This window comes from Syngnathus floridae, chromosome 3 (genome assembly GCF_059516105.1).
Source record: "Syngnathus floridae isolate MCC-2025c chromosome 3, RoL_Sflo_1.0, whole genome shotgun sequence".
Classification (NCBI taxonomy): Eukaryota; Metazoa; Chordata; class Actinopteri; order Syngnathiformes; family Syngnathidae; genus Syngnathus; species Syngnathus floridae.
The window spans coordinates 19,986,451-20,091,922 of NC_142415.1; the positions used below are offsets into that span (position 1 = coordinate 19,986,451).

Genomic DNA, 105,472 nt, shown 5'->3' on the forward strand with positions numbered 1-105,472 from the left:
CTCCGTTTTATTTTGTTAAGTGGTTGCACAAAAGAAAACGGGAGGGATCAGATAGCTACATTTTTGAAGTTGTCGGATAGTCAACTTCAAAAACGTGTGCAATCCACAATCCAACTACTGCAAAAAGTGTAGCCATCTGGATCCCAATCATGTTATTTTGTGCAACTGCTTGATGAAAAAAATAGTCAATCCAACATCATTATTTGCTTAGCCCAACCTGTGCACAATGGCACAAAGCTCCAAGCCAAGGTCATTCAATTCCCACCAGAGCATTCCTTTCTCTGCGTACATGAGTCAGGCCTGGGCAAAAGAGCATGTCCATGTCAGGTCACAATGTCCACTCCTCCCCCCCTTCATTTTTTTTGCACCCACAAGTCATAAGTGGCTCGCCATTTTAAGCCGCATTAGCATGATAGCACAGCACTCAGTTCAAATTGTTATATTTGTGTTTGAGGTGAGCGGTAGTTTCTCACCTACAAGAAAAAAAACAGTAAAATGACAATGAATGGCCTTTATTGGAATGCCGCACACAAAAACAAATGACTTGAACCCATAAGTTGGTGCAATATGAATTTTTCATCATTCAAATACTTCTTAAGTTAAGGATACGCGTGTATAGAAGCTATCAAATGGTGGCAAAGCACTTCAAAATGGAAGGGATCATAAAATAGCAACACCATGCTTCATGCATGTACACAATCACCATCCCATGAAGCAACGACATTCTGTAGGAAGTTCAAAGGTCAAAGCAGCTTCATATCATTTGCATGGACACCAGCCTAAAGAACAAGCGAAATGACCGCGACATCACACAGAGCCAAACAAATATACACAATAGCACTACACACAAACCGTCATTAGATTCACGTTTGGGCATTTGTACACAATACGAGATGTTTGGGAACACAGTAAAGTGGTCAAAGCAGAAACAAAGGTTAGCTTTCACTTTTGACCGCATAAGATGCAGTCCGACACCGCAAACGACAAACACGTTCACTGAATTCAACCGAACAAGACGGAAATTCCACCAGATAGTACCAAAGTAATACTTTTATTGCTTTGGACTGAGAAAAAAATTTGCATCTGGAAATATCAGCTTGATTTTCCGTCAACATAAAAATCACATCAAATTTCCCCAGATTTGCAAATCTGATAACGATGACTGATCAATAGATTGCCCAATAAGCCGACTTGTGTTCAAATGTAAGAACATTTAGCGAAGATGAAGATTCATCCACGACAACCTCTGAAGCTGAAGTTCAACTCATTGAATCCGTATTTCCCTCACAACTTTGCACAGTAGCAAAGTTTCCATTCATGCTTTGTTCTCACAGATGTTTTTCCGAGCGGTGACTCAGTTGTTAAGTAAGGAACATTTTGGCCTTGATGTTTGAAAAGAGAAAATGATAAATCCACGGGTAACCACCGTAACCACAGCTCTCACGCTGAGAGCAGGTGGAGCCTTGCTGCTTCTCAAGATGCACATTTCTTTTGGACTTTTAGAAGTCCAAAACAAGCCAGAGGTGAAATACTGCATAACATGCAAAGCCATTATGGAGCATACCAGACATCTCCAGGAACATATGATACCTTTGTTAGCTGCATCATGCTTTTTTGAAATTCACACAATCGAAAAAATGTTCATTTCCACACGGTATGCGAGACATGCCTTGTTGTCCACTTAGGAAAAAAAAAAAACATCTTGCGGCCTTCTAGATATAACTGTAGAGTTGTGTTCCTGAGATACGGGCACAAAAGAAGCCAAGGCCAGCGGAGAGAATCAACTTGCAGGCATCTCCACATCTTGATCATGAAATCTACAGTATGTCAAAAACTTAATTGTCAAAACGTTACAAGCTGGAATAGAACATGGAGCCTAAGACAACATCGAAAGCAGACTTGACAACGGCAGAAACAAACTTGCTTGTTGCCACCACACGACTTTAACGATCTTCCACAATAAGTATTTCACAACAAGCTCCTGTCGTGTTCCTCACTCAGGCTTTCTCCTCCTGTGGGGGACAGTGCTGATCACGCTGAAAGAGTAACGTCACGCCCTTCCGAAAACGATGGTCCCTCACGCTGTAGATGATCACGTTACAGCAACTGTTTGCCGTTAGGATCCAGAAGGCAACAAAGGAGAAGTTGCACCAGGTGTATCCCACCACGTTCCCCAGCACAAACACGGCAATGGGGGAGAAGGATGCGGTGAAAGCAAACGTTAAGATGCTTATTGTCTTAGCGGCCTTAATATCTGAAAAGGAAGGTCTGTGGGGAGGGCATGAGCCTCCCCCTCCTCCTCCTCCCTCAGTCAAACTCCCCTCGGAGAGCAGTTTGCGTCTCCTGGAGTACTGCTTGATGCTTGTGAAGGACATAATGTTAATAGCCAACGTTCCACCGAGAAGAGTAAAGTCAAAGACTGGGAAGAGCAGCAGGATGTTGGCGTCATGCGGCAAGCGGTTGCCAAGCAACACTGGAGAGTAGTTGCACATACGGCTACACTCGTTGTACTCTAAAGTGAAGTTGCTGCTGAATAAGAGCGGCGCCAGCGCCAGGAGAAAACTGGCAGCCCAGGAGAGTAGAATGAGGAGAAGAGTTCTCCTCCGGGTCACCAGGGCGTCCTTGTGCAGCGGCCACAGGATGGCCACACTTCGCTCCACTGTCATGAGGAATATGGTGCTGATGGAGACGAAGGTGCAGCCGGCAAAAACGGGTCCAATCAGCATGCAGGGCTGCCAGGGGCTCCTTTGAGAAGCCCGACCGCCCTGGTACCAAACGGGAGGCGTGTAGGTTACCATCAGTGAGACTTCAGTGTAAACGGAGAAAGGGACCACCAGGACGCCCACCATCATGTCAGCTATAGCCAGAGACACTGTCAAGAAATACACATTCATTAGGAAGATGTACAAATGAAAATATGAAGTCACTGGTTTTCCTACTTAATGTGGACTAGGTTCTTTTGTTGGACCTGATTGCAGACTTTGAGAATATGGACCACAATATTCCATTGGCTAGTGATTTAGTAGATTCTATTTGGCAGAGAGAACTTTTCGTGGTAGCCATGGTTTCTCAGATGCCAACTGTGCCCATATGGTGTTCCACTCGGTTCAACTTCGGGGCCACTGCTTTTTTCACTGTATACCCCGAGTTGGCTCTACTGGAGTATTCGGGTTCTTAATGTTAGTCAAAAGAACTTATTTTGAAATTCGACGTTGAAAGTTACCTTTCAAGTAGCCTTGTGGTGTCCTGGACTGTCTGGTCTGCACAAATACAGTCAGAGTGATAACATTTCCGATCACGATGGCAAAAGTCAGGCTGAGCATGAAAGCAACTGCAAAGGCACGATTGAGAAAGCCACAGCAGCAGACTGTACAGAGAGGAGCCGCCGGTTGCTCCGATATCACTTTGGCCTGGGAAGCTGGAGTCAGGTTCAAAAGAGACTCTGTCGTCGCCTGCAGAAGGGCACAATTCCCAACCGCATCCGTTTGGTTCAACAAAGCAGTCATGGTCCAAGATGGTCTGGTCCTCCTCACTTGTGCGATTTGTATCGGATCGTCAGGAGACCATGTCCGGACTTACCTGTTGGGGAAAAGAATTTAATTTTTAGTTAACTGTCATAACCTTGCCCTGACACACATTAATAGTAGTAATGAAGAACGACTATTCTGCCCATTCTAGAGTACCGTATTTTGCGGACTATAAGTCGCACCAGACATAAAATGCATAATATAGAGGGCGTGACTGATTTATGACCTTTATGAAAATTTCAGGCGTCTGTATATTGACTGGCTTGGTAAGAATCCTTAAAAGATGTTTTGGATTGTGGTAGCAGTTTGCTGCATTTGTCAGAGTGGTGCTTGTGACGGAGAACAAAATCACACCTTTTTTTAGTCTGATGCACAATAATGGAAACACAATTTGGTTTGTATATATATTTACGATAATAGAAGCATACTCAGTCGACTATTTTCGATAAGAGTCCAGGCGGACAAAAGACATGCATTATTTGCGTGTGCTGTTATGCACTGTGCTTTTTGCGCGAGTGCTAATGTAGCAATATGTTGCTATTTCGACAGAGGTCACGAAAGGTTGCAAACTCTTGTCGCAAAAACAAAATTGAACACGCTGTATTGCTGTTTTGTTCAATTCTAAATGTTTGACTTGTAAATAACGCATTGCACCAGATTATACATAAACAGTTGGTTTTACAGTAAAGTTGAAATGATTAAAAAAGCCTTCATCTCAGAATAGTCAGGGGGAAAACAACTCATTAAGGATTCGGTTACTATCAGTGAAGATGACAGGCTAAAGTCCACCCTCTGGCGAGGCCTCCAGCTCAATGAGACCACCAGCTGACACACACACACACACTGTTCACACATTTCAGCGTGGCCTATAAGTAGTGTGTGTCTGTGTGTGTACGTGTGACTTGACATCAGACCTCGGAAGGTTTCGTCCTCACCCTGTCGCAAGTGATTTTTTTTTTTTTTTTGCTCGGCGGTTGTTTAGTTGGTATTTAATCGCCAAATAATATCAAATAAAAGTAATTGGTTAATAAACAGGGGAAAATGTTTCAATACATTTGAATGCAAATAAAATTGCGTCCGATTATTCGCTTGACCAATAGAATCATCGATACAATAGTCAATTGTAAAAATATGCGATAGTGACAGCCTTGCAGATTGACTCGTTTCGCCGAATTTCTAAACAACTTGTTGAGGCTTTCAGAAAACGAGAGCCAAAGAACGAAGACAAGTGGTTGCCAGTGAACCACGGATGAAGACAAACAAGCATGCATTCTCATCTTCCTTCACATGTCTGCTGAGTGGGAACTGAACACGAGCTGCTTAAAAAAATAATAATAATAAAAAAAAGTTATTTGTAAGCAAAGACTCTCTGTAACATCTGCGAACAACCCAGCTCCTACAAAGATATGAACCTCTCAATCCAGATGGACTTCAACATATTTCCTTGACTCCTTCCTCTTCGACTACTTTCCGATGAATACTATACCCGAGATCCAAAAATAGAAAAACCCCAAAAGGTCAGTCACCATGCAAATTGTGAATTTGAAAGAGAGCCGACAGCTAACATAGCAGCTCACGTACTTTTAAAGTTCATCCCAAAGTTCTTCCAAGTGACTTGGATTCAAAGGTGCCTCTAAAAAAATGCAGAAGAGCAAACACCTAAAAGGTCAAAACGTATTCTGTAGTTTTTACTCTCATTCCTAGAATTCATTCAGCCACTTGTGAACTTCCGACGTCAGTTTCCTCTCTCTAATAATGACATGATTATTTCTCAACATATCTTGCAACATGAGCATCATTTTATTTGTAAGATCTCAAATGTCTTAGCATGTTGTTTTCCCACTAATTGAGGATTATATTAAGCAGAAAAAAATACAAGAGGGATTTTCCTTACCTGCACTTGACTGAGATCAACCAGGACAGATTGAAAAATGAGCTTCCAATGAGCTTGACTCAACGAAATCAACGCCATGGGCTTGTGTGCAGCAGGAAGCGGCGGCATTCCGTAATCAGTCACTCTCTCCTCGCTCACCACTCCGCAGACGCCCTCGCCTCCATCGCCTGCCTCGCCTCGCCTCTCAGCTGCGGCATCCACGCGTGCTTTGCAACGCGGCAAGTTCACAGCAGCCTCATCTTCACCCTCCTCTTCCTCCTCCTCCCAACCTAACATAGCAGCAAAAGCCAGACAAGTCGTCGACTTTAAAATGACTTTGAAGTCGGCGTTCAATGCACGCAGCTTGACGAGGAGGCTGAAATCGCTCATGTCATTTGAAAATACGTTGAGAGCATTCCATGTTGACATTTGAATGGGAACCTTTGCAGATTCACATCATCAAACTATACTTACAAGAACAAAATGAATGTTCTGTATTCACGTCGTAGTTCATTTCAAGACACTTAATTACACGCTATAGAATCAGTGCAGAATTTGGCCTGGAGTCACGCAATGCCGGTATTAATCTAACCAGATCCGTCTGACAGACACGTGAATGGAAATGGGGCTGGCTTCCTCTCAAGACGTTGCTGCCTGTGCTGGACCCAAATTCCCGCCGTGGCTGTTCAATTGGCGCTGTCGGATAATCGCCTTGTTTACGTGCACGGACGGGGTCACGACAAACGGCGGGCGTTAGACGACTTGACATCGGTTGGCCCATATCAAAGCCAAAACAATGCTTTGGGCACGGCAGCAACCAAACTTGTTAGGAATCCCCCAGTGTAGGGCCCCTCCCCTTGCTAAAAAAGCGGTTAAACTGCTAGTTTGTGAACGATTGTCCAGCCTGCCATGAAAAATGGACAAAATATTGCGGCAATTCATTTCAAAAAAGATATTGTGGAAGGCGTAAGTATTTGTATCATCCACAGACTTCTATTGCCCAAAATGGATGTGCTCTTTGTCTGCTTAGAGGTTAAGCAGCATATTTTTGGTCTGTGTTGGTTATCTATTGCGAGAAGACACACTTTCCCAAAAAGGGAAAGAGAAAAAAAACGCAAGGCTACGCAGCTGGCTTTTAGAGAAGTCCTCTTTTAGCAGCCAGCTCTGCAGCAGGGTGCAGCAGGTTCGCCTCTAAAATATGAATATCCCTGTCAAAGCCATTACTATGGAGCAGTCTGGCCGTCCACTTTGGTGGCTCCATCGCTCCTCCGAGCTGACACTTGGGTTCTGCCGGTGAAAGCAGAACCATGTAGCCCGATGTAAAGAAGGCCAATTTACATTCCGAATATGCTTCTCGTTCACAAAAGATTGGACCACTCGCGGTGATACAAAGGAGGAAACGCTTCCACGTCGTCACTTGCAAAATAAACGAGTCATTGCCTGAAACGTAAAAACAATGTGTACCATTTGTCCTCCGTACTTCGAAAAAAATATAAGCAGCCACAGCGCACAAGCTGTTGGTCTGTTCGGATGAAGCAATTTAGCCACTGTGATTATTTTAATTTCAGAGCACAAGTGAAAAAGTGGATGATCGAAAAAAATCATCACAGCCACAGCGCACAAGCTGTTGGTCTGTTCGCATGAAGCAATTTAGCCACTGTGATTATTTTAATTTCGGACCACAAGTGAAAAAGTGGATGAGGTAAGAAATAACATTGTTCAAGAAAACACACTTTAGTGTCAGACTCTGGAGTTCAGCCAAGCAAAAAATAAGCAACTTGATGAAGACCAAGAGCCAAGCTAAAAAAGCACTGATGCAAAAAATGAAAATCTGACTTATACAAAAACATTAATATGGACCAGTGAAATGTCAAAAAAATATATATAACGATCACGCAGTACGATACTGGGTTTACATCCAATCCGTTCGTTATCACTGTTAGATATAAAGTAGCAAAAAAAAAAAAAAAACATTTGCAAAGCGGAGGGGTTGCAACGCCCACTCCATGGGTTCTCAACCTTTCAACTGCAAAGATTACAGTCTTCTTATCTTCAATGCCTCAGAGAGTATCAGAAAAGTGGGGAATCGTGCAAAGAGCTGGGGCTGAACTCATTTTCAGCGCAGCAGAAAAGTAAACTTGACTTTTTGTGTTGCATCATTACAGAAGCTCTTCAATGGATATTAGAGGTCAAGTGCCAACTCTGATTGAAACAAGGACTCGTCAACCAACACTAACATCAGAGTCACTTTTATATGTAATGTGAGAAATGGTGTGCAGAATAATCTAGTAACCCTGGTTGTTTTTATTATCTATATATTTATAAATGTTTACTGTAAAACACATCAACAATTTAGGGATATGATTAACAAAAGATGGCATAAACATTTGGAACACAGAGTTATCTACAAATCATTGCATGTCACAAAACTAAGTCATGGTCATTCGGGTGAGGCAATAAAAGGTCACGTGCACTCGTGTGTGTAAGGGTGATCGGGGCCTATCTCGAAAAAAGTTTCAATTGAATCGGATTGCGCGTTCATCTTCGAACGAGTGTCGTCAGTCTTCAAAAGTCGACTGGGAAAACATCCAACGTTCATCTGGTTGGAGGCGGCTGAATTCAATGAGGAACATTCTTTAGAAAATTCTTTATGGTGACAATAAGCAACTTCTATTGTTTTACGAGCGGAGAGCTGGCAGGGTCGAGCTGCTACGCCGACTTTATGATGAAAAAAAGCTGTGATGAGAAACACGAGGAGGAGCTTTGCACTCATCTTACGCTTAAAGGTTAGAACACAGACGCTGACTAATAATATCTTACAGAGGAACCCAGAGCCTCATCCGAGCATTATTGAGCTTACTTTATCGAGTTAGCAAGGATCTAAAGTGTTGTTAAACATGTCGTTAGCCGTCTCTTTGCTTTTATGCGCCACGTGTTGGTCCGTCTCTTCGGGCGAGGACTCGTACACGGCCAGAGCTCTCAAGCTGATGTCTGAGACGCCGCTCATCGACGGGTGAATGAACGCACTTCTTCTCGGAGAGATCATCAGACATGTAAAGATAAGTTGTTGTTTTCCCTCGCCCTCTTCCAGCCACAATGATCTGCCTTGGCAACTGCGCATACAATTCAACAACCAGCTGAACAAAGTGGACCTAAACACTCTGGCAACGACACACACCAACATCCCAAAAATAAAGACGGGTCACCTGGGAGCGCAGGTACAGCACATGCATCTATTTTCCACTTCAGCTCTGCACTACTCGATCAGATCAACTACAAAAGCTGAACCCGACTGCCAAAGCTTCATCCGAAAACGACAATGTTTTTCCCACTGAAAGGTGCTCCGCCCTACTTTCGTGTGGTGTTCCACAGGGTTCAATTGTCGGCCCACTGCCATTTTTATTGTAGGCTATTTGCTGCCCTCGGGTTCCATCTTGATTGTTTCCTTTACCTGCCATGTGGATGAAAGCCAGATATGTGCTCTCTCCTTTGGCAAGAGCACTTTGTAACACTAATCCATATCTTCTTTCAAAGCTCCATGGGTATACTCCTACGACTTTCTCTTTCAGTTCTGGTCGGCCTATGTGCCCTGCGAGTCTCAGTCCAAAGATGCCGTTCGACAAACACTGGAGCAGATCGATGTCGTTCACAGGATGTGTCACAAATACCCAAACACGTTTCGGTTTGCCACCAGCAGCCAAGGTCAGGTGACAACTTGACAATGAGGTCATTCTGGTCACAGTTAATACGCAACGCCATCTTTTGGTGCTTTGTGCAGACATCATGGCGGCGTTCAAAGCCAATAAAACGGCCAGTCTGATTGGCGTGGAGGGGGGTCACTCCATTGACAGCAGTCTGGGCACTCTGCGCACGTTCTACAACTTGGGGGTCCGCTACCTTACCCTCACACATTCCTGCAACGTACCCTGGTAGGACACACGTGTAAAAATTTCGACGTCATCGGCCCTGAAAAATATCCGCCGGGAATTGTCAGTCAATTGAATTCCCAAAACATCATATTTGATTTCACTGTATTTATTCAGCTAGGGTGAGTTTGTGGATTCATTCATTCAAAAAAAAAACTAATCAATATTATTGTCAGGGCTGATAACTGGCTTGTGGACACTGGATCAGAACCATCTGAACACAACGGCCTGTCTCCTTTTGGCAAGGTCAGTTTTTACACCAGTTCTACGAATGACGTTTGAAAAACATATAATTCCGAAACTGCGCTCGGCTGTGGATGATATTGTGAAGACGAGCGCTTACAACATTTGATGGGCGGACTGTGTTGGACATGAAAAATGAAATCATCTTACTTCCCCTCCAGCAAGTGCTTGCAGAAATGAACCGCTTGGGCATGCTGATCGACTTGTCTCACGTGCCCGTTCCAGTGATGCAGCAGGCGCTGGACCTGTCCAAGGCGCCCGTCATCTTCAGCCACTCTTCGGCCTACACCGTTTGTCCACACAAGAGAAACGTTCCTGATGAAATTCTCAAGAGAGTGGTGATTGCGTAAAACACAATCCCACGCACTCAAACAGCCATTACGAGCTCACACGTTTTTTTTTAAACCAGAGGACAAAACGTGACCTACTTTGTGTCTGTCCAGAACGAAAGTGGAGGAATTGTGATGATCAACTTCTTCAACGACTACGTGAGCTGCTCCCCCACCGCCACTCTGGCCAACGTCGCCGGTAGCCTACTTGCAATCACAAGCTTTGTGAATATGGGAAAGCCAAGGTTTGAATCATCCAAGTGTTTTCACTTTAGATCATTTTGACCACATCAAGAAAGTGGGAGGAGCTGGCATTATCGGTTTCGGCGGGGACTACGATGGCGTCGGAAGGTAATTCCAAAAGACTTCACCTCAAATGTCAAAGCGAGGTGGTCATCTAGAAGGTGTCGTCATGTTTCCAAACAGACTCCCTGAGGGTCTGGAGGACGTGTCCAAGGTCCCAAGTCTGGTGGCTGAGCTGTTAAGAAGAGGCTGGTCTGACGAGGAAGTCAAGGCCGCTCTGGGAAACAATTTGCTTCGTGTATTCAAACGAGCAGAAGAGGTGAGTTGCAGAAAAAAATAAAATCAATCACACACCACTCGGAATGGACACTTCTTCGTTGAACAAATGGGGCTGTTTGAATACGGAGAAGCTGACAAATCCACAGCCGAAATTCAAAGCGCTAACGCCTACGCCGCCGTGCTGCTCCACGCAAAACATAAAAATGCGTCAGCATGCACTTCATTAATGGATGATGGCATCATAAAAGTCTTAGCAAGTGAGCGGGAGCGCTACTTGGCCTGCCTGTAAAATGCTTGTGTAAGACGCCAAGAGCAATATCCGGACGGGGGCATTTTTATAACACACTCATAAAAAAATAAGAGCCGTATATTTGCCAATCGCCCCAAAACTCATTTGATTGGTGTTGGATCAGCTCATTCCCTCAACATACAAGATAAAAGGGAATACCATTGAAGCAACTTGTGAGCCAAAGGTCAACATGGCCGACCCCTAAATGGGCCCCTGGATTTGAATCTCATCTCAGTCTTTTCCCCCCTTTGCTTGACTTCATGCTCAGGTCATTGAACTGAATCTGGCCCAAAGTCAGCTTGCGAGCCACAAAATGTGTGTACAAGCAGTTAGTGCATATTGTGTGTGTGTTACCTCCGTGTTTCTCTCTATCAGGTCCGTGACAGCCTGAGCAAGCTGATGCCAGATGATCTTCCCATCCCGTTGGATGAGGTGAAGAACCCATGTAGGACCAACGACGGTTACCCCAACGGTGGGACTTTCCCTTCACTCAGCATGGCCGTTCTTCTTTCAACGCTGACCTTTCGGATCCTCATCTAAGTGCTTCATGGGCTCTCTTGCATTCACCAACATGCAGAGCAGTTTTTAAAAGCGCCTTAATGAAATTAAATGTCACATGTTCTCTTTTGGTTCATCTGGATTGCTCGTTAGTCATTTCTAAAAGTGAGCCAACTTTCACAGAAAACAAACCACAGTGAAAACACGAGGTCATATTGACTCATAAAAGGTGAGACGAAGGCGCCACCTAGTGGAGAAAACTGCACATTTCACAATTATTCTTTGAAAAAGGTCAACGTCTTAAAAGAAAAGGAAAAAAAACGGTTTCTCTTGCTATTCTCCCGAGGCTAGTCAGAAGTACCGACAAACAAAATGACGTATTCAGGAAATCTGGCGCCCGAATTATTCAGGCTGGTCCAATTGTGGGGCTTTAAGTATTAAAGCCAACAGATTGTCTTTCAAAAGGTGCTCCCAAGTCTAAATACAAACACGGGTTTAATTCCAACACCAGTGACACCCTTTACACAAGTGATAATTGAGGAAATAATCCCAACACAAAATGTCACAGCGTGCATGACTTGGCGCCCTCTAGTGTGTTCTGCAAAATTCCCAGACGAGCGAGCGCTTGAACCGGGCCGAGCGTCGGATGTCTCGCTTGAAGGAATTTTGGTCTGCGACGGAGACACTGCTGAGTCACACTGTCAGGCTTATTGAAAAGTCCACGAGTTGCTCATTAACGGACAAAGAGCTGCAGCTCACATGACGGACGCCGCTTAAGTGTCCAAGCGCGCACAAATCAACCATTGCTGCCACGCCAACGGCAGCCGTAGCAATTACAACGGGTCCAATTGATTTCTTTCTTTTTTTAGAAAATGAAGCCGTTATTCCGAATGAAATGATGAGCTCCCACATAACCAACCAGCAGCCACGGTTGGTTCCATTGTCCCCCATGACCATTCAGTGTTCCGAAGCTTCCCTCAGCGGTTCAGCCTCCTGCCCCGGCGCTTCACTCCCATCAGACAGCAGGCGCTGCTGAGTCGGCATGGCTATTCTGTACGGCAAACGGTCTTTGCTCAGCATCTTCCTGGTGGCACAGACCAGGCGCGAGTAGTTGTCAGGATTGTACTCCGACGACAGGGGCCGGGAGTTCAGCAAGGGCAGGTCCACCCTGTCCGCCTGAGCCGACGGGAAGAGCGGCGGCCGGCGCCGGCTCTCGCCGTCCTTCAGCGAGTCGGGCAGGGGCTTGCGCTTGCTCTCGGGCAGGAGCATGATGCAGAGCACGGAGAGGACGGCGAAAGAGGCGAAGATCACGTGGTGGAGGAAGTAGCCGCTGTTGTTCTGGAGCTCCATCAGGGAAGAGGCGGCCATGCCCACGCAGCCGGCAGCCAGCACCAGCCCCAGGCACCCGCCTCTGAAAGACAAAAGGAGATTGGTTGTTTAGCAAAGCTCCTCACTTGTTTTCATCAGATTTCATGACGTGAGGCTTCAGCTCCGTGAGCTCTCCACTCACCGCACGACAGTCGGCATCACCTCGCAGGCAAAGAAGATGCTGAGCATGGCGAGAGCTTGCGAAAACAGCAGACCCACAATAGAAAGCACCAGCACCAGGCCTCCTTGCAAGTCTGACAACACAAGAAAACGCTTAACTGCAAACACTCAAGATTAGACCGCAGGTGAAGAAATCATCATGATCCAATCAAAGCGGGCGTACACTGGGCCAGCGCCAGCAGAAGCAGCGAGGCCAGGCCGGTGACGATGGCGGAGAGCAGAAGCATGCTGCGTCGGCCAAAATGATTGACCGTGGAGCAGATGAAGATACAGGCCAGGGTTCCTGTGGTGATTCGGACAAAGTAGCTGAAGTAGAAGTTGCTGGAAGACATGTGCAGGTTTCTGGTGAAGCAGTACTGGATGCCTGTTCCGATCAAGCTGCGGAGAAAGGGAAGCGTCAGAAGCGACATCGGCCAAAAACAACCCGCCCGACTTACAGAGTGAAGCTGAGGATGAGGCAGTTCTTCCAAATAACCCGAGTCTGCCGCAGCTCCAAAACGGAATAGTATCTGGGCTGGCAATCTTCGTTGAATACCGAATCGATCTCTACGAGCGGGAAAAAAAATGAAGTTGCGGCCAAAAAAGGGTCAGGCGGCTCAGCTCACCTGACAGCAACAATTCACCGGGGAAGAGCTCGTCCGGTAAACACACGCCGTTCCGAGCGGAGAATTCCCGGATGCTCCGCTTGGCTTGGCCCATCTGAGCTGTGGCCAGCAGCCAACGGGGAGGCTCCGGAAACAATGACGCGCAGCTGAACAACACAGTTTGCTTTTCACCAGGAGAGCCAAGACATCTAGATAGCGCCATTTATTAATCGAATCAAATAAGGCATTTATTTTGCTCTTGATTATCTCCATTCCCTCCTCTTCCCGCACATGACTCACCACCAGTAGGAAACGAGCAGGAGCAGAGGTAAGGTGGTAACGGCCTGCAGAATGGGCCAATCGCGACACAGCGCAGCCATGCCTGGCAACAGCACCTCGGCAAAGATGCCGAAGAAACCGCCGACCATGGCAACCATCAGACGATGGGGAGCGTCGCACAGCTCCAACCCTGGACAAACAGCAAGAATAAACAAACACAAAAGTCAATCCAATGTTTTCATGACATTGACGAGATCGAAAGAAACAAAAGCACTGACGGCGTTTGTGTGGCAATTCAATCAAAATAAGAATCATTCACACTTGATTTTCTTGTTTCCACCTATTGGCGCTCAGCTTTTATGGTTTGTGACCTTTAACCCCCCTGTCTTTGCCTTTCCTGGCTTCCCGCTTGGCCTCGGGAATCCTTGAATAACAACTCAATCCAAATTGCTCAATAATGAAGATAAAGCTTTTGCCATCAATGTTGACTTACTTGTGACTGTGCAGCTCGGTAGCATGTCACCTTTAACCTCTTTTTCCCAGCCACTGGATTTATTCCACTTTCCTCCCCCCCAGGCTGGGGAAGAGGACAAAGGGAGTGAGAAGCTCCCTTCCTGCTTACTTTCTGGCTGGCCCAGCTATTGTTTTGACATCTCGGTGAATTGCGAATGGAAATCCGCAGGACATTGCCCAGCCAGCAATTTGCCACTGTCTAAATCCGACAACATCAAAAGTCTGGCGCCGACCTGGCTTGTAGGAATGGGGGACTGTAACTGCAACTTGGAAAAGGACCAAGCCAAAAATCTGCTTGTATCTGCCAAGTCCCAACGGACTCATTGGATCAGGACCTTTCGTACACTCACTGCGTCCACACCTACTACGCTCCCCTTCCGGAGACATCTCGACATACTGACGGAATTCCACGGAAAAAAAAAAAAAACCTGATAGGAAATCGTACAAAACTCCCCTGGAACTCCTCTGAGAAATTCCAGCTCTCGTACAGGACACACATGGAATGTGTAAATTGTGGAATGCCATGCTTTTCATATAAAGTTTGATAGTATAGAGTTTGTTTATAAAGGCCAAAGGGAAAGTAGCTACACAAGTCGTTGTTACATGTCAGTGTGTGTTCTGAATAAATAAATAAACAAATAAACAAATAAATAAATAAATAAATAAATGGGGAAAAAACAAAAAGCAAATTGAAAATAAATAAATAAATGGGAAAAAAACAAACAAATTGAAAATAAAAAATAAATAAACAAATTCACATTCTGTATTAAAATCAAATTGCCACATCCGATTCAAAAACACTTAACTCTACCCAAATGGTACATTAATTGCTTCTAATGAATATTCTCTGGATTCAAAAATAGTTTTCTAATCTTTCAGTGAGCAACAAATGAATCGTTGCCAAAAGAATGCAAACTGCCAAGAGTTCATTCAAGATTGTAGTGGACGGCATTGTGGCCGTCCTCCGTGCTCCATCCAGCTTAACGCGAAGCATGTGAGCACACGCAACTTACTTGCTATGTACGAGGATAAGAAGACCCCGGCGAGCATGACGCCCTGAGTGAGACGAAGCAGCAGAAACACCACGGCGCTGTTGGACAAACACACGGCCATGCCAAACACACTGGACAAACTGACGGACAGCAGAAAACCTCGTCGACGACCGAGCCTGAGAAAAGCACAAAATTGCAGCCCTAAGTGACTTGAAAAAAAAAAAAAAAAATCACTGGCATGATTTGATTCTTTACCAGTCGCACAATGAGCCGATAAAGATGTAGCCCACAATCCATCCTGTCATGAAGCAGATGTGTTGAAGGGGAATTTTCCAGTAGTCACCGCACACCAAGTTCCACTGCAACACAAAAATTGAATTTTTATTATTACAAAGAACATTTGGGGGTTGACTGCATTCGGCCAACAACATGAAGCTCCATCACAAGCTGTAAAAAAAAAAAAAAAAAATGAGAATCACTGATCTCGGTGTGCCAACTGACGGGAATGTAGATCATGACAAACTAATTGAATCAAGATGACTGCTGACGGCATAACCACGTTAGAAGAGTGGTGATGAAAATAGAGGCCGCCAAGATGTTCTTTTCCACAGTGAGCCTCCAATCTGATCTTTTGCTGATGTTGTAATTTGTAGACACACAACGAACTGGCCTGCTAAGCACAGGCACAACTTGTTTATTTGTCAGCCAACGAGTCGACGTGGAAAACACTTCTTGCGTATCTTATCGAGCTAACCCATGTAACTGGAGCGATTTGTTCAAGCCCAGCATGAAAAGAAGTTTTCTGTGTGCTCTTTACATAGCAGCAGGAACATTTTTAAATAGTTAGCATACTAACTATCATAACATATTCCCTGATTGAGAGTATGCTACGCTTTGTATTGTCGAACTAAAAGACTGCGGCCAAGGTCACCATGACAGTTAAGTCTCTTCTCCACACTGTAGGCAAAGAGGAAATTTTCAATTTTAACTGGTGCGTTGCTATCCACTGTTGCCGATTTGCCGCATTATCACCACATAAGTAGTAAGGGTTAGGGTTAGGGTTAAAAGGGGAACAAGTCAACACTGTCAAAAAAACCCATCATCAAACGACATAACTCATCTTTGGCACTGAACGCTTCGATTCTGACAAACAGCTTCATTTTATTAGCAATTAAAAATAATTTCCCGGATCCTGCCATGCTTCTTCGTTCTCCATCGGGTCTGAGATGTCTTTATCAATATTTGTAAACTGGGCTGGATTTATATTTGCGTGTCAGGCAAGCTTATGCTAAGCACTAAGCACACCTACACCTTCTCTTTCCTTGCAACCATCTTCTCCTCCAGATGTTTTTGTACCAAAGTTTGGGTTTGTCTGTGGAATTGTTTGTCAATTTAAAGTGTTGCAAATTCGGTCATCTTTTGTTGGAATGAATGAGTCCAATTGTGCTTGACAGCTCCAAAGTTCTTCCACATAAGTCATCCAAGCATGGGTGGGGTGGGGGGAGATCTTCCCTTCCCACACTGCTTTGTCCGGCCTGACCAGAATGTTGTGAAAAGGTCTACCAGCATGTTTGCTCATGTCAATCAGCAAAACGTTGGAGCAAATATTGACACAATTCACAATCTTATCCGCTAACTGACAAACTGAGCGATCTATTTGAGTAATATCCACTTTTTCTTTGTTTTCACAATTCAGTAGGACCATCTCAGCAGCTTGGTCGCTTTCTGTAGACAACATCAAAGTTTGGACAGTGACTGGCGTCATTACCTCGGTGACGAAGTTGCTCTGCAGCCCCGACATGCGAGCATACTCCCAGCCCTGGGTGCAGCTCACCTTCTCCCGGGGAACCCTTTGGGACCAGTCCGACGAGTTCGGCGGGTACTTGTAGAGCTCGCAGTGGCTCAGTCCGGTGCCGTTGACCCAAGGGACGGTCAGGTTTAGGTAAAGCGACTTTGACAGGTTAGCGAGGAGGAAGCCGGAGGGAAGGAGCCGCGGGTCCGGTTTGCAGTGGTACGCGTCCGGGATGGCCGTGTAGAAGACGTCGCTGAACAGGTTGCACATGACAGCGAAACTGGGGAACCAGCTGAACGCCACCACCATTCGGTTGTAGCGTCCGTATCCGCCGCTGTAAGGGAACACCTTGGCATCGTAATCCATTTCCAGGGCTTTGCAGGTCCACTGATCGCAGGGGTAGGTCCGGACCGGAGCACAGCTGGACCAGCTGCGACCACCAACCTTGGAGTAGAATCTTAAATCAAGCACGGCGGTGGCGGGTTGGAGGATAAGGGGGTCTGACGTCACAAACACTGGTCTGCCTTTGACGCCCCTCCTGTGCTGAGACGTCATTCTATTTATTTTTATTCGTGAGACATCATTCTATTTGTGTTTGAATCGATCACGATGACTTTTCTTCACATTAGAGACACCAGCGAAAGTTTTTTTTTTATCACCCTGCATAAGGAAGATGAGTGTTGCTGACGTTCATTGGCGCTCCTATTCCGGATGTTCAATAGGTTGCAGCCCCCCCCCCGTCCTCCCAGTGACAAGGCTAATTAATGTGCACAAGCTCCCAAAAAAATACACTCCAAGATTTCAGAATAGTTAGGATGAGACCAAAACACCAAATTAGCCAGTGACTTGGCAGGGGCATTTCTTTGAGGCTATTAGATGACCAAAAAAGCTAAAGTTGGACCATCTATTTTAAACATGCAGCTGGTAAACATGACACACGGACTAGTCTTTAGATTTGGGAAAATCTTGCTCAAGACAAAACAAAAGGGGGCATAGTTTTAATATTTCAAAATTTTATTAACGAACATAATCTCTGAGGAACAACAGCAGTTCTCGCGCTCTCTGTACATGCAACTGTAGAAAATAACAATTTTGAATTTTTACTTTTAGTCTTATCCCCCCCCGCCCATCTCCATTTCTGGTTCTCACATCATTTTTTGTTTTCTATTTTTTTTCTCTCCAGGAAATGAAAAACAGCTAGAAGGTGAAAGTACTGGATTTCTATGACAGCACTGACGATAGCATCGACAAGCCCTCGGATTTGACCCCCCACCCCTCCCCCTTAGCTGCTCCAACAATATGTACACGAACTACATTGTACAAATAAAAAAATGTTACATTGTTACATCAGATTTACCTGCGGTGAGCGTCGTCTGCTCGTTTCTGTTAGAAGCCCACATTCTACACAACTTTTCAGACTAGTACAAAGAAGAGGGTGCAAAACGTCCTGGGAGGTTTTATTTACACAACTATTTACAGTACGTCTCTTTCACGCATTACAAGGAGGAAAATTTACACAGCGGAGACCAACTTTAACCAAAACATACAACAGGTGCCAGAAAAAAATAGATAATAAATAGGTTATTTCTCACCATTTTAAGAGTAGTTCTCCATGCTTTGTATTAGTCGTGTCCATTCTAAAAAAAAAAAAAAAAAAAAGGAACAAAGAAACAGCTACAGTCTGGGTTTGAATTAAAAAAAAAAAAAAAACTAGGGAAATAAAGGCTTGAAATTGTGATTCTATCGAATGGAAAAATAGCAATTATGTATTTCTAAACCCAGTAAGAAAATGAAAAAAAATGTAAATTATGTGTGAATGTGAGGATTATAGAGGTAATATGTTGCTGACTGAGGTGGTGTCAGGCTCGCTCGCATCTGCATCACCGCGCTCGCCAAGCTGCGGGCGGGGATGGATGGATGGCTCGGTAGCTATGGCTGATCATTCAATCAACCTCTTTTCGTCTATTGCTCTGCGTAACGACATGAGAGGGCTCTGCGAAAACGTCTCTGATGAATTGCACGGTCAACCGTCACCATTTCAAGCCTTTGCCGTTCAAATCAGTGATTGATTGCACCAGTAAAAAACAAAGCCTGACGGACAAAAGCAAAACACGGAGGACGTCTTGTAAACAATAGTGAGGGCGGACAAACGTAGTAACGGCTTTACATTCTGCTTGATAAGCACTGTGATTGACATGCCACTGGTGTTAGAAACAAAAACATCTACACAACGGGATAGAGAGAGAGTCAAAAGGACACACAATCATTCTGTGACCAAAAAACACTAACTTTGGAAGAAACCAACAACAAAGAAGTGGGGGGGGGGTTCAAATATGACATGTGCCAACCTGGAGGGGTGTTAACTATACTCTTAGCCACTTGTCTGCACAGTGTAATAGCATCCGATGACACATCATAAACACAGCAATGACTCCATTGACTGACAGAAGGCCTTTGAATGAGAGAGCTAGCAGAATACAATTGGAACACATTTGGAACAATATGAGACCCAAAAAAACCCAATCCACAACATTGATTTTTTTTTTTTTTGTATGATTCCATTTGGGAGCTTTTTGGAAATGGCGCCCAGAGGAGCAATGACAACACCTCCTGCGACTCGAGACGGTTCCATCAGAACCGATGTTCAATTCTTGATTTGGACTCAGAAAGTATTTGATTTGAAGGCCGCATCCTGTACTAAGTCAAGAGTACTTCGTGTTCTAGCTCACTGGCGCCATCTTGTGGGTCAGCATTGCAATGCGTAAGGCTAAGCAGTATTATGTTGAAAGGTTAGCATGGAATGGAAACCTTGCAACGCTCCAGACGGTTGCACCCTCTCTCATTTTACACGTGAACTGAATATGATGGTTTTGGACGAGCCAATTTTGCAAACTGAAAACGACATGAAACATCACCGCGGGGTTGCGCTTGTGTTCATGAACGACGACATCACGTATGCTTTCCATCCAAACAATAAATATCTCTGTGACTTTGCCCAACAAGGAGTACATTAGTTTTCACCGGAAAAGGCATTTTCTTGGTTGGAGATTACTCCGATATAATTGTGTAGTAAAGCAGTGAGTAATATTCCTCTATTTGTTAAATAAGTCCCGGTCTATTCGGCTACATGTGTGGGTTGAAAGGTGTGGCTTGCTTGCTTGGCCTTTGCGGCCCGGGGTTAAATCCAAAAGCGTCGTTTGCGAGTGACGGACGGACGGACGGCGGTGGCGATGTGGTGGTACAACTTTGCCTTTCCAATACTGACAGAATTGAGTACATATTTGGCCCACGGATATGAGGGAGGGGAAAGTGCTGCCCAAAAGTGAACTGTACATAAAAAGATACTTTTTATTTCTTTTCTTTTTCCTTACACTTACTTGAGTGATATTACAGTACATAGGTTATTTACAACTGTGCAGTAATGTGTGGCAAAATAAATTATCTAGAAGGCAGCAAGAATACATTGGTTGACGAATATAAAAACTGTACATCATTTACGGAATACAACTTGTTTTTTTTTCACTTTTCTTTTCTTTGTTTTCTTTTCCATTAAACTAATATTGGCTCTGTAGTGTTTCAAGTCACTTCCTCAGAAACAATGAAATGCCCAAGTAAAGAAATAGACAAAAACAATATTTCTCCCCGCCCGCCCGCCCGCCAAACAACAATTTCTCCATAGTCTCTTTGAATGTCAACATTCGTTCTGTTTGTTTCGTTTGCAGTCCGAGGCGCTCGGATGCGTTTTGCCGAGCGAGCCGGCGGGCCGGCCGAGAAGGCTCTCCGACCTGACCTCGGGGACCCGCCGCGCTCCTCCTCCTCCTGGCCTGGCTGGGAGGCTGCGCCCGCCCGCCCAACAGTTTCTTCCTCTCTTGCAGACACTTGTATCCATCTGCCGTCTGGGATTTGACAGAGTGGCAGCACCTGTGTCGCTGGAGATTCCCGCTCTGTCACGTGTCGTCGTCGTCTGCCGGTGGATTCTCACACAAATCCACCGGTTGCACCAGGGTTTTGTTGACATCCTGACCTGCGCCCCGTGGCTCCGTCGGAGAGGACGCTTTGCAGCTCCTTCCTTGCGCGGTACTGCTCTTTGATGCTCCTCCCCAGTGGTCGTCGGTTTCATGAAGCAAAGCCCCAAAAAATGAATGCAGAAAATAGATCTCTGTCCCCGCCCTCCCCTCCGGAAGGGAGTCGCGGGCCGGTGCCGTAAAGCAAAAAAAAAACGGTTTCTGCTTTTCATGCTCCGATTCAAAAAGGAGTAAAAATCTCTGAGAATCAAAAGTGCAACTTGAGTATTTTCTTTGCCCCCGGTAAAAAGAAGTTTCCTTCTTCGAGGAAGGGAACCGAGAGCATGTTGTTGTCGTCGTTTCTTGTTTTTTATCTGCACTCTTCCGCTGTACGTTTGCTGTTTTCCTGTCTGAAGGCCCTTCTCAAATTTGCTAGCCCTTTCCATTTGTTCTGTTCAACAAATTCTCTCTGAGAAGAAGGGATCGGGATGAAGGTAACTCTTGCCGGCTGCGCCGAGAGGCGTCACGCCGGCAGGAGGACAAAGTCGTCGTTGACATCAACCATTGGAACGTAGAAGGACGGCACTTCGTTGACGCACAGGGACTTATGTCCGGCGGGATCCAATTCCTGGACCTTCAACTGCCATTCCATCCTTTGCACGGCGTTGAGGGCCGCCGCCTCGTGCTGTTGCCGCATCAACAGGCACGTCTGACACACACAGACAAACAAAGGGCGTGTTGACGACACCATCGAATGGACCCGCCCCCAAATAAATACGATGAATTAAGAATAAATCAAATCAATCGATAAAAATGGAAGGCAGCACCGTACAAGTAGCACGAGGAGATTCTTACCTTCATCCGGTCGTATTTATCGTCCACGTCCTGAATCCAGGAGATGAACTGGCGCGCGTTGAAGCGATCTCTCACCGATTTGTTCTCGTCGCCCTGAGCAAGCACAAGAGTCAACGAAAAGGCGAAGGAAGGAGGCTCCTCTTGGGTACGGCCACGATGGCTACCTGGCTCTCCGACGGCATGTTGTACACTTCCGAGTCCAAAAGCATGGTGCAGGCGCTGAACGGCACGGCCTGATTGGCGATGGTCCTCGCCGCTCTGCAGTGGACTCGCAACACTTCCTGCTCGCAAGAGACGATCAGCTTCTCCTGTTAACGGGAAAGCCAGCGAGCTCATTTCCGGCCTTCCGAGCAGGGCGCAAAGTGGGCCGGCCCGAGGATGTTTTGCGTACCCGTTCGATGCTGTGCTGCAAGCGCAGCTTTCCTCTCACGGCCTCCTGCTGTCTGAAGAGCTCTTTCAAAGCCTCAGACAACGACGGCGGCGGCGCAATCTGTTAACAACAACAAAAAAAAAACAACCAACATTTAACGCCCGTTTGTGCAGATCCAGAAACCCACGGAAAGGTTCTGAAGCTCACTCAACTTACCACCGGGATATGAAGCTTGCTGAGGGGCTTGCCGTCCAGCAGATAGGAGCCGGTGTAGGTCACGTACTCGGCGTAGCACTGAGGGGCCTGTGGAGTGATGTAGCACAAAATTTTCCTCTTTTCCTCAATCTTCTTCCTGATCTGCAGATACTCAAAGTACGGGTTGGACCGGTCACTGTGGTAAGGCTCGATGTCATCCAACTTGATGGCGTTGACGACGACGGCCAGCGTCTGCTGGATCATCTCGCGGGTCTGCTGCATGGCCGTGTTCACCAGCTGCACTTGCACCTGCTGCGTGGTGGAACGGGGGAACTTCCTCTTGCGCGGGTGCTGGGTCTGAGAATCGTCTTCCTCTCCTGGGAGCGGGCGGCCTTTACTCGTTTTGCTCAGAACCACCGTGGGCGAGGAGCTCAAAGAAGCGGGTACGGACAGCGTCAGAGTGGAGTTGGATGGACTGGACGAGATGCTGAGCAACGGTTCTTTGTCTTTTTTCAGCGACGAAAAGGCCAACACCGAATTGGGAGTCGGCGTTCTGGCAGGGAGAGCGTTGATGGTCACCACCGGACTGATGGTCACAGACAGGGAAGGGGTGGAACACGTTGCGCTCACAGGAGGAGGAGCCAGAGCAGACAGATGGTTCTTGGCCCGGTTGCGCGTTATCCTCTGAGGGATTTCATCCACCTTTTTGGGGACATCTGCGCTCTGGGCTACCGGGACCGGCTTGGCGGCCGTCTCTTGAGCCTCCGGCCGCTCCAGGGAAGCGGGAGGACTAATGGCGGCCACCGGGAGGTGAAGAACCCCGTCGGGAGATAAAGATTCCCTCAGGGGCTCCGATACGTCCTCCCGCCTCACCTCCGGCTTGTCGACCGCCGCCGCCGCCACCGTGGTGTCTTGCGGCAAGCGCAAAGTCTCGACGGCGGGCACGGGGTGAATCTGGATGTGATGGAGCTGGCTGGTCTCGGACGAATACGACGAGTCGGGATCCGACTCGTCGGAGCCTCCGTACGGCATTTTGCTTTCCAACATGACGCTGGGTTGCGTAAAAGCCAGAGGGATGGTGACCGGGACGCTCTGAGGCTCCGGGTCCAACTCTTGCCCAAAGGCGTTGTGAGACGACGGGACCGCTAAGTCTTGCACGGCGGGTTCCCCCGGCCTTTGGTCTTGAGCGGAGCACGTGTTCTCCAGAAGACCCGAATGGTCTACCTGCATTAAGTCCGGGTCGTCGACGTCCATCATCGTATGACGAATGTGACATTGTCCGGTCTTGTTCAGGTCGGCAAAATCCGAGTCTCGGTGCTCGACGACGTCCGGCTTTTCCGGCAGCGGGAGGTCAGGCAAGGAGAACGGTCCGAGGTCATCTAGCTCATCCGCATCGGTGGAGAAAGGATCCGCCCAAGGCACGACCGGCTCGGGCGCAACGGCCGAAGTCAGGTGCTCGTCGGTGGCGGCGGTGACGGGGCAGAAGGTATGCGAGCTCTGCCTGATGCCGGGCTCCTCGCACGCCGCTTCCGCGTCCATCTGCTGAGGAACCTCAATATTGGATTTGCTGCACTCCTGGAAGAAAGACTCCAGTCTGGTGGAGGATGAGGAGGAATTCAAATAATTGGGCTCGTCGTTCAGAGCGCTGTCGGCTCTGTCCAAAGACGGAATGTCGGCCACGGCCTCCTTCTGCTCATCAAAATCCTCGGGGTCTTCTTCCTTGTGCCACCGATTCCAGGTGGCGTACGGAGGCGTGACGGACGGGTGTCCGGACAAGTGCTGCAGATCGCTGTCCGAGTGAGAATAGGGGCTGGTGATCTTGGAGACGGCCGCTTCGATCTCCCCGTACGTCCGATGGGGAGATTTAAGGTCCACGTCGTGGTTCCAACTCATGCTGTGCTCGTAACAGTTCTCCCCGTGGCCGGCTTCGGGAAGCGGCGGAGTGAAACGGTGGACCTCTGGATCCGGTTCTTCCGGCGACTCGACGTGCCAGCTCTTTCTCAAAGGCTCCTCAACTTGAGCGGGGAAGGAAGACACCTCCCGCGTCGGCTGGCTCTCGTGCACGGCGCAATGATCCTCGTCCGTGGGTTCTTCTAAGTCCAGGTCTTCCACTTCGTCGTCGTCTTCCTCTTCCTCGTCCCTTTCCTCGATGACGGACGGGAGGTCCGAGAGGACCAAGTTGGGCTCGCTGTGGTGAGGTTCCGCGATGTCGTCGATGTCGAGCGGAGGCAGCGCGGCGGGCGCCGGCGTGGGCGGCGCGGCGATGTCGAAGCAGGGCTCCTGCGGATCGGGCCGGTGCACCGGCGTGGACGGCTTGGGCAAGTAGCCGCCGTAAACGCTATCGGAGAGATGCTCCGTCTCCGTGCAAGGTAGCGTCGGCATGGCCAGGTCGGCCATGGGGTGGCTCGGCTCCATCAACTCTATGGGAGAGAAATACGGCGAGGGCAAGCTCTGGAGTCGATCGGCGGCGCTGGCCGATTTCTCCTCCAGAATTTGCGAAGCGCCGGCGGCGTCGAATTCGGCCGACGGGTCGTTATGCTGCCGGAGGAACTTGTCGGCCTCCATTTTGAATTCTTCTTCCAGAGGTCTGCGGACGTCCGAGGAGGCCGAACGACCGATGAGCGGCAGCTGGAGATTCTTGGCCGGGGTGGGGCACGTGCCTTCCTGGAAACCTTGCGAGTACCTGCTGGGTAAGACAACAACAAGAGCATAAGAGGGTGGAGGCTACAAATAGAGCGGAACATTGAAAGGAGGAGATACCTCTCAAAGAAGGACGGCGAACACGCATTCATGGACATGGTCATGGCGGAGGAGTTCTGGCAGTCCAGCCCGTCCAGCATGATGTCGGGGTAATCTTCGGCGCTGCAAGACGGCGTGCGGGGAGTCTGCATGACTTCCTCGTAACTGGGGCAAGAGATGACGGAGGTGGGCGTGGGCACGCCCGTGGGCCTGTTGTGTTCCGAGCGGGGCGAGGCGGGCAGGTTCTCTTTGATTTGATGTCCGGGCAGCCAGTCCTTGGCGTTGTGGCTGTCCGTCGCCGGTTGGAACTTGCGAGCGGGGGACACCATCTGCGTCGCCGGCAGGCCGGCGTCCTTGGGCGGAGCGGCGTCCTTGGGCAGGACGGCGTCCTTGGGCAGCCCGACGTCCTTCAGCTTCTTCTCTTTGAGGTTGGAGTCCGGGCTGGCCAGGCTGCCGGCCAGGTTGCCGGCCAGGCTGCCGGCCAGGCTACCGGCCAGGCTGCCGGCCAGGCTGCCGGCCAGGCTGGATTTCTTGGAGGAGAGCTCAGCGCGGTTTTTGCGGGCTTCTTCGGTGGACTTGGTTTTGAGTTTGGGGTCTCCCGACTTGGGCCTGAGCTTCTCCATTTGTTTCATCCTCTCTTTATGCCTCTTGTGACGCTCTTCGATTTCTTGGTCTTTCAGACTCAACATCTGACCAAAACTGGTCATTTGGTAGTCGCCGTCCACCAGGAGTTTTTCCCGCGGGCGTCCGTCTTTACGTCCCGTGTCTTTGGACGGATTGAGCTTTTCGTTTTCATCTTTCGTTTTGGACTTTGCGTGATCTAAGCGGTTGTCTTTGTCCGAGGCGTCGCGGTTGCGCTCCTTTTTGAAGTCGAATTTGGGGCTGTCTTCTTTCGATCTCTCTTTCAGAAGGCTAAGCTGAGGGCCGTCCTTCAATCCTTCTTTGGAGTGCTTGGACGAGCCAAGGGCGTCAAGGTGCTTGTTGAACTCCTCCTTGATTTTCTCCTTGTGCTTCTCCTTTTTCTTCTTGTCCTTTGTCCTGTCGCCGATGACGGCGCCGGCTTTGTCCTTCTTGGACATCTCTTTTTCGAACTCCAACGTCTTGTCGAAGTCGTCTTCGCCGTCGCCTTTGCCGCCGTACGGGAAGGTGTACGGGTCGGCCTCCAGGGGCGTGGGCTCTTTGTCAAAGGGCAAGCTCTCGCGGCGAGCGTACACGTCTCGGATTTCTTCGCTCTTGTCGCGTTTGTCCTTCTTGACCTTCTCTTTGTCTTTGTTGTGGCTTTTCTTGGAAGACGAGGAGGAGGAATGGCGATGTCGTTCTTTCTCTCGGAACTTGTCCTGGGGCGTGCTTATGACGGCCGGAGAGTCCCTCCGGTCGTCGTCGGCGAGGCCGATGGAGTCGTAGTAGCCGGCGAGGACGACGGCGTCGTGGCCTCGGTCGGTGAAACTGTCGGAGGAAATGTCGCTGTTCTTGTCGTTGGAGTCGTCCTTGTAGTCGTTCATGGCTTCTTCTTCCAACTTCTCCAGGAGGGACTTTTCGTTCTCGCCGCCGCCCTTGGAGGCTTTTCGCTCCTTGGGATTATTCTCCGTCTTGTATTTGTTTTTAGTTTTCTCCTCCAGGAGCTTCTGCTTGGCTTTCTTCTCCTGGTTGGAGTCGAGCGACGTCCGCTCTTTTCGTTCCTTGTGTTTGACATCGACGGATTCTTTCTTGTCTTTGTTGTGTTTCTCCAGGGAGCCCTTGCGCTCTCTGCCCGAGTCAAAGGTGGCAGCGGCGGCCTTTTCCTTCTTCTTCTCCTTGTGCTCTTTGGCCTTGTCGGCGCCGTGTTTGCTCTCCGATGACGTTTTTCTGACTTTGTCTGAGGGGAAGTGATCCAGATCCTGGTCCTGATCGGGCAGCGAGTCCTTTCTGACGGCGTCGGAAGCGTGCGAAAGAGCGCCGTTGTAAGCGTCGTCCTCGTCGTCGCTTTCGTCGGTGAAGATGTCGGCGATTTTGTACCAGGTTTTCTCTCGGATCTTCTCGGGCTTCCGTTCCTCTCGCTTGACCTCGGAGAAGTCCTTCTCTCGCTCGTTGTGTTTGTCTTGGCAGGCCTTTTCTTTCTTGTCCTTGCTCTGCTCGGAGGACATTTTTCGCTCTTTGTCCTTTGCGTGCGACTCTTTGTGTTTGTCCTTGGCGCCGTCCTTCTTGTCTTTGCCGCTGCTGCGCTCGGCTTCCTTGTCCTTGGGCGTTTTTTCCGCCGCCATTTTGTCACTCCTGTCCTTCTCCTGATCGGCGGCGGCGGCCCTGTCTTTGATTTTCTCTTTGTGCTTGTCGGCTTTTGTTTTCTCTCGCTTTTCCGTGGCCTCAAACTTCTTCTCTTTCTCCTTCCCCGAATGGTTGCGTTCGCGGGCGTCGCACGATTTCCCCACGGGCTCGGTTTCTTTGAAGAAGGCGTCGTTGGCGTAATCGTCCCGGAGCGACTCTTGCTTGACTTTGCCGTCTTTTCTCTCCTTGACCGAGTCGTACGAGCGATCTCGACTGTTGTCCAGGGAGTCTTTTTTGTCCTTGCCCGTTTCCGTGGATTCTTTCCTCTTCTTCTCCTTTTCCACAGAGTGAGCCGAGTTGATTTTTTGTTTGTCCGACCAGTCCTTCTTCTTTTCCAAACAGTCCTTGTCTTTCTTTTTGGACGTGACGTCCTTGTCCGGTCTTTTGTCGGCGTGGTCGGATTTCTTGTCTTTGACTTTGTCCTTCCTCCTGGTCTCCTCCTTGACCGTTTCCACGATCAGCTTGACGGCGTTGTTGGCTTTGTACTCTTTGTACTCCTTGACGGGGGCGTCCCAGCTGTCGTCTCCGTAGAGGGACGAGTCGGAGGACATCTCGGAGCCCCAGCGGTCGTGATGCTCGTCCGAGGCGCTCAGCTTCGCGTCGTCCAGGTTGAGGAAACGGTTGTTGACGTCGTAGCTTTCGTACTCGGGCTCCTCCTTGGCGACTTTGTCCTTTTTGCACTTGTCCTCCTTGCCGCCGCCCTTGTCCACCTTGAGATGCTTCTCCTCTTTCTGCTCACTCTTGCGATCGGCTCGCGACTTCTCCTTGGACTTTTTCTTCTTCTCCTCTTTGTGGTTCTTTTGTTTGTCCTCCTTAGGTTTCTCCTTGGCGCTTCGCTCCTTGTCCGATTTGACGGGCCGGTCTCGCTCGTCCTTGTTTGTTTTGGCCGAGTCCTTGGATTTCTTATTTTTCTCCTTTTCCGTGGTCCTGTGCGAGTCTTTTCCCGACGCCCAATCTTTGTCTTCCGACTTGCTTTTGGAGAGCCTTTCTTCCTTTTTGGAATGGTCCTTTTCGTGTTTGGACAACTTGATCTTGCTTTCGGACTGCGATTCCGACTCGACGGTGATGGACTTTTGCCTGGAGTCGTCGAAATCGAACGAATAGCTTTTGACGAACTTTTCGTTCATGTCCTGATTGAGCACCAGACTGGGAGCTTTGTCCTTCTCTTTGCTTTTGTGCTTGTGCTTGACCTTGTGCTTCTTCAGCACCTTGCCGTCCGTGTCCGTTTTGGAGACGGTACTGTCGGCATTTTTGTACACGTCGGCGTTTTTCTTTTCCACTGTGCTGTTGTGCAAGTTGTTATTCTTCTTTTTGTTGTCTTGTCCTTTCCTCTTGACTTGCTTGACGGATTCCACGCTGGACTCGGTGGAAGAGTAGTCGGACTCGCTGGACAGACGGGTCCTGACGGAATCGGACAGAGAACTTTCGTCGGACCACGTGGGAGACGACACCGTCTTCCAGCCGTCGGTCCTCCACTGCTTGGGGTGTTGTTCCGCTAACGACGGCGCTTGTTTCTGCGAATTCAAGTTTGCGTGCGAGGATGCGTTGAAGCCGCCGCCGCCGCCGCCAGAGTCTTTTGCCATCATGGAGGACTCCTTGATGCTGTTTGAGCCTTTGTCGTCTTCGCTCTCCATATCGCCGCAGTCGGAATCGGACGTGCAGAATTTGTCGTTGACTTTGCTAAACCTGACTTCTTTGCCGACGTTGTTTTTACTCTCCTTCTTCCTCTTCTTTTTGACTTTATTTTTATCTTTGAGCTGTTTGGAAGTCAGACTCCCCGTCTCTCTCGTCTTGGCGTTCGTCTGAAGGGCTTGTTGGCGCGGCGTCGGCGCCGGCGTAAAACACAGCGTCCTGTCGTCCTCGTCCGAACTGTTGCTGTCCGAGATGATGCGCCTGACGGCTTTCTTTGGTGTGAGCGAGTTGCTTTTGGAATAGGTTTTCACCTCCATCTTGGGGATGGAGATGAAACTGTTGGCCTTGGTGACGGGGTCCTTCCGGAAGTCTTTTTTCAAGAGATGCTTATCGTCCACCGGGGGGACTCGCTCCTCCTCGTCATCTTCGTCAAATTCGTACTCGTCTTTGACGGGCGTGACGGCCGATTTGGGAGGCTCTAAAGTTTTCCCTTTTAACTTCAAGCCCTTCTCAAACTCAGAGTCTGTGTTATTGCCATCGACCGAGCTCGATGGGGCGCACGAGGGAACGTCTTCCTCTTCGGAAGATTCTGCGCGGAGCGAAAGGAAACAGAAATAAAGGCAAGGTTGAAAGCAAAATAAAAGCGCTTTTGGCCAATGTTCACGTTAAACTACACACCTGACGAACTGTCCTCACTCGAGGTATACGTGCCTTTCCCCAGCAGCAAATTCAGCATCGTTGGAGAGTTGGCAACATTCAAAGGCGTTTCACCTCTTCGGTTACTTTGTCGTGGGTCTCCGCCATACCGTAAAAGTAGCTTGACCACCTGAAATAAAGCACGCAATTAAGTGGCCATTTTCAAAGGCCATTTTTCGGGCCCAATACATCCAGCAATGGCGTCCAAAAAGATAACAAGTGATTTAAAAAAACAACCTGTCACCTTAAAATGTCCATTATTGGACGCATCGTGGAGAGGAGTGTCGTCATCCAGACCCTTGGTGTTGACCTCGGCTCCGGCTGCCAGCAGCTGCTTGGCCACGTCGTAATATCCCCGGTTGCATGCCTCGTGCAATGCAGTCCAACCTAAGTGCAAGCGGATGACGTTATTTGTGCTGACACAAGCCCAAATTCCTTTTTTTGACAAGTTGCATTAGCGCGACTGCATCTCGCGCCAACTCGAAAGTGTCTCACCTGCAAAGTCCTTTACATTCACATCAGCTCCCTCGCTGATGAGCTCCTTAATGCGGCGTACCTCACCACGAATGGCCGCCCTGTGCAGCCGAGTCTCTCCTCTCTCATTTCTTTTATTGACTTTATCTTTGGTTTTGGATGCAGAGTTTGGCGTTCCCTTCTGACCTAGACTGGACTGTGACTGGTGCTTTGGTGTTGTGTCTGTTGACAACAAAAGCACAAAGTGTTACAATCCATACCATGAACAGATTATGTGACTTGATTTCGGGTTTTTAGCGGGGGGGACTTTTTTTTTTTTTTTCTTCTAATGGGTGCAATACTGTTGTTTATCTTTTGGCCAGAGGGGGGCGACCTCACACTAAGAATCGGCAAAAGCCTGACTTGGAGCTGATTTCACAACATTTGGAAGCTAGGGCCAGTGTTGTCATCATCACACTGACAAGAGTGAGTTTATATCGGAAACAGTCACGTGCATTCCTATTTATTTACGTTTTCAGACTGGATTTGAAGGAAGAGCATTGACCAACACTAACACGTGACTGACGATAGAAATCAGACGCTGAGTGATGATGTTGTTCGTCCAACTCAATGTCTGGTGTGAATATTATTACATCCATAAGACAAGCAGAAACTCTCACGTTAAGACTTCAAGCGTGTGTAATGTACACAACGGTGGTGGCGGTCATTGCTATTCTGTAACGCTCACTTCCCTGCGCCTCCTCCTCTTCCCCGCCCGCCCCGGTGTGCAACACAAGACGTGGTCTCCATGATAAGCACGCACCTGGACTGTTTACGGACTCCTCGGCAGTCATTTGCATGAGCAGGGCCACCTGCTGCCGCTCGGAGAGGGGGTACCCTGCCCGGATGCCTGGCATCCCCATTCCAAACGGCAAGCCTGCCTTCCGGGTGTTTGTGGGCTCCTTTTTAATGCGCTTCCGCTCTGGACCTGGTTTCTCTGTGGTGAGGGGGGGGAAAAAAAAGTACATTTAATTTTGCTGGCTAACAAGGAGTCACAGGGATGAAGCGGTTTACTGATAAACTTCAACAAAATTTCAGATGGCAAATATGGTGGACTCGTGCATGATTAGACAAAATATCATTTGGACTGTTTTTATTATCATTTCAAACAGAGCATTGGCGTACAGACGACTCAATTGCCTGTGAGTTGCTTCTCTGCTACATTTCGTTTGGCAATATCGTGACAATATTGATAACCGTGATCAGTTTGGTCACCACACGTGTGATTTTGAATTTGCAGAACATTTTTTCCTCTCGTAAAAAAGATGAATAAGGAGAACCTACAACAGACCCTAAAAACATGACTAGAAAAAAAAATCCCAATTATATTGTTATTATAATCAACAGTTGCAGAAAATGGTCTCCATCCCGTTTTCCTTTTCAAAAAGGGGGCCTCAACGGGCCATCAGGCCGCGTGTTTATGTTTCCGAGCCAATCAGCACAAGTCAGGAAGAGGGCGTGACTTGGCACTCGCAGAGTTATTACGAAATAGAGTTGGTGTACTCTCAATTGGACACAGGCTCGCCAAGGTCACCGCATGCCTGCCTGCCTGCCTGCCCGCTTGCCTGCTTGCCAGCCTGAATGGAGACTCGACTCTGCTCTGCTCTTCTCTGGGACAAAAGCAGCTGCTCTACAAAGACACACCCAGCAATTATTTTCAGCAGCAACATAGCATCTGATGACCCTTGGCTAGGACTCCAGCAACTCATGATAAATGTAACATCTGATCTTTGAGCATACGAAACATTACAATTTAGAGAAATGTGATCCAACCGCAAAGTCAGAAACATTTTCCGCATCTGCAGAAACACTGGCGGACTTGTCTGAGCTTGATTTTTTTCCCTGTGACTTTTCTCGTTACAACTCGGCAATGGTGACGTGGCCGTCAACACGCAAATGATTTTGATCACACCTCAGAAAGGTTTTTTGTTGTTGTAAGGAAATGAGACATGCTGGAGTCACAAGTTAAAATGTGCTGAACTTTCAGGAACATCTGCGAACGCTTTAAGCTGCGTTCCCACCCCCCACCCCCCTTTGATGAACCCTCCTATGGGCAGTCGCCATTTCGACACATTCCTTCTGCCGGGATTTGAACGGAGGGAACCACAGACAGCAGTCAAAACATGTTTTGGGAGCAGCAGAAGGGAGAAAGTGCTACGCTGGCGCTTTCCGAGTATGTTTACAACAGACTGCTAGCCCGAAAGTCGACCAAATTACTTGAATGCGGAAAAACAGAGGGAATCGTCTACGGAGGCATCGGGATGAAGGAGAACGGCAGCTCCCGGTCTGTAAATGGGACGCCTTACCAAATTTTCATTTGATGACAATTGCATCATTAGGTCATTTCAAGAGTCTGTCATTTTCCGACGTTTGTATTCCTAAAGATTGAAGACTGCATCTGATGAATTGTTCAACCCCAGTGAGAGTGAAAACACAGGTAAGCTTTCAAAACGGGAGGGAGACAAAAAATATAAGGCTAGCATCAACACTAGCTCATGGAGCTCACACTTTCTGCCACGAAGAACTGCCTTAACCAGCTTGACCACATATGTTTGACCGCGCACACGCCACATCACAGACAATGACTTGCTTGGGGAGCGCAAATTATCAAAACAGGAAGTCCAGGCAGAAGAAACAGGAAATGGCTAACAGGATGTTTTTTCAACGCTTTGCAATGAGTAAGAGACTCCCGGGGCGGCGCGCAAGTCGACGTCGAGCCGTGTAGTGAGCGCCACTGCAAGTTTGATCGGAGAAAGTGCCCGGGAATAGAAACAAAGGACAAATGTTTGGATGTCAGAGCGGAACGACGGGCGGGCGACAGAGCATCATAAATCACTGCCTCAGCTCGCACCTTCCTTCAGTCAGTACTTGCGAGCGCCTCACATACCGTGACCGAGTCTTGTAGCCACATCAAAGCTAGATGGACTACACCACAAGCGGGATGCTAACACAGCCACCGATAGATAGACGAGCTCAAAGAAGGCGGTCACGACAGAAATGGCCAAATGTTGCCTGCCTATTTCAAGACGCTTCATCATGCAGCAAGATTAAAATATTGATACCGAGATACGCATGGATACTAATAAAAATCAAGACGTATCGATATTTTGATTCTGATATCGAAACTCTTCCTTGACTCTAGGGGGAGCTGTGGTGCCGGTGACGCAAACGAGAAGGAATGAGGAAAGATAATGATTTCTTTTTTTCTTCAAAAGATTCAAGATATATGCACATATATGTAGATGGATGTGCTCGAGAGTAAGGCCAGACTGTATGTTATTGTATCGTGTAAACATGTATAAAGTTGACTATGGAGGTACGTAGCATATCGCCAGGTTCACAAAAACAACAACTGAAATGAAAATGTTTCTGCTCCAGTTCTTGCTTAGCTAGAAAAGCGGTCAAAATCTTCCATGTCCCCTTTTCTCAATATGTGGCCGTTTCCACAATGATCTCATTTAATCACGTGTCATTATGGTAATCGCAAGTGAAGCACGCTCAACAATTAATATATTGGCACTCTCCAGCCGCAGTAGACGAGGAACAAGAAAACAGCCTTTTTGAACAGACCTGACCGCATCTCCGGCGCACAATTCATCTCCCATCAAATCACAAAGGAGACGAGCAATGAGATGTGGCGTGGTAATGGCCGTGACATATCAGAGTTGCCATTCATGTTAGAGGGGGAAGACGGTGGGTGACATGGCAGGGCAACCGTTTGAAAAGGTCAGGCAAAGAGAATAGAAAACACACACGCTGGAAGATAAAAATGACTCAAATGCATCAAGTGGAAGCAAAAGCAAAAATTCTCCGAATCGGACTCAAGTAGCATTGTGTGCAGATGCTCGCAAATGATTAAGAATGAGCAGGAGAGCAGTTTTGAAAATACCTGAGCGGCGACAAAGACCTGAACATGCCAACGTGCACTCCACTTTGCAGCCTAACAATGGCATACAAACACACAACAAAAGGCTTGAAAAATCTCACAAGTTACAACTCCAAAGCAAATCTTGACCGAAAAGACGCGCACGCAGGCATGCAATTTTCCATTTTTGACTGGAATGAAATGCTTTGCAAACGTGTAATTACACAACATAAAGCAAAGTAGCTACTCAGCCAAAGCAGATGATGAAGGCAGTTAGAAAAGCCTCTGAGCTGGAACATTATTAACAAACTAAATCCCCCCCCCAAATGCCAAAGTCAAACAAGCACTGCAAGCGCCACTTCTACTTCCTTTGCTAATTAAAGAAAACAAAGCTGGGCCCGGTCAGGCTGGCTAGCGTGTTACACAAATTCAAATTGCCACAATCTGAAATCACGCTCCAGACTGCCAGGTAAATACCGCTTGGGTCCTTCCAAGCGTGCACGTCGGACGACTTCCAAAGTAAAAGCTAAGAAGTCGGAAATCAATGGAAGAATGAGTGACTCAAACTAAAACTTTCCGTCATCAAATGAGCAAACGGACCGACCGTAGTGTGGAGAACCGCATTGTCAGCAAATAAAAGCGGCGAAGGTCTATGACACGGTCCCTTACCTGAGTCCGAGTCTTTCTGGTCTCCATTTGCTCCGGTTGTGAACGGCAGTTTTCTTTTCGAGGCCTTCTCTTTCATCTCTTTAACCCCATCGCTGCGATCCAATTTGGGAGTCTTATTTGACAACACTTTTTCCTGTCAACGACACCCATCGGCCCCAAGCGTTAATGAACACAGGAAACGGGAAAAACTTTGCATTGGCAAACATAGAACATTTAAATACCATTTGAATAAACTGTAGAAAGAGTATTTTGAATGACAATGAATGAAGGTTGTAGCAACCCATTTTTGGGCTTATTTCTTTATTCAGAGGGCAGAAATGTGGGCGCAGTCATTATTATTATTAATATTATTATTATGGCAGACGCTTATAACAACAATCTAGATTGTATTGTCATTTCTTTATTGAGAGGGCAGAAATGTGGGCGGTCATTATTATTATTATTATTATTAATCGATCCATATTATTATTGTTATGGCAGGCACTTATCGCAACAATTTAGATTGTATTTTTTTTGTAGTACAGATTGTGGTAAAAATTCCCAATACACTCGTAGTTGGTAACAGGCCCGTCCCGCTTTTGACTGACGAAATACGACTGAGAAGTCCGAGAAGCAAATGCTTCCTGAAAGGTGACTTTGCGCCACGTGGTTCTTTTGGATGGGGTGATTGTGTTCTCCTCCTCAAGCACATTATGCATGTTTTCAATTATGCAGTGGTTCTTTCAACTCCTCCCCCTTGCCCTGCCCCGGTCACAAGACGATGATGTCATGGTACAGTAGAGCGGCGAGCGACACTGTTCAGCAAACTCATCTCTCAGCCTCCGGTACACTCGGCAATACGACTAAAGTTGTATTAGAAGCAAAAAAAAACAAAAAAAAACACCGCACGCAGACGCAAAGAAGTCGAAAATGTAAGACGCATTTTCGAGATATTTTGATGTCTATTTTTAAAGCTGCGACTGGATGTGTGCCTTCACATGACACCTTGCGCTCTTCGGCAATGGCTGCTTCTTTTCCTTTTCGTTTCACTCTGCTTTCCACCCGCCCGCGAGTGTGTGTGTGCGTTTCAGCCCTGCCCCCTCCTCCCCCCCCATGCCAGAGTCTGATGCAATCCTTTGCAGAGGGTTGTAAATCTATGCCTGCATAAGCTGCACCTCTCCGCCGTGCCTTGCTTCTTATTGCTGCCACCCCTGCCGCTTCTTGTATTAAAACGGCGGACATGGGCATCTTAGGAAAATACCACGAGCGCACGTGTCAAATTGGGAAAATGTTTGTATACACTAGAAGGGTGAAGCTGAAATTCTTACCGTTTGGACAATTTTAATGTATTCGATGATTCATCAATTATCAACAATTGCACCTCGACACATGACAATAAATATGTGAATTACATTTGACTGTTTGACGCAACTCGGTTCTTTTGTCAATAGAGAAAAATCAAGTAAAAAGAAAAAATAGTCACATTTTGGGGGTTGAGTTTTGAACATCATTATCTTTTTGGATTGCAGTGAGTGTTTAACCAAAATTTTTCTTCCCCCTGAATTTAAACGACCAAAGCATGGGAACTAGGAAGCAAAAGGGAGCTAACAAAGTTTCAGACTCTGTAAATAGATGACACAGAAATGCAACTTTGTGCGTGTTTTTAGTTTGTGCCTGCGGTTTTTGTGGCGCTTACCTTCTTCCCACCCTGCTTTTCCACCATGTCGGTGTTAAGTGGGAAGTGGTCCAGCTGGGGGGTTTTAGAACCCCCACCTTTGGGCATCGTTCAGCTCTCCCCACGCCAAGCTTCATTCACGCTGCCATTGCATCGTCATCAACCGTCTGGAGAGGGGGGAGAAAAAGGGGGGGGGAGGTTATCACCTGACCGCTTGAGCTTTCACATTTTGATAGAAACGCCAGACAAGCGCAAATTGAAGCCAGTGAAACTGTGATTCAAATTTTTCAGAAAGGCTTTGTACATTTCCAAGTAATCACAATGATTTGCTTCATCGTCCCACGTTGCAAAGAAATACTTGATGGTCATAAAAAGCTGTATTTCATCAACACACACAAGCGTGGGACAACATTTGTGATACGTGGCGATCGTTCTTCTCGATCACACCATAGGCTGCGCCATTCCCCTATTGTTTACTATCCGCTACCTTCCTCGGTGAGGAGAAGTCTTGTGCTTCTCAGGGTCATGAATTAATCATGCTTTTCATCCCTCAGCCCCCCCCCCCCTTTCTCGCTCTCGTTTGACTGCATCCAACGATAATCATCCTTGTGACTGAGCGAGTGAACAGATGAGACCGCATGGTTTTTTTCCTTCCCCCTGCGTTCGGAGACACTGGCACTCCTATCCTCGCTGGCGTGGCTTCCATCTCGCCTACCCCCACAGCCTCCTTGTCTTCCTTTTGCAGTTATCCTATTCAAAGACTGCTATTTATATCGCCCCCTCCCCCGTCAAGTCAAAATAGAAAAGCAGCCAAGCAAGAGACGCCAGCAGCTCCCGAGCTTGAACCGCTCCCCTTTTGCTGGTGCACGGGAGACCAACGAAACACATCAACTCCTCGCTCCTCCTGTCCACTTCCCGTTGACAGTATTATGTTCCAAAAATCAAGTATGGCCGAAATCTCCTTTGCTTCACCGGTTAAGCCGCAATGACTAGCATGCTACATGCGCAGTTGCTAGGTGAATTGACATTATTTGGTCATGTTTGAGCAATGGATGCTCATTGATCATCCATAAGATGTTCCTGGCTGCAAACAAAAACAATTAGCACTAATTGAAGGCCCGCTGCCAGGGGTAAACTTCGAAAGTTTGACACCACCGACTTGTGATTTGATGACCGGCCGATGCATTTATTGCTAATCAATTGGTTCAAGTCGACAAAAACAATCGATTTGGCAAGACACTTGCAGCCTGGACAACAACATCAGCAGAAGCATGTAAAGCACGTCTTGAGGAAATAAATCGAGAATATGAAAAGTGAGTCCGAACGGTAGTTGAGCAATGTGGCGACCTACATTCTTAATACTTTGTGGTTGACATGAGCAGCGATTAGCTTAGAAGCGACGGAGCTCTCGCCATAGTTTCTCTGGCACGCACCTTTCTCCCAAAGTTGCATTATCTCATCTTCCCGGAGCCACTCCCTCTGCGGTCAGACAGAGGCCGGCCGGCCGACCGACCGGCACGTCAGCATATTGCAGCATGCGCCTCTCGCGCGTTTGAGCAGCAGTCGAGTTACTCAGCTAAATCAACAACAAGCTAGCTCATCTCCAAACTAAAGACTTCCAAACAAAAATGGCTGACATGCTTCAGATGAACATGTCACTTTTCAACTCCCAAGTCAGCAAACATGAGCATGAAGTCACTGTTTACTTATGACGATCTACTTTGGGGTTGAGATAAACGTGTCCGAAATCACGTTTACCGGCGGGCATTAGCTTGCCATATCTAATCGCACTCTGCGTAGTGCTAACATTGTGACAAGAAATGGGTTTTAAAGCCTCGTGCTGTTGGCCGTCTTATTTTATTTGTCATTAATTCAAAGTTGGCAATCTAGCTGGTATGTACAAGAAATGCTAAATCCTCCTGGCAGGATTCTGTTGACAAATTTATTGATCATCTCAAAAGGGAATATTTTGGATGCTGCTTTTGATATTCTTTTCGTATGTATTAAGGGCGCATGTCAGAGTTTGTATTATTGTCATTATAAATGTATTTTCCCTCAAAATCAATCTGACTGTGACTACTTTTGTTTATGGATGAGTTGTGAATATTTACTTATTTCCAAAAATATATACCTCTTAAGTGTCCAGATGTGCAATCTCAGATCCAATTAAAATGCATCAATCTGGGCTTTGAGACTGCACATACACAATATTGTAAACATCACCGAGTCTCAACAATATAATCTAAAATAGTCGCCGAGAAGGGCAGTTGTTTGCTCCAAGCGTACGCCAGCCACTCCTATCTATCTATCTGGTGATTGTGGGTGTACACACAACAACACACCTCCAATTTTCCACAGTGACAGCTGAGCAGCGCGGCAGCTGCATCCAGGGATGGGCTTGTTGCTCTCCCTACGTGCGTACCTCGCTTGCTAATACCATGACTAGCATAGTGGTGTGTCTTCATAGATATATAAAACACCTGAGACTATGGCAGAAAACATATTCCAGTATATGGGGTCATTTCATGCCGATTAGGTCTCGAAACTCCAGTGCCTTCCCGAAATTCGGCTTCCAATGGCATTTTAAAATGAGTACACAATTAGGCAATGGTGTGTACTTTTGACTCCCCCCCCCCCCCACACACAATTTGTACTTAATTCATGACAATTTGGTGTGAAATAACAAACGAAAGATTCCATCCAAGGCACGGATTTTCGTGAACGTTTCGGCCTTGTAACGCTTGTGGCAAACCGGAGAGGGAGGGACGAGAGCGGCAGAGAGCTCGCTCGCCTGTTTGGTGTGCAAATAGAGGCAGCCAGGCTCAGCTGCTGTATCCTGGCAACCAGAGCACACAGCTCAGTCCCTGACCCGGCCGGGCGGGTGGGCCCATTCATTTCGCCGTGGACCCGTGCAGGCAAATAAAACCAAGGCTGACGCATGAGCACATGACAAAGCCTATACAGGCAGTTCAAAAGGAACGCGAGGTTGCGCATAGAGCCACGTTCTGTCCGTCCGCCCGCTTCAAGGAAGAGACGGACGGACGGGTGACTCTTCAATAATACCTCGACGCAGTATTTTTGCCGAAGCGACACTTCTGGAGTTATGACAACCTGGTTTTCGTCATGTGTGATACTGGTGCACAACACGGACACAATTATGACGATGACGCAACGGACGATATGTATTTTTGATGACCTTGTACTGTACATCTTGGCCCCGCCCATTGGCTGTGCGTGAACTTGCAACATAACTGCCCTGTTTGGCCACGATGGCGGAGAAGAGAATCCACTCCCTTGCTGGCATTTCCTATGCGGCGCACGTCCGCCTCTCCGTTTCATCCAATAAGTGGCGGGCGCTTGTAGCCCGCTCGCCGCTCTGCTAAATCACGCCGTCTTTGCCGGCGATCTCGCTAAGGTAGTGGCAGGCGCATTCGTATATGCAGCAAGAATGCAGGAAAGTGTTTATGGCTTTCTCCTCTCCATCAGTGCTCTGCCCCCCCCCCCCCCGCCCACCCCCCTCACCCCCAATTTCTTCAACCTCTCCTCGCTGAGTACTTTTCTCTCATCTGCTTTGTTCCTCTCTATTCTCAACATCTCTCTCCACTCTTGCCACAGAAACATGCGGGCGCATACACGCACGCACGCACGGAAAGCCTGTTGCCTAGCAACTCAGGGACGAGACAGATGCAGACATATCGGATAAGCTAGTAAAATAGCTGAAAACGAGGTGAGGAATTCTCTCGCTCAGAAGAATGCCTTGGCAGGACAAATTCTCAACAATTCCATCAATTTTCGACCTTTGCGTCAGTGATCATACAACGTCCTACTGTGTTTTGGGACGATTACAATTCTTCTAATGAGACGATAGCAAAATATGGTGATGACAATGTCCTAGGAGCTGCTTATGTTTATTTTCCAAATAAAATATTCAATCTATAAAAATTAATTGAACTGGCCTTTTTCATGGTCAATATGTATTCCTGTAATTAAGGAAAATGTTACACAAATGTAATCAAAATTTTTGATTCAGTGCTGGAATAACGGATAGAATCATCCATTTCAAAACGATTTGCTAGCCTTACATCACATAAACCGAAACATAAACTAAGCTAGTGCTGCGCCATTTTGCAATGTTGCCACTTGTTGTAAAAGAAATCCTATTAAATACCGCCAATACACATTTGAAATAGCAAATTCAACCAAACTTCCAACATTGGGGTTATATGATGCAATGAGGAGCTGTGTTGGAACATACCAAGACCTAGATAACCAACTGGCAGCCAGACTATTTGACAATTTGACAACAACAGAGAAGGAAGGAATCAACAAACATTTCTTGAAAGGCATCAGTAAGTGGGTGCAGCCTAGCTGGGGACCAAACAGAATGTTAATGCTGTCCTGGTGCAGAGGGGTGGCGAGAGAGTCGGGCTCCCGGATGAATTATAAATCGCTGGGCAGGGCAGGGCAGGGCAGGGCAGGATGGAGACGACGCAAAGATGGACGAATGAAAGCCCAGTGGCTGCGAACATTTCGGTCTCCTTAAAGAACAATCTTGAGCCGGTGCGAGAGGTAACGGGCAAGTGCGCAATTCTAATCAGTGAGGATCAACAGATACCGATCCGAGCGGATGCTAAAGTCGGAAGAGCTCGGCGAGGGGACAAACGACTCAAGAATGTAGCGGCCCACCGCACGCATCGGTGAGGGAGCGACTCGCGCACAAGTTAATTGAAGAGAAGGAATTCATTTAATTAGCGGTATGGCCGAGCGGTGTCATTTGCGAGACCACGGCACGCTCTGACTTCCATATTGTTTGCGACGACGGCAATGAGCCAAAGTAGAACACGTCGGCTATTATTAAGCCAAAACAGAATTTTGCACGTTTTTCCTCTCCAAGGAATTCTGTGCCCATTCGTGGAATAAGGACTGATGATGGTTACAACCGTTTAAATGGCTAGCAAAGACGAAAAAGCAAAAATAACGTCAACAGCATTAGCATCTATATGATCGAGCGAAAATGCCTGACGTTTTATTTTTTTTAAGGGATACATACAGATTAGTCGCATCTTCCATCAGTCCAAGTCGAGCAGCAACAACAAATGACTAATCGACCGATTCATCAATTATTGAAATAATTAGTAGCGGCTAGCCATACAACAGCAAAACACGACGTCAACCGAAGAAAGTCGAGTGGCATTTTGAAGCAGCGTTTGTTTATCTCTGAAGACGAGTGGCGAGCATATTTGTTGTGCCTCTCCACGATGGAAACTGCAGTAATTGAAGGTGCCTCTACCCAGAGGGAATTGGTCTTCCGGTGTTCAAGGGATCCTTTTTTAGCATCTGCGACATTTGCACGTTCACTTCCACACAACAACCGAAAACACATGCGTGCAATTATGCCAATTAAAGCCAAAGCAGAGTGCAACATTAACACAGAGGTGCCAAAAGATCATTTGACATTCTATTTCCATCGGACGGACAGACACCCGTCCGTTCATAACAAAGCCAGATGCTAATGCTCGGTTTTTTAGGGGTTTGTGACAAGCTGCCATGAAAGGAAAGTTCTGCCTAGTATTTTGGGGTAAATGCTCAGCTCTCTTTTGTCAGGCCTGACCCGGATTACCGCTACTGCACATAAGCGTCAAGGACGGAAAAGTCAGTTAAAGCACGGAACGTTTAGAGTCAAAGCTTCAAAATTGTCAACGCTTTTGATCGGCCACCGTCCCACCGAGGAATGTCTGTTTTTGCACGAATGGTCGCAAAATATGCTGCGAACCAAGGGTTCCAATTTCTTTTCGGACAGGCGGCGTTGTGACGGCAAAGGGGTCTCTGTGGTGGTGTAATTGCGAGGACAAGGGCCGCATTGAAGCTGGGGGGGGGGGGGGGGACGATAGCTGATATAGCCACATGAATGCGCGGCCCCCTAAAAGCCGGCCGGCCGGCCTACTCGGGTCTCCTCGACAAAGCTTCCATTTTTACGGCGGCACGCCCAGGCCCCCACCTCATCCAACACGTACGCCTGGCTTCCTATTGTACGACTTAAAAGTTGCTCGCAGTCTTATGTTCTAGCATAACGGTTCGTGCAACGGTTGACCACGACAAGACATTTTCTCAATTGTGCATGTGATGTAATAATGGGGAAGCACTGGGGGAGGGTTACAAAGCATTGTTGTATTATTTGCATCCCCCCCCCCTCCTTTTTTTTTTTGTCCGGTTGAGTGACTCATCCAAAAAGTCCCCGGGTACTCTTTTCTCCACGCCCAAGCTGTGGCCGGAATAAAAGCACTACCGGAGAGATGAGGACAAAAGGACACATGTTGGAGGGAGGCTGCGGCTTTTCAGGACGTTGGTCGGGATTGCGAGCTGGCTGGCCGAGCCATCTTTTTACGATATTGACCGAGTGGACTGCAGCTAGCGCCGGCGTAAGACAAATCCTTTAAACTGCTCTCTCTCACGAGCACACAACGTAAACAAAGACGGGGGATTCCGATTTCAATTTCTAATTAAAGGAATCATCAATTATTTCTCACACATTAATCGGCCCCAGTGTTTGGGCTTTCTTTAGTGTCAGAAGTGAGGACCAGAAGGCAGCATTCATATGCAGATTCTTAGCTATGAGAAGAGTGAGCGAGCGAGCGCACGACAGAGATCCCTTGCATACTGAACGCCGATAATCGCACAAACAAACGTAGAACAGGGCAGCGGGAGTACTCTCTATTTTCTTAATGAGCGTGAATATCACAAAGCGTTTCAAATGAATCCAGTTTTTCCCCTTGGATGATTCTCATCACAAATTTTGAACTAATATATCTGCAAGCATTTCTAAACAGGACTAAAAAAAATAAAATATTTGACCAACGTGAACTTTCTGTCTAATGAAAAGCCAAAATTGGCCCAATTTTCTCAGAAGCAATACCAAGCCCGCTTGCTGCACCAACAAGGCAGGATTGCAAAATTTCCAAATGCAATTTCTAAGTACAGCCAAGCAGGTGAAATATTTGCTTTATGGCAAAAAAAACAACAACACAAAAACAAAAAAAAAAACATCAACTGCACTGCCAGCCCATTGAATGTGAAAGGGCTCTAGATAGGGAAACTAACTGAGCAGGCTTTTGAAGCAGAAAGGAGTGAGTCATGTTGACCTACATAGGCAGTGTGGAGAGTGTGTGTGTGTGTGTGTGTGTAAGTGAGAGAGAAAGAGAGGGGGGTGGGGCTACAAGAGAGTTCTTCCGCATATCAGCCTTTACTTGGCTTTACAAGCACCTTCATTCTGCAAGGCTGTGAGGGAGAAAAGGGAACTTCTCAAGATTGGAGGTATGGCTGCACAAAAACCCGTCCGTTGCTCCACAACGCGACAAAACAACACGACACAAGTCAAGCAAACGCCAGGGAGAATATACACCGACCTTTTGGGGAGAAAATGGAAACCAGGCTCTGGTTTTACTGACTGACTGCGTTAGTGCGGAGTAAATGTAAACATGCAAAAAGCTTGGACTTCAGACTTTAGGCAGGATTAGCACACAACGGGAACGAGGCTATTAAGATTTAAACACGTCACGCAAGCAACTCACTGTGGTGACGCTTGGGCACGCATGCAAAATCAATGATGTCGGGTCCAAATGGAAATGATACAAGCACAGCATTATTATTAACTACGAGCATGACTAGCGTGACTTTCGGTTGCCAGTGGCGTTTACTAGTAACATGCGAAAACCCCAAAAAATAATCTATTAGATTCGCGACTAGTTGGGTTGCACAGAATATTTTATTGCAAATAAAATGGGGTTTAATGGGAACTACATTTATGTTGTGTGAAATCTGCGCTTGGTTAGAAAATGGTATAACAATTCATAAAAAAAAAAAATACATTGAACGGTATAGTTAGGGTTAAACAAGAGCTCAATTTATTAAATAGGATCACATAAGACTCAGATGTTTTATAATTCGTGGATGCTGCCATCTTGGCTTTGCTCCCAGAAAAAGATAGAAAATAAAAATAAATAAATGGCCACATGCTGACCGAACCAAAACAATTGAACCAAATCGTGTGGAGTGGGCGGCTTCCAAAATTGCTCCACCTCCACTGACATTGCAGGAGAGTTGGAGAAGAAATACAATCTAGTGGAACGCAAAAGACAAGGTGAAGTGGTCGCACAGCAAGGTCAACCTACGGTAATTGGGGCAGTAGTCAGGTTGTCGCTGCTTTCACTTCGGGTCTCAGCGCTAAGGGACTTTGGAGCTGCCTTCTTTTTTTGTTTTTGTGCATCAACGCCATTGAATGCAGCTCTGCCAAAACAGCCAAGTGAGCATCTTTTTCTTGCTGAAGAGGAAACACCCATGCAGGCATTTGAAGAAATCATGAGAGGGGGGTTGCAGATGATTTGATGCTGGAGTCCTAACAAAGGGCGTGGCAAAGGAGGAGGTTGGGTGGGGGGTGAGGAAGTGGAGGAACAGATGAGACAGCTGGGGGAGGGGGACTGGTGAATTATTGATGAGAGCAGGCAGGTCGGCCCCGGCTGCTAATGCACACGCACACGCACTTAACTTGTGCATATGTGCGCACAAGCGTTCACATGGAGCGTGGCTAATGTTTCACATGACATCAGCCTTGGCAAGCCTCTTTTGCTTCTTTTTTCTTTTCATCCCGCCACCGAACTGCCCTCACCTCTCTGTTTGCCCTGCACCACACCAAACACCCACGCTCGCAAACAGCGGCGGCCAAAATTAGCTTTTTGCTCATGTTTCAAGTAAAAGGCATCAAACTGGGGGAGAGAGAGAGAGAGAGAGAGAAAAAAAAAAAAAAAGTCAGGGGTATGCAGGTTTGTCCATGCTGCAGGCGGAGTTCACATAGAGGCTAGCAGCAAAGCGTAAGCCCCGCCCACTCTCCCCTCATCCTCTCCCTCCGGTGGACACATTCAATTCATGAAAACACAAAGGGGTGTGATGGGGACTGGACCAAATGGACTGTCAGCTCATATCCAAGTGCTGCCTGTGTGAGTGGAGGGGCCGGTCCTTGGGCTTGGACAAATGGTGCCAAAATAATCCGGAGGTGCTATGTTGAGAGGGAGGCAGAAACGCTTCGGTCAAAATCAACCACAAGAGCCGTCATCATGTCCTAAACCAAATTACGGAGAAGCAGAGTGATCATGCGTGCAATGTTTCCCAACTAGAGGAGCGATAAGGAAACCGAAAACACAAGCACCGACGGCAGAGATGACGCTAAGTTTTCTTGGCTAGCTCCATTTAGTAAACGCCGCGTCTCCGCCGGAAGCGAGGCCGGGCCGGGCTCAGCCACGGCCGAGCGCCGGTCCGCCCCTCCCCCGTTCATTGGGCGAGCTCTCCCCTCCCCCAGCGGGGCAGATGGTATCCTAGCAAGCAGAATGACCCCGGTGTTCCGAGCCCTTGTTTTGATCCGGCGCTCCCGATTGTCCGAGCCTAATCCTGCGCTAGTCGGAGGCGCTGGGCTGCTGCCAGCGCTCTTCTTACCAACACAAAGGCTTTTTTCATTCCAGCTCGGTCGGGTGTGAGCTTACTCATCAGCAGACACGCCACTTTTGTACTATCACATGGCCGACTTCCTCCAGCCGTGGCGGCTTACGCTCTCACCTCTTTCTTTTGCCTGTTCTGCTCCACTTTTGTTTCGTTAATGTTTGCCCATTAACGTTTCCTTATAGGTGCTTGTTCCCGACATGTCTATTTGTCTCGTACACGTTTAATATTTGAGTGACTTAGGGAACAAGGGATGGGCAAATACTGGAGTGGGCCGCATTTTTTCACCAGTGCAACACAGTCCTGAATGGAAAAAATGCTAAATAACAGCTTCTGAATTATTGAAATAGGACGTAAAAATAATATGGTCCCACAAATTTCTCCAGGATGTATCCGGAGATATTTGACAAGTTGCTAGCTATGACAGCCCCGTTCATTGACTGCACGATCATTAAATATCGTGCAACCATTCGGACGGCCTATTTTTGGTCACATCGACAAGCCAAATTATGAATATTAAGGTATCGATATTTTTGAACAACACGCACACAACATACTGTTATATTGGCAGCGGTGGGCTGGAACTCAATTGCAACAGGCAAACTTGATTCACGTTGTGAAAGATCTTGGGATCTGTGCTGGCATTTTGCTTGGATTAAACATCTGCGCGATTGGATTAAACATCTGTGCCGTTGTACCGCCATTGCATCGTAAATTCCACAATTGGAATTACAGCCGGCCAACAATGAAAGACAATTGAGTGCAAATGGATAGGTCCACTTGTTTTCAAGTCAAGCTTAATCGTGGGAATTTCCATTTGCAGCAAACTAAACTTTGTGGGTTGAACAAAACCTTTGTGGAATATTTTAAGCGCTTTCACTACTGTCGTAAAAGTAGCACTGTATAAAACAGTCACGGTAAGAAAGTGGCGGAAGACAAGTCATATTAGCAGCAGTGCAAGAACGAATCGACAACTAATCAATTAACAAATGAAAGTGATCATTGTTTGTGAGAATCAAGCCAAGCTAGTAACTGTGTCAAATCCATTCATTTGAAATGTCATGTTTTTAAATAACAGCACGGATATTAAAATGTGTTTTGAATGTCACTCATCGAGTCTCCGAGAAAATAATCGACGCAATCGATGATTTCCCAGCCTTCCAGATTTCTGTATCCAAGAATCGGGCAGTCTCAACCATCAATGGGACAACAAGACCCTTGGAGGCTTTGCGCCACAGCAATAAAAGTCAAAAATGAACACATAAAAAATGTTCCTCACTCTGAAACTGCATGTGCAAAATGATATATATATCCACCGATTAAGTAGCACCCGCTCAGAGCAGACCTAATCAATTGTCTGCGTACGAGGACTGCGGTACTGGCACGGGGTACGCGAAAGAGTCGAGCGAATGCATGCTCGTAAATCTTAATGCGGCAAGCTCGTCCGCATTTCCTCATTTTAGATATTCGTAGACGCGTGGCGGAACGGCAGAAGAGCGAGCCAGCGAGCCAGCGTCACGGTCGGTGGGAATGATGGCGGGGTCACCAAAACAACCTGCTTGACAAATTGGGAACGCAGTTTCGAATCTGCATCTTAAGCGTGTGCGTTTTGGATGAGCCTCGCCGTCGTTTTGGAAATCCCAAAGGCGGACGAGCGTATTGGGCAAGATATGACTTCTGCGGCTGGAAAGTGGGCAAGGGTTGACGTTTCCATTTCGGTCTTGGTGTCGTGTCACTTCAGATGCTCCACTTACTTTTCCTTTGAAATCACCATCACTCTACTTTTCGTCCAACTGCCGGGGTTTCGAAGACAACGCGGATCCTGGAATTTGAAAACGTACTCCAAATGTCGGGTCATGACTGCAGCAAAAGAACGTAAGAATGGGAGGCTTCTTAAGCAGTCACCTGTAAAAGGAGCCTCCAGCCCTTCTCCGTCTTTCCTTTCTTCTCTGGCCTGTGACATCACCAACACTCCACTACAGGCGCTATATTTAGCCGCCCACTCCCCTGCTGGGTTCTTACTACTCTGTCAATGCCCGGGCTGAGCTTCTACTCCCTCGCCGCCTGCCTCATCTCGCTCCCCCGGCTCCTCCGACATCTCAAAAGAGCGCTAAAGGAGCGAAGACCATTGATGAAAACAGAGGTACACATTGGGGAAAGTGAATAAGGCGGCCATGTTTTGCCACACTGCGTGCCGTGCGCACGCTTGAAGAACCTGAGGCTGCCGAGCTTGTCGTTACTAAGATGCGCTCGCCCGATGCAGCTCAACGGCAGATTATAAAGGACTGCGTTGCGTGCGTGTGTGGGAGAGAAGCTGGGGGAGGGTGTTGTGTGTTGGTGACTGGCATTTCAAACATCCTTCCTGTGCAAAATAACATCCTGGCAAGATAATCCACCAGCGTGCGAGCATTTATTCAGGCTGGCGTTTCCACAGATTAGCAACCGGCGAGGGCTGCTTGCTTTCTGGCCCGCCGTTGAATGTTTTGAGCGGTGAAGTCTGACGTTTAACCTGTTTTGAAAAAGTCCGCCCACCGTGAGTCAAGTTGCGATGGCCTTGTCAGAACAGCGATACAACGGCGCTATTGGGAGCATATTGGGGTTCCTTGTCTTGCTCAAGGAGCCGTGGACCATGTCTTCAGAATTGGGGATTGAACCCACGACCTTAAGGTTGGGGAGACGACCACTCTACCAAAGGCTGCTCCAATTAAATCTCAATATCACATTGGGACGGCCTTTAAAACTGCTGGGCTTAAAATTGTACCAACCCAGGATGTTGGGTCAATTTGGGTCGGTCCAAGAGCAGGAATATGCACAAGCCAGCCGCTTACACCTTTATTAAAACGCAATATTTGATCTAATAAAATATTTTATTGTTTCAGTTTTGTTTTCTTTCCTGTTTGTGTGGAACAGATGCCGGCTAGTCAGTCAGCAAAATAAAACACAAAATGCAGACAGATTTGAAATATATTTTGCTCAATATATTTTTTTTTGATGGCAAAAAATGGTGATGGTAACGAGGCAGACTCTGAATTTGTCTGAAAACTCTGACTGTGTCCACCATTGTGAAGATGCGCATTTATTTCCAGCCGGCTGGCTGGCTGGCTGGCTACAGCAGTGGCAAGCTGCCAATGGTGAAAAAAGGTAAAATCAGAAGGTTACAATGATCATCTCTATTGAAGAAGAAAAAAAAAAAGGGGGGGCGTCTCTGCGGTCAAAGTGGAGCTTAGCGGGGCTAACAAAAACATTGGTGTATGACATAACTGCCTGATTCCCACAACTTGGCTGATCTCCATCGCCTGCTGCGACTGCTGGAAAACACACACACCGAAATTAGAATTGCAGACAGAACCTTCGAGTAGTTTGTGAGAATGGGCCAGGGACTAGACAACACAGAGCAAAAAAGAAAAACCCAAATTGCCGAAAACACTCTCAAGGCTACAAGGCCACCTCTGGAGATCCGAATGTTCCTGAGCTCAAGTACAACATCATCAAGACTGTTAGTGTCGTGATGAGATGCTCGGAAATGCTTCTGAAAATGTGTTTTGGTTTCCCCAACAACAATTCTAAATATAACCCTCCACAACTGGAGCAAATGTTGAATAATGAAGCTAACTCACAGGGCTCGAGAACTTGGGAGACAAATTTGGCCGCTAAGATTTAAGGACACGAGGCATGAAAGCTCTATCGGGGTTTGATCAACTACCGCGTCACAGATGTTGCGAGTCGGGTTGGGCATCGATATCGAAATATTCAATATTGATAATGACCACGTTCTCAGTCTTGTTTGAAATGGAAGCCGCACGCGTTGCCGTCGTGACAACAAATCGGCGTCAAAGACATGAAGCTAGCATTAGATTGAGCCTTCTCTAGGAGACAACTTTCTTCTGAGCAGGCTTCAGTGAAGTCTCGCCAACAGCTACGGCCAGCTACTTTTATCCCTCTAAAAGTTGTCTGGGTTCAATTACGCCTCTGTGTGATAAGCTTGGGGAAGATCGCCTACCCTGAATTCTCCCGCTCGCGTACTGTGCTCGGCGTAATCGGTATAAAATAGAGCATTTATTGTTTCTGACTTCAACTGAGAGCAGAGCGTGGAGGTTGTCTCCACGTTATGAAGTCAAAATGAAATTAAAATGGTTCAATGCACCGCACGCAAAAGAAATATACTGATGCTACACTTACTGGGAGCTCAAGAACCTAGGGAAATTTGTCGCCATCAATATATATTGTAGGATGTAAAATTATTTGTTGTGTTTTTGGGCCTGCTGTTGTGTTTAGTTATTTGCTGTAGTTTTTTGTTAGTTGCCGACTGTTGTGTTTTTTATTTAGCATTTTTAACTATGCTATTGCTTTTTTTCATTTGCCATCATGTTTGGTTATTTGCACTTCCGGGCCAGCATTTTGCTGCATGAATATTGTTCCACAACCTCGTCCCCTTCCTTTCTCTTTCTGCCCGATGCGTCGACCATCCCCCAAAGGCCGTCCGGTCTTCCTTCTATTCTGCAAAGTGGCCTGCAGGTTGGAGGAGGGGGGCCGAGAGGATAAGGTGGCGTGGGAAGGGTTAAGCCCAAATGGCTCCATCTGCTTCCTGTTCTGAGTGCTGGCCCCTGTCCAGCTCTTAAGCCTGCTCCGGCCTGATGCAACGCATTCCCGACAACAACAAAAAGAAGGAATGACATTTTAGAACGTTTTGGATAAAGATAGCTTTGATGAAAATTGTTTCTGACTCAGACAACTAAATTCTTCGACAGTTTTCAAAAAGACTCTGGTAGCCCACATTGCCCAAACTCAGCTCGGTTACTTGAACAATTATTTGGCATGCAGTGCTTACAGAACTTGCGCAATCCAACATCTACGTTGCGAGTCCTCCTCCAAAGCCTTGATCAGCCACATGAGACTTGAGCTAGCTAGATTTTTGAAGCCGACAATGCTGAGTAGTGACATCTACACAATGAGAGGTTTCAAACTAATCTTTGTTTTCAATTACATTTAGCTTGTCTTAAGGGACGGCATTCATGTTATTTGTTCAATTGATCTCCTTACACAGGAGGAGAACGTTTACATGCAAATGCAAAATCTGAATGAAAAGAGGCAGACGGAAGATTCAATCGGAAGGTTTCTGGGAATCTTTACGTGACACGTTTGAATAAGTCGGTACTTGTCGAATCTGCTAATATCACAAAGCGAGAAGGCTGTGCAGATTTACAACGTGCCAGACAACAAGGTCAGTTTCTCCCGGGAGAGGTGTTGGCTTTCTAACGGGGGCAAGGCCACTTGAAACCAGGGTCACAACTCGGTGGTTCCAAAGGGGTCATGAGAAGGACCGGGACAAGGCCAAAATATGACACGTAAGACCTGCAATGTTATCATATGGCTCATTTGTGTATGTGAGTCAATGACGGTGGAAAATGTTTCTCCAAGTTCCTTCAAAGCGGATTCCTTTCAGCAAATCAGACAAGAAAGCCTTTACGACAAGAAGGTGCAGATCATAGGTCGGACGTACAGTATCTTGTCTGCCGCCTGGGCTCAACTTTTAAGACACACCAGAAGATTAGAAGAAAATTCCCTCCGCAAGCTAGCGCTAGTTATTTTAACCACTATGCCTCCATCAAACAAAAACATGCAAATTCTTCCTTCTGGAAGCTGAGATGAAGTGACTTGTCCAAAAACTCCACTTTTGTCTCATTTGCCAAAAAGACATTCTCCCTGATACTTTGTGGCATGTCAATTTGCATTTTGGCAAATCCCAATCACATCCATCCCGACTTCTGTCCGTGACCGCTGTGGCTTTTTCTTGAAACGAAGTCGACCAACAATGTTGTCAAATCCATTTTGGGATAGGTCGACGTGTGGACACTTCCAGAATAGGCAAAACCAAACTGCAAAGAGCCAGGGATATGTTATCTTATCCATCCCACCTTGGAGAAGGGCCTCGCAGCGCTAAAATTAGTCAAAGTGTTTGGTGTTGTGGCCTGGCAGAAAAGAGTGTGGCTGAAGGCAAACCACACAAAAGCACGATATTATGAAGCAAACCTTTTTGCTCAACGCTAGGGTCCAGCGCCCCTGAAATGAAAGCTACACTTGCACGTCAGCACAGAGCGTGGCGCAAACGCAAGAACTTCCGATCTTCGAAAGTGCGTTGACCCCGGGTAGACCTTGAATTCCGCAGCCTGAGATGTAAGCGCCCCGTAATGCTAGTTGCTATTAGCACTCTTCCACTCAGCGCCACAGTGGCTGGTCTGTTTCCTGAAAACAGACTCCTTCTATACAGTCCGACGGCGCAGTCTGCCCGAAGGGGAGGACGACGAGTCCGAGAGAGGAGGAAGAAGGCAAGGTGGGGAAAACAAAGCCTCTATAGTGGTCTCTCCGACCGGGCTAAACCGAGTGGCTCTTCCCGGGGCGAGTTATGTAACGTGACAGGCAGGGCCCACTTTTGTGTTACACACGCTAATCCCCAGTGAGGAACAAGGCCCATTTGGGGCAAGATCCAAGGGTGGGGGAGTACAAAGAGCAAACGAGGGAAGATGGTGAGATTACAAGAAGTTCAGTCTTGGAACACTTGGCTGCTTGAAGCCAACAGAATTGTTTAGAACTAACCGCGAGTCGAATCTCAAACAGCAAGCGCGGAATACTTTGGATCACAGTGTGACTAATACATTTGCAAAATGAAAAGGCCAAGTTCATCCATTCAAATCTAGGTAGGGAGAAGCACAAACATCGATCTCCAATTCGCTTTACCAGGTTATTCTCAGGACAGGAGGGGGGAGGGGACCAAAACAAAAATCAACAGACGCCTACAATGGTTGCAGCCCAGGTGGAGGATTTAAAGCAGTTAAAAATAAAGGCCGACTCTGATTTACTGAGCTGCTTGCCTGGAAACCATGTGACTGGCATCACATGAGGAGCTGGAGGAGGGTGGCGCATGGCCCTGCATGTGTGTGTGTGTGTGTGCCTGCGTGCCCACAGGCACAGTGTGTATTCCACTCCTGGCACCCATAATAAGCTTTGTGATCAGTTTCCTTGGTTTCCACTGACAGTAAGCAGATATAGGCAGCTCAGGGAGGTAAACAGAAGCAGAAGCAAAGGAGCTCTTTCTGCTGCAATGTCGACGAGAATGACGAGAGATGATGTATGCAAAGAGAGAAGCTGCTGGTGTAACGGTCTGTCCAGCAATTTTTTTAATTCACATATATTCTGACAATGAGCAACCTTACAAGTTGATTTCTACAGAAAATCACGCTCATGTCCTCCTCCATGGCCGATGGGGTGATTAGTGTGTGAAATACATCTGGTAGCCTGGAGGGGATTTATTTGCTTGCAACGCCAGCTCGTCGTGCAGTAGCGAGCGAGTGACCTATTTTTCTTTCGCACCGACACGACCTCTGACAATGGACAGCGAGGCGCAAGTTCAGCGGGCACTAAGCTCTGATCTTAATGCAGACATTCCGACGGCGCTAATGTGCTTTCAGGAGAAACGTCTCGCAGCACGTGAATAAACGGCAGCAAATATTTATCGTACCCAAATAAACTGCGAAACTGTCTGCGGTGATGTCATACAAAATACAACGGCGCTGCCGACGCGGGTTAGCATGCCGAGACACGGCCGACCGCCACGCCGCCGGATGGATCTCTGCCGTTTTCTGAAGAGTTTACATTCCTTCGCCAATCTGCGACAAACTGTCATGAGAACCGGCAGCGGCTGATAAGCGGGCTGCATCTTAGCGGCCGATAAAAAGGGAACTCCGGCCCGCCTGCGGCACAGAAATTATAGCTCCTCAAAAGACAACATTGAATGAAAATAACACATGACGGCATGCGACCGGCCCCAGCAGCGAGCTCACGGGATGCCGCCGTGACCGCAAAACTTTCCAAGCTCTCTACTTTCTCAGTAGCACAATCACATCCACTTTTCATTTTGTTGAGTCACCCTGAGGGCTGATTTATAGCAAAAATAAAAATAAAACATGCACAGCGGAATGGCAAACGCGACATTCACACCGGACGGGCCTTGCGGTTGCGACCCATATTCACATAGATGGTAGGGTGAGTCTTTCAAAATAAAAATAAATAACTACATAAATATAAACAAAGTGCTTTTGAGAGAAAATCAACCAAAAGAAAGTCTCCTATTTTAAATCCACATGTCTAAAACTTTGGAAAAAGAAGTTGCTTGTCAACATACCGATTCCATGGTTGTGGGAGAAGAAAATGTCAGCGCGCTAAAATCCAAAAAGAGAAGCACCAGAGAATCTTGGGGTGTCCACAGTGCCTGAAACATGACAACAAGAGAGAGAGAGAAAAAAGAAAGCGTGATTAATGAGGTAAAGCAAACAAAGCCTCGGGCAATATGCAATCTCGCTCATCTCACTCAGCACTCAATGTTATTTGTACAACGCCGAATCACGACACAAGTTGTCTCCAACAGCAAATTAGCAGATCGTGTCTAAAAAAATACAGCAGCAATCACGCACAACACAGCCCAAAAACGGAAATTAACCACTAAGTGCATACATTAGCCCAAAAATGACCAAAAGAATATCATGTTAAATATTTATGATGATGAGCAATGTTTTGTTTGCATGCGCTAAAGAGTGCTGAGTCTGCGATTTAGTCACCGCACATTTTTATGGTAATTTCACCCAACACACACCTGAGTTGGACTTGCACGACACAATCCGACGTGGAGTGTGGAGGAAAAATAACAACAAGAGCAAGCCAAGGCTTGTGTTTCCAAAATTTCTGGATAGCCACGCTTTCCCCGTTCCCTTCCAACTATGGCAACACGGGTTTATCGGGATTTAGGAGGCGGGACATGGGAGCATATTTAACAGAGGCCCAGTGTTGGGCTAAACTGCTAACATTCCAGTCAGTGCAGCGCTGCCTCGTCCATTTGAGCCCACAATTGTTCTCGCCACGAGTTGAGGTGAACGCCGCTTGAAACGACAAAGCGTTTACAAAGCGCTATCCTGCAAACGGAGATTTCCAAGGTAGAAGGATACGGTTGAGAATTTCTACAAAACACACAAGTAAAAAAAGTAAACAAACAAGCAAGCGGGTGGCCTTTCTGTCACTTTAAATATCGTTAAACAGGCATTGGAGTAGAAAGGCAGAGTAGCAGGTTGGGGGGGCAGGATTAGGGCCAGACCTGAATGGGATGGCTGGCCTACATGGCACGGAGGATGATAGATGGCTATTGTGTTTTTACTGGAGTGGGACCTGTTGTGGGTTCCCAGCGGGAAGCGGAGGATTGACGGATTGTAATAATCCATCCAGGAAGCACAACGGCCCTCCCCCACGACAAAAGGAGATGTCGGCCAACTAAGGAACGCAGAGCACCCCCTTAAAAAAAGAGGCTTCAAAATGAAACACCATAGCAGCTTTAAACTTTGGAAAATATTTATTTTCATTGCCACGTTTTGGTCTTAACAAGCATGGCATCATACGAGCCCATTGTACGGTTCAGTATGGTCGTTGGAAAAAAATAATTGGAAAAATACAACTCGCGAACAGTCAACTGTCATGTTAAATAAGCTCCTCAAAATGTTCTTTAAACTGGTAGCGCTTCGAGCTAGGCAAAACAAATCGGTTTTCTACTCTGATGACGTTTCTAAAAGTTGTAAAATTGCAATGCACGCAGAGTTGAGCAGAGAAAACGATTCAGTCATGCTGCACCAATTTGATGCATATTAAAGTTATCAAGCATATTTTGCTGAAATTTGGATCATTTTCGTCCTCTCGGGTGGAAGTTCAACTAACGACCACCAAAACAAAACACATCAATCGAGCAAAAGAGCAAAAAAAAGTTTGCACTTTTTGTCAGTTACCACAAAGCGTCTATAAAAGGTAAAAACATCTCTGCGTTGACGTGCTGGTGAATCCAAGCAGAAAATATCCATTTGGAAGGCACCGATGGACGGCTCCGCACAACAGCCCGACTTTGCCGAGCGTCAGGTATCCCATCTTATTGTAATATGGCCGCTAATTAGATTTAGTCATCTGCTCTTGAATGCACAAACACCGACGTGGAAAGCCGACACTGGCGGGGGTTGGGGGCCGGCGAAGATTACAGAAAAAGACAGGCACACCACACATCTCTTGTACAAAAACATCTACATTATTGATGAGGTCTGACTTCAGCGGGCGGGAACCACTGCACAGTGATCCCTTCTCCTGCTCTCAAAAAAAAAAAAAATAAAATAAAAAAAAAAATGCAGCATTTGGCATCCATTTGCGCAGAAGGTGAGAATGGCAGTCGATAAAAAGCGATGAATCATTTGGATCTGGCAACTGCTCATTTGTTCTGTATCTTAACAGAAAAAATAAAGCAGCAATTTTTCAGGGGGGGGGGTGCGACAGTGATCCACTAATGTGGTCGTATTGCGGCGAGCAGAGAAAGCAGTCAAAAAACAACACCGATGATAGAAACGGCATTGAACAATAGACCAGAAAAGTAGAAAGACGATATTTAATGAAGGTGGAGACGTGAATGGAGGCGTACGAGAAGGAACACACAGCCCTTGATAAAAATGTTCTGCCGTTGTCAAGGTAACAAGCTCACAGGACGACTGATGGGGAGAAAAATATCTCATTCAAAAAAAAAAAAAAAAAATCAAAGAGGTGTCTTCAAACACAAGCCATCAAAAGTAAAGCGTGCACCGTGCGTCATCATCTTCGATCTGCAAAGTACGCCAGATTTTCCACAATCGAGGTATTGGGGCGCCCTCCTTGAAAAAGAAACCCGCGTGCAGGCTCAAGGACGCTCATCCCCAACCGAAGCCCTCGAGGGACAAATATGAAATCGTTATCCAGATGCACATGAGCTGATGCGTCGCAGAATGGCCGCCGACGTGACATTTCAAATCACATTGGACACATGTAGCAAGTTGGAGCTATGCAAATCCCAACACGCTTGGCACGCGAGAAGTCGAAAATAAATCGCCGCGTGCTAACGATTGAGTCATCAACACCATTCTCCTTTAAACACCAGCGCTGTTGATTTGAAGTCGTTACATGCAAATCATATCTCAAGGCACCGCTGATATTCATTATTTACAGGCAAACGTCTTCATAAATGGATAAAGAGTCCGTGGAGATTTGTCGCCGGGGGCTCTGTTTGTGTGACAGTTAGCATTGCTTTCAAGTAGCCGTGCAGCTATCGATTATTATTATTGTATTCGAGGAATCTAGCGATGATTCATTTTGATCAAACAAGTACTTCCTGCAATTTCTCTCACCTCGCTCGTATAGTTGGATTGTGCCTTTGTCGGAATTTTCAAAACAGGAAAAAGGCCACTGTTTTCCGTGCCCATTTACTTTAAAAACCCGAATATTGCCGATATTCGGATTTTGAAAGCGTTACTGACTGCATGTAAACGTCGATGATTTATCGAGAAATATGCAGCAGCGCGCGGCTTTCTCAGACCAGCTGTCGCTTCCTCTCCTTCTTTCACTCGCTCTCACACGCACACACACACGCCCACCCACAAAACACGCACTTTTCTGAACCACGTCCAGAATTCAGCTCCAATACATAGATGGAAAGAATAATATTATGTAAGATAGTCGTGTGTAAAAAGAGCAGCCAGTTATCAGCTGATGAAGAGATAAACACCTTGCAGCAGATGTGATAGATGCCGTCACTTGTTTGTTTTGACTGAGGCGCACATGAAACTACGTCGAACAAATCAACTTTCACATCCTTCGTTTACCTTTGTCGTGTTTGTCGATCGTTCGGAGCGACCAGCGAAATAAATGCGAGAGGCTGAAGCCAACACTTGCGGTCGGTCACATGATCTTACGACAAAAAACTGGATTGGGTCTAAATTACAGATATTAAGATCTGGTTTTTAGGGCCGATGTATATTAGTAGTCAAGGAGGAGGACCGATATTTTCATTTTCAGTCCAAGGCAAAATATTGTGTCAAAATGGATTTTAAAATACAGATTGCAACTGTTAACTTTGCTGAAAGCTGTGCTACTAAAGTGAGGGAAAAAATCCTGTTGCTTAGCAATTTTGTTCCTTTTGGAACCTTGGCCCGGCACCCCTCCCTAAAAAATCTAAATCATATTCCAAGCGTTGTAGATCATATGCGTAAAAACGGAGAATCTGCCGGAGCGCTACAATCATTTCAAATGATTTGTGTCTGAAGAGGAAACGAGGCAGTTAGGTACAACGCCCTTGGCTTCCTGCAAACAGAACTTCCTGACGACCCTCGGCTACTGTTCGGATGTGCAAAACCGAGGAGGGCCGGTCCGGAGTGGGAATGAACCGGCGTCAAGGTAAGCCAGCGAAACCAAAAGGAAGCGCACACAAAACATCTATGGGGGACAACCACGGGCTGATATGATGAAACAGAGCAGATATGGCTCTTAGGGAAATGTTTGCATATGCGTGTGTGTGTCTACTTAACTACCGTGTGAAGCCTGCCATTACCACACCTGCACTAACCAAAATAATCCTTTCCAGAAAGGCTGTAAATAAAGGCTGGCAGAGGAAGGACGCAGCATGTTTATTCACAGACGAGTCAAAGCTCTCCAACGTTCGAGTGGATTGCGTTCAAAGAAACAAGAAATTGTCAGCAACGTCGTAGGTCAGGACCGAGTCATTTGTTGGGCTAGTAATGCGAGTGTGTCGTTGGAATCAAAACAGAAACCACAAGATTGGAGTCAAAGCTCTCCAACGTTCAGATCGTTTGAGTGGATTGCGTTCAACCAAACAAGAAATCGTCAGCAACGTCGAGCCTTTCTGATTCAAGCTACGTTCGATTCATTCGTTGGCCTACCAACACGAGTGCGCCATTTGAATCAAAACAGAAGCCTTGCAAAAATATCTAATTTCTTAGAAACAAAGTCCCATGACAAAAAATGAGAACTTCCAAAATAAAGACATCTTCCATGACTTGGAACTTTGAATACTTTATATTAATAGCCATCTTTAGCTTGGGGAAAAAACCTGCAGTCTTGTCCCACCAGTACACAACTGCTATTGATGAAATACAAAGTTTCCAGGCAAGCAAGCAGTTTCCTCAAAAGCCTGATAATTAAGATTATCTGAAAAATGTACGTCTCATTCAGACCTGTATGTATTTTCATAAAACTGCTCTAAACCCATAACAGACTGCTGGCTGCCGTTTCTACAAATAATATTTACCGCCAAGTGACTGACACAGCTACACACATTACAACATATGTAAAACTTCTACACGTTGGGAAAACCACCAGCAATTCCAGGAAACCATTCATCACTACTTATCACAGCCTTCTTAGAAAACTTTTTTTTTACACACAAGATCTTTTGGAAGCTTTCCAAGCACAGAAAGGGAGCAGTTGTACAAGCCTCGGCATGCCGAGCGGTCGGCGAGAAAGATCTTGTGTGGCAGGAATAAAGTGAAGTTGTTTACCTGTCAGGGATCATTCTGATTGGCTGAGTTACAAATTCAACAGTAAAGGAGTTGAAGTTTTGCCTGACAACATTTGGAGGACAATTTAGAGATAATTCATTTTTTTACACTTCAGCGACATATACCTATTCTGTTCAGTCGTCTTCTCTGTCTCCTTAAATGGTTGGCCCGGAGGTCTTGACCCATGAGAAAATTGTCCTGACCCCAGAAATAGAAGTGAAAAACTCGCCTTTTTTTTTTTTGTAAGGATGCAACTTACACCTTTGCAAGAACAGATTTATTACTACAGCAAAACGGGAACAAAAGCTGAGACTCCAGTCAACAGCGGCTTCATAAACGGAAATGGTCCGTCATTAGAAAATAACATTGCAAACCGCAAAAAGCAGCACGAGCGAGTGTTGTTAAAGTAGGAGAGTGACGCCAATCACGGGACGGGGTCTTTATAGCCACCGGCCGGGCCGGGCCAGGCCGGGCCGTAAAGACAGAAAAGAGCGGACGTCTGCAAAAGCACGCACCGGTCAAAAAGCCTGCTTAGATCCTTTGTTATGCTTAACGTATACTGCCCCACAATGGGCCTGGGAAAAAAAAAATAGGTGGCTAGACATGTGAGCAAGTGGAAGCACCAAGCGATGGACCTCCTCTCTCTGCTATTTAGGAATGTCTTTGCATTTCCCTCGCATCCAAGGAGCGCAAGTAAGCAAGCACACACAAACGCCTCCTCCAGGCTCTCCTTCCCCCTTCCTGTTGTTGCATTTCAATGTAAATGGCCAGATGAATGGCTGCAGCTGGCCCATCAAAAGGCCAGCCCCAATAAAGGGCCTTGATGATTGAGATTCACCCAGGCCACAACAAGTGGACCATCCCCCGCCACTGCAACATCCTGCTCACTTTGGAGCTAGCTGCAGGGGCTGCTTTCCATTTTTTTTCCTCAATGATATTTTGGCCATTCCACAAGAAGACATTATTGAGGATGGAAAAGGTTAAGACTTGTCGTACGTCTTGCAAAATGACACGAGGGATTTCCCCTTTTTTGTGCATTCAATCTGTGCGCTAACACAGCCACGTACGCAAATGTTTACTACCGTAACCGGCGCAGACTCGGCCGTCTCAACCCAAATTCAAAAGAAGCCTTCAAAGTAGGCTTCCAGATAAGACACAAGACGCCCGGTGTGCAGGCGCATGGTTTGGCATACCGTCGTCGTCTTTTTAACCAATTCTGAGATTCGAAAAATGCTGCACCCTGGAGAGAAGCGAAAGTCGGATACGGACGATTCAACTGAGTCACGCTGCGTCAAAACAATAGTTGAACGCATTCTTACGACATTTATTAGTCACGTGGAGAAGAGCCACATTAAGTGACCACAAACACTCGTGTGCATATATTTAGCAATAAAGTCAGACTAGGTCATTTTTTCTCAGGATCAATATGTCTGTCTATGATGCGGCGTTTCAGTTAGACGCACACATCGCTCAATTTTCTTTTCAAATTTAAAAATAAACACCACAAAGGCTTTTGCAAAGGAAGGGAGAAGCGAGACTAAGATAAAAATGACAACTCACCATTCCATTTCCTGTGACTATTTGGAATTGGCGGGAGTCCTGCGCACGTTTGTTGACTTCATTCAATCATTTGTCGCTTGCGGGCGGGCGACCGCACACACGGACGGCGGCAGTGTCGTAAAGCCGCAAGTGTCGTTTTCAGTGTCGTAAAGCGACACGAGCGTTGCGATGTGAGCGCGGGTTGTATCAAACAACTTTTATGATGTGCACTTTACATTTTGCCAAAGACAACGGGCAGGCTGACTTTGGCCGCCGTCATTCCAAACTAGGGCCGATATGAATTTTCTAAGACTAGCGGCGATCAGAATAGCCAATGACAGAGAGGCTAACGGCTATTCTCATCTCTCTTATTTTTGTGCCCTTGCAAATGTTTGAATCTTGGCCGGACATTTGCGTTCTGTCTGTTCCAGCCGTGGCAGCGATCAGGCCAGGGAGTCAAAGTCCTCTTGGGCTGATTGGATGACCAAATGGCCAAACCACGGGATAAACACGGGTTTGGGATTAGGGTTGCCAAGATTAATCGACTAGTCACGACTATATGGACCACCAAACCTGTCCACGGCTAATATGACTAAGCTGACTGAGCACTGTGGCAGCGTCTCGGCTAACCAGTGTTAGCAACCGAGTCCAAAAGTTAGGGTGCTCTACAACTGAACCAAGTGAAATAAATGTGTTACTTTTTCTTGCATATTCATCACTGGTATTAAATCAGACAAAACTGCACATTTTTAACTCTACTGTATTAAACTGTCACTATCTGATCAGTTTCAGTAGTAAAATCACAGTCCCGCATGATTTGATAGCTGCAACCCGGCAAGGTAACCTTGATGTTTCCCTTTCCAGGCTGAGAATCACAAAATGCCCTGCCAAGTCTGCAAAGCATTCTGGAGAAGCAGCAACATGCCAAACGTTTCCTTTGGATGTGAAATCCTCTTGGCTATGAGGAAATATGTGATGGTCCAGCAGAGGACCGACATGCAGGCACAACCCAAAGATGGGTTCACAACAGAGTCCACCAATGGGACGTCCTTAAGCCCAGTATGATGTTCTGCGGTCCCGAGAGAAGCCACAGGATTGAGGCCCGCCATTTTGCTCTGTTTCACTTCAACCATACAGGAGGGAGAAGCGGAATAGTCGGCTGGATGACAAAAGGGTTCCAGATCCATTTGAGGGTCTGCGGGGATTGAGAACAGAAAGAAACATGGCAACTTGCGGCGCCGAAGCACAGACGGAGCTACGAAAGAGGAGTCGCTATACTTGTTTACTCAAAAGGACCACACGCTTAGCACAGGGGGGAGGGGAGAGCCTGCGGACGGAAAGCAGCCAGAGTTGTTGCACAAGTTGTAGCGACATGCCTCGGCTCTCAACACCACAGTCAAAAATGCAAGATGTACAAAGGAAGCGCATCACGGTGTGACCACAAGGTCCTAACAGCGAGATTTCGATCGCGCTGGAATGAACCAGACGCAATTTTTCGGCTTGTTCTCAGGCCAGCATGATAACAAACATCGCCGTTCAGACGTGAATCGTCAAGAACAATCTTCCGACTCCCACAAAACGCCGCAAATGTGCATTTGACTCGTTAAGTGGCTGTAGGTATATATCACGGTGTAAACTTTGAAGCGAGCAGGATTCCAAAAGAAAAATAGTGCACAGCGTGGCTGACAGCTCGTGACGTCATTTGCTCACGAGAAGCACTTTTAATGGCACGCTGCAGAGCCTTCCTGTCGTGCCGTTCCAAAAGCACACTGGGTCCGGACGCTCATTAAAACAAAGCAACGCCCACAATAAACAAAAAAGTGGGTTCGACTCCCTCGAGTTGCAGTGGACTTTGATCCATGCGCCAAATCTGAAAGCACACACAAACCGCAACTATAAGACCAGATCAAAAGTTGAATATGCGCAAGATATAAGCTTTTCCAAACAACATTGCGGGTGGGTTTCAGAAATTTGCAAGAAATTCCATACTAACACTTGCCCGGGTTTCAAACGTAGCAAGTATGTGAGGAACTGTTGAAGAACACACCCAAAGAGGATCCATCGTATTTTTAGCGTGTATCGGTGCTATCGAAGCTCAGATACACAAAGTGAAAGTATTCAGCTGAGGGCACTGCAAAATGAGTCAGCATAGTCACCATGAAGCCAACGAGCCCCACAGACCATCTTGGTGGAAAATAGCAGCAGCAGAGGCAGCAGCAGCAGCACTGCAGTGTTTTCCTCGCCATTGGTCCTGCACCAAAGACGAGAGCTTGCTTGACTGCTCAGCCACAAACCCACCATGTTGAGACTCTCCTTTCCTTTCCATTAAATTTCAACACGCACAACACAGCTCCTCCACGTTAAGCACAAATACGACAGATATAGACTCAAACACACACTACAACGTCTTACTATTATGTACACAGTTTACTAGGACTGGAATATTTCTTTGTGGACACGTTCCATTGATGGCAAGCTCTACGTGTTTAGTAACTAAATGGAGAACAGGGAAGCTTAAAGTGTGCGCCTGTGACACAAAATAACAGTTAAGAGGGAGCGAAGAGGTCCTGGCGTAGGCCAATAGCAACGAACGCCAAAAACACGCTCCACATTCTTGCAAGAAATGTGCCACCTTGAACGAATACTGCAGAATATTACTGCACGGGATATATTTCCATTTCAGACAATCTTGTGAGCATGCAAAACACGACGTTTACACAACAACGCAATCATATCGAGATAGTTCACGGCGGTTTTTATTGGGGGTAAAAAAACAGCCTGTCATTAACCAGAAAGACCACGATAAATGCAACCATTTAAAATACAGAAATTAAATCATATCGATGGCTTAAAATTGGATACTTTTAAGCCATTTGTGCTCAAAACATGAACAAACGGCGACATTAGAAGTCGACATTTGTTGCTAGTCACAACAGAGCAGATTACAACACAATACAGCAATCGCCAGTTTGTTGGTGATACCGCGCTGACCGTGTGAACCAAGAAAGTGCGACTTACCTAATTTGGGATTTCCTTCAAAGTGTGAACGGAATCTTTATTTAATGCCACGGTGTGTTCAGCCAATGCTAGATGTTCCCATTTGTCGAGTTCGTTTTAGCACAAACTGTCTCGGAGACATCCGCATAGACTTGCAAGGACCATGGCAGCGGCAGCAGCTAAAAGCAGCCCAGCAAACGAGGCTAGCGCTAGCCTGTTAAAACCATACACACCAACAAGAAGACGACAGAGGAAAGACGACTCCAATATCCACAAAAAACACGGTTGCAACCCAGCAAATTCTTCTTCACCTCCGAGTGCAAATCTTTATCAGTCCACTTGTGTAACGGCGGAATTGATTGGCTGAAGAAAACCCATCAAAATAGCACGGAATGTTTCGTTAAAGTCATCAGCGAACCCATTCGAGCGTTTTCCAAGCGGCCTTCGACTTCGAGGTGCAGGACGGAAACGCTTGGGGGAATGAAAGCCGCCCTGTGATTGGTCGAAAACGCCTCCGCGCCCGATGAAACCGCCTCCATTTTGGATCTGGAACGGATCGCGCGGCTCTTGTAGATGTACAAGAAATGCCCCAACATGGCCGATTCCGCTCGGAGTTTCAGGCCCAGAGCCCGCGCTACTGTTGCAACCGAAGACCAATCAAAGAAATGGAGAACAGACATCGGGTGCGTTCGATTTATTTTTTCTCGAAAACATGTTTACGTTTGGAAAACCTCATTTTAAATAAAGGAACCATATTTCTAAATGTGCGCATTTGATCATTCTTTATTTAAAACATGTATTTTCAGCCAGGACGTGCATTTTTTCATTTACATATTTTGTATCTATTCACGGTTAAATATGCGGGCGTGCGTAATTAAGAATACTACAAATAGTGTTAAACTGCACTCATATCAAATGTTATGTGCAGGTTTTCGTACACATGTTACACTGTATGCATCTCACAGGTTGGTCACAAAATTTGGAAAATAAATGATGAGATAAAATGTTAATTTATGATGCATTAGCAAATATTCTCACATGTTAGGTCAACAGAAGACAGTCGTTGAAAATATATCGGGCAGGACTGGTAAACAAACCGGGCGCACCCAGCAGTCAAGTGGAGACGAGCGTCAATAGAACAAGGTTTCCAATTGGTCGGGAAAGTGCCGCGATCTTATTGGTTATTATGTATGTCAATCCCAACTATAACTGACCTCATTTCGTGCGATTGTTTTTGATAGTCTATCTATACATTAAAAACATATCTGTATATTGCCATAGCAAATTTAAAGTAGATGAGCGTGTCATTAAAAAAAGAACTCTCTGGAAAGTTCGAGACCCGTGTGTCGTTACGCAAGACGCACGGCAGATAAGCATAACTTGACGAGAAGCGCACCCTGCTGGAGTTGCTCAAAGTACAGTATCATAAAATAGTGTCCACACTAAAAACACACGGACGGTCACCGACCACAACTCGTTTTGACGAAATAAAAACTGGGCATTATTATATTTTAACCAACAGAAATATTTTCCCCCTTTATATGCAAGCATTGCTTTTTTTAAACGAGTAGTCACGACAGTTCATAACGCTAGATGGTTAATAACTTGGCTCTATAGATTCACATTTTTTCTTTATAATTATTATTTCTCATTAGTTTTTAAACTACACAAATATTTTAGTGGTCGTATTTCAAGCAGGCTGCGTAAATGGGTGCGCAGCTCAACACTCTTGAACTCAACAACTTTACATTAAAATCGAATTCAACACGAGTGCAAATACAAATTTAAATAAGAATTTTCCCATTACACATTCCTGGTAGAATAAAACCCAATTCAATGCATATTGCTTTGTTTGGAGTGTACTTGTGTAACATTTCCGGGAAGTGCGTCACACAACATTGCAAGCTAGCTCCGATCGTTGTTAGTAAATAAACGTGAAGGCTAATCTGAAATCAAACAGCAATGTATATTCAATAATTCGGTGCAGATCGACGTTATGGCGGCGTCGTTGTTGCAGCATCATGTTCGTCTTTGCAAGAAATATCCAGGAGGCTTAGCATGGACGTGGTCAAGGCGAAACTGTCACATATTAGCCAACAGGGCGACGGCCAGCGTCACTGTCAACAATGTGCGCTTACGAAAGATGTTATATGCAATGTCCGAGAAGACTCTAACTGGACAACCTGAAAAACTAATCAAAGTAAGAAACAATATCGCATGCTTTATGTTCATATGGTTATTACAATGTATTTCAACTAAAGGACATAAAACTAACCAGCTTTGTGTATTTCTGTCTATGGCAGAATTAGTACCGCCCCCCATATATAGACAATACCGCTGTAAATCATGGCTGTCACAATAAAACACAATTTTCCACATCAGATGTTTTCTCACCTTCTGAATGTCTGTTCCAGAGTATTCTCTTCAAACCATTGACCCCCACGTTGGCGGGACTCAGCAAAAAATTAGTGTGGAACAACCTTCTTGAAAACCCAGTGGGTTTAGTCAATTTATTAGGTAATCTTATTTTTATGGAGCTCTACAATAAGCTCTTCCAATGCAGCCATATTTCACAGATAACACCATTTTATTCCAGGGGCAACGTCCTACTTCAGTACATCTCAGTCTAAACAAACATCAGATAAAAAGAATGAACCAAAAGGGAAAAAGCCGGAGGAAGATGAAGGTAAAAGTACAAGGAGTACAAACACAATACCATTTTCCTCCTCATGCATTTCACTATCTCCACAAATGTGCTTCTCAGAGGAAAAGAAACGGCGCGAGCAGGAGGATCAGATGTACCGAGAGCGCCTGCGGACCCTCTTCATAATAGCGCTCATCATGAGCCTACTAAACTCTATCAACACTAGCGGCGGGAACATCTCTTGGAATGATTTTGTCAATGAGATGTTAGCGAAGGGAGAGGTGTCACGGGTGCAGGTGGTTCCTGAAAGCGACATTGTGGAAATCTACCTTCACCCCGGTGCAGTCATCTTTGGCAGACCTGTACGCTAACCGCTGATTCCTTTAAACAAATATGGCCGAGTGAATTTTCATGACTAATTCTTCCTCGTTTCATGCGTCTTTTTAGAGGCTTGCGCTCATGTATAGAATGCAAGTCGCCAACATAGACAAATTTGAGGAGAAGCTGAGGGCCGCTGAGGAGGAGCTGCATATTGATATAAAGGATCGGATACCGGTGTCCTACAAACGCACTGGATTCTTTGGAAAGTAAGTCGCCTTTTTTTATCTAAAGAAAACAGTTTGCAAGGTATGATGGGATGAAAGTTTCCGAATCATTTGTATGGTGGCTCTTCATGTTTCTTTGCAGCGCTTTGTATGCTCTTGGGATGGCGGCAATCGGCGTGGCTATTCTCTGGTACATCTTCCGTCTGGCAGGCATGGGTGGCAGAGAAGGAGGCTTCAGTGCATTTGTAAGTGAGCAAAAGTCAAACTTTTCTCTTTGTTCGTCGTTGTTTGAAGAAGTACACTTGCTTGACAGAATCAGCTCAAGATGGCCAAATTCACCATCGTGGACGGCAAGTCGGGGAAAGGTGTGAGCTTCAAAGATGTGGCAGGCATGCACGAGGCAAAGATGGAAGTGAAAGAATTTGTTGACTACCTCAAAGTGAGAAGCGGGGCTCGTTACGGTCGTGTCTGGCAGATCAAACCGAAATTGACAGTGTCATCATGTTGTGTTTTCTTGAGAATCCCGAACGATACCTCCTCCTGGGAGCCAAGGTACCAAAGGGAGCATTGTTGCTAGGCCCCCCGGGCTGTGGAAAAACGCTGTTGGCAAAGGCCGTTGCCACAGAGGCGCAGGTCCCATTCCTGGCAATGGCTGGCTCAGAATTTGTGGAGGTCATTGGAGGTACAGTATGCTCCACTCGTATTTCTGCTGCCATTGTTGACGAAAAGTCTTATGCTGCGTTGCAATAAAAAATATGGTAACATTTTTGGAGAGAGAAACAGAGTGAGTATTCTAGATTTCACTTCTAACTAAAATAAATTGCCATTGATCATTTTAAATTTGTTTTAAGCAATGTGGTTAGAACGCCCTCTGCTGGACAGATGTTGGAAACGCATGGTTTTAATTCTTCCCTTGATTGATTTAGGGCAGTGGTTCTCAATTTTTTTTCCGCCACTAACCGTTTCATAGAGAGAGGGGTTCTGACCTACATGCTTTGCATAAGAAAGAAAAATAGATAAATTAAAAAAAAAAAAAAAAAATCAAATGAATGAAAAATGTTTTTAGGTCTGGGTGCCGCCAGGGTGAGGAGCCTGTTCAAGGAGGCTCGTGGCCGGGCACCCTGCATCGTCTACATCGACGAGATTGACGCCGTGGGAAAGAAGCGCTCAACCAACATGTCCGGCTTCTCCAATACGGAGGAGGAGCAGACCCTCAACCAGTTGCTGGTTGAGATGGACGGTAAGCTGTGCCATCGAAAGCTTCTTGTCTTCCCAGAGGAACGACTCCAAATGTTTTTCTCCCCCAGGAATGGGAACAACTGACCATGTGATTGTCCTCGCCTCCACAAACAGAGCGGACATCTTGGACAACGCTCTGATGAGACCTGGCAGATTGGACCGCCACATCTTCATCGATCTTCCCACCTTGCAGGTGAAAGGCGGCGATAAACGAATTCTTCAAAACGATCTTGAAGCCTAAATCCAAAAGTTTGATTTTCTCAGGAACGGATGGAAGTCTTCGAACAGCATCTGAAGATCCTGAAGCTTACTCAACCAGCCGGCTTCTACTCCTTGCGCCTGGCTGAGCTCACGCCTGGCTTTAGCGGTACATCATGCGTGCAAAACGTTCGGCGTTTACATGCTGCGTTCTAAAATGATTTTTGTCCACAGGTGCCGATATTGCCAACATATGTAACGAAGCTGCCCTGCATGCTGCCAGAGAGGGCCACAAATCAATCGACACGTTTAACTTCGAGTATGCGGTGGAGCGAGTCATTGCAGGTGCAGTTGACTCGACTTGCTTTTGTCCATACGGTATTTTTTTTGTCATACGGGAAAAGTCGACGACCAATTCAAACGTGTATTTTTAGGGAGCGTGAAGAAGAGTAAGATCCTCTCCAAAGAGGAACAGCGAGTGGTCGCCTTCCACGAATCGGGGCACGCGCTGGTCGGGTGGCTGCTTGAGCACACGGAGGCCGTCATGAAGGTTCATCATTATTTTGAGTCCAACTCAAGTGCTCCTCAAAAAAGCCTCAGAAATCCCTTTTTTTTTTGCTTGCTTTAGGTGTCTATTGCACCTCGGACAAATGCGGCCCTGGGATTCGCCCAGATCTTGCCTCGTGACCAGTACCTGTTCACCGAGGAGCAGCTGTTTGAGCGCATGTGCATGGCTCTAGGAGGACGAGCTGCGGAAGCCATTACCTTCAACAAGGTTACAACAGGTACACACACACTCAGCGGTGTCCAATTTTTTTTTGGTTCTTCTACATTCTAAGTTATTGTGCAGGAGCTCAGGACGACCTGCGCAAGGTGACCCGCGTGGCCTACTCAATGGTGAAGCAGTACGGCATGTGCACCAGCGTCGGCCAGGTGTCCTTCCCCGAAACGGAGGAGCAGGGTGCCATCGGGCGCCGACCCTTCAGCCAAGGGCTCCAGCAGCAGATGGACCTGGTACGTTCTGAATTTTCCATTTCTCCTACACCATGTTTGGAGACTGTTGTCTTGATTAGAATTCTTCAAAATATTCGTGTTTAGAATGATTCCTCCCATAAATTTGTGCTTTCAGGAGGCTAAGATGTTAATCGCCCGCGCCTACCGGCATACAGAGAAGCTACTACTGGACAACAGAGACAAGTTGACATTGGTTTGCTCCCTCTTCTTTTTTTGTCCTGTCTCATCTGCGCAATTCTGAACTTGACATTGTTTAGATTTATCCGCATTGTATTCTTTGCAGTTGGCCAATGCTCTGTTAGAGCGGGAGGTGGTGAACTATGACGACATTGAGGCTTTGCTGGGTCCGCCCCCCCACGGGCCAAAGAAGATGATCGCTCCGCAGAGCTGGGTGGAAGCTCAGAGGGACAAGCAAGACACGGGCGAGGACGAAACACCGCCACCCGCACGCGACTTGAATCCCGAGATGGCTTGAAGTGGGCACCAGACTCGCTGCTGCCTTGTTTTTGTTTTTTTTTATCGTTGGGTGTGCACAATTGTAGCAAATCCATCCGAGCTATTCTGCAAATAGTATTTGGATGCAAACTGTACTCAAGGTCAGAGATCTGTCAGAAACTTAAATGTTTCAAGTGAAAGAAAAGCTTTTGGAAGTTTGCTTGAAACTTTAGAGCAACTTTTCAGTGGAGTTTGTAACTCATTTTGTGTGATACGCTAAAATACTTGTTTGGCCTTTTTGGACAATGTATGCTGTTCAACTAAAGCATAAAAATAAAAAGAGATGCAATGAGTGGAAGAACTGCAGCAATTGTTTCCCACCCAATTACAGCACCACAATGACTTTTATGTCCTGTAGAGGGCGCTAAAATCCTCCATCTTCTCAAGCTCTAACTTTAAATTGAAACGCGACATTCTAATTGTTATATTTGAGCCAAGTTTTATTGAAGTTGTGCCCTTAGGAATATGAAAATAAGTTCTACATTCTTTGTACTGCATTAATGACATCATTCGGCTCAGCCAGCTATTTTCTTTGACAAATTCTGTGCGTCTGTATTTGTTTTGTTTAGTGATATTTTGCCTCAGAAGTCTAACATATGCTGGAATGGAGGTGTTATGATCAAACAAATAAACATCAGTAACAAATTCATTTTATAAAATAATAATATAAAAAAAAGTCGCACGTCCCAAGCAATCCAAGTTTGGCTAAAATCAAATCCCTCTTTTGAACATGTTGAGCTCCTACTTGTTTTTTTCCCTCTGCACCCTTTCAAATATTCACAAACATCTCACAAATCAGTTTAAGAGCAGTGCTGCGGTAAAACGCCTTTTGGCGCACAGTGATGGAGAAGATCTCATCTTGTCCAATGAAACAGTAAAAGCACGGAGCCGTGTTGACTCACCCTTCCCACCTAACGTGGGTCATACATGTTGGCCAGTTTCTGAAAGCGGGGCCCCCAGTCGTTGAGGTAGTCGTAGTCCTGGTCCTCGTCCGAGCTTGCCGACGCAATGGAGCTGAGGCTGCCCGCCAGGGAGCCCTCGCCCTCGTAGTCATAGATCAGGGCTGTGTCGTACGGCGGCACGTTCGGATCCTTGTCTGCCGCCTCCAGACCCTGAGGCCCGGAAAGAAAACATGGCCGTCAAGCGGACATTCTTCTGTGTGCCAAAATGTGGCGTAGTTCAACATCCGCCCATCTGTTTTTGTTGTCATTATAGATGCGGCGGACTTTTATTACACTCCAGATTGGTTGGTTCGGTAAACATCTTACGTCAGTGATGTAGTCCTGGATGTCAGCGGGATCCGCCGGGGGCCTCCGAGGGTAGGCGGGAGAAGGCAGGTCGTACGGCGCATCCCTCCTGACGGGCTGCTTGCCTCGGGCGACGGGGTAATACGGCGCCGGGGTCACGGGGGCGTCCAGAGGATTCCACAACAGGTCGATGTTAAAGGCGTTCTGCGAGGATGGTCATTCATATTTATTTATTTATTTATTTATTTATATATGTATTTATTCATTCTTGTCTTCAGCTGTCACTTTTTTGCCATACGTCATGTAAGGATTCAAATCCATGAAGTCATTGGCAAATGAACGGTGTGAATAACGAACATGATTCCAGTTTGGATTTGAATGATGAAACTAACATCTGGATCAGTTGTGTTACTATAAACATCTCATCCGTGGTGAGGCCTTACCTCATCTTCCTCACCGCCTCCTTGTTCGTCGTAGTTGAGGACATTGTCCCTGATGTCGTCTTCCGAATCGGCCACAAGCAGACCGGTTCCTTTCTTGATACCATGCCGTCTGCCGCACGACTTTAGCGCCACAGCCAAGAGCAGCAACACTGGAAAGTTCAAATGTTCAAAAGTGCAAGCCATTTTTTCCTTGTCCTTTTAAAATGGCAGTTTGGAGGTTGAAAATGTGACTCACGTAGAAGAAGGCCGATAGCGGCCATGATAATAATAAGCGCCGTGAAGCTGATCCCCGCGCTGGAGGCGAAGACGGCGCCCGCCTCAGATTTGCAGTCTCCGTGCGAGTCGCAGAGACACACCGTCACGTTGATGTCCGCGTAAGAGCTGAAGCGCGGCGTTCCAGAATCCGACACCAACAACGTGACCGTGTATTCTCCGTCCTCCAAGTCGACGAGAGGCCGCAGCTTTGCGTGCGTGTCTGAAGTCAGGGTGGAAACATTCATTGGCCAATGTTTGGCGTTATTCTTCTAGTCTCATCCTACCATTGACTTGGATGACAGTCCAGTTGATTGACACATCGTCCATCATTTCAAAGATGAACGGCGCCGCGTGTGGAGGGAGGTCGTGGTCCACAGCGGTCAGCAGCAACCCGGAGGCCGTCTTTCTCGCATCCCTGCACACGACGCCGCTGAGCGGGAAGGGTGTCGGGGGAAAGTCGTTGGTTTCCTTCAACGTGATGGCCACGCTGGCTGTGGTGGACACGCCGCCAGCATCTGCGCAGGTGAAGGAGCGCCACATGGCTGAGCAACAAATGGAGACTATCACAAGGCGGGATCGACCATTGGGACTGACCTGTCACCTTGACGGTGGCCACGTAGATGTTGTTTTGAACGTGCTGCGATCGCATGTTGAAGGTTCTCTTTGCAGAAATGTCTCCTGTATGTTTGTCGATGGTTAGCCACCTCTCAGGATCTCTGCTGATCTCGTACCTGCCGGAACAGCAGCCATCTTCACGCTCACAATTGAGTGTATGAAATGAGAAAACGACGCCTTGATACCTCAGGTCAGAATGATCGGGGTCAAACGCAATGTTGCTTTTCAGGAGCGTTCCAGGAGCCACCGATTCAGGAACGACAATGCGTATGGGGTCCTCCCTGAAATGCGGCGCTTCGTTCTCGTTGACGACCGTCACCACCACGATGGCGCTGCTCGCTGGCAAGTTGGGAGCCTTGTCGCTCAGAGGATTCACATTCTCCACGGTCATAAAGAGAATGTGCTCCTTCTGGGCCTCGTAATCCAGTGGCTGCAGACAAAGAAAAAAAATAAAATAAATCACAGTCATAATTCAATTAAAATCCCTTGACTATTTATTTATTTAATTTTTTAAATTATTTATTTATTTATTCACAAACCCCATATCCTGAAAAAAACGCTCAAAATCCAAATTGTGAAAAAATATTGGAGTAAAAAAGAGAAAATAATCTGTGAATATACGCTGTAATTTTAAATTGTAGTATCACCAATCACCACTAGATGGCATACCGTACATGTGCTTAACTGCCCCAGTGCGAGTTGGCCAGATATTTTTCTGGGGATTTGGAATGATATGCAGGATAAATAATATTTCAATCGAGTTGATTTTTGTGAAAAAATGTAAACGTCTGGTATTTGAATGATGTCCACTTACCTTGACCGCCATCAGAATGCCCTGGTTGGTGGCGCTGTCCGTCGTGACGGCAAAGTTCTTGTCAGGGTCGTTGGAGATGAAATATTTGGCCTTCCAGTTTCCCGTCCCGCGATCGTCACCGTCCGTCACGTTGACACGTCCGATCTCGACGTTGATTCTGTTCTCTACTGCCGTCATGGCGTACTGGATGGATAAATACAAATAGCTGTAGACGACTTCTTGCATCACTTCCCGATTGTCCTCAACATCAAATCGGGCTTGCCTCACCGAGCTGGGGTGGAACTGCGGCGCGTGGTTGTTGATATCGGACACGTGGATAATGGCCACACCTTCGCTCGTCAGCCCCATGCCGCCCATGTCAGCCACTTGTAACATTAACCTGAAGGTCTTGACCACCTGCAGGTGGGACGAGGACATTAGGATTCAACGGATGAGAACTTTTGATGTCTCGTGTCTTACCTCTCTGTCAAGGCCCACGTCTCTGGTGTAGATGGTTCCCGTCTCGTTGTTGATACCAAACATGGTCTTGGTAATGGCGTTGGCTGGGATGCTCTCTTGGCCAATGATGGAGTAGCTGAGAAAGGCGTTTTCCGTCAGCGGGTCGTCCGCATCCGTGGCTGACACCGACATGACCGATGTGCCTGTTCGGTGACATTTTTAGACCATTACTCGATTGGACTTTCCGATTAATTTGTTTTTTTACTGATGTCACGTGGATTGTACCCGGCACGGAGAACTCCGAGACGGCCCCGGTGAACTGTTTCTGGGTGAAGGCCGGTCTGTTGTCATTCTGGTCCAGTACTACAATTTCAATGGTGGTTGGGTTCTCCAGTCTCTCTCCACTGGATGACAGCGCAAAAGCTTTCAACTACACATCGGAAGAAAAAATAAATACATTTTATTTGAGATTTGTCACACTTTTGCAAAGGAACATCCCAAGAATGACAGTCTCTGAGTCATGGATTAAGTGGGAGGAAATGCGTGAAGGATGTTTAGTTAGACATTGTGAAATACATCATGGCCATCTTGTCCAAAACATTGCAAAGTGGGTCTCTTGATGACTGTAAAGTCCTTAAAAAGCTGACCTGAGGCGCATATGTTTCGTGGGAAGATGACAAGAAGCTGCCAAAGACTCATCAAAACACGCCTTTGTGACCTCACAGTAAAAATGTGGGGGTGATATATGTCCTTACGCTAAAGCTTCTGTACTTCTCTCTGTCCAGCGGACGCTTGCTTCTGATGACTCCTGACTTATCATCAATCTCAAAGAAATTCTTGGGTGGCTGATCCACGCCCGGGCCTTCCAACTTATAGATCACCTCGCCTGTGAAGATTTTGTCCGACTTGATCTGGTCGGAGAGAGGAGATGGTGTTAGGGTTCGTTGTGAGTTGTGATTTGAGCCACTGTGGAAACTTTTACCTGGACCAAGTTTTCCGGGACCTGCTTGCTGTTTTCCAGAACTCGAATCGGAGGGATGATCCAGTCTCTCTTCACCCTGACCACGGCTCCTTTGCCTTGGCTCCTCCACGGGTGGATCTCCCGAACATGTTGAGCACTCCGCACCTGTGCGAAAACAGCGGTCGGGCCGTTGGCATGCTGGCAAATTTGTCGGGAGGCAGAAGAAGTTCAGGTTTCACTGGCTAATCCAGCAGCCTTTGAAGAGGCTCTAGAATTCATTTTGGAATGGGGAAACGCAAAGAGTCACCACGCAGGCGTTTGGTTCTCCACATCGACACAAAAGGCAGCAACAGCAGCTGTCCGCTATGGCTTGAGTTCCTCCGCTTTCCCAGCCCAGCCACATTCCCGTCTCCTAAATTCCCCTTTATGCTCAGCCCCGCACCTGACTGGGACTTCGGGGTCACCTTACGGATGCGCCGTGTGCTCGGAATTCATCCGACGTGCTCGCACGGAGAGTTTCTCACGCTGACGCCAAACGGCCACCCACGCAAAAATCATCTATTCACATCGTCTCTGTGGGAAATCCGACATGACTCGCCATATGTTCGAAAGTGGCTGCTTCGTGCGTGCCAATTCGTTTGCTCATTTCCTCTTTCTAACTCGGCGACTATACCGACAAACATACGAAGGCATTTAGATAAATAAGTCAGTCAGTAAATGAATTAATAAATTAATAAATTAATAATAAAAAAAGAAACACTGAATAAATAAATAAATACATGAGTAAATAAATAAATAAATAAAAACTTTTTACCATGAGGAAAAAAGCATGAATATCTTTAGTTTCTGTTATTTCGAAATGTCTTTTTGGTCTCATCCCCCTCCCCGATTGCTATTCCGAGTGGAACGCCTGCGATGGCCGGCATCCGCAGCCACGCTCATCTATTTGTGGCCTTCATCAGCACACACACACTCCCACTTGCATGTTTACACAGGCATTCCGTAGGTGTTGGCAAATTCGTCCCGAGCGCCATCTGCAGCAAGCTGCTGCTCGATTCCTCAAGCTTGCCTTCTTTATTGTGAGTTACGGCTGATGAATGGGCTTTTGGGTCAACCTCTGTGGAAAACTTTCAAACAAACAATCTGGAAGGTGTCATATGCCGTAAGAGTCAAAAACCAACAAAGAATCAAAGCAGTCAAGAAGATTAAAAATGTGAGTTTGAAATCGGTCTGCTGTTTCGCTCAACTTTCCCGCCCCATTCATAACGTTCGCTCTGGTCTCAGCGGAACGACCTTTCGACGACTGCCGTTTGGATACTTTCCAGTCGCCGGCACTTTTCTAATGGTTTTACCAGACAAGGGTCCCGTTACCAATTAGCCCAACGGCTGCCTTTTCTGACGGGTTGAGTGATGACGCCGCACACCCTCGAACGCTTTTAGAAGCTTTTCCCAGGTACCTTAACAAGCTGACCTTTGACCCTGGGCCCTCATAGAAGTACAGACAGCTTGTTTTGGCGACACTATTAAGTGGTCACGGTCCCGACTGCAATCGGGAACGTTTGATAGCCAAAATGATCAATTCAAATTCCGTTTGTCAATGCAAAGATTTTAATATCAAGCACAATCCAGCCATTGTTCTCCACCACTGAAGAACAAGTTTGCAAGCTGAGCTTTTCAGCGGAGCCCATGCCATGAAGTGTCTTTGAGCTCAAGCCTGGAGGTCGCACAGGTGACCCCAGGTCACAGTGTCCCCGCCTCGGTTCTTTGCTGTGTCACAGCACGGCCACGCTATTTCTGGTATACGTTTGCCTCCTCGGCGCAAATGTTACAAAGTTAAAGAATAAGAGATTGTGAGTCGAGTCTTCTTCGGTTTCCGAAAAACGGACTGATTGGATGTCTGATTTCTTTTCACCTTGGAAAAGAATGCAAAGTCAACACGGTTTATTTCTGTTTTGTCGTCGGGCCGCTAAGCTTTTGACCGATTGTTTCCGATGAGTGAGATCTCGGCGCCAGCTGGCCGTTGCACTCTTGATTTGTACCCGATTTTATGGTCCGGAAGCGAGCCGCTCCTCTTTCCGCAAAGGGGGATGACAGAGCGGGACAAATGGCGTGGCGTATGCATCTGGGAACAGCTGCTGCCGCCCGACTGTTGCCCAAACATCCAGCAGCCCGCCTCAACACCTCTCGGATAATAACAGCCGGCCGGCCCCGAATCAGCTATCGGGTGACACGTGTAAAATACACAAATTATATTCAGCTGCTCCATTTTGTACATTTTTTTTTAAGTTTCAAATCAAAGAACCTTTTGGAATTTCCAATGAACTCAAATTACCGTATTTTCCGGACTATAAGTCGCAGAAATGTAGAGGCTGTTTATATTCAGTTTACAAATTATCATTTTGAAAGATCCCACCGGAGGTAAACTCACTCACTAGACCAACTTGGGCTCCGTCTCTTTTCCAAACATGGAGAAAGACTGACTAATGATGGCCGCGGGTGGCGTTGGCAACACGTCAGCCATCCGTTCTCATAATGGCGTCGCTTGACAGGTGCTGGCCCCCGAACGTGCACATCTGGAGCCATCCTCTCTCCAAACCGGCTCAAAATGTTTACATCAACTTCAACCTCTGATTGCACGGTGAGTGAAAATTGGCTGCCGACAAATATAAACTGTATAAAACAGACGCCGGCCGGGGCAGCTGAAGGCCATTCCCTAGAACCATAATCAGACCGGGATGGGACACGAAGCATAGGTTGAATTCTGAATCTTAAAAAGTAGCCCATCTGTAGAATTTAGGCAAGTATTTTGACAAAACACTCCAACGAGTCTCGCTCAAATAATGATTTCATTTACCTGACAAATCACAGCAGCCAGCACACAGGCTATCAACATCCTCCTGGCCATCCTCAACACGGACCTCCTCCGAGATCAAGCCGACTTCCCGAGCCACTCTGAACACGCGCGAGTGAGCGAGCGAGGTTCTGCAACCCTAAAAGTTGCCTGCCCTCCTTCTTTCCTGACGCTGCTTCCTCTTTCCGAGCAGCATCTGGGTTGGGTCTCACGTCGCGGGGCAGGGGTTAGAATTTCATCAGCGGCCCTCCCATGTACATGTGCCGTCGTCACTCACAGTCTTGGCGACCCACAGACAGTTGGAGAGAGAAGTGGGGCAGCTGCTGGCACTAAGTCGGTCTGCTCGTCTTTACACCAAAACAAAACGGCGGTGCCTGACAGAAAGAGACATTTTTTCGCTTAACATGCTTAACGCGTTTGTCTCGGAGACCGTCCGACATCATGATTAATGATTTTTTTTTTTTTTGGAGGTGGCTGACACTTAAAGAATGAAAAGTGAACAAAAATGCTTCTGAGGGACGTGTTTTTGGCACTGGGATGGTTTGTGGCCCGAACTCAACATTCAAACACTCTTCAAGGCCGTCATAGCAGTTCAGCTCAAAGGTCAAAGGTTGTTCTGGATATTCAGAGGATTTAGGGGTGAAGTGGCCTCTCTTTGAAAAGAAACATACACGTTCTGGCCCTGCTAAATCACCTTTTACCTGACCCCTCTCCAAAATAAAACAATTTTAACAATGAGATGTCTGGCCAGCAAGGATGGAAGCTAAACAAACGGGTGACACCATGAAAAGAAGTTGAAAGAAACACGTGTTGGGGTTCAGAAGGGGAGATTTGAGCACCCACCACCTGTCTCCGTCATTTTAGAAGCATGCAGTTGGCAAGACTTGCCTTCGTGTTTCTCTTCCTTATCCACGCACACGCTCAGCGCCAGGTTCAGAGTTCATACAGCATGTTCAAGTGAGTTCCAAAATTGTGTCGCACTTTGCATAATTCAAATGTAATGAGACGCACCCGACATTGTGGTTCCGCAACTCCAACAAGGTCATGCCATGTCAGCAGGCCTCACCCTTCCTCGCCACTCCTTTATCACCTTCTGAATGCTAATTGATTTCAGATGCTGCACCAAGTAGATGGGAGAAGGGGAGCTCCTTGTGGCGGCCAGTGGAAATGCATTGGGCCATCGTGGCCACCTGATGTTACGCAAAGTGTGTCAGCCAAACAATGAGCGACACCGAGTTCAATCGAGTCGGAAAACTCATTTGAAAATATCACGACGGTATCCGAGCAACATGGAGAACATGCACGTGTGCTCGATTCCCGTCGGTGCACTCCTTCCCACTCACACGCAGCTGAATAATGCAACTTTATGGACATGAAGAGACCCGAAGGGACCATCTGGACCCGCACTTCTCAGCTTCTCATACTAACCACTTACTGAAAAAAAGAGAGATATGAAAATGGCATCCATATGGAGTCCTACCGGTGAGAAGAGATGTTCAAAAATAATACCCATAAGAGAAAGAGCGCTCCATAAATTGTATATCTCACAGGGATGATGAAGAATGACAATTAAGCACAGAAAAAGGCCTTTGGACATGGATTCATGCCAATTGAGGTTCTTCCATAATGCCATAAAATAAAAATGTTTAAACGTTCATTCAGAAGTAGTATTCAATTTTTTTTAAAGTAGCTACAGCATATGGAAAAAAAAAAAAACCGCGAGTTTGAAGTTTAATCTCCCATGCAGAACAAAAATCATCGCAACCTAAATTATGTTTATTGTAATAGAAAAAAAATAGATACTTAATGATGATTAATTCTTATAGAAAAACTAGCACACCAAAATGGTCGGATGGGTTTCCTCCTGCAGAGAGCAGTGTTCCACCATGAAAAAAAAGGAGACAGGCAAGGACAGAAAAAAAAATGCTTGCAGAAAGAGGACTCAAGAAAGCACATTTCCATCTGTGTTCCAGAAGACAACAAAGGGGTGTAAAGCTCCAGACTAAAAAAAAAAATGCTCCTCAAAATTATCCATTCAGAGACGTTTTTTATATTTTCAATTTCTTGCATCGTGGTTATTGCAGACAAATAGTCGAAATGCATGAAAGTAGCACAAGGGTGGTGGTGGTGGTGGGGGGTAAGAGCTTCTGCTGCAGTGCCTTCACCCCAGTCTGCCTCCACCAGGGTGGGTTGCCAATTAGAGCCAACAAATATGACACACTTGACTCTCCCGCTTGAACCGTGGCTGGAGATAATAGGCCTCTTCCTGCAGCACGATCGATGACATTGCGTCCCAGGGTGCAAGTCTGCACACACACACTGGCAACACACTTCTTTTCCTCACTCAGTCTTCTCTTACCTGTCAGAGAGTAAAATGCCAGCTTTCCATTTCTTTCACCGAAATGTACAAACACTCTTCAAAAATTCCTCTCTGCCCTTTTCTTGTCCTCATTTTCCAAGCAATGATTTTCAAGCAGAAAAAAAAAAGACCTTTTAATCCAAGTTAAGATAAAAATGTAATGCGCCACGTATCTAATGCATCATCTCACGACCGTGCGAGGACATCCGGGGATTACACAAATGACGCGAAAGGATATTTGCTCGTCTTGGCCAAAAGGCGTTTGCCATTCGCCCCCAATTTGTGGCGGCTGACTTGCATGGCGATACGGTTGTTACACATGGCCGGGGTCACTTCACCTCAAAATTGAAAAGCTCCTTGTGATGCAAAATGTTGCTCATTCATTGCTGAGGATTTCTGTGGGTCCATCAGGAGAAAGATATTAGAAAGAAGGCTGGATGGCGTTTTGAGTAAATGGTCTGGGGGTGGAGGTGGTTGCAGCAAAAGGGGGAGGGGGGGGTTCAGGCGAGAGTTGACAGTTGTATGCATGTGTGAGGCTAATTTGCCTCCATCAGCTGTCACAATCGGAGATGTCAGGGCTAGTTTGGCTCTTGGTCTTTCTCCCTCTCTCTCTCTCTCTCTCTCCTCTTTGCCGGCAATGTCATGTTGTCAGCCCACATATGCTTGTCTGCGGTGTGGGGGAGGGGGTGGACAGGGTGGATGCGAGAGGCTCCGTCTTTTTTCTGTCGCTGTCGACACTTGCCTTCTTGTTTCGGTGCCGCTAACAGTGGTCGCTTTTAACCCCATCAAGTATCTGTGCGGCTCATCCCTCCTTCATGCATGACAACGTTCTGCAAGAAGGGCGGAACAATGCGTCGTCTCGGACGGACTTTTCTTGTTCATTACAAAACAAGCGCAAAAAATTTCTTTTGTTTAGGCAGGACTAAATGACTAAAGCGGGGATGGGCACCTTAAATGCTTTTTCATCTGCTCTGTTGTTTTTTTTAAATATATGCTTAACAGGTTCACCATCACTTAAGCCATGCCCGCCATCTACTGGTGATTGGTGGCATTGCAGCTAAAACTACAGTAGACTCCTGCATATTTACTGTTTTTTTTTCCATTTCTTCCAAATATATTCAGGATTTTCCTTGTTTTTTGGGTGGAATTAGTTATTGGTGAAAAATAATTTTTTATCATCGCTTTTTGACGAATTCTTTCAGTTTGGAAAATAAAAGCCCAACTTATTTAGCAAATATCTGTCTGATTTCCTGTTATTAAAATGACTAACACAATTTTCTGCAAATTTCTCATGCAGAATAATGATGCACTTTCCCCACCGCAAGCATGCCGACACCCATCATTGTGTGCATGGCATTTTCTGGCACCATTTGAACGTCTGGTTTTGACACCTGTTCAAGCAGCGACAATAAACCTGTGTTCTATAAAGTCACTGCTTTTCTGTCTCGCGCACGTGCACGTACGCAGGCACGCTCCCCTCGTGGCTCCGAGTACTCTTGCCTCGAGTGCTCCCTCACTGAAGCTTCCCTCCCTCCTTCCCTCCACAGCGGGCAGCCACGGAGACAGTCTGAGTGCTTTGCTGTATCACACGTAGTCATCACTGTCAGAGCCATTGATTTGTCAACAACATAGTGATACACTGTAGATAGATAATAGCTCATCTGGTGCACACTTGCTGCATGTTGCCGGACAGCCAAAAAGCATCTCTTGTTGTTTTTCTTTTTTCCTCATTCCTTCCTCCGCCTCCCGCTAAACAGCCCAAGCACAAACACACACATCGGTAGCGTTTGAAAACAGAGAAAGAAAAGCAATGTGTCTTGTTCGGCTACTAAATAGCCGTGCGCGCCGTGTCTCCGCAGGTAGCTGCACACGGATGACTCGTCCATCTATCATGCACAGCGTGGCCGAGCGAGCGACATCTCGCTATAGCGATGATAAATACTGCAGCTTCACAAAAGGCCAGACAAAGAGATGGATGGGTATGGAGGTAAAGAGTCAACTTAAGGTTTTCAAATAGAGAGATGGCGAGAGAGGCACAACTGGACGGAGACTACTAACACATTTGAAAAAAATGAAAGGCACCTGGGGGTGGAGTACATACATCCCACGACTCCTCCACAATTTGACTGAGGACGACTTGCCTTCCCATTTCCTCCTTATCTGTGTCGTGGCTGCATGAAGGAGCTATCTACTGTGTGACTGACAGATTCCTGCCAGCCTGCCGCCTCTGATAGCGTTCCACTTTGCTTTGGTAAATAGCAACTTAACTGAATTGAGACCATTTAAAAGGAAGAAGATGAAAGCGGGTCAAATTGATGAAGAATCAAAGCCGGCGAGCGGAGGACACAGCAAAAGACACTCAGGGACGGCGAGATGGAAGCAGCCTTTTGTTGTTTGTGCCCTTTGACCCACAAAAGGACCGTCTGCAAAATGTCTGGCAAAGCACTGCAAATGGCACAAGACAGACAAGCGGGATGGACCCGGGGACACGTTTCCGCACGGACGCCCTCGCCCGTTCGGCCCCGTTGTGCCCACGGGCCCTCCCAGACAGGCCACCCGAGTGAGCGAGCGAGCGAGCGAGCCACCCTGACTCTAACGCTGTGTGGCAGGGGGACCTCCAGACAGATGTTGCCTGCCACTGGCGTGGTGCTGAGCAGAAAACTGCGTGTCGGCCTCGAGCGGGGCGACACAAAGAGAGAAACGGAGTGCTTGAATCGAAATCCAACCGTGATCATAAAAACAATTCAGTTGAAGGAAACGATTAAGGAGCCAAACGTGAGTCTGTGAAAGAACCTTGAATGCATCGTGTTGCATTTAACTTAAGAATCAAACAAATTGGACAAATGTTTTAGAAAGATCGCCCGTGCTAATGCTAAAGCCCATGTAAAATACCATTGAGACGCTAAACGAAAATTAGCATCAACTTTTGCCCATGATATTCTTTTTGTGTTTATGTAATGGTGGATGAAAAAAAAATGTTTTGAAATCAATGAATGCTCATTTTTGAAAATTATAATTTCAATATAACTCAAAATTGTATGATTGTTAATATTTTTTTCATAAAGGCCAGCCCTACTTGGGAGGAGCAGTCGCCGCAAAGGAAGAAATAAATCAAGAGAGAGCCATCGGTGGCGACGGCTACTTGAGTGCCATTAGGAATCGGGTCATGCGGTGCGGCGGCTCGTCTGAATAGTCAGCAGATGCAGACTGACAGCAGGAGAAAGAGGAAGACTTTTAATTTTCACCCCAGAATCAACCTTTTACCTCCCCTCCATTTTTAATGACCACACTCATCTTGCCACAGCAAACTCAAGGGTCAACCTCCCTTCCTGCATTCAAGTCGTGTCGTGCAACCCTGCTGAGTAAATGTCTTGAATGCCAATAGTCCTCTAAACCAAAACAGGTACGCTTATCAGTTATAGTCTCTCCTTTGTCAACGTAAAGTCAACCGAGATTGGTCGATCCATTCATTCCACAACAATAAAATATTTGAAATATGTAAAAACAAGCTTTTCCGCACTTCCAAATAATGTTTTGTCAATAACAACAAAATAGCTAAAACCAATACTGAAGATGCTATTTGAGAATTGTAGTTTTATTCCACATTTTTTAAATCTTATAAATTTAATTTATTTTAGCTTATATTAAAAAAATCAAATACAATAACCTACCAAAAGGAAAACGTTAGAACCCCCCCCCCAAATGCTCTAAAAACTATTCACAGAATTAAAAAAAAAAACTACATTTAAAAGCAATGAAAATTCAAAAATGTGTGAGCGCTGCATGCAGGGCAGGGCAGGGAAGGGCAGGGCAGGGCGTGCTGCACATTTCTCTTCTCAGCTGCCATTTTAATGGCCAGTCAAAATGGCCGCACTTGAATAATTAATATGCGGGTCCATTAACAAGGCATTAGAATGCATTCTATTTCCTATCGATCCTTTCCTTCCCATCCTTTTTCTTTGTTCCTCAGTTGAAAACTTTTACTCCGCCCGTCGACCACGGCGCGTCCGGCGCCGAGAGTGAAATATGGCCGCCGCTGTTTAAATGTCAGCTTTGTAATTACACAGGGAGCCGCGAGCCGGGCAATCCCCCGGCCCGAGGGCCTCTGATTTATGGTCGGCCGCTGACGGCAACAGCGCCGACGCAAACGGACAAATGCATTCACGCATCAAAATGACTTTGCACGAGCTGTACCTACTCCTGTTTATTGATGCTTCAGCATAGGAACAGCAAATTCAAAATATGCTGCTCACAACGGCAAAATGACGTTCAGGAAGCAGATTGGACGAAATCAACTTTTGGGAGCTGTGTTAAAATCGTAATATCTCGCCAAAACAATTAGCAACGTTACATCGGTGGTCAAAATGTGCCTCGCTGATTTGACTTTTGCTCTTTAATTTAGTTTGGCTGCTTTGTTAATGACTCACAATTGAAATTTACAAAACACTTTTAGATTACAAAACAAGTTTTAGTGCATTGCTGCAAATTTTTATGGGCTTTTTTTTTGTGTTCACTTGCGGCGGCACGTGTAACACTGCGGTTCAATACCGCCTCCCCCCACACACGCCGTCCATCAGCCAGATTGTAGGCACCGATACCTGCTGGGAAAAGCAATCTATATGTGGACCAAGGGAAGAGGAGGAGGAGGAGAAGGAGGAGAGGCCAAGCCCAGATCAATGGGCAGATATTGATACGCGCAGCCACGCGAAGAGAGTACAGTCCTTCTCAAGTCGTTCTCCCTCTAAGTGAAAAGATTAGCAATCTTCACCAGATGCTGAGTAAGATATATTCGCCACGCCGCCAGACACACGGCAGATAAGACGGGATACAAAGAAGGAGGCGGACGTTCATTGTTGCAATGGACTCCCCGTCGTCCAGCTCAGTGTTGTGAGCGCCCGGCGTCAATAATGAATGCCTCCATTACACTCCAGCGAGGCGACCCGGCGACCCCCGCCGACTCGCTCCTCATCTACCTTCAATTACGTCCAATCAAACACAAAAGACTCGCCTCGCGCCTCTCCGCCGGGAAAATCTTTGGGCTAGCTTAACAGTTGCAGTTTTTTGCTGGAAGCCCCTCGTCAAAAAAAAAAAAAAAGACACGTCTGACCGTGCAGGTGTTTTATAGTATTTGTGCCTCTGATCATTCATCGAGCTGATCGATCACTCTGGCGGCAGCTCTTATTAATGATCTTGTCAGCCGGCCTGCTCTCGGGCGCAGCCGCTTGTCCAGAATGATCGATCATCGGCGAGCCCGCCTACTATTTATTCTCTCGTGACCTTGTCTCTCCATTGTGGAGCGGGCCGAGTTATGAGAGCTCGGGCGTGATCAAATCCGAGATCGATTCGCTGTTTTTTGGGGGGACTGTGAAGAAGCGATGCATTAATGCTGCCTTCTTCTCTTCAACTCATCAAAATAAAGGAAAGCCCGACTTCTGCCAGAGACGCCTGCATAGGTGTCAAACTCAAGGCCCGGGGGCCAAATATGGCCGGCATCATCATTCTTTGTGGCCCGTAAAGACGAATTTTGCATCAATGTGTCATTACTAAACTTACAAATTGTGTTCACTTTTTAAAAAGAAATATTGCTAGCAATTTTGATGACCATTCGTCTTTTAAACTATTTGATCAGTTTTTACCGGTCTCTGATTTCAAAACTAGTTATTCATCAGTTTGTTGTGTAGATGCTGCGACCTCTTTGAAAGTGAGAGCCGGTTCTTGCGTACTAATTGACGGGAAGGGCCGCAATTGTGTGTTGAGTTTTTTGTGTCAAGGTTGCAAGCGTTCCAAATGAAGCGTATGCAGAGGCAAGTGCCAGGAGAGTGGGAAAAGGTCAACTGCAGTGAAGGAGGAAATAAAGAGAGCCAGAGCGAGAGGGCGAGCGCCAGCCTGAGGCTCAACGGAGCCTCACAATAAACATGAGCAGCGTGTAAACAACAAGAGGCCACAGCTCCCGTGCACCCACGCAGGCCTGCTGGGCTTCAGCGTGCGCGAGACTGCGGAGGGGTGGGGGTCCCTGAGGCCCGTTGTGCTCCCATCCCGCCTCCAAACTGAGCGCCCCTCGTGGTCATCAAGTAGCTGCAGGATGGGAGCCTTTTGTGAATGTCACTAACGTGCATGTGCTTTCATTGCATTTGTGTGTGTGTGTTGTGGGTGCACTGCTGTGAATCCAGAGGCTGTCCTTTGTGTTGTTTGCATTTGCAGAGAAGCGACGGGAGCAACTTCACGACGGACATTTGCAGCCCTGTTTAAAACGATAATAGATCAGGTGAAAAACGTCCCCAAATGATCATGTTTCAAATGTTAGCGACGTATTAGCAAAGCTTTTAGCATAGTACTCAGAAAGTACCACCACGATAATGAGGGTTTTGGAGCGACAAGGATTCTGGCCGAGAAATTTCAAAGCGGTCGGTACCCGGAGTGATTGCGCAACCCATGGAAATTGGAAAAAATGGCCTCGGCAAATAAATCGACTAAAGGATCGAATAAAGTGTCATTGAAAAACTGTGGATAAGAAAATTCACATTTGCAAATTTTGTACTGTTTCCATTTTTGGTGCTTTGCGTTAAGGCCGTACGCGGCCATCGTAAAATCGTCACACGGGCACGCCGCTATAAAAAAGCACAATATTGACAAAGGGCCGGCAAAACATCGCAATGAGAGCTATTTATGGATGACGCCACCCAAACTGTGTGTGTTTGTGGATGTGTGTGACACATAAACAAGCTCAGCAGTGTCCCCCATAAGCCATCCTCTTGGACCCCGGGGTCCAATAAGCAGCCATCTGCAGACAACCTCTTCCACCATGCGCCAGCAGACACAGGCCCAAGTGTGTGTGTGTGTTTGTGTGTGTGAGGTGGAGTATAGTTCAAGGGCACGAGTACTTCATCAAGTCGAGGGAATAAACAGACTCCCCTCTTCCATCTGAACATACACTTAGAAAAAGTCGTCTGGGATTTGTAGTCCTTGTCCAGATTGTCGCGTGTATCGACGTCAACGAGCGGCAGCTTCTAAAATGGCGCTGGCTTCACCGTTTTTGACACTTGGGTGGAAATGCCGCCTCCCTTTTGTGGCTCACGCACCGTCTTCGGCCGGACCCTCGGCTGCCGCAGAGGCCCTGGCCCGCTTCAAGCTGCAGCGTGGGTGGCTGACTGGGGGCAGCCGGGCGGGATGCGGGGCGGGACGGGGGCACGCACGCCGTCCTTTGCTGCTCCTGCTTGCTCATCCATTCTCGTCCGCCAGCCCACAGATCGATAGCGCTGCTCTCTTAATCAGGTCTCTGGTGGCTGTGGCCAGACCACGATGTGAGTGTGTGCGTGCGGACTTGTTCCATGTCACGCTTGCACTTGTGTGTCCCTTCCACACATTTAGGAATTCTCTGGCTGTTCATTAGGTTTGTTTATCCCAACCAGATCATCTTCCTTTGTCCTTCTTCTTCCGATACTTCAAAGCTTCTCTTAAGTCCTCTGCGTTTTCTTCCGCGCCTTTGCACGGCACTCCAGAAGTTAAGTCGGTCCCGTCGCAATCTGTTACGAGTCGTGATGAAGCCCAGCGTTGTGGAAATTGAGATGAGAAAGGATGAGAGGCGAGAAGAGTTGGGCGTCCAGCTGTGGCGCTAAAGGAGCCTGCCGGCATCGGGCGCACCTGCGTCGCCGCAGCTGTGTCGTAAATAAATTGAGGGAACGCTTTCAAATTTCAACACTCGTTTTATTTCGAGGGGAAAAAAAAATCACAACCGGATTATTTTTGGAGGATGTTCACGTGCTTTAAAATGCTGAATTTACGGGAAGAAGTGTCTGAGGAGATCCTTCTTGTTGACCTTGCCCATTTGGTTCCTCGGTATCTGCTCCACCACAAGCAGGCCGGTGGGGACGGCGTAGGACGCCATGCGCTCTCTGCAACCGCGGCAGCGGACAAGGAATTAAGACCCGTTTAGCGCTCGCTGCCGAGGTGAGATACGCCGCGCGCACAAACGCACGACGGCGACTCCAGTCAATAATTGTGCGCGTGCCACAACAAAGACGACAAGAGCGGAAAACAATTGCACAACAAAGGCGAGGCCTGTGGCGGCGATAAGAAACGTCCTTCATGTAGCTTTCCTCGCTAATAACCCAAATTTACCTCGCAGACACAGACGATTCCCTCCCAGCAAAACAAAATAATCGCAGAGAGATTAGAACACAAAAAGACACACGCGAAAAAATAAAAGTCAAAGAAGCAGGCCCGGCTCATTTCGAGTGTTTTTCGTTTTCCCGTAAGTTGCAGCCTCGAGCTTTTTTCTTTTCTTTCTTTTTTAAATTTCTTAACCTACTTTACACGAGTTGTGCGCAGAATGACTCAGACCAAGTGTTACGGAGTACATGACATGCCTACACGTTGGCTCGCTTGTGCTGCCAACTTCTTTGGGGCAGTGTGTGTGTGTGTGTGTGCTGGGCACACGTGACGGAGATGGAGAGTGGCGGCTGCAGCCGGGGCACTGAAGAGTGAGCATCCATCGACTTGTTTGTCTCATTTGATTGCCTTCTTCTTCCCTGTTAGGGGCAAGTGTGCTGGTGCTGCCCATCCGCTGGCTGCCCCCCTGGCTGGAGCGTGTGTGTGTGTGTGTGTGTGTGTGTGTGTTTTTAGCCATATGGGTCAGCATTACAGCAAGTTGGAGCATAAGGAACACAGCAGCATATGGACCCCGCAGTTATGCCTGCTCACTTGGACTGAAAGTCTCTCACCCACGCTGACAATGTTTCAGTCGCGTGCGTGAGAGCATCAGTCGTGCATGTGAGCAGGAAAAAATAAATAAAACTAAAAATAAATGCAAGGAGCAGATTTAAAACGCTTGGCGGACCGAAGTGACACGAGTGGTTACTTCTATTTCTCCTATTTCAAATATATTTGGACCATCTGAGCATGTCAAAGTGATTTGTTTCGTGTGATGCGTGAAACACGTAAATGCTAAAAAGATCGATATTATTAGCGACCGTGAAAACAGTGCATGAGGTCAGAATTTTAAGAAATGTCCTGGTAAAAGTAGACGGTTTTAAAACAGATGAAGATAATGAAGAAAACAATTTTAAAAAATCAAAATAAATAAGGATAAGCAGCGTTACCTTGCCCACGTCTTCAAATCCGGCAAGGTCAAATCGTGACCTTCCTTCAGCTGAACCACGGCGGTGACCTTTTGTCCCCACGTATCGTCCGGTGCGCCCAACACAGCCACGTCTGCACAAGCAAACAAAACATTTTCAAAAACAACATTCACGTCCAAGATGGCTGCTCGACAATACGATGGGCGTTGATTTTACTCTCAACACTTGTGCGATTTACACTTTCCGACGTCGGCGAGCGCATGGCAGCGGTTTTTACCCATGATGTCTGGATGAGCCAGCAGGTGGCGCTCCACTTCGAGGGCGCTGATCTTGTAGCCGCCGCTCTTGATGATGTCCACGCTGGTGCGGCCCATGATCCAATAGACGCCATCTTTGAATACTGCCGTGTCGCCTGCACGTCGAATAAAAATCAATGTTAACGTGTGTTCATTTTATATTGCATGCCCTCATTCGGGTCACCGGTGAATTGGAGCCAATCCCAGCTGGCCTCGAAGTACACCCCGGACTGGTCGCCGGCTAACCGCAGGGCACGTGAAGACAAACATTCACTTTCACTTTCACACCTCCTGACTATATAGAGCAGAGCTTCTTAACCGGGCTTGAGTGAGCCCCTGGGGCTTGGTGAGTCAGGCTTACTTCAAGACGGACGCTGTGTGTGTGTGTGTGTGTGTGTGTGCCCTTGAGCCTACTTGTATGATTTATGATGACACACTATAAACTAAACATCACAGTTTTTGGAAGCACAGGAACACATGAAATATCCACAGGAGAGAGTCCGAGCCGATACTCAAAAGCGAGACTTTTGGACTGTGTGTGTAGTACATCATTAAAAATGCATTTTCAGCACACACACAGGCACACATAGGGGCCAAGTGTGGGGGCTTTGGAAGGGCTCAGCTGGGCAAGGGGACGGTGAGGAGAGAAAATGGGTCAGCACCAGAAGATGTTCTTTTGGTTTATTACAGGTGGTGCATCCACAGCTGGGACTGGGGAGGGGACGGGAGGGGCCACCCAGGCGACACCAGTCACGACTGAGTCAAGGTGGTCAGAAAAAGGAGGTCAGACAAATATACTCGCCACACACAACCCGGCAGCGATTTTCGGTATTTAGCAAAAAAATGCTATCAAGGTGATGACAAGCACATAACACACGCACTAAAGTTGATTATTCCATCAATCAGATTTAAAAACAAAAACATGCTTTCATTTTATTATTTCAAAGTGACTTACTTGAAAAATGCTGATCATTGTTTTGAAATTTGATCGGTTGATCAATTCATTGTTGCATCTCCAAAAAGACTTAACGCAGACCCTTGTAGGCTTCATTCAAATAACAAACCTCACAGTGATTTGCTAAAAATCAGTCAGTGGCATTTTTTGTGCAAGGTAAGCAGAGCTGCACAGATTAGCGTTATTTAACTCGTGATAAACTCGGCCGCTCGGTAAAAGAGCGTTGACTCTTCCGTTCACTCCCGAGACAGAAGCATATTAAGAAATAAAAAAATCTCAAATTTTACTGCAGGTCAAACTAACAAAGTTCATTTCAAGTGCTCTGACAGCATCCAAACAATACGAGTAGCGTCGGAGTAGCTTGGTGTACCTAATATTATGGCTGCTGAGCAACTCCATCCTTCCACCCAGCCTTCACGCTTTCCTCGGACCCGTCGGCAGCATCTCTCATCGCATTGTGTGTTTACTTCTCGTCGCCTATCTGTGCGTCTCCGTCTTCCACTTGCCTCGGTGGCTCGCATCAATAGAGGGGCCCATCTGCTCCCATACATCAGGCACTTCATTTCAGTTTATTAGCTGGGATAAATCATAAATATTTCATTATACATCACGGGCGGCTGTCGCCTGCACACCGACAATTTATCACCGCTGCGTGCGCTCTCTCGCTCGCTCGCTCTCTGCCGCGCTGCCTATAAGCTTTCCAGTCTATTAAACAAGATTGATACAGAGTGTAAATTTAGATATCGGGAATTTCTTCACAGACTACTGCTCTGCGCTGATAGGCCGTGGAAGACGGGAGGGGGAGGATGGGAGGGGGGGGGGGGCATGTGGGCGGCAGTAAGGGGGCTGTTTCACTCTCCCCTTTCGTCTTCTGGCTTTCAGATGAGGGAGGAAATAAAAAGATAGCCATTAAGTAGCTAATAAGTAGCTTGTAGCTTGCGGCTTTATCGGCATCTACTTTTCGCGGGCCTCTTTTGTTTGCAAGCTGAGCCCGATAAATGGGGTGACCTTCGACCTCTGCGGAAAGTAAAACAATGCTCGTGGGTAATCGCAAAAAGAAAACAATAAAAGTACGCTACTTGAGTTGAGTTGGAAGCACTTTGACCTTGTGTGTGCGTGTGCACTTAATAGAACAGCGTGTTCAGAGGGTGGCACAAGTGGGAATTGTGATTGTGGAGGAAAAAAAAAAATATTACGAGCAAGAAAGGCAGGGATGTTGGTAAGTGCTGGTGTTACTGGGGCCACACAAACGACAACATGCACACCATACACACACAAGCAGCACGCACGCACACACACACACACGACTGGAGGCATCAGAGCCTCTCCACCATTATGTGCCACGGCGTCAGAGGAAGATATGGCCGAATGGCTTTCTTAATTAAAACGATAAGAAGCCTAATTGCGCTGGGCTTTCATCTCATTCAGAGGCATTAAAGAAAGTGAAGGCAAACAGTGGAGAGGATGAAAAAGAAATAAAAACAGATCAAGACTTAAACGGAAAGCGGAGGTCGTCGCAAAGTTTCACTTTCTCCAGGAAACTTTGTTCATCTGACAACTTGAGAATTTGCGTAATCACGTCCATCTGTCTGTCCATTGCGCTGCACGCTTCTCTGGTTGCCATGGCAACCTGCAACAAGATGATCACATCCAGCGCCGGTGATTTCCGCAACCGAGAACCCGCGTGCCGAGCCAACAGTGGGCACGATATTCGGGAGCTGGGCGTCATGGCCGCTCGCGAAATTCAGCGGGGAACCTCCAGCGGCCTCCATTAGCGTGGCGAGGAGAACCTTATCTGCTCAAAAGACGCGAGCGATGCCTCTTTTCGGCGGGACTGTAAACACTTTGCATACATGAATATTAATGTTGGACATTAAAGCCCAAAAGCCAAGATGGAGGACTTAATGAGGATAAATAAGAGACAGCCAAAGCGCTGAAATCTGCGCTCTGACACGATTCATCATCCTTAACTTTTGTCACAGCTCCTTTTTTGGTAATTAATATCACACAAAACAGCACTTTGCACTCGGCTGGCTGATCTAATTTGTTTAATATAATGCAATTAAAGGCGCTCGAATTGCTTTATGGTAATGTCACTGATGAGATTGCCTCTTCACAAGTCGATAACAAGCCCAAGTTGAGGATTGATGTCTGTCTCAGATGTGACAACCCTCATCTGGCAAACCGCTTAGCCGCCATTTACATGCTTCTGTTCTACACTCAAACGGACAAAAGCGAAGGTGGAAAACATGCCCATGATGAATCTGCTCGAGTTGTAGCATCACGTTCAAGGACAAAGCGGGAAGTGACACACAAACAAATAAACAAACCTTCACACAGCTGACGAATGAATGGCTTAACCGATTTCCAAAAGTTCAACGGGAAACCCGGCGGTGCTCCGAACTGACAAACCGGCCGGAGGTGGGAGGGAGGGAGGGGAAGGGAGGGGAAGAGAGGGGACCGCTGGGAGGCGGGAGAGTTGCTTTGTGTGACATTTGGCTTGGCAGGACATCGTGGGACTGCGGGTGAAATGTGACATTGGCGGACAAAGAGAAGAAGAGAGCAAAAGAGCTTCGACCATGTCGGTTAGTTTGGGATCTTTCATTAAAAATTAAAATTGATAAAAAAATTATGGAATTAAAATTTATAAAAAAAAATTCAATTTAAAAGAAATTTAAAAAATAATAATGTGTGTGTGTGGAGGTCAACAACAAACGAGCAGTCATTGTGAGCTCTTCGTCGCTTCGTGAAGATGGACGGACGCGAGCAAAGAGGACAAACAGGGGTGTTAAAAAAGAGAAAAGTCCGAAAGAATCAATGCGCTGGGAGATGTTTGTGAGGTTGAGTGGAAAGAGCGAGCACTCGGGGGAAGGCGACAGCTTCCCTATAGATCTGCCAGTCAAGCCCACTCGCACTCCACCAGACACCTCCAGCCGTCCGAGAGCTTATTGATTTTAATTCTCACGCTTCTTTTCTTCTTCAATTCCATCTTTCTTTGGCCATTTCGCTCTTTTTCTTTGGCCGTCAGCATCTTCGACGAAACGCTTTTCGACTAAGACTTCATCTTACTCGCTGGGCCTTGGCGCAAAAACAACGATTTTTCATTTTCGGCCGCCAATGAGTTTTCTTTGAACTCAACAATTCTGCCGGTTTATCTCCGACGATGCACGTTCGCCTGGATCGAGGGGGGGGAAAAAAAAGAAGCCGGCCAAGTTTCATCTTCGGCGTGTGTGTGCGCTGAATGAAGATTACGGCGCGCTCGTGGCCGACGCGCTCCTTCCTTCACACTACAAATGATGACGAATGGAACGATATTCATAGCTACGGCTATTTATAGCAGATGCAGTCCATTTAATTATACGACGTTGGATCTGTAGACTCCACGCACATCTATCTGTAATGTAATTGTGTGCCCGGTTAAAAGGAATAAAAACGGTTGAGAAGCACTCTTACGCAAAACAGATAAAAGCACATCTTGTGAAAGCGGCAAAGTGGCAAGCTTCGCTCAATTCTTCTCCGCCTCACCTCGAGGCAAAAAAAGACAGCAAAGTATGTCCTGAAAATAAAAGTTCAGACTTTTTCATGACCTGCCTCAACTTGGTTAAAATGATTTTTTTTTTTTTAAGCGCTATTCGCTCCATTCCAGTCCACCTGTGCTATTCTACGTACATCTATGTGTGTGTCCGGTCTGCGGGGAGCAGATTGCTCAGGCTCTCATTATGCGTCCAGCGGCTGTAATGGAGTGTGACAGCCTCGTGCTGTGCTGAGGATCTCTGTCCTTCCAGGCCGCAAAGCCAATTAAACACACTGGGCTCTCCCAGCCTTGCTCTCCAGCACGAGTCATCCTCACCTTGTCATTGCTGACTCTTTTCAACTGCCTGCCTTCTCCAAGCTCATCCTCTCTTTGCTTCCGGTCATCTGCATGTCTATTTTTTACTTATGCAATTAATGTCAGAATTCAAACATCTCGCGGAAGAACGGAGAGCATGAAGGAAGAAAAGCGCTGGAGTGAGACTTACCTGTTTTGAACCAGCCGTCATCTGCAAAAGAGGCGATGGTATCTTGAGGTTTGTTCCAATACTCCTTAAAGACAGATGGACCTCGCACGAGCAGTTCTCCTTCCTTCCCTTCCAGACCTGGCCGTACCTGCGAGAGAGGCCATTTAGAATGTCTTGTGAAGTCTTTATTGAGGAGTTGCCACTGACCTGGTTCTCCCTGTGGTTTCCCTCCACAATGATGGTGTTGTTCATGTTCTCCATGACAATGCGCACTTCCACACCAGGCAGCGGCAAGCCGACAGCTCCTGCCGCACACAGATTGACCTCGTGAGTTAGAGACAAAATGTTGACACGTGGCCTTGTAGAAAAAATAAAACATTAATAAATAAAATACTCGTTTGACAGTCGAGCATTTACCGACGTTCTCTTGTAGAAAAAAAAAAAAAAATCAAGTAGAAATAAATCAAATCAAATATGTAACTCTCTACAAGGCTTATTTGTTTGACAGTCGAGCATTTACCGACGTTCCCTTGTAGAAAAATAAAAAAAATATCATGGATTTTTTTTTTTTAAATAAAATATGTAACTCTCTACAAGGCTTATTTGTTTGAGAGTTTTTTAACTTGCTTCTTTCAGCACTGTCTGACTACAGGTGAGTGCACGACAAGGCCTTTTCGAATTTTGTTCAAATGCTTGAATCACCATGACGAATTGTTGCACCCCCGTCGTTCATTCATCCCAAGCGCGAGGGTGTTTAAGTCAAACAAAAAGCGCAATGTCAAACTAAAATGTCTACCTTATCTTCCGTGAGCATTTGCCAATCCAGATGGTTGGTGCACGCATGCATATTTTCATGAGATGCAAAGCACGTGTGCAAGGGCAGCGTGACCTAGAATCACGTACTGCTCTTTATCTACAATGCTCTCAAACTGTAAGACGCAATAAAAATAGGCCAGACACATCGATGCCCCACATACCAAAAAAAAAAACTCAAGAAAATGGAATCGGACCTGTGTTTGTTTTGTTTTCGGGGGATGAAAATCAAATAAAAGCACAGAGGACGATTCCACCTCCCCCTTTTTTTTCCCCTCTGCTTGCTATTGATCTACTTTAACCTACTTTAAGAGAAAAAGTAGCATCCCCACTCCAGCAAGTGCCTGTTTACGCTCACACCTGTGAAAACTCGTGGAAACGCCAAAGGCGGGCGGCGACGTCTCTTCAAACTCCTCCGAATAACCGCCTGAGAGGAATCAAACGCAGCCACCTCGGTGGATAGCAAACAACTCAACGACCGTCAAACAAAAACAACACCCCCACAAAGACAACCTGCAAGCTAATTAGCTTTAGCTGTCAGTGGGAGAGGTGGCCGGGGAACAGCGGGATGGAAACGGGAAGGTGGAGGTAGAAGAAGAAGGAGGTGGGGAGGAGAAAAAAAAAAAAAGCTTCTGATCTGACCTCATTTCAAGACTTGGCTTTTATTGTCTAAGTGTGAGTTTACGTGTCTGACTCCACTTGTCCTCTGACTCATCTTACCGTGTGTAAATAAATCTAAGGTGCTAATATAATAATCAGAAAATATTTATCTGACTGCAATAGAAGGAAAAGAGTTTAGCATCAGACTATAAGGCGCAATTAAAATCCTTTAATTCTCATCAAAATCCACCGTATGCCCTAGAGTGGATGGAAATTTCCGAAAACTGCGCCTGCTGGTCAGGAAATACGGTAATATGAGGTGGGACACTTTTAGGAGCTTTTCGACATGCGGGTGCGCTACCTGGGACGCGTGGGCCCTTCAGAGGATTGGACAGCGCCATGCCTATCTCCGTCATGCCGTAGCGCTCCAGCAGCGTGTGCCCCGTGATTTCCTGCCAGCGTTGCAGAGTGGGCAGCGGGAGAGCAGCAGAGCCGGAGACCATCAGTCTGAAGCGAGACGCCATTTTGTTTTTTATATATGCTTATTTTTTTTTTTTTAAATTACAAATCCATACCTGATTTTTTCTTTGCACACCGCTCTGACAAAGTCCTTGACGTGGGGCTGAGTAAAGTTCTGGTCGTAATAGTGGATGAGTTTGGAGTAGATGGTTGGCACGGCCATGAAAACCGTAACCGCTGGAGCTTTGGAGCTCAGCAGCATCTCCCATACCTGGGAAGAGAGAAAGGGGAGGGGGAGATGAGTTTGGCTTCTGACTGAAGAGGCCAGAAGGAAAAAGGCGATAAAGACACGCTGATGGACGGGACCAATACAAATATAAATGGAGTAGAAAGCGTTACGTTCGCATTTGCATGCCATTAAAAAAAAAAAAAGTCTTTTTGTTTCTTTTATTTGATGCAAATGGCAGGTTGCCGTCCGTGGACGAGGCGGCCTCATATGAAAGCTGTCAACGCGCAAAAAGGAAAGGCGGCTTTTGAAAAGGTCACAGAGAGGAAAACAGCCGACTGCTGTGGGGCACGACTGACACATCGGGCAGCTACCAAATGTGCTTTTTTTTATTTGTATTTTTTTTAAGAGAGGTCACACATGCTCTTCTCTATTCTGTGGAGCTGCTTCAAACAAGCAATCCTTCCTGTAAGCCAAACACCAATGTGATAACGCTGCAAAACATTTGAAACAATTCATGGCCTTCCTTCCTTCCGGCTCCTCCCATGCGTCACATCACCGCCGATGATTGCTGCAAGAATCTTCTTTAAGTCCGTCTCCTCTACCTGTGCCCGCGAGACAAACGCTCCTCCCCGGCTGTCTCTCTGTCGACTTATCCTCACTTGGTCAACATTAATTCCAGCTCAATTTGCAGCTTCTCTGTACTTCCTTCCCTTCATCTCTGCTGACTAACATGGCAGCCTCGCACTCGGCCCCTCCCTCACGCATGCATCAAGTGATTGTCATTCATGGGACTTCAAAACGGCAATCAAATAGGATCAACTTGTTTCGGGCTGACGACAGATTTGAGGATACTTCAATCAGGTCCTCCTTTTTTTTTTGTTTAAAATCACCTCTCCTATTTCCTTCCTTTTCTAACTGGTATTACAAGCTCCTCTAAACAGGAGGGTGTGCCTGCCCCGCATGCTACGCAGCAGATAGTGACTAGGGAATTATTAACTGGCTCGGACTTGACCACCGCGGGCGCTGTCCATCATGACCAGTCGAGCGCTTCCACCGAGTCCACTCCGAAGGGGAGAGGAAGGCAATTTATGTCCGTCAAAGAGCTGGCCTCCACCTTGGGGACGGGGATGCAGGGAGAACCCAAATGCATGGGCTGCATGCTGAACAACTCCGTGAGCTCAAGGTGGGAACTAAATACAAATGCCGCCTTTCCCGACACGGTCCGAGATGCATGTTTGCACAAATGCTACAAATCACATAAAATGATTTTGTTTGTTGCAGAACATGTGACATGTTAACAAAGTATGATAACAGGAACGGGCGATACTGGCCTTATTTTAAGGTATCGGTACTCGCGGAGGCCGCCGATACCAGCCACCGATACTTAAGGTAAACAAAATCTGAAATCGAGTGAGTCATCCTCAGCGATAGTCTGTTCACAATTTTCTGTCATTGCATTAAATGAAATTTGATATATCAAAAGTACCTGTAGTCGTTATCTGTGGATATTAAAAGGGTGAATACTCATGCTGGCAAAAAAAGCGAAGGAAGGAAAGTTGGGAGGAAAGAAAGAGAGCAAGAAAGACAAAAGAGAAATACTTTGTGGCTTTGCATAGTCTCTGAATGTAATAAAGAAAATCTAATTTGGCTTTCCGCCAAAAAGACATTTGGAAGAATTAACCTTGGAGTGGTCTGAAATGATGATGGACATTTTTCCAATATGTTCTAACATTTTACGGCTCCATCTTTAAATTGATTATGAAGATTAAATTAAGTAGTCAGTAGATTTGGTGATAATGGAAGAACTCATCGTCTCGCACGTTTCTAATCCGCTTGCATTAAAACACTTGAAATGGAAATGCGTTCATAAATCATTCGGCGGTATTAAATACCGGTAGAAGCCACAGGCATGATAGTGATATTGCTCAAAGTTGATTTGGAGCCAATCAATCTGTATTCTACCTCTTTGTGAGTATCTTTGAAAAACTGCTGCCTCCTTTTACCCTTCAGAGAACTTGAGGGATAAAACAAAGTGACTCTTGAGCATTTCATCAAGCAAGTCCAACTTCAGGGGAAGGACAATGAAGACTTTTTTTTTTCCCCTTTGTGGTCGGGTCCACAAGGTCATGGAGAACAGTGGCATACTGATGGATACAAGATTGTGCCAAACGCCTTTTTGACACTTCCAAGTGTCCTTCAAGGGGCTTTGCACATTAAAGCTCCTTCAAAAAAAACCATATCTTTATGTTGGGAAACAGTTGAGTCGTCACTCCTTTTGTATTCTGAAGACGCGCGCACACACCTTAGCAGCGGCATCATTCGTCAACGTCGGCTCATCGATTGATCCGCTGCTTAAGCTCTTACCGTGAGTCGGCATTGGTCAGATACAAAGCCGCGCCGGGCAATTAATCACTGGGCCCAAAACACTTAGCCTGACAGGGATGGAGGGAGGAGGAGGAGAAGAAAAGTAGAGCGGAGGAGGAGAGACACTGATAACCAGATAGGAAATTACAGCACAGTTGATGCAAAATGGCCGAATTGTACGTTTGTCCATTTTGTTTGGACTGCTGCTTTCTCCACCTCTGCCAGAAAACAAGAGGAAGAAAGCACCATGTTGACCTTTTGGGGATGGAAATCAGGCAGCATGACGCAAGTGGCGCCGACCCAAAGAGGACACAGCAGCTTGTTTACGATGCCGTGCACGTGGTGGAGCGGCAGCGTGTGGAGGATGACGTCATCGCGGGACCACGCCCACTCCGACACCAGACACCGTACCTGAGGAGAAAGGCAGAAAGGATGATTTGACTTCCGGATTGAAGAGATAACGGCAGCGAGAAAACTGACAAACACAATTAGCAACGTTAGCCTGCTGACAACGATACAGCCTGCGGTTAATCAATGTAGTTTCATGTTATACTGTTTTTTTTACCCACCATTTTTATGAGCAACTTCTCCAAACGGTGTTTATTGCTCAGTGTTGCAAAAAAAAAAAAAAACACATTGAATACGTTTTGCACAAATTGTAGCAAAGCGAAGTTTGTGCCAACTGCAATTTAGGCAGGGAGAAAAAGGATGGTGGCCAAATGTATTGATGTGGAAACGTCAAAGGGCCTTTGTCAACACGATTGCAACATTTCATCAATTAATTAATCAATCAGGCGCTGGGCAAGACGTTTCAGTTCAGTTCGGGTGGTTTTTTTTGTAAGGGACCAATTACAGGTTTAGTAAGTGAGGCCTTTTCACTGCAATTGCTCAGGTGGACCACATAAAACATGCACAATTATATCATTATCCTTCATTTAAAACGAGATTGTGAAGTTTTCCAGGAACTTTGATTAGTTGAATTTAATATATTCTGAGAAAAAAAAAAACTTAATTCGACACTTTAGCACAACAGATCAAGCGGAGACAAATGAAGCTCTGACAACACTCGAAATGATTTGATTTTCCGCACTAATAGACAAGTGGGTCAATTTGACTCAAAACCATACAGCAAAATCTTTGGGAGATCTTTAATGGCATAAATTAGAGCTAATTAAGAAAGCTAGACGGGAACAAAAGAGGAATTATGCTAATCAAAGAGCGCATGTGTGTGTGTGTGTGTGCGTGTGTTAGAGGTGATGTAAGACATCTACCCAGTTGTTGAATTTAAAAACATGTTTTGAATTAATGGCATAATAAAGTGGCACTCTCTTTCCTTCATGTCTGACACCTTCTGTAGAAAATCTCAAAATAAAAAATGATGACCGTTTTTTTTCCCAAATACTTGAATAAAAATAGTCACTCTTTAATTATCTCCTAAAATGTCTTGAAATAGTAGTGCTTCACACTTTTACTTTAACTTGAAATGCAAATATATCTAGAAATATTATATCACAATATGATGAAATTTCCATTGTGTCGATTGACTCCCAAAGCAGTGTGCCTAACATCCATCAGTCGTTGATGCTGAGAGAAACATTGATCTAAATAAGCTTGACAGCTTCATTTTGATAACAAAAGTATGGAAACATTCATCCAAATAGCCAAAGTGACAAAAAGAAATGACGTACCATGGCTTGAATGCTGCCATGCGTGTGAAGAACACCCTTGGGCCTCCCGGTCGTACCACTAGTGTAGATGATCATGGCCGGCCGCTCAGTCCAGTCCGTGCCGGCCTCGTCCACATCTTGGCCGTCACTGCTGTTTAAAGTGTCGAGTTTGGAAGTGGGGGGAAGTGTAAGGTAAGGCAGTGCCAGTCTCTGTGCCAGGGGTTCCGAGATTTCAGCAAAGGGCTGCCCGGCCACCAACAGAGCACTATGAGAGTCTTTTATGATGTACTCTAGTTCTGATGCTGGGTGTTTTTTGTAGAGCGGAACCGCCGTCCCACCGCTCATCCAAATGGCCCACTGGGCCACCGTATAGGAAGCATCATTAGCACACAGGAAGGAGATGGGTCGACCTTCCAGGCATCCCAAGTCAGAGTGTAGCGCGGCGTTGATTCTTCCTGCCAGGCCCAAGCTGCTAGCGTACAGCTGCTTGTAGCTGTGGCTGCCACTCGAGTCGATCACGGCCGTTCGCTCTCCAAATGCTGGAGCTCTTGCGAACGCCGGCTTCCGGGTGATTCTCGACGAGGGAGCTCTCGTCGGGGTATGAGCTTTCCTCTGGACCACATTTAGTAAAAACCATCGCCTTGGATGGGAAGACCAACAATTCAGGTCAACTCTGGATTCCCAGCAACATTTCCACTTCAGAGAGAAGCGTGCAACGACACATCTTGACAACATGGTTGAGTTAGCTCGCTCAGAACGGTCCCACTTTAATCATCACCATGGTTGACATCTCAAAGATGTGAATGTCAGGATATGATTCAAAAGGAACCAGAAGTTGCTGCACAATTTCCTCATGGATCAATATTGACAAAGTGTCCTCCGCAACTGAAGTCAGTGCTCAATTTCCTCATGGGTCAATATTGACAAAGTGTCCTCTGCAACTGATCAGATAAAAACAAACAAGATAGTTGAATATTAATATGATGTATTTCGACACCTGCTGATATTCATCAACACAATGAGTGCATGCAAGGGTAGTGACATGAATTAGTTACCTAAAAGAGTATATTAAATGATATTTTATTGACAGATTTATCACAATTTCAATGTTTGTTTTCATCACTTGAGGGAAAGCTAATTTATCTTTTTAAATTCCTACATTTAGTGCAGAAGCTTACTGTTTTGGGTAAATGGAAATGACTTGCGATGATTTGACGTTTAACACAACTAAACATCATGTACAGTGAAACGACCAAACATAATTTTTTTTTCGTAAAGAGTAATTTAATTATGTTTGACTAAAACACTACTGTTAACTTATTATTTTAACCTTACCCAGAAGCCGGTATCCTCATTGTGAAGGACGGTGCAATCAATAATAATGCCGGTAGGAAACACGAACTGCCAGAAAAGTAGTTCCCCCTTTAATCAACACAAATCAGCGCTTTCAGTGTGGTGGCCATTATAAAATAAAATAAAATAAAATAAAATAAAATGAAATGAAATTAAATGAAATGAAATGAAATGAAATAAAATCACTGTTCATTCTTTCAGTATTGGTATCTTAATTATACCTTCCACAAATAGTCAAATATTGGCATTGAAATGTATTAATTTGTTCATTTTCCCCCAACATGCTTTAATTTTTTTCCTAGAGTTAGACTCAAAAGGTCAAAAGGTTATCTAAATTAATTACATACCAGGTAGTATTAATTCTGCCAATATCAAACCCCATTATTGAAGAGCTGCCGTTGCAGAAGGGCGGTGCTCATCAGGAAAAGGGGGGGGGGGGTTATGGGAGGGGTGAGCACTGCATATATGTAGCCACAGCAAAGAGACACATTTGGCTTTACATCACATATCGCTGTGCCAACTAGCTTGGCATCAGTGCGCTAGTGGGCACATTCAGCCGCCAGCTGGCAGTCGAGGGCCTCGGATAACAGAATGGTACAGACGTGGCACACGTTCAAAAAGTTTTCACTTGCCTCCCAAACCCCCTACACCACAAACCATGATGGCATGTTCCTAATGAATGTGGAGTCTTTGTATCAGAGAAGCCCTCCGCTCTCAGGAAGACCAGCCCTTCCTATTCAAGAGGATGCTACCCTCCGATAATAACGTTGTTTCTCGACAACGCTTTATCTCTCGTGATTTTCCCTCTCCGGTCTTTCTCCGATGACGAATTTTGCGAGGATACAAACTGACAACGACTGGATGTTGCCTCCTTTGAACAAACGACCAATGTTTTGGGATTCGTTTCCTGGAAGTCAGCCATGTTTTTTGCTCGCGGGCACAGGAATCGCAGCCGTCGAGAGGCTCGTTCATACCGCGGGAGGACGTGTTGGCGCGGTACGAGATTAGATGTACATATATTGATATATGCGTAGCCGTGTAAGGATTGGCGATAAAGGTTACAGTGACACCATGGCATCGAGTAAAGCTGCAATGGCCCGCTGCCAAGACATTATTCGCCGCCACCTGAAACGATCTCGCCGCCGACGGGCGGGACGGCGGCGAACGGGTGCCAGCTTCCATCTTGGCAAAGGGTGCCGCATCTGAGGAAGAAAGGACCCCCTACAGATTCAGGAGAGAGGCTGATACGGTCGCGCCAACCACGGGGACTACCCGAGCATGTGTCGGGTTGGCATCAGCGTGAGAATGTCTTGGCAAGCGTCTCGCACTTTTCCCTCGCAGCCGGCTCGCTCGCGCACAAACACACTGTTGCCCTGCTCGGAACACATGGTACATCAGCGACGGCATCTGGCCGTACTGACTCCCGGCAGCTGCGCTTCGTCTTCGCCAGTTGGGAGTCTTGGCACTGCCACTTCATCAACTACCTGTGGCTCCTCCGGGTAAAAAAAAAAAAAGCCGGCGATGAATTATTCCGATGTCGCAGCTGCGAACTTGACTTTCATCCAAGAGATTCAGATTGTTGACATACGAGTGCCACCCGGAGTATGCAGGCATGAATGAAATCATGTGATGGGGTCATGTGAGGTGAAAGATGGCGCATGCTGCTAAAAAAACATTTCTGGCTTACCTGTTGTGCAAGAAAAAAAACATTGGAGTTAATGATCAGATTAGAAAAGATCTCAACTCCACAATGAAGTACTTTCAGTTTTCTTATGAAAGATTTGACAGCGCAAGGACGTTTGCAAAGAGCGGCCTCGCTTTTTGTCAAGATGGCCTCCGTTCACAAAAGACGAAACATTAACGACACGTCGTTTGCGATGACTTGAAAAGGCGACGGGAGGGTAATCAACATGTTACTGTGATGTAACCTTTTGCGTGACCTCTCTTTTATGCTTGTGTTGAAAAGTGCGATTAAGCGTCCAGCTGCATTTTGTAGATCCTCATTTTGGTCTTTTCAGAAATGCGTTTGTGTATTTCTGAGAGGTGACGCTCAAGGCCGACGTTTAAATGCTTGAGCCGAAGATGTCATTTTACAAACCTTGGCCCTCTGCACTTATGTAGCTTATTTACAATTTCAAAGGTCAAAGGGCAAACCTCCTGTGAGGTCTGAGCAATAGCAGTCTTACTGTACACTTTATCTGGCTTATTCCGATTTTAACAAATGTGAAAAAAAAAAACCTGTGCTTGATTCATATTGAATATTTTTTTTCCATCTCCCTTTTTTTCGAGAATGTGTAAGTTATGTGAATACAACCCGGTGGGAGATTTTTTTTCTCCATCTGTGTCCGCCTGACCCATTTTCGCCATCGGCCGCGTCCAACTGTCCCGAACATATGTGCGGTAGCAGGGGGATAAGCGGAACGTCGCCATGCGGGACCTGCAGACGAGCATATGACTCGATCTCCACCGAACCCACGTGGATATCTGTCTGCTTCTCACCGCATAAGTCAGAATTGGCCGGGAAGATTCACACCTTGACAAAAAACGATCTGTTTTATTATTTACACTTCTATCTTGCCTTATTTTTTTTTTCCCAACTGCTCCACCATCACTTGAGTATGGTAACATCAGCCAGGAGGAGAGAAATTGAGGAATTGGGGCTTTTCCAAAAGGTCCGTGTTGGCAAATGAGATGGTATCACTGCACAGAGCTGGAAGCCATATCTTTTCTTTGTTAGGTAAAATATTTCCCTCTGTCCAGAACGTTCAGTAGTAATCGAAAACTGGCGTCTAGCATTCGTCAAAACATAAGATACAATCAAGTACTGAACATTTTTAGACGACTTTGGCAGTGTCCGTGATTTAGAAAATCATCAGGCATGCATTACACAGTTCCTTAAGGGTCATTAAGCTATTTAGGCAATATATCAAAAGACATTTGTTTTTTCAAAGTGCTCAGAAATATATATCAGATCATAAAGTTATAAAAACCTTTCTCATTACCACTTATCAAAAATGTCTAGTTATGTCTTCTTTATTGATTTGGTGTGTAGGTATAATCATATGCTTAAAATGTTTCTTTTATTTATTTAATATGTGAATATACTTGTCTGCTTATGTACTTTATTCAATGAGGTTTGAGCATATCTGTTTTTGTAGCTAGGCAGGACTTTTTTTATTTCGACCTCATTCCTTCACAACTCTCCTAGTTTTGCAACACTAAAACTACCTGAATAGTATACAATTGCACTTGAAGCACCATTGTTTTGAGGTAAAATGCTGCATTCAAGATTTCTGATATATATATATATATATATATATATATATATATATATATATATATATATATATATATATATATATATATATATATATATATATATATATATATATATATATATATATATATATATATATATATATAAACTTAGATTTATATTTTAAAATGGTCTAAATGCTCAATTCACAAAGCAAACGAACCACTTGCACAGAGCACACCTACGGAAGCCCAACAAGCATGAAGGAAGCGGTGGTTCATTTCTTCAATTCGCATCGTATTCTTTTTTTCATCTAGTATTTTATTTGACGACTTTATTTTTAATTTCATCGTGTTCGTTTTATTCAAATGGTTCATTTAAATCAGCAATTAACTGAATACTAGGTTGGGCCTTTCGTAATGCGCAGGTTAGTGATGTGCATTCCAGTTCTTTTAGGTGA

At 46.4% G+C, this 105,472-nt stretch overlaps 7 protein-coding genes across 13 annotated transcripts; 2 read left to right on the forward strand and 5 right to left on the reverse strand.

Annotated features, from left to right (window-relative positions):
• Positions 1–426: 426 nt before the first annotated feature.
• Positions 427–11,535, reverse strand: LOC148401012 (adenosine receptor A3). Of its 5 annotated transcripts, none has more exons than XM_088370091.1 (7): positions 11,064–11,535; positions 10,270–10,418; positions 9,998–10,102; positions 9,720–9,861; positions 5,422–5,690; positions 3,224–3,452; positions 427–2,872 (listed from the first exon to the last, which is right to left on the reverse strand). In XM_088370091.1, exons 4-7 carry the CDS (start codon positions 9,760–9,762, stop codon positions 1,998–2,000), a joined length of 1,416 nt encoding a protein of 471 aa, XP_088226217.1. In that variant the 5' UTR covers positions 9,763–9,861; positions 9,998–10,102; positions 10,270–10,418; positions 11,064–11,535; the 3' UTR covers positions 427–1,997. The 5 variants fall into 5 exon arrangements, with proteins under 5 accessions (XP_088226217.1, XP_088226218.1, XP_088226219.1 ...); XM_088370092.1 differs by lacking the exon at positions 11,064–11,535 and adding an exon at positions 10,496–11,054; XM_088370093.1 differs by lacking the exons at positions 9,720–9,861; positions 9,998–10,102; positions 10,270–10,418; positions 11,064–11,535 and adding an exon at positions 8,607–9,642 and having other exon boundaries at positions 429–2,872.
• dpep1 (dipeptidase 1) lies at positions 8,145–11,343 on the forward strand. The gene is made up of 10 exons (XM_088370096.1): positions 8,145–8,413; positions 8,492–8,618; positions 8,970–9,102; positions 9,179–9,329; positions 9,503–9,572; positions 9,731–9,907; positions 10,013–10,097; positions 10,174–10,249; positions 10,325–10,460; positions 11,085–11,343. Exons 1-10 carry the CDS (start codon positions 8,298–8,300, stop codon positions 11,247–11,249), a joined length of 1,236 nt encoding a protein of 411 aa, XP_088226222.1. The 5' UTR covers positions 8,145–8,297; the 3' UTR covers positions 11,250–11,343.
• Positions 11,536–11,683: 148 nt separating the features above from the next.
• Positions 11,684–17,559, reverse strand: slc22a31 (solute carrier family 22 member 31). 2 transcript variants are annotated; one of them, XM_088370090.1, is made up of 9 exons: positions 16,958–17,559; positions 15,379–15,482; positions 15,145–15,299; positions 13,640–13,808; positions 13,361–13,506; positions 13,193–13,301; positions 12,919–13,133; positions 12,718–12,829; positions 11,684–12,618 (listed from the first exon to the last, which is right to left on the reverse strand). In XM_088370090.1, the coding sequence occupies exons 1-9, from the start codon at positions 17,468–17,470 to the stop codon at positions 12,165–12,167; spliced, it is 1,977 nt and encodes a 658-aa protein (XP_088226216.1). In that variant the 5' UTR covers positions 17,471–17,559; the 3' UTR covers positions 11,684–12,164. The 2 variants fall into 2 exon arrangements, with proteins under 2 accessions (XP_088226216.1, XP_088226215.1); XM_088370089.1 differs by having other exon boundaries at positions 16,892–17,557.
• Positions 17,560–18,346: 787 nt separating this feature from the next.
• Positions 18,347–64,296, reverse strand: ankrd11 (ankyrin repeat domain 11). The gene is made up of 14 exons (XM_088370087.1): positions 63,849–64,296; positions 54,074–54,160; positions 36,430–36,575; positions 34,755–34,887; positions 30,984–31,157; positions 30,203–30,403; positions 29,952–30,094; positions 29,690–29,837; positions 25,100–29,600; positions 22,361–25,025; positions 22,166–22,264; positions 21,939–22,082; positions 21,775–21,867; positions 18,347–21,628 (listed from the first exon to the last, which is right to left on the reverse strand). Exons 3-14 carry the CDS (start codon positions 36,514–36,516, stop codon positions 21,443–21,445), a joined length of 8,574 nt encoding a protein of 2,857 aa, XP_088226213.1. The 5' UTR covers positions 36,517–36,575; positions 54,074–54,160; positions 63,849–64,296; the 3' UTR covers positions 18,347–21,442.
• Positions 64,297–65,699: 1,403 nt separating this feature from the next.
• spg7 (SPG7 matrix AAA peptidase subunit, paraplegin) lies at positions 65,700–70,255 on the forward strand. The gene is made up of 17 exons (XM_088371220.1): positions 65,700–66,027; positions 66,242–66,344; positions 66,424–66,513; positions 66,592–66,833; positions 66,919–67,058; positions 67,159–67,261; positions 67,330–67,455; positions 67,536–67,698; positions 68,083–68,256; positions 68,324–68,448; positions 68,520–68,622; positions 68,688–68,798; positions 68,888–69,003; positions 69,082–69,238; positions 69,304–69,467; positions 69,583–69,660; positions 69,751–70,255. Exons 1-17 carry the CDS (start codon positions 65,824–65,826, stop codon positions 69,940–69,942), a joined length of 2,391 nt encoding a protein of 796 aa, XP_088227346.1. The 5' UTR covers positions 65,700–65,823; the 3' UTR covers positions 69,943–70,255.
• cdh15 (cadherin 15, type 1, M-cadherin (myotubule)) lies at positions 66,990–78,655 on the reverse strand. 2 transcript variants are annotated; one of them, XM_088371222.1, is made up of 16 exons: positions 78,475–78,655; positions 77,590–77,960; positions 74,757–74,900; positions 74,530–74,685; positions 74,060–74,204; positions 73,796–73,977; positions 73,604–73,732; positions 73,337–73,519; positions 72,708–72,952; positions 72,502–72,638; positions 72,192–72,422; positions 71,888–72,127; positions 71,653–71,801; positions 71,231–71,413; positions 70,865–71,074; positions 66,990–67,752 (listed from the first exon to the last, which is right to left on the reverse strand). In XM_088371222.1, the coding sequence occupies exons 2-15, from the start codon at positions 77,638–77,640 to the stop codon at positions 70,874–70,876; spliced, it is 2,376 nt and encodes a 791-aa protein (XP_088227348.1). In that variant the 5' UTR covers positions 77,641–77,960; positions 78,475–78,655; the 3' UTR covers positions 66,990–67,752; positions 70,865–70,873. The 2 variants fall into 2 exon arrangements, with proteins under 2 accessions (XP_088227348.1, XP_088227347.1); XM_088371221.1 differs by lacking the exon at positions 66,990–67,752 and having other exon boundaries at positions 70,378–71,074; positions 77,590–77,782; positions 77,864–77,960.
• An 8,973-nt stretch (positions 78,656–87,628) lies between these two features.
• Positions 87,629–101,824, reverse strand: acsf3 (acyl-CoA synthetase family member 3). The gene is made up of 10 exons (XM_088371223.1): positions 101,739–101,824; positions 100,425–101,344; positions 98,992–99,147; positions 96,260–96,414; positions 96,046–96,191; positions 94,479–94,576; positions 94,293–94,419; positions 89,300–89,434; positions 89,044–89,155; positions 87,629–87,837 (listed from the first exon to the last, which is right to left on the reverse strand). The coding sequence occupies exons 2-10, from the start codon at positions 101,136–101,138 to the stop codon at positions 87,723–87,725; spliced, it is 1,758 nt and encodes a 585-aa protein (XP_088227349.1). The 5' UTR covers positions 101,139–101,344; positions 101,739–101,824; the 3' UTR covers positions 87,629–87,722.
• Between the last annotated feature and the right edge of the window lie 3,648 nt (positions 101,825–105,472).

Excerpts from the sequence above, each read along its gene's own strand:
- ankrd11 (XM_088370087.1), bottom strand. The coding sequence starts at position 36,516 with ATGCCCAAAGGTGGGGGTTCTAAAACCCCCCAGCTGGACCACTTCCCA. Across the intron at positions 30,404-30,983 it reads GGAGTCCGTAAACAGTCCAG|ACACAACACCAAAGCACCAG; the intron begins GTGCGTGCTTAT and ends TGTTGTCAACAG. Across the intron at positions 29,601-29,689 it reads GAGTGAGGACAGTTCGTCAG|AATCTTCCGAAGAGGAAGAC; the intron begins GTGTGTAGTTTA and ends CGCTCCGCGCAG.
- slc22a31 (XM_088370089.1), bottom strand. The coding sequence starts at position 17,470 with ATGACGTCTCAGCACAGGAGGGGCGTCAAAGGCAGACCAGTGTTTGTG. Across the intron at positions 15,483-16,891 it reads AGAGCAACTTCGTCACCGAG|TGGAACTTGGTGTGCGGTGA; the intron begins GTAATGACGCCA and ends TTTGTGTTGCAG. Across the intron at positions 15,300-15,378 it reads ATCGGCTCATTGTGCGACTG|GCTCGGTCGTCGACGAGGTT; the intron begins GTAAAGAATCAA and ends TGCTTTTCTCAG.
- cdh15 (XM_088371222.1), bottom strand. The coding sequence starts at position 77,640 with ATGGCCAGGAGGATGTTGATAGCCTGTGTGCTGGCTGCTGTGATTTGT. Across the intron at positions 74,205-74,529 it reads AGAAGTACAGAAGCTTTAGC|TTGAAAGCTTTTGCGCTGTC; the intron begins GTAAGGACATAT and ends TCCGATGTGTAG. Across the intron at positions 73,978-74,059 it reads CTCGGAGTTCTCCGTGCCGG|GCACATCGGTCATGTCGGTG; the intron begins GTACAATCCACG and ends GTCACCGAACAG.
- LOC148401012 (XM_088370091.1), bottom strand. The coding sequence starts at position 9,762 with ATGCCCAAGCGGTTCATTTCTGCAAGCACTTGCTGGAGGGGAA. Across the intron at positions 3,453-5,421 it reads TTGATCTCAGTCAAGTGCAG|GCGACGACAGAGTCTCTTTT; the intron begins GTAAGGAAAATC and ends GCCCTTCTGCAG. Across the intron at positions 2,873-3,223 it reads ACCACAAGGCTACTTGAAAG|TGTCTCTGGCTATAGCTGAC; the intron begins GTAACTTTCAAC and ends ATTTCTTGACAG.
- spg7 (XM_088371220.1), top strand. The coding sequence starts at position 65,824 with ATGGCGGCGTCGTTGTTGCAGCATCATGTTCGTCTTTGCAAGAAATAT. Across the intron at positions 67,059-67,158 it reads CGCACTGGATTCTTTGGAAA|CGCTTTGTATGCTCTTGGGA; the intron begins GTAAGTCGCCTT and ends GTTTCTTTGCAG. Across the intron at positions 67,262-67,329 it reads AAGGAGGCTTCAGTGCATTT|AATCAGCTCAAGATGGCCAA; the intron begins GTAAGTGAGCAA and ends CTTGCTTGACAG.
- dpep1 (XM_088370096.1), top strand. The coding sequence starts at position 8,298 with ATGTCGTTAGCCGTCTCTTTGCTTTTATGCGCCACGTGTTGGTCCGTC. Across the intron at positions 9,103-9,178 it reads GTTTGCCACCAGCAGCCAAG|ACATCATGGCGGCGTTCAAA; the intron begins GTCAGGTGACAA and ends TGCTTTGTGCAG. Across the intron at positions 10,461-11,084 it reads TATTCAAACGAGCAGAAGAG|GTCCGTGACAGCCTGAGCAA; the intron begins GTGAGTTGCAGA and ends TCTCTCTATCAG.
- acsf3 (XM_088371223.1), bottom strand. The coding sequence starts at position 101,138 with ATGTTGTCAAGATGTGTCGTTGCACGCTTCTCTCTGAAGTGGAAATGT. Across the intron at positions 96,415-98,991 it reads CTGATTTCCATCCCCAAAAG|GTATGGGAGATGCTGCTGAG; the intron begins GTCAACATGGTG and ends CTCTCTTCCCAG. Across the intron at positions 87,838-89,043 it reads GATTTGAAGACGTGGGCAAG|AGAGCGCATGGCGTCCTACG; the intron begins GTAACGCTGCTT and ends CCGCGGTTGCAG.